The sequence below is a fragment of the Cololabis saira genome, chromosome 21 (genome assembly GCF_033807715.1).
Source record: "Cololabis saira isolate AMF1-May2022 chromosome 21, fColSai1.1, whole genome shotgun sequence".
NCBI classification, from domain to species: Eukaryota; Metazoa; Chordata; class Actinopteri; order Beloniformes; family Belonidae; genus Cololabis; species Cololabis saira.
The window spans coordinates 12,234,636-12,378,814 of NC_084607.1; the positions used below are offsets into that span (position 1 = coordinate 12,234,636).

At 40.8% G+C, this 144,179-nt stretch overlaps 1 protein-coding gene across 1 annotated transcript; it reads right to left on the reverse strand.

The window, feature by feature from the left end:
* Positions 1-10,080: 10,080 nt before the first annotated feature.
* On the reverse strand, positions 10,081-117,831 carry adgrl1a (adhesion G protein-coupled receptor L1a). Its single transcript, XM_061712924.1, has 25 exons — positions 117,130-117,831; positions 70,502-70,684; positions 52,388-52,601; positions 51,066-51,175; positions 33,921-34,128; positions 33,442-33,706; positions 32,329-32,656; positions 30,001-30,294; positions 28,034-28,137; positions 26,899-27,084; positions 26,633-26,671; positions 23,985-24,165; positions 23,688-23,810; positions 22,603-22,811; positions 21,484-21,657; positions 20,772-20,975; positions 18,870-19,090; positions 18,493-18,559; positions 18,223-18,314; positions 17,934-18,102; positions 17,577-17,732; positions 15,931-16,027; positions 13,190-13,312; positions 11,777-11,794; positions 10,081-11,685 (listed from the first exon to the last, which is right to left on the reverse strand). Exons 2-25 carry the CDS (start codon positions 70,569-70,571, stop codon positions 10,772-10,774), a joined length of 4,566 nt encoding a protein of 1,521 aa, XP_061568908.1. The 5' UTR covers positions 70,572-70,684; positions 117,130-117,831; the 3' UTR covers positions 10,081-10,771.
* Positions 117,832-144,179: the final 26,348 nt, after the last annotated feature.

A 144,179-nucleotide genomic window follows, 5' to 3' on the forward strand; every position in this document is an offset into this window, starting at 1 on the left:
ATATATTTGATGTGAGGACCTACGTTGACAGTGAATTTATTTGAATTCCCCTTTAAGAAAAAGTGGTTACGGTGGCCACAGCTGAGGATGTGAATCTCAACACAACGCTGTTGTCAGCTTTTCAGGGAAGATCACTGGACTTAAATGTGTCTTCTTCTTTTTTTTTTTATAACAGGGGTGATCTTCGATGTGGTGAAAATGAAAATGACCACAACAACACACTGGAAACAGTCAGGTTAGGCTTCCTAACCTTTTTTTTTAATCAACAATTTGTCAGCTGATACTTTAAATTGACTAAAGCCCAGAGCCCTCAGTCTCTCAGCCTGGATTGTTACTTGTGCATCAAAAAGACTGTAGCAAAAGGAGAAGTGAGAATGAAATTGGCTTCTTTTGCTTTTTTCTTTCACCCATTTTTTGTCCATTCAAGATTTAGCTCAAGTGGGCAGTGTGGTGGCCCGGTGGTTGGCACTGTTGCCCCACAGCTAGAAGATCCCTGCTTTGACTCTCGACTGGGGTCTTTATGTGTGATATTTGCATGTTCTGCTTGTGCTCATGTGGGTTTTCTCTGGGTGCTTCGGCTTCCTCCCACAGCCCAAGAGGCTAACTGATGATTTTAAATTTCCCACACTGGTAACTGTGGTTGTTTGTTGATATGTAGCCCTGCCTTTTATGCAAGGAGAACTAGGTTCAGGCTCCAAAAGACTCATGTGACCCTGAAGATGGATGGGTTTTTACTTTAAGTGCCATTTCAGTTCATTTCTCAGATTTTACTGTTCAGTTTTTATCTAATATTTTCCTCTCAGTGTCAGAATGGCCCCGGACATCAGCAGCCCCTCCCAACGCACGGCCACGGACAGGTAAACCCTTTGCTATTAGAACAAAGTGTTTTTATCATTATGTTCTTCCTTTGGTAAACATTATATACGACAATAACTATTGTGCAAATCTGTTTCAGGAACTTGAGTGATGACCCAGGAGGAATAAATGGCTCTCAGATAATTGGCAATATGAGGTAGGTCCGTCGTCTTGACAACTGAGATAGCTGCAGCTTTATTACTGTAATAGAGCAGAAAATGTTCTTAATGTTTTACATTCTCAAATTACTTTTATGATGACTCAGGAGAGCATGTGAGATGAGGTGTGTCCTTTTGAAGATGATTGTGTGCGTTTCTTCCATTAACCTCCAAGATACTCCATTAACTTCAAAATAAGACGTCTTTTAAAGCTATCAAATGAAATCATAAAAAAAACACATACACACACAAATGATCAACAGTGTATATTAAGAAGTTTCTCAGGAAAAAAGAAAAAGTAACACTGAGCTGTATACATAAATAAATAAATAAATAAATACACAAATAATACTTCACAATAAGGGCTAGATTCTCCAGTTCTTTAATCAATCTTTACGGTGAGCTTGCAAATGATCTGTTGTTCCTATGTTTCTGCACCTGTTTGATGGTCAATAATCACTCTCCCTGATCAGTGAGATGGACGTTGCATGTGCTGTTGGTGATCAGAAGGCTGGAGAACATGAGACTGAAGGACAACCACTGCTCTCAGATCAGCGGTGAGGCTGCGTCTAACTGTGTCACTGCACACTCAAACCTGTAACTGAAGATTCTCCCTCAATGTCCAATTTTGGTTCCCCTCACACATTTTCTTTTTAAATTTGGCCTGGCTGCTGTTTAAAGTTGTCAGGAGAAACTTCCATGCACGCCCTGCTGAAACCCAGAACGGCCTGTCTGAAATCCACAACTTGTCTTTTTTTATTAGCTCAGAAACTCAGCATGAGCCGGACTTTGCTGTTATTGTGCAGCATTTCATGTTCCCATTCCTCCTTGTTACTGTCTGCAGAGCTGCCAACCGACACGTTGACATGACAGGTGAAGCTTTAGCCTTGGTGGACAAGCGTGGCTTTGACCCAGACCAAGCCAGCACGCGTCCTGTTGCACCAGTAAGTATGGAAATTCCTGGATGTTTTTATCAATCAAATACTTCTTTCATGTTGTCTTGATTAGAATTTTTGGTTTGTTTGTTACAGGTTCATGACGTGGAGTCATAATTCAACAAAGAAGAGCAACAGTAATAATAAAATAAAATATAATAATATATAATATAATATAATAATAATAATAATAATAATAATAATAATAATAATAATAATAATAATAATAATAATAATAATAATAATAATAATAATTATAATAGAACATGAACATGACTGATATTTCCTTAGAGGTCAGTTTCATAACTTGAGTTAAAATGGCCTTTTAAAACCAAGAAGGCTTTTTTCTCTAAATAAGAATAATATCACCAGGTATATAAGCCAAACATACAGGCTTTTATAAGATGACATCTTTCATTAATTTTTCATCATAGCCAAATGAGATCACTCTGCTGGAATGAGCGCGCGATGCACATGTTGTGCTTTCCTATGAAAATTCAATAAAACTAATTGAAAAACAAATTCAATTTGGACTTAACATGTCGACGAACATTTGTGATGGCATTTTGGCCCGCGATTCATTCCCTTCCATAATCGCATCAGCTTCAAGGCTGAAATGGAAGACAGCAGTTTATTATATGTGTTATGTGAAAATATTAGCTGACCAAAGTTTTGGGTGAACCAAAAACATGTCAGGAGAAGTTCCACCTGGTATAAGAGAACTTATTGGAGGCATGTCTATATGACAGATGTGCTATTATATATAAGTATAGAACTATTATATCAGTTCATAAGATGCATGATAAAAAATAATATTTTTGATTCTTTTTCTATTCTTTTTGGTTTTCTGGAGATCGGTAGCCAAAAAAAGAAAGTTGGTACTATAGGATAGGCTTATATAAGCATTTTGCTTCAGCCTATGCCTTTTCAGTCTTTGTTCAACACATTTTTGGTTTTGTATGAAATGTTAATGCTGTGCACAATGTTTGTTTTGGTGTTTTGTGTTGTCATGACTGAATAAACTTCATTCATTCATTCATTCATTCATTCATTCATTCATAAAATTTTTTTTTTTTTATTTTGGCTATTTTCTTTGTCACCGTATATTCTGTTTATGGTGCAGCATTTAATTTTGAATTTAATTTTGTTCATAGATCAATTTTGTTTTATAGTATTATGTTATACTTTGTGAGCGACGGGGTTTCCATATTGTAATCATGATTCTTTGTATCTTTTTTTTTTTTTAATAATCTGGTAATAATAATTTCTCTAAAGTACTTTGGAATCACCTTGTTGAATTGTGCAAATAAACTTGCTTTGGCTAATACATTTCTTAACCGTTTCACTTCATGTAACGAGTTGCACCAGTGTACCACAAGGAGGCAGTAAAGAGCCATTATATTTACACACACACACACACACACATGCACACACACGCGCTGCACAGTACTTGGTAATTTAGGTGTTATTCATACTGTATGTTGCAACACTTTAAAGATCAGTTGTTTCTGTAGCTTGATATACGGTAGTAATTAAACACACAGGGGTTCATCCTCAACTTAATACATCTCTTCTCTGTCCCGTGGGATCCGCTGCCAGTTAAGGTGACTCCCAGGTTGTCAATGTCTGACTCTATTTTAAGCTTTCTGAAATGTGCAATGACCTTGAAAAAGCCCTTTTTTTTAAACTTCCAGATGGACTACACGCCAGGGAAGGATTCTAGTGGGTTACAGGCGTTGTTGCATGTGTTTGATATGTTTTTGCCTTAAAGTGTTACTGTAGTGCAGCACTGGTGAAAAGAGGGTGATTGAATGGTCAATGCCTCCTACCCTCCTCTCCCTGGGAGTTTCATAGAAAGGGCATGAACGAGGCGGGGGCTGATGGGTGGATAGGCAGGGGGCTGAGTCATAGCATGCGCGGCGCACGTGTAATGTGATGAAAAGAAAGCATGTCTGTGACCGAGTCATAGATGCTGGACAGCTCCAAATACTCTGTGCACTCATGCACATAACGACTGTATACCAATCACAATTCAACCGAGAGCAAAAAAAAAAACTCAGTGAGAGATGAGCATCATCCACCCACTGGGAACAGGGTTTAAGAGTAGTTATGGGCTCCAGTAACGAAGACATAATACCACTAACTGTAATAGTTGATCACAATTTGTGCTGCTGTGTGCTTTTGTGGCTTAGTCTACAATGGCGAGCAAATGATATTGCAATGAGAAACCAGTAATCTATACTCATACTGCAGTTATTAAGAGATTACATCAGGGATCACACCACACGCTATGATTAATTAACCTTGACTGATGCTTTAGAAAGACAAACACAGCACGGCAAATTATACCTAGTGGTCTTCATGTACTTATAGATGTACAAATATGAGATAAAAGTGTCATAATACTACCAACTCGCTGTAAAGCCGTGTTAAAGACTGGCATATCCCTCCCTTTAGATGTCCAATACATTCTTTACTTAATTTCTGTCACAAAAGTGTCGATTATTTTGTCTCTAGAATTGACAGCTTGCTTTTCACTCGACCACTTTGCAGAGCACGCACGCACACACCATTTGACTAAATCAACCCAACCATGAGGTCAGATCTGCATATGCCTCCTGTGTGGCTCAAATAGGAGATGAGTCAAGAAGGAACTGCGATACTTGGCTCCGTGCCCGACCTCCCATGGTACCCAAATGAACAGCACAATACAGTCGTGACCAGCTAGAACGGCCATGAATAAAACATGACGATCGCATTAGTGGTTAAAGATATCTTTTCATTTTCAGTGCGAACTGCGAGGTAGACGTATCGAAGTCAGTATGCATACATAAATGGAGAAGATTAAAAAAAATATTCCGAGTGATATTACCCTTTTATCACAGTGTCACATACACAACTACGCGAGCAATTTTGTTTACATCAGTAAACACACACAGACACACACACATCCTGTAGGACATGCCCATAGAAACCTTTAAACATGACCCGACTATTTTTCAAATAGTTTTTTTTTATTAGTATGTGCTGATACAAGGTCGCTCTGACCTGTAATGATGAAAACACTCACAGAAATCCATCCCCTTTGGCCCAGACTGCTGTCAAAGCAATGACTGTGAGTTAAAAGAAAAGACAAATGTGCATCATTCCCATAAGAAAACAAGGACATAAACAAAGTGTTTACCTCAGTTTACAAATTTATCATTGGTACATGATAAATGATCAGTTTCATTTAAAAAAAAAAAAAAGCAAGAGAAAAGGCGCTATATATAGAATCCTACTGGAACAAGGTCAGTGCTCATACTTCCTACCATTAAACCTGCTAGTACCCAAACACTTATTTTATTTTTTTGACAAGTTTAGGCATTTTAGGGATGTCTAATACTGACCAGGTTCTACTGTGTTAAAGTAATACATGTCTGGGCCCACAGCTTCAAATCAGTCCACCCTTCAGAGTTGACTGATTCAGTTTAAGAAGCCGACCATTCTGACTGAATACAGGCTAAATAACAGAGCGCCTAACTAACACAGAATCAGCTATTCAGTCCCGTCACAGCCAGCTATGCTGTGAAGACAGACGTCAACCGGATGGGGCTGGATCCTACTGGTCTGATCATGGATCACTACAGCCACGGACAGGCTCATGTAGGCACATTTCATCTTCTTCACACTCAGACAGTCCATACAGTGCAAAGAGAAAAAAGGAAATAAATAAAACACGTGACTATTCAACCAGCTGCTGCATGATAAGGATGGATTTTATATTATAAACACCAGATCGATACATGTTTCTCCATTTCAGTGTATAAAACTACTAGACCTGTTGGAGGAGGGGTATCTTATATCTGTCAGTGTGTTAAAAGATATGTTTGCTTTGATTTTGGACCTCCGAAACTCTTGCAGAGCCCAAAGCTACCCTGAAGCCAACGTATGCATCAAAGCTGACCTTTGTCCTAAAATGATGGCACAGCTCCATGGATACTGTGAGATCAAAGTCTTCATCACATCCCCACACACATATAGCAGATACTGTATATATATATATATATATATATATATATATATATATATATATATATATATATATATATATATATATATATATATATATATATATATATTTGGAACAACATTAAAGGTATATGGTAGTCATGTTGACATGTTAAGAGAAGTCAGTAACAAAATAGTACTATAATATTGTTGAGTTTACTTTTCAAAATTCGCTTTAGAAATACCCTGTCACATTTACAGGTAGCTTTGGAAATCATACTTAAAACTTGCTGATGCTGAAGTGGGTTTGATTTCACATTCTGTTCACCTACTGATCTGACACCTTAGCACCAGTCGCATCATCTTCCATCATGTACTGGATAACGTAGCTTGGCCGTTTATACCATAAACATCGAAAGCAACAACAGAAAAAGTAGCATATCCATCTTTGGCTGTTTTTGTTTGCTGATGTTGCCACTTAAAGGAGCTGTATGTAAGAGCAATAATAAAACGAATCATAAAATGACCCTGATATGTCAACAGACATTTAAAAATCATGTTCATTTCAAATACTTATGTCACTGACAACAGCACTCAAGCCAGGATATTCCAGTTTAAAAAGAGGAGTTGCAGCCCTCAACTGATATTGATGTTTTCATTTTTTGTTTTGGCCTGAAGCTCCACCCTCCACCTATCTCCCAATCACCAAGTCAGTATTGTTTCTGAAGCTCCACCCTCCACCTATCTACCAATCACCAAGTCAGTATTGTTTCTGAAGCTCCACCCTCCACCTATCTACCAATCACCAAGTCAGTATTGTTTCGGCATCCGGGTTGCCAGCTCGGCTCTAATTATGGCAGCCATGGCAGCCTACGTTCCTGCTGCATTCTGCAGCCTACCTGGCAACCTCTGGTCGGGGGGAGGAGGGGGAGGGGACACGCCGCTCAACAGTATTTTGAAAGTGACTGCAGTACCAGTTTTGGCCATTTATTACAGACGGCTCCTTTAAGCCTCTGACCCCTGCCAAACCACCCTACAACATATTCAGAACTGTCTGTGTTTGAAAGGGGTTTGCTACGAGCATATTATCCCTGCGGGGAGCGCTTTCTAATGATAGACTGGCCAGTCCCGCAGCCGCATGAGTGGAACAGCATCGTGCCAAAGGGCGGGCATCCTACCTTTCAAACAACTTAAGCTCTGATTGCACACACACTAGGCACGACACAGGCATGGAAAGAGAGCCTTGTTAAACATTTGTAAATCAAGACCGGAAACAAACAAAAAAAAAAAAAAAAAGAGAGCAAGTTGGTTGCAGTAAATTAGCATCCACAGAGTTATTATTGTAATCAGAGGTTTGGAGGGCTTTGAATGGCGGTGAAACTCCCACCGTGTGAGACTCCGTCCGACAGCGTGGGCTGCAGACCTTTTACAGTATAATCACTATCATTTACCGCCGTGCCCACCACATTGTTTATTGAGATATTAATCTGGGATAAACAACAGTTTTGACAAAACAAATTAACACTCTCAAAGAAGAGCTGCGCTAATGGAGTCCATTGAGATTGATATTAAAATGAGAATGAGTTTAAGGGGAAGAGAAAAGACACGGATCTGGGAGGCGCTTGAATAAAGAGAAAAAGGCCCAAGGTGACGCACATTTCACCTCTCGTGGGGAATATCTGTATAAACAGTGTTTCCTCCCTGGTGCGAGTCTGCTGAGCTCCAGAGATCAGCGTCAGCATGTTGTGTCAAATACAGTGAATGAAGGATGGAGTTAATGATGATGGTGATGAGAAGAATGAGGATAAAGATAATGATGGCCGTCTTGTGTTTCCCATTAACCCTGGAGTGATTTGTGTTATCCTCAGCCCTGCATGCTAAAATACATTCAATTGTCCTCAGTTAACCTGTGAGGGCTGCCTCTTTTACAGCGCTCCAGCACTGAGCCGTGAGATCCACGCTCCACTAGTCCAGCGCTGTAGCAGACCAGAATACATGTGCGCATTTATCTTTTCATTTGTTAACAGACAGGTCCCAAGTTCAGCTATAAATCCAAGTCATGTACTACCAAAAATGGACATTTCCCCTATGGCTCAGGAGATGAAACCAGGGCCTCCGAAGCCTCATTGCACTCGCAGAACAGACAATAATACTTAAAATAACACAAACAAAATAAAAATAAAAAAGGCAACAAACCTTGTAATCCCTCTTCTTTATTTGTCTTCAACCCTCTCCCTTTCGGCACAACTAAAAACCGTCCTCCCAGTTCTCTCAGAGGCCAAATGTTGTGTCCAAACATTGCACGCTTTTGCTTTCCACATGTGTATGAGGATATGTCATAGAAAAAAATAATAATAGCATGAATAAATATTACAAACAAACATAAATAAGTCACAGCTATAAATAAAGCATCAAAGAAGGCAAAGTTTCTTTTTTTTTCTTTCTTTTTGTTTCCAAAGGTCAGACAGATATCAGCTGTATGAAGAGACCTTTATTAGCTCTTTTGACAGCTGGTTTTGCTTGCATAAGGTGGCATATTGGAAACTTGTTCCTCCCCGATCAGTCAACCCTGCTTGCCATTTTCATTGTACAGCGTTGCCTCCCGTCTCCCGAGGCTCGTCTGATTGCTCCTGTGCCCCCGGCACCTGGACAGAGTGCTGAGAACAGCTTCCATTTGAGGCGGAAAAAAGGTAATGGCCGCTTTTCTGAGATGAACATCCCTCCTTGTGTGATGTGTTCATTCAAGTTATGTCACGGAAAAAAAGAAAAAGTGCACACACAAAAGTCTCACACTCACAAATCAGGCACAGCAGACACAACCAAGCCCACATTCATACAAACGTGCATACAAACACATGCACACAGAAAAAAATAAAGACTCGTCACATTAGGCTCTTGAATAATGCTGAAACAGCAAAATGCAATATTCTCTGATAGCAAAACAAGTGTCATCAATATACATGCTAAAACCCCTGTTGTTTAAAGTATGTAACCTGGTTATATCTTCCAAATAATACAAGAGCAAACCAAATAACTTGATGGACGCTGTTGATCTACCACAAAGCTTTATCGTGCTTGTGAGCCACAGAATGACATTTGACAACATCTAGCTCCCTCTTTGCCCGCACCAGCCGTTTCTCTGCGTTCAGAAGTTCAACCCGAGGAAATAGCAAAGGTCACACATAGCAACATGTAACAGATTTTATCACATAAAATTGTGCCGGTGCTATTTTTTTTTCTTTTCCTGTTGTTGTTCCATTTTTTTTCCCATTTGTATAAATAAAACCTCCTGTACATCTTAATCTCTCTCACTCCTCTGCCTTCCTCTTTTCATTGGATCACTGAAGAAGTTTGATGAATTAAACAACTTTGCAAAAAAGAAAAAAAAGAAAGGAGCGAGAGAGATTAAGCAACAGGGGGGGGAGAGATAGTGTTTCATTCAGGTCATAAATTCCAAAACATTTTATTGTCTTCTTTTATCACGTTTTGTTGTTGTACAAGAAGTCATTTTTCATACAGGAGTGTTTATTACGTTTTGTTGCTTTTGATCATCTGGTGTCTCTATTTACACTGTAGGAATAAAGTGTGGTTCTTATGTACACGGTTTTATCAATTGGTCAGCCTGTGCGTCTGTGACTCTCACAGTCCTGTTTGTCACAACAGCACACAGGAGTCAAGTTCATTTCAACCGCCTAGGCTCTAACAGCAGTGTACAAGGAGAAGGGGGGGAGGCGACACCGGTCCACACTTGCAGCCCCAGGGTGTAGACTCAGTCAACAAATTGAATACTCTCTTTAAACAATAGCAAGGCAGTCGTTTAACTTTTCAAATGCCTAAAGCAAACAGTTACAGAGAACATTGAAAAGTGCAGCCCCGTCTTCTGGGGGCCGGCTCTCTCCACGCTCTGGACAGGTGGTGCAGCGCACTCCGCAGTCTCTGTCTCCACCTCTACTCCGCCTGCGCGCAGTCATCAATTCACAGCAAGTGAATTTGAAGGCAACTACAAAGAATGGGCTCCCGGCGCCTGCTCAGACCAAAAAGCTCTCGCTCCTTTTTACTTAGATTTTGAAATGTCGTCACTTTTGATGTACAGAAACGAGCACTTCTGGATGAGTATGCGTGCGTGTGCATGTGTGTGTGTGTGGGTGTGTGCGTGTGTGTGTGTGTGTGTGTGTGTGTGTGTGTGTGTGTGTATATATATTTGCCTTATGAATGTTCTAGTTTCTGTTCTGGCTCAATAAAATATATTTTTGGCAACCTTTGTGTGAGATATTTTTTTTTCAAAAGTAATAATAGTGTCCTATATTTCTTCCCTCCATTGCTAACTAAACCTATCAAATGATGACTTGAGATAGACCAGCGGATAAAGGGAAATGGAGCAAAATATAAAATATCCCCAACTCTGGAGGAGGGTTTGAAGAGAAAATACATTTAAAAAAAAAAGAAAACTTTAACAAAGTTTCAAAGTTTTGAAATATCCAAAGGTAAAGGGGGTGGGGATTGGTACATTCAGAGTGCTGGACTTGGCCTTGGGGTACCAAAGGAAAGGAGGATGGTTAGGCAGAGCTGATGAACGCTCTGTTTCAGGAAAACCCCCCATCACTCAGTCCCAGAGGACAAAAGGAAAGGTTTGACGATAAAGGCTGCGTCTGCAGAGTCAACCTCGAACACCCCCAGAAGGCCAATTTGTTTGCTCATACGTTAGTTAAATAAAAGTCACGAGAAAGAAAGGCAACCAAATGAGCAGAAAGTCGAGACACACAAGAATGAGGCGGGCTCAGAGGAGGCTCAAGCCATCACGTTAGTCCCCCAGCTTCCTCTTTCCGGCTCCAGTCACAGGCTGGTGACCAGCTGCATCTGTCCGTCTCCCTCGTGTTGGACGGGCTCCGGAGCCTGGTGTCCGTCCCCGCTGGGCCTCCGGGGCGGGGCTTGGAAGAAGGTCTGCATGGTGGCCCCGCGGGAGCACAGGGCGGGCCTCCCGGAGCTGTAGTACAGCTCCTCGGGGGGCTGGGCCGAACGGGGCACCACCTCCAGGGGCTCGGGGCTGCTGTCGGGGTAGGGAGAGTCTCGTAGGTTGGTTATGCTGGTGTACAGGGAGTCGTGAGCAGGGGAGTCCGCCACCCTGTTTGCTCCCTGCCCACTACCGCTCTGGCCGCTGTGGCCGCTGTGGCCGAGGCTCTCCGTGAGGTCGGCCGTGTAACTCTCAGATTCCTCCGGATCGCTCTGGTAGAGGACGGACTGGGCACGCTGCAAAAGCAGGGGCTCCTCCAGAGCTTTGTAAAGCAGCTCCACGTCCTGCGGTGTTCGCTGCCGTCCCTCTCTGAGAAACTCCTCGTCTTCGTCCATGCTCATAGACGGCTCCGGGCCGGCCACGGTCGTCCCCCGACCGGCCCCGCTGTGAGGGTGTCCCCTGGCAAGGCTGCTGTACGCCCTGTCCTCCACCTCTCCTGAACTTACTCCTCCAACGCCACCTCGCAGGTTGTTGTGGACGAGCTCTGAGATGATCATCTTCTCGAAGGCCGCAGCGTCAGAGAGGTTTCGTCGGATGGCCCCGCCTCCCAGGGTCTCTGAGCTGCGGTGGTTGAACATGGGTGGGGGAGTTTCTCCACCTCCACCACCTAGGAAATCACAGCTGCCTCCTCCTCCACCCGACGGGCCAGTGCGCATGGAATAGCTGTTGTTGAAGTTACCGTTCAGGGGAAGCGTTTCCATCCCACAGGGGTCACGGGGCTTAGACAGTGTACTCTCTAAACGCAAAACAGACAGTTTTTGTATTATTTTCATTTGGCAAAAAAATGGAAAATGTCAGAAGGAAACGAAAACGTCAATTGAACTTACTTGGATCACGGAAAGTTCCTGCACATCCTAGAGAAAGGCATGTTGAGTGAATAAAATAAGAGACAGGGTATCAAAATAATTCAAACGAAAATACTTCCGTCCATCATGACCCATTTTGCCATCAATCTTTCATTCAAGCCAACTCTTAATACCACGCCCCAACATATGCAGTGTCACACTTACGCAGATTTATGCCGGCTAAACCAAGCCAACTTTTAAAGAGCATCTAGATTCCAGAAAAAAACCCATCCAGGATATTAATTTACTGCTGCCAGTGAAATATGAATGAATACATAATTCACATAAATCTTTCCACAGAAGCAGCGGTGTTTATTTTATAAATGTCCTTGTGCACAATAAAGATGTTGTGGGTTTTCATCTTTGCAAAAGAAAAAAACACAGCTGCTAAGAAAGTGAGAAGTGTGTTAATTGTTAAATTTTAATGTGTGGTTTGACTTTAATCAACGCTCTTCTTTGGTGGCAGTGTGGGTAATTAGACATTCTAATGAAGTGTTCTGCCTGTCCTCGACCATTCCTTGCTAAAAATTACCCAGCTGCCAGGCCCCTGGCCATCAGGCTTGACGTATGTGCAGAGAAGCTTTAAAATATTTAACAGAAATGCCGCCTTAAATTTCAGTCCTCAGACCCTGCGGGTGCAAAGTCAGCCCAGAACCAGCACCGCACAATCAAAGCGCTCATTTAACACTGTAAATTCCCACTATAAAGAAGCATTCAACAGACGTAATTAAATCTGCAGATGAAGGTATTCCAAACAGAGCAGCTCTTACAATGGGCACACACCTGACTGACCTACATCCAGATGGTCCGTCCCTCGCCACAGAGCTGTCTGATCCCTGTCTATGGCCGTCATGATCTAAGCCAACTATTTTTGGTGCTCAGGAACGGGAAAAGCCTCCTGGAGGCTTCTGGCAGTCACAGCTGTAGCTAAACTTCTAATCAATTTGCGGCTGTTCTCATGAAGATTCAAGATCTGACCAGATGGCCGGTTAGGCTGAATGCACCGTTTGGCTCAGTTCTGCTCAGTCTCCTGAATCCATCTGACAGCTACATAGTCTGGGAAAATAAAATAAAATGAAAATAAAAACAAAAAACAAACATGCACACACACACACACACACACACACACACACACACACACACACACACACACACACACACACACATGCATACACTCAGCTGTACTGCGTGTGCACATCCCATGTCAAACTACTGACAGAGGAACAGAGACAAGAACAGCAAGCTGAGTTCATATTGCACACGCACGCACGCCCGCCCGCCCGCCCGCACGCCCGCACGCACGCACGCACGCACGCACGCACGCACGCACGCACGCACGCCCGCACGCACGCACGCACGCACGCACGCACGCGTGTGGTGTCTGTGAGGACTAACCGGTAGAGTTGAAGACGCCTGGCGAGGGTGGGGTGAAGCTCTCAGCCAGCAGGGTGTTGTAAGGAGAGGTGCCGGTGCGAGTCTGTAAAACCGGGTTCGTCAGGAGGTGGTTGCCCATGGTTGCTGCAAGACACAAAGAATTTAAAGAATGCACAAGACCATAAACATGATCATAAATTTGGCACTCAAACGCATGCAAAGTAAGCACAGAAATAAAACACATAATAGGTGTAACATTGTGGAGTGCGCACTGCCATAGCATCGGAAATCATAAATATATTTATTGTTTATACAGATGGGGTTATTTTAGTTATGCCATTTCTTTATGGAGTAATGTATTTCACAGTGTTCCCCTCAGTGTTTATGCCTGCTGATTGTAACCTTTGAGCAAAAATACAATTGCAGGGGAAGGGTACAGTTTGAAGCATTGCTATTCTTCTTTTTTTCCCTCCCTTTGGTTTCTTACAATGTAGTCAGACGGGGGAGAACGGTAATGCATGCCATTATGTAGGCTCAGGGAGCAGTCGTGGAAACACAGTTAATTTCACAGTGAAATGTGAATGCCACTACAAGACAAATATAATTCAAAGAAATGGCACACTGAGAATGTTGTATAATGCCCATGTATGGCTCTGGCCTGAGGCAACTCGCACAGAAATGCCATGAAATTAAAAATAGGACAGCATGACGGAGAGTCGTCCAAGGCAAAGTGCAACCTTCAGGTCCCCCGCCGCCCGTTCATCACAGCAAGGGAGCAGAGAATTTGAAAACAGTAAAATATGCACTCGCATACAGCAATTAATTTGTCATTTCCCCTCCTCTTACACTTCATCTGTCCATCTTTCTGGCACGCCACACAAGCCCATCTTCGTTTGTTCTCTGGCTTGTGTTGCCGTCTTGACTCCACCACATTTTCTCAGTTCCTCATGCCAGGATTTTTTTTCAAACACCACCAAATTAGTTGGGATTAGCTGTCTGTGTGTATCTCCCGGGAATATCTTGTAGGAAATTAAAGAAACTAGCTCTAAGTGTAGAGAAAAAGTAGTGCAAGAGGAAGCAGAGGGGGGCTTTGCGTGCGTTTGTGTGTGTATCAAGCCTGTGTGTGTGCGGCACTCCTTTTCCTCTGGACAGATTACTATTGTCAGGAAGAGAGTGTAGTTCATAAAGAAGTGAAGTGGGTGAATCAAAGAGATCTTAGATGGCAGGGATAACACACTACTGCTCCTCCACATTCTGCAGTTTTAATTATTTCTCCATGATAGTACTTTACTCTGCACTGCATCTCTTTGTGTACTCCCCCTTTGCCTTTCACTTCCTGCCAAACTTTTCTCAGTCGCACTGAAAATAAAGGCTTTGTGTTTGACAGCACACCATGAAGTGATCTATATAGTGCGCCTCCTCAAAGCCTGCTGATTGCTCTATCGTGTTGAGAACCCCCAGACCCCCCCCCACCCCAAACACACACACACACACACACACACACACAAACAGAGGCGTACATGCACACCTCTCACCCATCCTGCTCGCTGACAGCACACCTCTTCCTCACCCCTGCCTTGCTCCTGTCTCTCCTCTCAATTAGAATAATTACCCCCTGTTCGCTCACACACTAATCAGTTCATTAAAAACAAAATGGATGAAATTAGCATAGAGAGTGACGGCTGATTTAGCAACCGCCTCGGTGCCATGATCAGCAGCCCCTCCCCCCACTAAAAACCCAATCTGGAACCTGAGCCAACCTTGATCGTCTCAGTGTCACTGATTGCACGGCAGCAACACCACCAGTTGCTAAGGTTGGGACAATCAGCGGCACATACATTTTTCATGTCCTTATGCTCTTAAATCATAGGGCACGGCTCGTACAGAGCTTTTGTGAGAAACATGCACGTCCATGACTTATTGCTCAGGAAAATTTGGAAGAGAGAATATGTTATTTAAACTGGAAAAACAGAGCAGGAGTGAAAAAGACTGTCATCTGACCTATTTAGCCTTATGATGCTGCTTATTTGCATGAATGCGTTCTTCCTGTTTTTTTGTTTTTTTATGTTGATCACGAAGTAAAATGAATACACAGATGACAAATTGCTCTCTCATCTTTCGATGACCAAACTTTAATGAGAACTGGCTACAGAGCTGTTTCTACTGGCAACGGAAAGTTGGAAAATAATTATACTCTCAATGTTGCCAGCAGCTTGACTGGATTTTTCTTTTCTTTTTTTTTTTCTGATCACGCTTCAGTTTTGCCAAGTTACAGATAAGCTCAGTGAAGACATTTATTTACATACACCTACAACTGCACACATGTTAGGATGATGTGCCTGCCGTACGCCAGATATTTCAGCTTTTTTTTAAAAAGTGCTTTTACCGAAGAACGGCGGCTCTTTTTTTGCAAACTGAAACACACCATCCAGCAGCCGGCCTTCAACCATTCAAGTTTGTTCAGTTTAAACTGCTGCAGCCACAGACTGCTGTTTGCAGGTTGAACTAATAGCAACAAGGAAAACTGCATCAGTTATTAACCTTTCAGTAACATATCAGGATTATGACCACACGTTTCATCATTCTCTATAATGTAAGGTGCACATTTAATGCTGAGTTACAATATTCTGCCTTGTATTGAAGTATTTTACCTTTTCTGTTCAGATGTAGAAGTGCTCATGAGCATGTTGTGTGCCTGAGAGCATTTAAGCCTGAATAATTCAATGGAGGTGAAACAAAGCAGCGATAATGGGATGTCTCACCACGGTTAAGTGTCGGTGTGCTGTTGATGTCTCCTGCCATGAAGGAAGACTCCGTCTGCTTTCGAACCGTGTCATTCCACATCCGACGGATCCGACTCTGGAGGAATGAGCAGAGTGCTGTGAGTGGCAGCGTGTAAAAAGTTAAATATAGAAACGCGGTGGGTAGTTTTTTGCAACTCAGTGGGGCAGCTATAATCAAAAATGCGGGGCTCATTTTAATCTGCAAATAGACAAACACGGCACACAAAGAGACCGAGGTGTCGTGTCAAGTGGCACAAACCTTCTGTTCTTGTCGGCTGTGAGACACGACTGCACTAGTCGTGCAATTTTTACATGTTTTGACACTGTGAGGAAGCTGATTTGTTGATTGTGAGGACCCTTTGGCAATGAGTCTATACCACTGCGTTTATGCCAGAATGTATAGTACTTCCATATGACTTTTATGATTCTGGAGTCTATACACAGACTGGATACAGAAGTGACTCATCTACACACAGTACTCGACTTGTAAAAAAAAATCAGGGGGGATGGTGGATTTTATCATATTGGGACAGATAATTTGTGCTGATTAAAGTAAAAAAGTAAAAAAAAGAGTAAAGAAATCTTATTACACTTAAAACAAGACTCGTCACTGGAAAAAACAACAATTTTCACCTGTTTCAAGTAGATTTTCACTTGAAATAAGTAGAAAAATCTGCCAATGGAACAAGATTTTTTTGCTTGTAATGCAAAGATAAATCTTGTCCCACTGGCAGATTTTTCTACTTATTTAAAGTGAAAATTTACTTGAAACAAGTGAAAATTGTCAAAAAGGTTATTTTTCTGGTGATGACTCTAAATGTTGAAATAGCAGTAAAACTACATTCATTGATGAAATGACATAAGGGATGGAAAGGGGAGGTGGCAGTTTTACAGGGGGGATGATTTTAACCGTTTTTATTTCAGGGGGGATGCCATCCCCCCTCATCCCCCCTCAACTCGAGTACTGTCTACACAGCTACGAATGTATCTGGCAACACTATGTGGAAAACTGAGAGCTAAACTTTCCGTAGAAATCAGAGAATGCTTTCTGTTTGGAGACCAGATCTTCATTCTGTAAATCATGATGTAAGACACTTCAGCTCTGCTGTGTCACTGAAAACAGATGTATTATGTCACTAGAGCTCAATTTGTTGCACTTATCACCTGACTGTGAGCTGACAGGGAAACTTAATGATTAGAAATTAAGTGCTCTGGAAAATGATCTGTGTGTCACCGGGACTGATTAGTAATCAAAGTCATTGTGTTTGTCAGAATAATGGATGACGTTTTCACTGGGGGAGGATGTAGATGAGCTTCAAAAGGTAGGAAATTTCCCCTCACTTTCAAAAGGTATTCATTTTGTTTTGACTTCCTCTCTATGCCTGTTTCTAAAAGAGTCACATATCCAGAGAGTCATTGGATTCAGCAAATTGATTTTTCATTTCATTCCCCTGAAACGAGTTGATAAGTACAAGTAAAATCATCTTGGCACACAGGCAGATTTACTTCTCATTTGTTGTAAGAAAAAAACAATTGGAAGCTCGGCAATGATGTTTGAGTGTGTGTGCGTCTGAGCCGGGTTAGTGTGTCTCGTGCGCTCGCGTGCGGCTCCGTCCTGTCTGCACCTGTCTGTGGGCCGCTGCGTGGCGGGCTTGGCTGCCGCTGTAGTAGCGGTTGTTGGCACGCAGGCCTGAGTTCTTCAGAGAGCCATGGGAGCTGCTGGTGGATGTACGGCTGCAGCAGTAGGAATGACGCAGACATTTACTGTACTCCTTATGGACCTGGAAAAAAAAAAAAAAAAGGCAGACAGGTTTAAAAAGTCTTCCATAAATAGGAACAGTTTCAGGAGGCTGAGCAGAGCTTTTCATCGCATAAGCTGCAGAAAATGGACCTGAAACATGTATGCTGAATATCTGTTGGACTTTCACCTTTTCTTAATGTACTCAATTAGTCATAATTTATTAGTAGACTTTTATTCTTACCTTTTTCTGCAGGGCGCAGTGGAAGATAAAGATGAACATCCCCTGGAAGGCGTTGAAGGTGGTGAACAGATAGGCCATGATGACCGTGTTCTCATTGATGAAGAGAAGACCAAAAGCCCATGTTAGCCCGAGTAAGAACAGCAGGGCAGTAGCACCCAGAGCCCATGACCTGATTAAAAAGTGGACAAAGAAACATTAAATAAGGACCTGATACAGGGAATTACTCTGGCAGCGCGGTTTATTCCATGTAATTAAAAAGTGAGACGGCCACTGAATAACTCAAACTTACTTTATGTTATCCAAGCGACTGGAGTCGGGCTTAAGTGCTGAAGAATTGCGGATCATCTTGTGCAGAGTGATCATGAGGAAAATGAGGTTGAGCTAAGGACGGAAGACATAAAGGAGTAAATAAACGAGCGCAGAGATTTACAGTCTCGACTAAAAAGAATGACTTTGTATTAATAACCTCAAGAGAAGCACACTGCTAAAACATTTTTGGCTTGAGTGAGTGATATGAAAATCAATGGGGAATAACACTGTTTAACAGCAAAGCTAATACCATAATAACAAATGAAACAGGTCCGATGAAGCTCCAGATGAAGTAGTTATCCACTCGCAGCCAGCATCTGGAATGGCACAGGGGAGAGAAGAGAGTTTCACGCAACAAAGCCCATGAACAAACACACACACACACAATGAGCTACATGCACATACATGCACACACACCCGCAGGCATGCGCACAACACTTCCCTGTCTCAACGGATTATCTTATGAATGCTAATCATCAGGCTTTGGCTAAGTGTGTTCAGAAAAACCAGTCTGTAGGGAGGTGCAAGAGCCATTCACACAGCGCTGCATATTACATTTCCAGCTGGGGGAATAACATAATCCTACTTCTCAATCTGCAGGTGCAAAAGGCCTGTCTTCACACGTACGCTTTCTTGGTCCCATAGCTCCTGTAGTCTATGGCTGCAGAGATGCCCACCACCAGTGCGGGGAAGCAGTAGCCGCACAGATAGTAGTACTTTTTGCGTGAGTACTCGCTCTCAAAGACCTCCACGAGCATGAGATAGAGTTGCACACCCTCCAGACACATCCAAGAGAAGGCAGCCAAGAAGAAGAAATGCAGAAGGCCAGCAAAGATGGGACAGGCAATCTGAGGGCAGCAGCCAGGGAGAGCAAAGAGAGGAGACGAGGAGAAGGAAAAATATTAAAATGAAGGAGTGGAAACAGTTATGATTAAGGCATTTTCACTGAGGAAAAAAAAAACAGGACAGGACAGAACAGAGTTCTGGTAGCGGTACTGAACACTGATAGGGGGGGGAATGGAAAGCTTCCCCTCTAGGTGAATGAATCTGTGCATATTATTGAGAAGTGATTTCCCAGCGCAGTAAGGGCCCGATTTACTAAAGGTTTGCGTGTGTAAAAACGTGTGCAAACTTGACAGCACCCGCAAACCAAAGTGCCAGCTGATCTACTAACAGCCTGCAAAGAGGACTGCGTCTCTCAAATGCGCAAAATAGCACACGCAATCCATTTAGTACTTTTGCCCTGATGAATAATCAATATGGGGCGTACCCGCCAGAAATCGCTAAATACTGGGAGGGGAAGATGCAAATTGGTCCATTTACCACGCGCAATGAGATTTACCAAGCCTGAAAGTTTTTGCGTGGATTGTGATTGCGTCTGTATTTAATACGTTCGAAAGGAAGGTGCTAATCTCCACATGCAAAAGGAGAAATATTTTATTTGAATGTTAAATCGAGTATTATTCAGCAAAAGGTTGCCACAGGAGGCACATTCATTTTTTTATTTGTGATAATAAATAAATCACGTGTTTTAATGGAGAAAAAAGTGTTTCTCATTGTGCGCCTATACTTGTTCTGCAGTCATACCCCGGTGTTGTGCAGTATTCAGCACCCCTGCCGTGAAAAGCACCCCCTCGTCTGACAAAAATGATATTCTCATTCCGTGTTCTGTTCATGTTCTGTTGTCCATGTTCTGTTTAGCGTCCAGTTTTGTGTTAATGATTCATGTTTAAATGCGCTCATGGATTCGGGTAAAAAAAAAAAAATCGGGTAAATGGTTATTGATGTAATTAATTAATAGCCTGCTTACTGTGTTGTCTTCCATAATATTTGTAAATATATATAATATAAACTCCTAAGTATGTGTTTGTGTGAGTGTGTATATATAAATATATTGAAGTGTCAGTGTGTTGTTTTTTTTCTTGGTCTACTTATCATTGAATATACGAGGGGGTGCTTTTCACGGAAGGGGTGCTGAATACGGCACAACAATTTGCCTCGTCCACTAATATCTCTAACTCCAACTCGTCAAATTTCATTTTGCGCTTGCGACTATATCCTGCTTTCCATCCACTCTCCATGGCGCAAAGTTTGCGCCGCAAACCGTAAGACGCGCAACACCTCATTTAAATACTGAGGTTTGCACCTGTTATCAATTGCGCACGCAATCTTAGTTGATCACCCGCAAAACACACAACAACAGCACGCGCAATTTAGTACTCTTTATTTAGGATCTTAGTAAATCGGGCCCTAAATGTTTTCTAGAGTAACTTAACAAAAAACAAGACAAAAAAAATCATAACTTGTTATATCTTGTAAATGTAAGCTTCTAAATGATATGTTGTCAAAAGTACAAGTTAGATTTATTTGAGACTCATGCATGTAAACTGAGTTTCAAAGACAAGTATATAAAGCAAAAAAAGAAAGAAGTATCTGTTTCTCTCTGAAAAAAAATTGTTAAATAGGGTCTAACGCTACATAAATCAAACATAGCCCTAAAAGCCATCATTTGTGTGGTTAAGGACTCACGTGGTATTCAGTCTTGTCGATGCCGATGAGGAAGAGGAGCTCAGCAATGAAGAGGTTGATGCAGAGGTTCTTGTGGATGGTGTTGCGGTCGGTCTGCAGACCCCGCAGGAAGCAGAAAGTAGAGATGCAGATGGCTAGACACACCAGGGAGATGACGATGCCCACCCAGGTGATCACGAAGAGGATCAGTTCGTGCATACGGCCCTGCCGTAGGAGAAGTAACGGATAAAAAGAGCGGGGGTGGGATGAAAAGAGCAATAGTGGGGAAAAGAGAAGGCAGAATCAGACAGATAAGGAAAAAAAAGAGAGGACATAGTGGAAGAAGAATAGTGGGATGGCAGATTAGCAACAGAAACAAAAGGGGGTTGAATTGAAGAGGGGGGAGTGGAGAGGAAGAGACAAATTACTTTATTTAATATTTGTAAATATATTCAAAGAGCTAAAACGTGAAGACAAGAGACAAGACATTCTGAAAAAAATACATGACATTTAAATTCATGTGAATGTCAGCTGAAAGTGGGACATGAATTTGTGCGCCGGTGCCTCCCTGAACGTCGGCGTGAAAGGAGAAAATTCTAAACAAAGAGCTTGTCAGCCTTGAGATGAACATTATTGTGCCTGTGCGGGACTAAGAATGAAGGAACGCTGATGCTCACGTGAATGCATAAATTACCCGGCCACCGTTTTCAATGTGTTGCCCTTGTTTACTCACGTTGGGCTCGTGGTGAGCCATGAGCAAGGCGAAGTTGGTGAGGTGGCTGCAGGAGCAGGTGGTGTGCGTGTTGTTGGTCTCCAGCAGCCGACAGCCCTGCGACGACCACTGCCCCGTCATGGTGCGCTCCGAGTAGTTCCAAAAGGAACAATTTGGAGAGTAATAATTCTCAGCCTGCAGGAGAGAAGAGAGAAAGCAGCAAATAACAAACACAGACAGGATGAAAAGAGCTGGAAATGCCATTTTATTAGGGATGGGCGGTATGGACTAAAAAATGTATCACGATAATTTCTGGCATTTATCCCGATAACGATAAAAATGACGATAAAAAAAATACCAATTCAACTCCACCTTTGTAACTATAAATCTATCTCGCTCTCAGATCCGCCATGTTTGTTACACAAAAACGTCATCAACGGGAATTTATCCTTTTTTCTTTCTTTCTTTCTTTCTTTCTTTCTTTCTTTCTTTCTTTCTTTCTTTCTTTCTTTCTTTCTTTCTTTATTTCAGGCTCATTTCTTTCTTTCTTTCTGGCTCCTTTCTTTCTTTCTTTCTTTCTTTCTTTCTTTCTTTCTTTCTTTCTTTCTTTCTTTCTTTCTTTCTTTCTTTCTTTCTTTCTTTCTTTCTTTCAGGCTCATTTCTTTCTTTCTTTCTGGCTCCTTTCTTTCTTTCTTTCTTTCTTTCTTTCTTTCTGGCTCCTTTCTTTCTTTCTTTCTTTCTTTCTGGCTCATTTCTTTCTTTCTTTCTTTCTTTCTTTCTTTCTTTCTTTCTTTCTTTCTTTCTTTCTGGCTCATTCCTTCCCTCCTTCCTTCCTTCCTTCCTTCCTTCCTTCCTTCCTTCCTTCCTTCCTTCCTTCCTTCCTTCCTTCCTTCCTTCCTTCCTTCCTTCCTTCCTTCCTTCCTTCCTTCCTTCCTTCCCTCCTTCCTTCCTTCCTTCCTTCCTTCCTTCACGTACGTAACGCAGAACCATAAATTCGACTTTACACAAAAACATCATCAACGGGAATTTATCGTTTTTACCGTGAGATTTTTTTGACGGTTTATCGTGAACGGTAAAATATCACCCATTCCTACATTTTATAAATATGATTTACATATTTTTTGATCTGAATCTGAGTACCTGTAGATGTTTGAGTGTGAATATCACCGGCTGAGTGAGAAACACTCGGCTGGACTCTTTGTTGATGGAGGCAGCTATTACATCAGAATTGACCGCCAGGCGCTTCTTTTCATGGTTTAATCCTTCCAGCTCCATCTTCACCGTGGCATTCTCAGTGGAAAGGAAGGACCCCAAGTTTTTATATAGTATAAAAACCACCTTTACTTGTCCTGCATAGTGGACAAAAAATAAATAAAACATACAAAAAATATTAGCAGAGACAATAGGAGAGAAACATTTCAAAATAAAGGGATTTAAAAAATGCAGATGTTGCATGAAAAGGGAGCTCAAGATAAAACTGTAAAAGGAAAAAAGATGGAAGAAGGCAAATACAGAAATGAGGGCAAAATGGGGAAACGGCAGAGACGGTGCTGACGGTGGCAGAGACAGAGAACAGGGGATGACAGGACGAGTGAAGAAGAGAGACAGAGAGAGAGAGTTAGTGAAGGTTAGAATGATAGTAAGGACCGTTTCATTTTGACTGGTGGAAGAGAGCGGAATTTAATGTGGAGGGCAATGGAACATTCATCCCTCAAGCATTCACAGATCTCTTATTATTCCATATGAATATTTCATGTGCGTTTGTTTCAATCATTCTAATCTCGTTCCCACTGCAGAGCCGAGCAGAGGCAGAAAGCAGAAAGAGGGGCCATAGAAGGAAGGAGGAGGGGAGCAAGGGAGGATGACAGAAGAGGGGGGGGGGTAGAAACAAGAAAGATGGGAGAGGGGGATAAGATGGTAGAAGGTATGAGCAAGGGAAGAGAGAAGACAGGGCGCGCTGAGATTGCTCTGTCAGACTGGGGCCGATTGTAATCTACACGCCTACCCGGCTATTCTATTAAGACTGTTGTTAAGAAATCATCAAGAAAAGAAATTGTCTCAGCACTTTTGTTAATCTGATTAGCCTATTATTATGAGCCAATAACTAAGTCAACTGCATGCAGATTGTTTTAGGCTTGTGTGAAAATGCAAATGGAAACACAAATGAGTACACTTCAATTTTCCGGTCCTACGAGGAGACGGCGGGGACAGGTAAAGGTGCTGACCGTTGCGACTGTACTGCTTGATAGTAGACGCTGATAGCTGAATGGTGCTGTCACTGGCGTAATTCTGTGGGAACGACAAGTCCTGCAGGTCCATCTCGGTGTTGACGACGTGCACCTCGAGATCTGAAGGTGGAGACACAGAATGAGGTTTTTTATTTATTTTTTATTACCTCTATCATGTCAGAAGTGTAAAAACACCCAGAAAGAAATTACTGCAATAATATGAAGGCAGTTTCGCTCACAAAGCACTGAACGGTGCTTCATCCATAATTAAAATGATTTATAACATCTTCTTACCAACACTTGGGGCCCGGTCGGAGAAGCGATTCCCGTACATGTTGTTGGCCAGCAGGAAAGCTCCTTTTTCCAGGACGTCCAGCAGCATGGTGGCGGTGTGAGCCTGCTCTGTACTGTTCATGTCCTGCCAGGACTCCAACGCCTCTGGACGGAGCAGGTTGTCCACAGTCTGCACAACCGCCTGCAACATGCAAGAAGGTGAAGATTAAGTCATAGTTCTTCATTATGAAGACTTTAAAGGGATTGTGACATGAAAAACAAATTTTTCTTGATTTTTTGTGTTTTGTTGGGTGTCTTGACATCAATTACACCCAAAAAACAACAAACTTTTAACATTCAGTGTATTGTGTGCTTTCTGGGATTTTCCGCATAACTATGCAAAAACGGCGCATGTGGTTTGGTGGCGGATCGTTACGTAACGTCCCGCTAAATCACCGCCCCCTCCACCCAGCTCCCTGTCTCCTCTCCTCTCCAGCGCACCATAAAGGCTTATTTATGGTCCGCGTTACACCGACGCAGAGCCTACGGCGTAGGGTTACGCGGCGACGCGCACCGTACGCTGAACCCTACGGCGTAGGCTCTGCGTCGATTTAACGCGGAACCATAAATGAGGCTTAACACGGAGCTGTTTAGAGCCTCTTTTGTTCTAATCACGGAGGAAAACTGCTAAGAAGACCCGCGGCCACTGACTGGACTTAAGATAAGGGGACAGTGCTGCTTGCATGCCTTTATTGTGGTTCGCCCTCCTGCTTTTCCGTGCATGCTTCGCCTATCGCTCCCGGCTTAACTCTCCGACGCCGCTGTGAGCGTATGGCTGGAGGAGGAGGAGGTTTGGAGGAGGAGCGGCGCAATGATTGACAGGAAAGGGGGAAATGGAAGCATTTTTCACGGCGCAAAAAAACACTGTAGCCTAATAAAAAGCCAGGAATAGAGTACTAGAGTGAAGTTTTTCTTGTTACACTCTTTTAGACACATTTGAGGGATGTTGGCCAAGACTTTTAATAGTGTTAAAAGCATGTTAAAAATGATGTCACAATACCTTTAAAACACAGCACACAGACTCAAATAGTCACTGTGGCAAAATACTAATAAAGGGAACTACATGGTTGCACTACTGATGTGTATGATAGATGCTCCAAACAGACATCTTGAATTTTGTCCAAACTTACCAGAATAGAGACACATATCATAGCAAGGTAATAATGACGTTCATATGTATATCTCAAGGACAAAATAACATGTTCATAACTTGACAGTAACAGTTATTACATACATGTCATTGTGTCATTTAACTTCTTAAGGCCAATCCTGGATGACTAATTATTAGACACTGGTTCATTAACACTGCTCCTAACAGTCTGTTCTCAGTTCTCAGGAAATGCTGTTAGCTATTAATTAACCATCATTAATTACTAGTTAGTTCCTGATTTGTTCATCACTGTCATGGTAATGATTCATTTTGTGTACCACATTGTAAAACATATACCAGGAGCCCTTCCAAGTAGAGAGTCTACTATAATTATAATTTTCTAGAAACTCACCACGTCCCTGCGATACATTTATTATTAGGCTATGTCAGACATATTACCATTCTATTTCACACTTACAATTCATTTAATGGCAATTTTGATGGTTGTATCAGCTTTCCAATTTATTGGAGCACCCTGCTTGATGAATCATGTAATTCTCTTGCTCAGGCCTCTCAAAATGAAGGATTGACTACTGTGTGAAATAAAGACCATTGGTGTTCAGAAAATGAATTGAGCATCAGAATGCACTCCATCTGCTACAGAAGAAAAATACTGAGGGTGTTTGTGCTTTATCCTTGGCTCAGTGGTTATTACACTAAGCTACCTTGCAGCAAGTGACACAAAATAATGGCCCGGTGACATTCTACACGGCAGGCTTTATATTCATCTCGCGCCGACTGACATCACAAGATGTGGGGTCATTTTACAGTACGATGCAGAGAGGTCAAGAAACATAAAAGACTGTGCTGCAGAGTGCCGCATTTCATCATTACAAAGAAGCATGCACAAGGCCCTTCCATGATATTAGATTAGAGCTTTCTCAGAGCCACAGATATTGCACAAATATTGAAAAAGTACAGATATGCATCATAACACAAACTGTTGCTTTTTGTACTATAGTCAAATTAGATTTTTTTCTTAGCGACAGATATTGTACCTTATTGTGCACCATGATGAGGCCAAGGCTGATATTATACATCTACTGTAAGCTCTATCACTGCAACAGAGCCAAGATTATATTGCAGACAGAAGAGTTCTCCATTATCTGAACCCATATTTCAAATATAAATTTTGCACAACATGAAAAAGAAAATTAAAAAAAAAAGGATTAAACGATTATGATTTAAAAAAAATACATTTACTGATCTGGGGCACATACAGCTTTCAAAACAACCCCCCAAAAAGATCAGCTTTCAAACACTGCATTTGGTGTCAAAATCTTTCTCAAGGCGTCCTACATCACAAACCAGATGATGAGTAAGTGATGATTCCGACGGCAGTAAAATCATAATACAGAGCCTCAAGTCTGACCTGATCAGGAATTTATCTTCCCTCAGTTGATCCCAAAGCACTCCTACTCTAGGCATATAAAGTAGAAAGATTAAAGGGAAAAGCTACCTGGATGTAAGCCCGACAGGTCCGCTCACGCTTCTGGAACTGGAAGGGAAAAAACAAAGTCTGGATGTAAACATCTAAATCATACAAAACAACAACAACCAAAAAAACATCAACCACAAAGAAAACTGGAAAGTGAAAAACTCACCAGTCCTTGAACGGGCACTCGGGAGGGAATTCACATTAACCTCACAGTTCTTTGCTAATGCATGATTTACATACACTGTGGAAGCATGCGTGTGTAATTATGCTTGTCCTTAAACTTCTACCTTATTGTAGTTGCGTCCAGCTGGCTCTTTATTCCCAGGCCTCAGGGCCTGAAGCTGGGCATCCAGGATATCCAGCAGTTGCTCAATCAGTCGGACAGAAGAACTCACATCTCCGGCTTGGATTCGACCTCGTGTGTGGTTCACCAGCTCGCCCGCTATGTTGGCAGCATTTTCCCCGCTCTTTATCTACACATGTCATGCATAAATAGACAAACTCATTTGCATACCATGAAAGTACAAATGTAAGAGAACAATTTGCTTTGATTAGATAAGGCGCATTAAAAGCTGTAAAAATGTTAAAAAGAATTCTCAACTGTTAAATGTTCACATGCCGCATTATCATTAGAATTAACCACAAATGTGTTTACAAAGAGAAAAAAAAACCCACGTTATTTGTTTGAGTTTTCAGATTTCCCCTCTTCATTACTAGGCCATTTTAAACAAAGATGGACCTTGTAGAACTCATCATGAAGTTTTTATTGTCTAGCCTATTTTCACTTGCAAATTGCAACCTGAGCAAACACACTGCAATTGATTTTCGCCAAAAGGAGAGGGGGATAATGGTTTCCCCTAACAATAGTTCTTTTCAAAGTGATGCTACTAACCCTTCTAGGCACAGGCACAGAAAAAAACATCTAAGAAATCTGCTATACAATGTACCTGGCTAAATAATTAACAACTTCTCCAACAGCAATCTCGCTGTTTTGATGAGTGTATGTAGTAACTGAGCTTGAAAATATAAGTGCAACTAAAGTGAAATCCTTGTGTATCATATAGAAAGCAGGATGTTTGGCAACTGCAAAGATATAATATATTTAAGCGACTTAAAGTGAAGAAACTCAATGAAAATGTAAATGCAGAGCTCTGTGAGAGCTGGGAGACCAGAGACCTGATTTATAAAAATAATTTAGCCTAACTGTAATCCAAATATATTAATGAGAAAAAAATAGAGTTAATTAAACATCAAGCAGTTGCCTTGTAATAAAAGTCCAGTTGAAACGATTCTGTATTTTAATCACCACAGCCTTAGAGATATGTTAATGTCTTGGTGGAGGTGGACAGGGAGGCTGTCCGGGACAGCGGGGCAGAGGAAAGGGACAGACCCGTGGCCAGGGGGGAAGGCTCCGGGTCTCACCTTCTGGGCAACCTGGCCGACCCACGGCGAGGTGCAGTTACTCAGGTCAGGACCCCGAGGGTTCCACATGACCCGCTCTGCCAAGCACTGGAATGAAGCAATGCCTGGAGGAAAGCAGAGGAAGAGGAAACAGGCAGGGGTAATGGAGCGATTATACGCATTACATGTGTGCAATTAAAGGAGAAAGTGGAGGCAAAACTCAAAGTGTTTGAAGGTGAAACGGAAGAAGGAGGATGGAAGTACTCCGAAATTCTGAGGGAAAATCAGCAAGAAATAAAAGAGGTTTTGTGGTAATAAGGGAAGAAATGAAGGGAGAGGGCTCACATACCACATCATTTATCCCATAAAAAAAGACGTCACGTATGATCCCTTTCTGTCAAAGGGTTTGATGTCAGGAAATAACTTTACACTAAACCTCTTTTGGGGTTTTATTTTCAGCTACAAGGGTTTCGAGGAAGGACATCATACAGGGATAAAACCAGAGAAGAGTACATCTGCAGCTGCTAACACAAATATCCCACATCAAGTCACCAAAACAAGACAGACAAGACAAGGTGGGAAGCAGACTGGAAGAGTGGAGATGACAGAGACATGGCACCAACGCTTCCTGGGTGGAGAGGGACCACAGTAGATGTGGCTTCATGCTACATCCCTGCTTTTTCATTCTACCGCAGATTTTTCTTTCTTCTCTATTGCTTTTTTTCCCTTTTGAATCTCCTCTGTCAACCACTGAATAGGTTTGAGTGCTTTGCCAAGACAAGGAGATTAGGAAAAGGCTCTCACTTTACACAGGAAATACATACAGAACAACAGAAGCGCTTAGAAGACCTGGATGATGGGAGATGTCTTTTTCTGAGACTTGACAGACTTTTTGATGGCTTCATGTTAATGTGACGCGAGGTAAAGCCTGTGTTGTGTGGCCCCTCATTTCATTATTTGACACTTTCATTCAGCTCTGTTTCTGTGGGAGTTGAGCCTTTCATATGTGGAGAATGAGCTTTTATGTGCAGGCCCTGGGAGACTGCCCACTGTGGGACCAACGCAGCAACAGAAAACAACAGTGGGAGAAAAATATACAGGAGAGTACAAACATACTATTAACTTGGGTACATGCAGAGAGGATACATTGGATATACCCAGTACTCGAGTTGTAAAAATCAGGGGGGATGGTGGATTTTATCAGATAGTTTGTGCTGATTACAAATAATATAATATATTACAAATAATAGCACTGACCAAAACACCTGCAGAAATACTGCAGGAATGACATAGCAGCAGTTAAATGCAGCCTTCTGTAAGCTTTAAATATCCACTGGGCTTACATCAAATACATCAAAACACTACAATAAAAAACAGTTTTCTGAACTTATCAATATGACTCTGTCCTTCACAGGATAAGTAAAATGGATCACTGTAAAAACTCAAAATCTTAACAAGAATATTTGTCTTATTTCTAGTTAAAATGTCTCATTTTAGTAAAGAAATCTCATCACACTTAAAACAAGACTCATCACTGGAAAAAACAACAATTTTCACCTGTTTCAAGTAGATTTTCACTTGAAATAAGTAGAAGAATCTGCCAGTGGAACAGGATTTTTTTGCTTGTAATAAGAAGATAAATCCCACTGGCAGATTTTCCTACTTATTTCAAGTGAAAATCTACTTGAAACAGGTGAAAATTGTCAAATAAGTTATTTTTCTGGTGTTATTTTTCTGGTGATGACTCTAAATGTTGAAATAACAGTAAAACCACATGCATTGATGAAATGACATAAGGGATGGGAAAGGGGGGATGGCAGTTTTACAGGGGGGATGATTTGACTGTTTTTATTTCAGGGGGGGATGCCATCCCCCCTCAACTCGAGTACTGGATCTACCCAAGAAATGTAATATGATGAGCCTGTAAACACGTATGCTGTTAGTTTCAAGTAGCTTAAAAAAATAAATGCACATGCAAACACCCTCACCGAGAGATCCTTTGGGACAGGGACGGTCTACGATTTCTCCTCGGTGGGTGGTAGGCCACTGGACACCACGGACCATCTTGGCCTCGCAGAAATGGCGGTCCGGGTCCTGAGGAGGGCGGGACGGCAGGCGGGTGACCGGTACGGTGGCCGTGATGGGACGCAGATCAGGGTGCTTGTTGATGAAGCCAGTTGGACGCGATGTAGGAGCCAGAGGACGGGTAGTAGACGGGTTGGCACTGGAGGTCAGTGGCCTCGGAGGAGGAGTGGTGGTGACTTGCGTGGTGGTCAGAGGGCCTGATGCATTCAGACAGACAAAAGAGAAAAATCAAATGGTAAATGGATTGCGTTTATACTCTTGCTGACAACTGAAAGTTTTTAAACAAGCTTTTAAAACACACACATACTGAACCTCCTGTTTCTGCTTATGCATGCTTTTTTATACTGTTTTACACTCAGCTACCGCATGCATGTGTTTCTAGCACAAGGACACTTCGACATATGGGCTGAAAAAGCCAAAAGATTGACCTGGTGCCCTTCTGATTTGCAGAAAACGCCCCAGTACAGATTGGCCTCTCAAGTTTGACTGCTGTGGCACTTCACCAACTGCACTTGATCATGAATAATGAAAAAGTCATTAATAGCAAGTTGAAGACTTAAAAGGGCGTAAAAAGATTTGTACAAACTGAAATGCAAAAACCAAACGAAAGAGATCAAGGGAATTAACGGCTCATACATGCGAAAGTGAGACGCCTCTCAGAAGCCGAGCTCAAAAGCTAGTTTCACAATAAATGGGGTGACAAACTCTTTTTGAGCCTCCGAAAGCAGAGCGAGGAGGAGAAGTGGGGAAGGAGATGGTGAGGAAGTGTCATCACAACCCAGGGATAAATAAATAGTTCATCAAATGTATCAGAAAAGTCACCACCGCTAACAACCAAACTCAATGCAAAGATAAAAGCAACCAAGCACAACTACAAAATCCTAACAGATCAAACAAAGTGTTGGCACACACCTCTGAGAGCTGCCACGCGTCTCTCTCTGCCTCATCTCTCTCACCCTCTCTCTCTCTCTAGGCCTAATCACAGCTTCATGCTAGCCTTGATGCCACTCGGGTTTACAGTACATCCAAACAGTCTTCTCCTGCTGATGGACTGCTGAAATGCACCGGGGCACTTCTATTTCATCCTTCCCCTTATCGTTGCACAAAGACTTTTTCATTATCCATGACACGGTGAAGTTGATATGAAGTGCTACAGCAGTCATACCTGAGAGGATGCTCTGAATTGTAACTATGGCTGAGTATAATGATTTGATATCTGAGACATCCAAATGTCAAACAGATATGTTCTGAGTGGACAGTCTGATCGCAGTCAAGCTCTCTGACTGAGCAAAACGCACACATCTGTTATAAAGCTACTGAAAAGAGAGCTTTGCACATTAGCCAAACTGTTAGAGATCACACATCATCAATCCTCCATGATGCCACATTTAACTCATAAAAAGAAATCAATCTGATCATGACAGTAGGGCTGTTCGATTTTGCCCAAAAATAAAATCTCGATTTTTTTCTCTCAAAATCCGATTTTCGATTACGATTACGATTATTTTGTGAATTGACAAGAGGCAAAGAAATTATTTCAAATATGTCGTTTTTTTATTGAACATTTGCCCCATTGGGCTTTAAGTGCAAACTTTGCTCTTATTAAACCAAAAATGAATGAATAAAGTGCAAAACTCTGTAAAATAAGTTGAAAAAAAGTTTTAAAAAATATAATAAAATAAAAAGTTTTATCTCTGAAAAAAAAAATCAGCAAATCAGCACTTGCAAACATACAGTAAGTTATATTTCCAATTAAATAAAACAAGACATTTTCTGATTAAACTAAACTGGGTCTTTGCATGCTAAATAATAATGCAACCCATGAAGGAGGTAGAGGTGTGTAATGTCAGTCATTACATTTGCTATTCACATTTGCAAGTTTTTTTGCAAGGAACACGAGCCGGTCTACCGCATCTGGCTTGAGGGATGCCCGGTGGCATGTTACAACGCCCCCTCCTACACTAAAGAGCCTCTCCGATGGGGGACTTGTCGCAGGTATTGAGAGGTATTTCCATCAATCATTAATATGGTATCAATCATTAATATGTGTGCAGACAAGGTTAAAAAAAAAAAAAAAAATCAATTTTACGATTTTCATGTTTTAACATCGTAACATCTAATTACATAATCGCGATTACGATTTAAAATCGATTAATCGTACAGCCCTACATGACAGCATATTATTTATTTTGCCCTGGTGTTCATGTGCTTTCTGTGCGATCGTTCCTCACCAGTGGTGGGGTCCGGCGGTCCAAACTCCAGCGCGTAGCGCAGCACGTTGTAGTTGTTCCACACGTAAAGCTGGTTGTCTCGAGGGTTGTAGTCCACGGAGGAAATGTACTGATACGGGTTGGGGAAAGGGATGTTCACCGGCTCCTCCCGTGCCCGGTTGGTGTTGTAAGCGTACATCACCAGGTCGCCGCCCGCTTCGCTGTCGTCGTCCTGGTAGACGGATCGCACCGCGTACAGCACTCCACAGGCCATGAACGCGTTGGACGCCACCCTCTTGTCAAAGCTGGTCTCCCAGGTGCCCTCGAACCGCAGCGTGTAGGGGTTCACCTGAGGACGAGGAGGAAATACTACTGCATTTGGGGATTTTATCTTCATTTATTAAAGTTGGATCTTTTTCTATAATGCTTTTCATTTCTAAGAACATTTCACAGATACATTTAGGTTTTTGGCTACCTTAACCTCAATTAGTCTGTCGTAACTAATTTCTTTCATCTTACGTTGTTGAGCAATTAGTCTTCTCTCTAAAGCGTGAAATGTCATATTCATAGATTCATTTAGTTTGAAAAACAATTTCCTGATAAATAAAATATTTTCACTGGAACATCATTTCAAGTGACACATTCTTTATTAGGCTGTTGGCCCCTGAGCACAGATTTGCATGTTTACTAACTAAAACCAAATTGATGCTGATGTTAAAACTGTTTATTTAAAGATTGCTGATTGAGGAGGGCAAAGAGATATGATCTGCAAGATATGTTTAAAAATACTGCACTTTATTTCTTTTCCTTTTTACATTTTTTTATTGTAAGTTATGAAATCATGCAATTTTTAAGGTCAGAAAGATCATCCGTGGTGTGTTTGCACACAGTACACAGTAAAATGAATCTAATGTTCTTATGTATTGAGTTTATGTTCTGTTTTATATTCATATGACTCGTCCCTGACCAGCAAAATGGGTTCATGTCATCAGTCAGTGCGTTGGTGTAATCTCAAAGTTACTCATGTGTAACACATGACCTTTCGTCTCCCTACTCAGAAGAGATTTTCCTATAATCTGCTCCTGCATTAGTGATCCATGTCTCATACCCAGCTGTGCACCACTGCTCTCCCACCTGGCTGACCACCAATCGTCCGTTGTTGGATTCGGTGGCATAAATCACCCAGAGGCCGTTCTCGTCCACGGCCAGGTCAATGTCCGACTTTCCACCCCAGCGGTACGGTGACGTATCGTGATAGTTGGCGTTTGTGACGATGGCTTCCCCGCTCTTGATGCGCGTACGTAGGTCGTACTTGACTATGTTTCGTGTGCGCTCTTTGTTGTAGAAAACCGCACCGTCGTACACAACAAACCCTGTTCCATCCACTCTGTTAGGCAGCCTGTTAAGATAAAATACATATAAATAAATAAGATGAAAAAAATCAATTAATCCACTCCACATGGCATAATCCTACAAGATGTTCTCATGGGAAGCATGCAGATACCACAGTGGGACCGGTCTTTTATCGCCATCCCCATCCAGATCAAAAGCCAACTGATCAATACAACAGCTGATGCAGTTTGATCGTCCGGGACCGTGGGAGGCGCACTCACTTGTAGGTGGTAGTGGCTCGGTTCTGTTTAAAATCTTCCCAGGAGGCATACTCATAGAGCATGTCGGTGCGATAGGGGGTCCAGGGCATGACGTACAGGCGGTCTCCGGACTGCAGCGGGTCCTTACACCACGCCCCGGCCTGGTGCTCGGCCTCCTGCTGAGAGCTGGGCACCTGCACCCGCAGCAGAGTCCCCGGGCACACAAATACTGCAGCAGAGGAGCGGGATGGAACAGAGAGGGGAGGAGGGGGAAAAGAAAGAGACGAAAAACAAATGAAAACAGCGCTTTGCAAAGAATTACAGATATTATGGTGATGGCAGGGGAAAGAGAGAGAGAGAGAGAGAGGAAATGGATAAAAAAGTTATAGACTATAGTATATAGAACAGGAGAAAGAGACACGGTGAGGGCTGAAGAAAGATCTGAGTTGATAACAGCAAGTTTATAACTGAAAAGGAGACGGAGTGAGAGAGAATGGGAGAGAAGGAGAAATGGAAGTAAGATGAGGCACATTATCAGATTTTAAATAAAGAACATATAAAAGCTCATTTGTAGAACTTGAGCACTGTTTTGAAAACCCTTGAATATGATAGATTGGAGATTTCTGGCTGGTGGCGTCGCTCTGATGTGGTCGCTAATCTAATTTATCTTGGCCTACTTTTTATTTGATTGTGCTTTTTTTTCTTTTTTTCTCAAGCCACTGCTTCTGTGCCTTGTTAGGTGGTAAAACAGTTATTGTGGAGCTTGTTTTATTAGGACCTGAATTTGGCTCTCAGTCAAGAGTAATGCCTCCACGGGAAGAAAAAAAAAAGAAAGAAGCATCCTTGGGTTAAGATGTGAGTTTGGCTAAACTTGCCCTTCCTCTGCAAATGCAACTCAGCTTCACACGCCCACACACACAAATATAAAGACAAATAGCATTCCTCTTTCCAAACAGATATGGATGCACATACAAAGACAAGTGAAAACCCTTACACATAGGGCTGGGCGATATATCGAGATTTTAATATATATCGATATATTTTCAAACGCGATATGGTACGAGACAATATTGTTTATATCGATTTAAAAAAAAAAAAAAGATTTTTTTTTTTTTTTTTTATGATTTTGATATAGCTTATTTTGTGACAAATTGACTTGAATGTTTTATTTGAGATTTGCACAATTTTTTTGTTATTTGCACAACTGTCAACCTCAGTGGAAAAGTCTGCCTGTTACTGTCTACATTGTATTAATTGCACAGTGTATTTTAATTTAATTGTTATGCAGGAAAGGGATATTTGTTTTATTTTATTCAAGAAGCATTTTTATTCTACTATATGCAGGCAGTTTATTTTTATTTCATTTGTTTTATACATTTTGATATTGTGCACACCTCTGTTAATAAAGGAACCTGTGTGACATTTGGCAGAAGGCTTTGTATTAAAACTGACTGTTTTTTTAAGGGTTTGCCTCAGAAGAAAATGAAGCTAACAGAGATGCTATCCTATAATGCTTTGGGGGAAACCCCAATTATGGCACAGAAAGAATATCGATATATATCGAGTATCGCCATTCAGCTAGAAAATATCGAGATATGACTTTTGGTCCATATCGCCCAGCCCAACTTACACACAATCCATCCACCAAAGATGCACACCCGTGCAAACGCTCATACACAGAGGATTAGCTGGGTGGAACTCATCCACTAAGGACCGGGGTAGTAGTCTGTGTGATGCTGCCTGACAGAGAGACTGTCATGGGACCAACGGGCGTGTCAGGTGATCTATAAAGGAAAGCTGCAGGCTTCCTCGCTGCTCTGACATCACTCGTGTCGCAGCAACACAAAGAGGCGGAGCAAGAGACACAGAGAACTGGAAGCGATTCAGTATGAAACAGCTGAGAAGCCCCCACGTATGCCTTTGCCAGGTTATCTATGCCATTGGCTTGGGATTTCAACAAAACTAGACACCTGCTGGTCACCTCATGACTGGATGCATCTCTGAACTAATTACACACTGCAGGGATATTTGGATGCAGACGGCACACACAGATTCACAGACTGTTGCCATCCACACGAGGATGATACACAAGCATCCGTGCGCTGACACACATGCCTACATACCCTGTCACCCAGCTACCGTTTGAGTGATGGATCAGTCTACCCTCAGACTGTCTTGAATATTGCATGGGATCTCGTAGAAGAGGAGAATCCCAACAGAGATATGTAGGACTACTTCTGGAAATCCAGCTCTATTTTTTTATTCTTTCTTTTATGCTGCTGCTAGTAGCGGCTGGTGATCTGTGCTGCTGAGTCTTTTAGGAATCGGCCCGTTCTGTCTGCGAGGTCCAACAGGGACCGAGACTGGCAGCCAAAGAGGAATATAATCTCTCAAGCACAAACACTGAATAGACAAACTCCTCACAAGATGGAGGCTATGCTCCATTGTTGAAGCCAAATGTTCACTCAAGTATCACGGCTTGAGGTGTTTCCTTTGCAAATATGATTATCTGTGGTGAAAACACTACAAATAAATGACATGGTTAAAATGTATTGCTATAATCCAAAAAAAAAGGGAAAAGAAAGCTATAAGACGGAAAGATAATGCTAACTAATGCAAGTAGGACAACAAGTAAATGGCACTCTAATAGTGAGATAAACAACATGCAGAAAAGCTCTACATGTAGGTGACCCATAAACAAAGTCGGGAAAACTCGGCCTCAAGGTAGAATAAAGGACAAAGAAAAACAAACATGCATATCTATTCTCTACTGATGCATATACAACAACTTTTTAGTTTTTTTGCAAGCATTAACATTTGTGGTTGCAGTAATGCTAAACTGATGTATGTCCAAGTATAGCAGTCTACAGACTACGTTAGCATCTACTGCAGCATCATCATCTCTGGTTAAGGGGGGAAAGAGCTGGGTGACATTAAATTAAGGACTTCAAAGCAAAAAAAATAAAAAATGAACTTGGGTATTATAGGGACGTTAAACTTATATGGAGCTGATCGAAATGTAGAATGAGATATGACACGTATATGTTAAAGATGCAGTCATGATGGTACTTGATTAACTAGTATTTTCTTTACTGAGTGATCCGTACATATCAATATGTATGTGATGATGTATGTATATGAAAACATATTCATGCTTTTGTGTAGACTAACAATTGAACTTCAGATCCTATGAAATGGTGTCTAGGTTGAGGTTCCTCTTATGACATAATAAACAGCTGGGAATGGAGCATGACAAGAAGATGGGTAAAGTAATTATGAGTTATAACGGGTGATAATATACAGGTAGTAAACGGAAAGGAAAAACAGTCTTTTATGGCTCAATAATAGCCAGAGCTGTTTGCAATTCAATTTACTCTGAATGAATCGTTCCCAACTCAGTATCTCACTACAAATACTATGTGATTCTGTTCATTATTGCACCTAACCTTCCAGTCATATCCTAAATTGGCAGCAGTCTGTACTCTTTTAGGCTCATCAACCCAATAACACTTGAACCCAGCAGAGATTAACAGGCCTTTTCTCCTCCACAATCTTCTCTCTTCTCTCCTATACCATACAATCAGTGTGCATTGTTTTATTCTAATGAACTGGTCATTGTGAGGGTTTGGCGTCAAAGGAGCTCATCAGCAGCATCTAAACTGCACGCACAGGCTATGGAAACACACACAGACACACACACACACACACGCACATGCCGAACAGAAACAGTGGCCACGCTTCACACCCTGCAAACGCTGCCTTGGGGGCTTCATTAAGTCTGACCTGCACTTCCCTGCCTTCGCGGCTGCTTTCCTGTTTACCAGCTCTTTCTGCGTTTCCTTTGCTTCGCCTCCGCTATCTCTCCTAACTGTGAATGGTGTAGCAGCGGGAAGCCGGAGCAGCTAGACCCTAGCGGTCCAGTCGATAGTAAAAGAGGCTATTGTGACCACGGTGAATGAATGAGGTATTAGGCATTAAGCATTAGGCGTAAGATTTAAGATTAGGCATTATCCTAGTCTTGCAGAGTGCAGGTTAGCTGTAGTGCAGCAATCTGGGATTACTGTACATGCACTAGATAGATTAACAGATTAATTCTTGTGTGGGTTAAGACGGAAATCTTTGAGTCACGGTGCTTCCAGCGAAGTAACCACACAACACTTTTTTTTTGTTTTTTTTTGCTAAACTGGCCAGATGGCTAATGAAACTTACCTTATCTGGGATTAAAACCCAGTCTGTAGCTATCATACTCTAGCCTGCCAATTACTGCCACGCATACTGGGAAATACTGCCATCGTAATGGACTATTTATGTCGCAGTCAGCCTGTATCAGCCATCATCCTCTTGTTTCCAGTGTCCTTCTCCTTCTGTTCCCTGTGCGTTCTCCCAGTCTGTCTCTGTGCGGTCCATGTTTCACTGATTGTGCTGTCTATTACTCCACACACCTGTGGCTCACCATTCCAGCCTTCCAGCAGTATATCTATAACAACCCTCTCTCTGTAAATTGTCATTTTGTCAGTTTTCCCTCACGTCGTGCACAACCAGGCCTTTGCACAAAGCTGAAGATAAATAACAAGTATTGAAGGCTTGCTTTAATCTGTGCCCTCTGTCTGTCTAGGATTATCCAGTACTCATCAGTTTGTCCTGTTCTGTCTTTTGGAGGGATTCCAGTAGATGTGTTCTGTTCAGCTCTATGCCATTCAAGCCACGCTGTGATCCGCCATCTACCTATCACTTACCGTTTACTGAGAATTGTGGAAGAAACCTATTGATCTCTGATCCTGTTACTCTTGCTCTGCTCAAGGGTGCCCAACTAAAGACAAGAACCTGACAATTTATGTCTAGAATCCCGTTTCCTAGCACAGGTCAGCTGGTTCTTGTCAATATAAAAGCTGCAGTGGGAAGTGATGAAAGCTCCAAAATGTTCTCAAAAATGACAGCAAAAAACCTCCCATTAGTGTCTAGCACCCATTTGTGATCGACTGGTAAAAGTGTACGCTGACAGCTTTGGGCTAATTTTAGACTTTTCATTTTTGTTGTTGTCTGCAAACCATGTTTTTTTTTCGTTGTTTGATGTGACAGCATCGTGGTGATGGTTAATGCTCCACTTTGATGATCTAAACACCCCCTGCCAATGGTTGGCAGTGGCTTCTTAAGTGCTCTGGGATTTATTTATTTCTTCTCTTTTCCTTGTTTATTTTATTCTAATCCCAGTATCTGAGTGCTCAGCTGGCTCGCGGCTATGCCCAGTCCAGTCCGGAGTCATGGTGTGCTCAGAAAAGTGACTGCCGGGAGCATGCTGCTCTAATTGAATCCCCCACCTGTTACTGGCATGTACAGCGAGCGTTCAGCAGGGGGCAGGATGGAGCATGGCACGCTAACCCTCATCCATGCTGGACAGTTAATGGGCGTTAAGGGTTAGGATGCCTGTGTAGGAGAGCAGGGAGTCTCCTGATGGTATGTTGATGCATTAATTTACAGATTGGTGTGTGTAGGTGTATCTTACTTTGTATGAGTGTGACTTTTGTGTGTGTGTGTGTGTGTGTGTGTGTGTGTGTGGGTGTGTGCGCATGCATGTTTGCTGTTCCGAAGCACAGAGAAGCAGAAATAGAAAAAAGCGTCAAGAGGAATGTGAGAATGTTCTGTTGTGTGCAAACAAGCAGAGGAGGAGGAGTGGAGTAAGAGAGAGTAAATAGGTTATTTCCTGTGAAATCAGAATTAGCAGTGAGTTAATTTGCTGAAGAGTGAAAAAAATAGTGACAGAAGAGAAATATAAGGAAAATGAAGGGAGAGGCTCCCATTGTTTTTTTCCGCTTCCTTTTAGTCTATATTGGGTCAGCTCTTGGAAATAAAAAAACACAATACAGCACGAACAGCCATACAACAGACATACGCACTCAGGACACACGGGTTCACAGACGCTGAATGAAAGTGCACACTGTTCAGACAGTGGAAGAGGCAACTATGAAACTGGCACCTTTATCAACCCAAACATTCACCCCTAAGAATACCCTTCACTGAGACCAAAAGCGAACAATTGCAAAAGACAGCATATATTAAAATCAAAGTCTTATCTACCTCGGTGTGAAGCCGACACTGAGTGACGGGAAAGTTGATTGGGACATGGTTGCAGCGGCTACAGGATGCAGATACAGTAGGTGACAGAGGAGCATGCCTTATACTGGCTGACAGAACCTCATAAGATGGGTAAAGACATGCATGCGTGGCTGTAACATTAGCCGAGCTTGCAGCCTCCCTGAGTTCCACCCCCCCCCTCCCCCCTCCCTCTAATTCCCATCTCCCTCAGACTGTCTCTACATAAGGATCTGGAAAGCTGCTACTGTGTTTTATATTCATAACCACCTGCTTTACTCACTCACCTCTCTGTTCTTTGACTATAACATTGCAATGACTTCTACATGTACAGTCACTCCTTGCTCTATTCCCTCGCTCCCTTTGCCACCAAAAAAGAGGGTCTTGGTCACTTGACAGTGTTTGTGTGTGGCGGGTCAGTCCTGATGAGGGGATGCTGCCTGACTCATTGTTTCTATAGCAACGGCATTTCCTCTTTTTTCCATTCACAGCCATTCTTTGAATGTATCTGTCACACAATGTACTGGTTTCCCATTTATTACTTTGACTTTTTTAAATGACATAGAGAGCAGTTTAAGTAAGGCACGATTCTTTCTTCGCATGATCCCTAATCCTACCCTGCACAGCAATACTAGGATTAATCAGAGCGTATTAACAATGGTTCCTTTTGCTGCCTCATCTCGTTTAGTGAAGGTAAGAGAAAAACCCTTGTTTATTTCTGTCAGCACTGATGAAGGGAATACTGAGACAAAAAGGGGACTGAACACTGATAGACTGATAAAATAAATGGAGAGAAAAGGGACAGAGAGCATGATGGGAAGGGAGTGGCAGCTGGTGCTGACATAGCTTTAAAATAGCCTGACAGTATAGGCCGATGTAGTAAAACGGACTGACATAGAGTTGGAAGTTCCTTGAACTGTGACATCATCACCACGCATTGTACACCATGCCAAACCCAATCTGTCAATCGGCTGATCAATTAGTAGCGATCAATTTGACAGACACGGGCAAAATGCAGTATGGGATATTTATTCAGCCATAAACGGAGAGAGGGAACATTTTGAGCAGCAGTAGAGGGGTGGATTAAGGTGAACACAAGCAGGAGCATAGACATAGGCGAGGATTCTTCATCTTAATGTTAGTAGGGGGGGAGCATCATAAATATATATATTTATATATCCAGCTGGGTGAGGTGGAAGCAGGAGAAACAGGGATTTCTAGCTTTCTATTCTATTACAAGCAGGGAGAGTAAAAATGAACGTTTGTGGTGGGGAGGAAAATGTGAGACAATGATTCATGTTAATGAAAGCCACAAATACAACAACAGACAAAGGAGGGTCCATAAAACACTCAATGGCAACCTCCAAAATTAGAGTTAATTCCTCCATAGATGGATCCAGCCATGTCACGCAGGGAAACAGCTGGGAGTGAGACAGATGTGAATAACGAGATCAGTGAAGGTTGACGTTGGTGAGGAGAGGGGGGGAGTTAAGGCTTATTCCAAAGCTGGAAGTAAAGGCAATTGCGATGTCCTGACCTTGAATGGGGTCAAATCTATCTTTGCTCTTTGAAAAAATCTTGTGATTGAGGTGCCTGGACATGCTGATTAGGGCTCTTTAAAAAGTGCTTGTGGCTAAAAGTCCAGGCAGCGTCACAGCAGCCATTACAAGAAACTGAAGGGCTCCTTAGGTAAAATAATTCATCTGTGCCACTCTGCTGGAACAAGAGGCTACAGAAGACCAGGAATGATGCAGGCAATGTATTGGGGTGTGAGTAGGCATGGGGCGATATACGATATTATCGTATATCGCGATAAAAAACGGCCGCGATAACGTTATCGTGGGGTACTGTAATTATCGCCAATTTTTTTTTTTTTTTTTTGTTCACACAAGGCTACCAGCCAGGTAGAAGCCAGTGTTATTTTTTTCATGTATTTTATTAATATTATTTATTATTATTATTTATTTCATATTTTTTCAGAGAGTAGTACAATCCGTGTGCATTTGACCACTTTATTTTCACTCAATCTTTGTGTTGGCCATGCAGCTTTTGTTTTGTATACTACAGAACAGTGCCTTTATTTTATTATTTTTCCAGAGAGCCGTAAGTAGCAGGCAGCCAGCCACTGTTAAAGTTTCAGAGAGTAATACAATCAGTGTGCATTTGGCTCTACTTTGTCACTTTATTTCTAATTGTCACTTATTTCTTTCGACTCTCAGGGAAGTATTTTCTTACAAAAAAAGAAAGTTCAAATAAGTACCGGTACCGGTACTATAGTTTACACTTTATAATGCATAACATTTACAGTACACTATTTGTTCTCTACCTCAAGTGTCACTGTGTTGAGAATGATTTGAGAATAAATGTTCTGAAGGAACCAGTGGATCCACGGTTAGTGTTTTTCCTTGCATTTTAAGAATTTTATAAGCGACACGCTAATATCGTGATAATATCGTAATCGTGATATTTTTGTCCACTAATATCGTGATATGAAATTTTCATATCGTCCCATGCCTAGGTGTGAGTGGGCATGTTTACTACGCTTTGGTAATAAAGACGTGGGCAAGGTTGAGGGGGACTACAGAGGTGTAAGACCTTTTTCAAAAGAGCCTGTGGCTTCTTGTGATGGCCAGATGTGATCTGAGAGATAAACCGATAAGTAAATGTCCGGAGAGAAGAGGGTGAGTGAAGAAAAATAACAAGTAAGTAAAAGGTGAACGGAAAGAGGTGGCAGTAAAATTGAAATGCTATTAATTTAAGAAATGAATGCAAAAAAGAATGAAAAGAGGGCTCTGAAGTACCTGGAAAATGGGATAGTGTACCAATGATCTGAAGCAGTACTGCTCACTTACTAAGATACCTTAACACAATATCTTTTGTTTAGAGATTACAACAACAAAATGCTTCAAATTGGTCCTGAGGGGGAAAAAAAGAGGGAAAGACATCTGGTATGGAGAAAAGCAGCTGTTGAATAATGCAATGGGAGAAAGTGCATTTTTTTTCTAAGATCTGGAGGGACAAGTAAACCAGAACAGTAAAAAAAAGTTGAACACTACCTCAAAAAATGTAAATATGAAATTTGAATAAGTATAAATGCATGTTTCAAAGTGTGTGAGGCAAACAGCTTCAAGATGGAAATGATTTTTCTTTTTGAAAGGGATGGAAAAAAGAGGAGAGACTTCCCATCCATGAAATGATACAAATGTATGTTGTTTGCAGATTTATAGGCTGAGATGCGCTTCACAGGAAAGGAAGGATGTTAATTTCTCGTTTATCTCTCTGGATGCAGGACTCATCTGCCCTAATGTTCATTTTTTCCTTTGTATCTGTGCAGTTGTGTGCGTGGCTGCCAGTGTTTGTGTGGGTGTGTGGAGGTCAGGCTGGTGTCATCACAATCAAAGAGGAAATCTAGAGGGATTTTAGAGTTTTGGTTACACGTCAAAGACAGGTAGAAAGAGAAGGTAAGAGGAGGCAATTAGAAATTGAAAGAGAAGAGTGAGGGATATCAACATCAAACATGACAACTACACAGGGTGCTGGGTTAGGAGGGAAGATGAGGAAGGGAGGGAAACAAGGGACGAGGAGGAGGAGAAGGAGGAGGGAGGGAGGAAGGGGAGAGCCGTGGTTGTTATGTTCATTGTGGTCTTTACCTTTTTGATCCACTTCTATTCAAGCATCGGAAAAAGAGAAAGAGGAAGATAGAAAGATAAAGAGAGAAAGACAGTAAGACGGAGAGAGAGGGAAAGCAAAGGAAATGAAAGAAAAAAACAGGTGCAGGAAAAAAGAGAAAATTGAGATTAAATAAAACGCTGTCCTTTCTCTTTCTCTCTTTTTTTTTTTTTTAAAAGCAAGTTATCTGTCTGTGTTATGGTTGGCTACTCAGAAAAAGGATGGCTCGAATGGAAAATGAGAAGGGGGAAAATGGCCTGACCTAGGTTTAAATCCATTTCCATTTCATTTCAGATTTATCAATAATCTTCCAACAAGACAATCCAGCCCCAACCACACACTCTCAACCCCACCACCACCCATTTCATTGCCATAGCCTCTCTCCTCCCCACTTTTCTCTTTATACTCAAAGTGCAGCTCCGGGAACCTGGTGGAAAGATAAATGGAGGTAGAGCGTCATGCCATACTGGAGTCCTCTTTAGCTGTGGAAGAAAACAGAGACTGAGAAAGGGACAGAAAGAGACAGAGGAATGGTATGGAAAATAGTGATGAACATATCTATCCGTGACCAGTTGTCTTCTGAGAGATCATTGGATCCCTCCTTTTTCTTCGCACTCCTACTCTAAGTTGAAATTAAAGCGGCATCCTTGATCCAAAGAAAGCATTCTTTTGGCTTTGCTCAATTTACAGAGTCAGGATGCCTGCTATAGAAGTCGGGCAAAAACACTCAGCGCATCGACCATCCAATCAATGGGGAGCTGCTGGCTTTGCCTGGCCGAGACCAGCTCATCAAAGAAAAAGAGAACAAACAACAGGAGAAAGGGAGGGCTTGACAGAGTGGAACGCCTCAGAAACAGAGAGACCAGGAGACAGTCGGGCGGAGGGGAGGGGAAAAAAAAACAAAAAAAAAAGAGGGTCGAGACAAAAGAGGGATGAAAGAAATGTCTACAGCAGGCTCATCACAGACGAATCAATAGGTGGGTGTTGCTGAATCACAGTGGAGCCTCGGCCGACACGAGCAGGTAAGGCGTGGCTCCCTCGATGTGACAAACCCGCTCGCTCGTGTGGCGGCATCTGGGGAGTTTCGGGAGCGGCCGGAGACGGGGGGGGCGACACAAGCAAAGGATCCCAGCTCTGCCTTTCGCATTACAGCACTGCCACTCGCACTCGTCTTCAGTATTTACTGAGACACAAGTGGAGTGTGAGTATATCTCCATGTTCCTCCGGCAGAGACTTGTGAAAAGGCACATGACCGGTGGATCCTCGCTGCAAGTGCGATTACGGTGCATGTGTTGTGGAAAAGTCTGATATTCCCAGGGAGCCCTGTGAAACTGTCACGACACCTCTCAACGTTGCCGTTAGGACAGGAAACAAGTGAGAGAGAAAGGAGGAGAGAGATGTACACAGACACAAAGGAAGGGAAATAGAAGGGGAAAAAAAGATTGTTAGCAGCAGTGGCCTGAGCGGTTGGGGGATGGGGGGGGTGGCCGGCCTTCCACCTTGGCACAGGCAGGATCAGTATCACTAGATCATTTATCATCTTAGGCCAAGTTCAAACTGGCAAAACAACCTCTATGAAGACCAAGGGAATGGGATGCTTTTTCAGCCTGGAGGGGTAAACAGGGGAAAATACGAGTGCAAGTCCTGCAAAGCTGGGGCCGTGGTAAAAAAAAAGCTTCATGTTCCTGGCACCAACAGTGAATGTAATCATTAACTCCAAGGTTAGGGGAGGAGGAGACTGACCACAGAATAACCAGGGCTTTCATCCTCACTGTACCTGCTGCAGGGGAAAAGGGGAGGGGGTATAGGGAGGTGCATGAGACATCAGAATGCAGGAGTGCACAAACATGGAGTTTTTTCCTGAATGTTTGAGGAAACTGCTGACTGCAGAGCTTCTCAATTCATGCAAGTATGAGATTACAGCCCTGAGAAAAAAAAAACTGTAAGATAAATGGAATTTTATAAACATTCAAGTGTGTTCGTTTTTTCTAAAAAGGGAGAAATGTTGTGTGATGCATAGCAGAGACATGTACACAGAGACAGAGAGGGAAATCAACTTCTTTTGCACTTCAGCACTGCAGAGAGCGGAAAAAAAAATAAGGGAGGTGGAACACTTCTGTTGACTCCATTTCTTCTATTCTCGGTTCTCCTGAAAAAGAACGTGAAGAGCACAAATGCACACAGTGTCCCCACATGTTCGTGTGTCTCCAGCAAAGAAACACACACACACACACATGCACACACACAAATAGAAAAGAAACAGAAACTCATCAAACTCTCTTCACAGTGAGTTAAAGGTTAGATTAAAGCAACCCAGGTTGTTTGTCTGATTATTTCAGCATTTTTCTTTCAGGGCTTTATTGAGACAGAAGCCGCTACCCTCGCTCCTGTTAATCACTCTGCTCAGCGCTCTCTACAACCCTATCAATTACTCCCACCCAAATGAGTCCGGCTACAAACACACACTGTCAAAGACACACATATTGTCGGAGCAGCGCAGGACGACTTTGTCTTATCTGCCTTGTTATTTTACTCAGTGCAGAAATTACGTGTCCTCTTCAACTTCTTCCGAAACCTCTGCTCTTAGTGTTTTCTTCTAATCGCGCATTTTTCACACATAAAAGAGTGATCTTTTTCCAAAGCCAGAGCGAGCCCTCCTGCCTCTCACTCACCAAACATTTATGAGCCCCACGTCTAATAGCATCCCTATACATATTAATAGAATTTCATTTTCAGCTACATCAAAGTGTTTCCTCTCCTCCCCCTGAAAACTTGTCATATTACAATACCATTATTCCTTCCGCTGACAAACTCTTTCCGACAAGTCAACTATGATTTCCAGTGGCTTTGTGTCCAAAAAGCGATGTCTTGTAATGAATCGGTAGTGCTGAATACATTTGTGGGGGAAGAATCAATTTTATAAAGTGAAACAGCAGCAGAGTCGCAAAATATGAATGAAAAACACAGGAATATGGAGTTAAGCTTTGGAGAATTAACCTGTACAGCTACCTTACCTCAGTATATAAATGAAATAGCAGCGATACAAGGTTGGGTCTAAACGGTGCTGCTCATATAATCCCAAACTATAACATTAGGAATCAATAACGACCTAGTGCTGCGTCCTGGAACGGAAGTGGGGACAAGTGGAGTTCTTGTGTAGGCTGGATTTATTTGGTGTTGGTGAACATTTGCGTTGCAGCTGCAGTGCAGGGTTTTCACTGCAGTAAATACATGCTGCAGTTGCGTCCGTGCGTCTGCGATCTTAACCAAATCCAGCAGGCAACGAGCTGGCCGGGACAATTCGAAATGAGAGTTCAGTTGAGCCATCTTGTCTTGCTCTGATCCAAATGGCAACAAACAATGTCATGTGGCAGTGAGGCTCCTGCAGGGCTTTTTAGCCAGATGATATATGATTTACCGTATTTTCTGGACTATAAGCCGCTACTTTTTTCATAGGTTTTCAACCATGCGGCTTATACAAAGGTGCGGCTATTCTGTGGATTTTTCTTCCACCGCTCGGGGCGCTCTAACCGGAATTAGAATCAAAACTAAGACAAAATAAAGGCAAAGAAGAATACGCTACTTCTTCTTTAGCAGATAGAAGTAGGTAGAAGCAGATTTCAAACAGATGAATAGATAAATAAATACCGGTTATTTTCTCTTGGTTCTGTCCCGTTTTAATCAGCAAAGTTTCTGCCGTGTTAAAAGGATCTATTTAGGTACAAACATGTACATCATTTACAGTTCAAAATCCTTCTGTACATGTAGTAAATATCTAATCTAACAAAAGAAATATCTGCGGCTTGCATATCTTTTTTTATTGTTTTTTTTTTTAAATAGAGTGGATGCGGCTTATATACAGGTGCAGCTTATAGTCCAGAAAATACGGTAACTTGTTAGTGGATGTTGTCTTTTTTTTTTTCAAGGGAATCCCATGCATAGCAGCACACACACGTGTTCTAGCCTCTTGTCTCAGCTCAGCTACCAGACTTGAGCGTGCAAGCATTGCTACTGCTGTCACCTTTGCTGTTTCAGGTGACTGGCAACATGGCGCTTGTGTCACATAGAGGACCTTGTCAAATGCAAAAATCACAGGCAGCCATCAACTTAGCTGCACGCCATCTCAGCTGCAACGACACACAACGTTTACATATCATCTCTCTGTTGTTCACCCTTTTGTTGAGACAACCAACACAAAACACGTGTCAGACTTGGATGGTACCCAAGTGCCCAGCATTCTCCGCCAGACGTGAATGATGGGGCATTACCAGAGCGATTAGCAGCAGCAAATTCAATTAATCTTGACAAATCTCTGCTGAGGCAGAACTGAACACAGCAAAGCACCCCCTCTCCTGGTAATTAAAAGTGGCCAAGTTGAGTGGCGTGTGGGGCTACGATGACTTGGTTTTGGGACGAACAGATTCAGCTCGGAGTCCTAATGTGTCACGTCATATCTCGTTTGTTAGTGAAGTACAGTTATAAAAGAGAGCAGCCGACCGTCTGAGTTGTGTGAAAACATATGTATGTATATTCATTTGTTTCTGCAGTGGACGAGAGCCTCAGAGAACAAGATTTATTGGCTCTTCTTTGTCATTTCAGACAGGCTGGACTTTTTCACCACAGAGGGATCCGCTTACAATATTATAAGCTGCGGCATACTTCATATGCATTCAACAAAGTTTCAAAAAACACAAGTATGCAGCTATTTAATCATCCCTTTGATTGCATGGCCGAAAAACAACCACGTCCCTTGTACAGTCAGAGGGGAAATGACAAGATTAGAATGCATGAAGAAAAGGAGACAGTTACAACTAAGCAATTCTACTTTGACCCTCAATGGACAATACAATACAGGACATTGGACTACAGTACACACCCAGCAGAGGACTATCGATCACGCCACTGAAGGTGGTCAATGTGACCGCAGTTACCATTGCCTAGAAGAAGGAGGTAAAAAAGAGTCGAAGATATTCAAACGGAAGACTAGATTCCAAGAAAGGGCTGTAAAGAAAATATTTAAAGAATAATCATCATTGCAATTAAAACACTTTCAACAACACAAAACAAGTTCTGTATCTTTAACAAAGGCTACAATATACCCTGTTAAAGTTAAAAGGTAAACTAAGGGAAGAAAAGCACTAGGCAAAATAAAGGTAGAGAAGTAAAAGTGATGATGATAAATCCAGGACTGGTTTCTCTTACCTGTGAGAAAAATAAAATGAACAGAGACAGTATAAGTAGCAGAATTAATGGAATGATAGGATATCGTGAGAGAAAATATCTGACTGAAATCATTATTGAGAGTGAAAACGAGAAAAAGCATTCAACAGAAAGAAAGAGAGAGATGCTGACTGTGGGAGATAAAAGTCAAAGTGACCGCAGAGAGAGGAGATGAAGAGGAAGGTGGAGAGAAGAAGATAAAAAGAAGTTAGCTGGTTCATGTGGTTTAATTCCTGTGGCTCACCACAGCATCTGCACCTGAGGAAAAAGTAGAGACAATCATCCCATATGCTGTCCCGCACCCAAAGAAAAAAGCTACAGTACGTTCTCCCGTCTTGACCGCACACCCACACGCGTCCCCCCCATCCTTTCCTGCACCCCAATGCTGCTCCTGCACAGCGGAGAGAAGCATCACTGCTCCTCCCCTCCAGCCTGGTACTTCTTCACAGTGAGGGGATCACTGCTGAGAATAGTAATAGATGAGAGGGAGGAGGGGAGACTGAGAGGAGATTTTCTCATGAGCGAGGATCAACACAACACCATATATCCCTTGCTGGGTCTGCTCTACAGGCTGTGTGAGTGTGTTTGTGTATGTGCCTTTGTTTGTGTGTAGATGCTTGTCTCCAGAGAACGAGTCACAGGGAGACATGGGCGAGTGTGTGTCCTTTGAAAGTGTGAGGTACACACATGCATGCGTGTGTGTGTGTATGTGTGCGTGTTGGGCACATGTGCAAGTCACACCTGCCGTAGACTTTTTGAGCAGTGCAACGGAAGTCAGCCGTTACCATGGGGACATTAAAATGCGTGGCACGGTAGGTCATGTGCTATTAAAAAAAAAAAGCCTTTTCTGTTTTGGTTTAACTTTCCTATTGTGGGGTGTGGCATACACTAGGAATGGGTGATATTTTACCGTTCACGATATACCGTCAAAAAAAATCCCCATGGTAAGAATTTGTCATCTCGCGGTAAAAACGATAAATTCCCATTGATGACGTTTTTGTGTAAAGCCGGATTTATGGTTCTGCGTTAAATTGACGCACAACGTACTGTACGTGTGCGTGAAGGAAGGAAGGAAGGAAGGAAGGAAGGAAGGAAGGAAGGAAGGAAGGAAGGAAGGAAGGAAGGAAGGAAGGAAGGAAGGAAGGAAGGAAGGAAGGAAGGAAGGAAGGAAGGAAAGAAGGATATGAGAAAGAAAGAAAGAAAGAAAGAAAGAAAGAAAGAAAGAAAGAAAGAAAGAAAGAAAGAAAGAAAGAAAGAAAGAAAGAAAGAAAGAAAGAAAGATAAATAAATTCCCATTAATGAGGTTTTTGTGTAACAAACATGGCGAATCTGAGTCATTCCAGTTTAGCAGTACAGGTGGACTCACTTAATTGGTTTTTATCAATTCAATTGAATTGGTTTAGTTTAGTAGCATTTAGTATCTTTTAGAGCAGTGTTTTGGGGGCTCCAAAGACTGAATGTGGTGATAGATTTATAGTTACAAAGGTGGAGTTGAATTGTTTTTTTTTTTTTAAATCGTCATTTTTATCATTATCGGGATAAATGCCAGAAATGATCGTGATACATTTTTTAGTCCATACCGCCCATCCCTAGCATACACACAACAACCCCCTGCCTCAAATTCTCACTGTGCCCAATTTTAATTTTGATTGAAAATCAGAGGGGCAGCTAAGGTGTTTGGCGGAAGATAAAGGCAGTAGCATTCCCGTGAGTTAATCAGTGCGTGAGCGTGGAGCGGTGTGTGTTACACTGCTGTGGCTGCCAATAAGGCCAGACCCCACGATTGCATGAAGTGCTTATCTGGACCTGGTGTGTGTGGAGCATCTTCCCCCATGTGAAAATCCCTCTCAGCTACTGGTGCATCACTCTGTCGATGGAGGAAAAAGGTGTAGTGCTCTTTGATTGTGTGCATGTGTGTGTAAATGTGTAAGGAGAGACACAGAGAGAGGAGGTGAGGATGAAACGTCTGTCTTGTTTTGTCTTGGTAACTTTGAGAAAATACAGAGAGAGTAAGTAAGTGTGTACATGTGTGTGTCATGTTAATTCTTGGAAATTTAAGAGTTGAAGGAGGAGTGGGATAAGAGATTCAGGTTTAGGGTAGGGGAAGGGATGGAAAGGGTGGTGAATGGGTTGAAGGGGGATGGGGAGGCGGGAACAAGGAACAGGGGACAGGGTTTCAGTACTCACTGTAAGGGACACACTCATACTGGATCTCCAAATACTTGTAGGTCCCCGGGCACGGGTCAGGGAACACGTCGGAACCTGCCACCACCACACACTGAGTACGGTTATTACACCTGCAAGATGAGAAAGACAAGGGCAGGACGGTAGAGAGGAGAAAAAAGATGGAAGTAAGTGATAAAAAATGATGAGTGCCATTGTAAGAAAGACAAAGAGGAGCTGTTATAAAAAAACATCTTCAGGCTCTGAAAGACAGAGGGAATGGTAGGGAAGGGAGTAATTTCACACTACACTAGATCATGTGACAGCTGCACCCGAGGGGAGGTGGGAAACAGGCAGGAAAGGGGAATGGGGGGGTGGTGGGGGGGTTAAAGGATAGATGGAGGCAAGGAAGGAGTGAAGAGGGAGACAGAGGGTGAGTGACGTAAGAGCCGAGCCTCCTGGGGGATTTTGAGTGGGAGCAATTAGAGGTAAGAGAGCAGGGAAGGGCAAAGGGGGATGGGGGTAAGGCAAATACCCTACACTAACACACACTGGGATAACATTCAAATGCTATGCATTACTTCTACTCAACATTTCTTTATGCCTTCTCATGTTTGCACACCCAGAGCAACACATGCACAGAAGAAAATACACTCATCCAGATGCACTCAGATATTTTCAACATAAAATCCGTTCCTATCCAGCTTTGAGCATTTGTCCCTTGTGCTGTTTTTTCTCTCTCCATATCTCCAATCTCTACTCCACTCACTCTATCATCCCATCATTTCTAAAAGTCTTTTTTCTTCCTTTACCCCCTCAATACTTTCCTCCAACCCCTGCTGCTTCCCTCCCTCTCGTTGGTTCTCCCCAAGCAAGTACCCCGTGCTTCCATTACATGTACTGTATGATGGATAGCTGGGAGAAGGCTGCCATTGATCTGAGCTCACAGGAAGAAGATGCTGAGCATAAACATGGAGAGTATCAGTAGGAAACCTTCTGCAACAATCCCCAAGCCTATGCATTCTCCCACACCTACACATGCATGTACAAGCAACCAGACACACACCTACACCACACGTTTAGCCAAAAACAGAGTGGTGTTATGCACAATCAAAAATGAGTTCATTAACATTTGAGGAAAAGCTCATTTATTATTCTCTTGCTCCAGGGCATGGATTTACTTCAAAAAAATATATCAGGAGGTGTCCAAACAATATACCACAGGATAGAATATCTGGATATTCTTGAGGGATTATGCTGTGAAGTAGTATCTTGTTTCCTCTGCCAATAGGACACTCTGACTCTGCACAAACACATATGTAAGAACTAAACAGATCAATAGTTACCTCTGTGACATTATCTTGAAGGCATCAGGCAGGTAGCACTGCACGTTCTCCATCTGAAAGGGGTCCGCGTCACAGATCTTGTCATCAGTGCGACCGTAGTTGGCCGTCTCAATCATGATGACATCACTGCCGGGGCAGCGCAGCTCAATCGGGTAGCCTTCACACGCCAACTCCCGCCGCATCAAGCCGAAGGGCATCATTGACCGGCCCAGAGCTAGAGTGGAATGAAGGAGAGAGGCAAAGTTATTGATTATTTAATTAACCTTAATACTGTTCGGGTGCTCTTTATTATTCAACATAATTGTTCATGTTACATATAGTAATATTTATAAAATGAGAGTGGTTCCTTTTGTTCCTCATGTAAAACACAAGCTGGCTAATATCGACTTGCTCTAAATGTAGTAGTAATATTTCAGTACTGTTGCTCCACAGCCTGGCAATACAGTGTCTACATTAGAACATCACAAAACACATATTGGTATGCAGGATTTGCTGCCAGAACAGCTTCTCCAGTGAGATGCTGTTGCACTTGTGAATAAAGTGTAAAAGTTTCAAATGTTAACAAACTTCTCCATGAAGCCAGGCAACAGCTTAGCATATTCATCACCACACCAAAAGAGAACGGTGTGTACTTTCGAGCATAATTTTAACTGCCTAACGTCAACAAGGCATAAGAGATTAACATTTGGATTTGGTCTGAGAAAGACATTATGTAATTTTGAACAAAGCTGGAAACTAATTATCTTACCTACCTATCTAAGTAAAGTCTTAGTTACCGTATTTTCTGGACTATAAGCCGCTACTTCTTTCATAGGTTTTCAACCATGCAGCTTATACAAAGGTGCGGCTATTCTGTGGATTTTCTTCCACCGCTCGGGGCGCTTTAACCGGAATTAGAATCAAAACTAAGACAAAATAAATGCAAAGAAGAATACGCTACTTCTTCTTTAGCAGATAGAAGTAGGTAGAAGCAGATTTCAAACAGATAAATAGATAAATAAATAGCGGTTATTTTCTCTTGGTTCTGTCCTGTTTTAATCAGCAAAGTTGCTGCCGTGTTAAAATACACTGTTAGGAAAGGATCTATTTAGGTACAAACATGTACATCATTTACAGTTCAAACTCCTTCTGTACATGTAGTAAATATCTAATCTAAAAACATAAATATCTGCGGCCTGCAGATCTTTTTATTTAAATAGAGCGGATGCGGCTTATATACAGGTGCAGCTTATAGTCCAGAAAATATGGTAGTTAGTTAGTTAGTTAGTTACCGTAGTTAGTTAGTTAGTTAGTTAGTTAGTTAGTTAGTTAGTTATAATTAGTTTTCTTGTCACCTTTCATCTCAATGAACTATTTGTAAACCCATTGCTGTTAATCAGCACTCTGAGAGGAATGTCAATTTCCTACTGTTGCTCTGTGACCAGAAGGGTCACAGAGCCAGTGAGCTACTCAGGTTAATCGCTGAGCCAGACTGAGTGGCGTAAAAGAGGGCTCCAAAGAGGTACTGAAAGAGACACTCCTCATCTCTCCAACTCTCTTGCTCTCTCCATATCTCCATAAGCTACCAACTGCTTCTATATTCAGCTTCATATACAAAAGATAACAATACACCTATTTGAACTTCCTTCATAGAGCAGGTAGAGGCAGAGCAACCACAACAGATTACACACAGGAAGTGAGTGATATAGACATGAATTTGAAGGGCAGCCAGTTTTTCACTGTTTTGAATCTCATGCCAGCGACTGTGAAGGCTGCTGTCCAGGGTCCTGAAATGACTACACTTATCTGGGAAAATAGAATCCCTTCAGTTAGCTGCCTTATAGACCATTAGATGATGAACTGTCCATTGTCCTGAAGGACCGGATTGCTCTGACAGAGAGATCTCCTTTGCAATTTTAGTAAAGAGGACAAATGTAGGGCTACCATTGGGCATGCTGTCAAACCTAAGCAAAGCAGTACTAACTCCAATTTAACAAGGTGCGAGTTCTTTATAAACCAAGCCTTTCACAGCACAGAAGCGCTTCCTGCCAAACATGCTCAGCAGCAGACAAGGGCACCGAGTCAGACCCTTTCTCCCACTACAGCTAGTGCTGAAACCCAGCGTTGGGCTAGTTTCCCTTTCTGACAGCAAGCTAGCACTGCTTAGGTTTCAGACACTGTTCATTCAAGAGAAATGTCCATCTGGATCAATGTCAATGTCAGTCATTTCAGACTTGAAACGTCGCAACATGATTCACTGCCATTGGACTTGTTCATATTTCTGAATGCCACTCATTTATGCAGCGGGGACTTCAGTTGTGTAACCAACGCCATTAAGGCTGAATGACTAGCACAGAAAGACTTCAGATCTTTTATGCCTCGCCAGCATGCAGCGCCATTGCCAAATCACAAAGGCCTAGATGCAAAATCGCATACTAATTAAAGCACACGGAGATGCAAACAGCAGGCGAGGCCAAACAAACAAGTCCTCACTCAAATGCAAAAGCCCACACAAGCAAATTAACACATACACAGACATACTGGGCAGATGAATGTGCATGTTCACAGTCAGCCACACATACTTCCACACACACAATACATGTAAACACACATACAGAGTTCTAATGTCACAGTGGGATTACAATGCGTAGTGCCAGTGTGTGGCCTTGTTCTCTTAACTACCCCGCGGTGTAAATACACAGCAGTGTACAGCTGGCCGGCGATTACAACCATGCAATGAGCCAAGAGGAGAGTAAAAGTTAAGGGGGCCACCGGGAGTGATCACACTTAGGGTCTATTCATGGTTGCATATCTGAATCCATCACTTTTGATTTCACCACACATAGAGTAATAGATTTTAAATATATAACAAATACAAACAAGTTTGAGTGCAGTTGTCTTAAAAGAACATACAAGAAAAGAAAAGAAACTCCTCAGTGAACAGGCTCTTTGGTGGTGAAATGTCAACTGGCTGGAAGTTGGCTTGAAGGGGATCAATTAAAAACTGATGATGGAGAAGGATGAAGGAGATCAGGAGAGCACAACTCAGATCATATTGAACAATTGAACATTTGACAGCTGACAATTTTCTTTTGGCTTTTCAGTTTCACTCCACTATTGCAGATCTTTGTCCACTTGATTTCCTTCCATTCTTAGCAGAACAAAGCTGCAGAGCCAACAACACCAGTACAAGTCTGAGCCTACACGTCACATAAATATGTCAGTGATATGCTAAAACACATCCCTGCACACATGTGCAAGGCTTAGTGAAGCACCAATGTGATCACATGCTCACATTCTATCATAATTGGACCCTTAGTCAACATAAACTGTGAAATAACCGAAGCAGCTATGAACCCCCTTAGAGATGGAAGAGCACTCATTAAATATATTTAATATGTCAAAAACGCTTAATATGGCAAATATTTCTGGCTATTCAGGATTATTTACTGCCTCACCAACTCAAAGAGATGTTCTGACAAACAGATCATTTATGCAGGTCTCCTTGATGGTACTGGATATATTACTTTAACAGCTTATTGCAAAGGTATGCTGAAAAGCTCATGTAAATGTATACAGGTTTGGACAGCTGCCATCACTGTTGTGCTCCCCATTGCACAGCAACATGCCAACTGTTTCATTTTCTTAAATTAGACTGAATCTAATAACACATACATTTTGTTGTAAAAAAAATAAAATAAGATTTAGTGTGATGAATTGATTGAGTCATAATAAAGTGTACCTGGTTATAAAAAATATGAGAATTATACAGAATATGTAGTCTGAACCTGAATCCATTATCTTTTTTTCTTTTCTGGCCCAGCTGCTAAAGCATGCATTTCGCTGTAATTGACCACATCCATTACAGAGGCACTACACTTCAGCGTTGGCAGCATCCATGATAACTAGCCTATCTCTGGCACTGCTGCAAATCCCTGTTTCTGCCATATCTTATTGTGTTTCACACCTACATATTTCACACCTATGCAAATACTTTTTGACAGGTTGCAAGACGAAGGTGGATTTCACAATGCAAATACATACAGATGCAGCTTACATTCACACTGAGAATTTCCCAAGCTGTGTTCATAGACAAGCGTGGAACTTATCTTGAGGGGTTTAATGTGTGTCTGCATGTTTGTGTGTGTGTAAGCAAGCACATGTGAGGGTGTGGTATGTGTTGGCCAGATGGCCCAAGGCCTAGCTGGAGATGCGGCTGGCTCTGAGCTGAACTGAGATGAGATGAGCAGAGGATAAGCTCGAACTGGCCATAGGCTATGATTGTCCTTCACTCTGTAGGAATCCATTAAGGTTTCAGTCTCTTTTTAACCAGCACAAACACAAACACACAAACATACACACACACACAAACATACACACACACACACACACTGGGCCATTTAGTTTTGCTTGTCAGAGTCGTGATAGCTGAATGACGAAGTGACTTCCTCAGCAGCAACCATATGTAATCCTCTCACAGTGAGACTATGACTCATCTCCCATGGTATAAAAAACTGTTAATAGCTGTAATATCTGTCATCCACAAAAAAAAGTCACCAATAATCATACTGACTGATAGTGATATTAGCTAACTGAATACAGTAATTATACAAACTGATTTGCATGGATGTGATGGTGTGCAAGGTAGCGGTCCCTCTCTCACACACATATACGTATGAACACACACACACACACACACACACACATGTGACAGGGGCCTGGTGCCACTCCAGGGCAGCTGGTATGAGGGGCTGAAGTGGTTGGCTTCAAAATAGAAGCTCCGCACAAATTAAGAGCAAGAGAAAGAACTGATTGGATTTGACTCATTATCCTCACACAGTAATTAAAGCCTGGGGGTGGATAGATGCTTGGACCATTAGACAAGAACATAATTTTGCACAAGCCATACTAGTCTTTGCTCATTCATTCTTTGCCATTATTAGATTTTACACGTAACTCATGTGCACACAGATATACACATACACATGTATGTGAAGACTTGTAAAATTTAATATAATACACAAAACGCAAGAAAAGTCTATAATTTCTTGTTTTCCTAGTAAAACGTTTCCCAATTCTTTCACAATGTTTTACATTTTAAGTGTCGGACTCCTCTTCATTCCAGATGCTTGGTCTGCCTTTCCCTTAGAAAGTATTTGCATTCTTCTTGGCAGAAATGTTCAGCGTCAACCGGGTTGGGTGAGGATAATAAAATCTCGATTTTTTTCTCTCAAAATCCGATTTTCGATTACGATTACGATTATTTTGTGAATTGACAAAAGGCAAAGAAATGATTTCATTTTTATTGAACATTTGCCCCATTGGGCTTTAAGTGCAAACTTTGCTCTTATTAAACCAAAAATGAATGAATAAAGTGCAAAACTCTGTAAAATAAGTTGAAAAAAAGTTTTAAAAAATATAATAAAATATAAAGTTTTATCTCTGGAAAAAAAAAAATCTGCAAATCAGCACTTGCAAACATACAGTAAGTAAATAATAATGCAACCTATGAAGGAGGTAGAGGTGTGTAATGTCAGTCATTACATTTGCTATTCACATTTGCAAGTTTTTTGCAAGGAACACGAGCCGGTCTACCCGGTGGCATGTTCCAACACCCCCTCCTACACCAAAGAGCCTCTCCCATGGGGCACTTGTCGCAGGTATTGAGAGGTATTTCCATCAATCATTAATATGGTATCAATCATTAATATGTGTGCAGACAAGGTAAAAAAAAAAAAAAAAAAAAATTTTTTTTTTTTTTTTTTTTTAAATCGATTTTACGATTTTCACGTTCTAATTACATAATCGCGATTACGATTTAAAATTGATTAATCGAACAGCCCTAAGTGTCATTGCTCAATGGTTTCAGGTTTCTCCAGAGCAGATCCACTGACTTCATGTCCTGACTCTGGATGGGACACGTCAGGGCTTTCACATAGGTTTCCCACATATACTTCTGTTTTATTGTTTTTAAGGGAATATGTAAAACGTCTCCCCAAGTTTTTCACTCAGGATTCCTCAAGTGAGGCTGCATTGTTTGACTGCAGGGACTTTATTCCTTTATCTTTGTTTCATTGGATCAGGACATTTTTCCTCTTATAGTCTGATGCTCAACTTCAAAAAACCTGCTCTGGCCTTGCCACTGTGAAATTGTGTGCAGAACTTATTCTGAAAACCTATTCTGAAAAGTTTCATCTGATACTGTATCAAGACCGATGAAAAAAGATGACACTTTTCATTCTGAAGAGTTCACAGCACAAATAGACAAAGTTAAAAAAAATAAAATAAATACGATTTCATCTTCAAGAGTGCATTTTCAAATATCAAAAGGGCCTTGATTTCAACATGTCTGGCTGTTTGACCTTGTACCATGTTATTATTCAGCTCTATAGGGTATTTTCTCAGTAATAATTGAGTGAAAAGGATTGGCCTTGCAGGTTGCCAACAAATTTGCAGTTGAGTCACAAAAGGAGATTATACTTGTGGAGCTCTGTGGCCCTGTGGCTGACTTGTTAACCGTCAGACCGTCTTTAGGGGGCCAAAATGTGATCAGCGCCTCTTAGCCCCTGCGTCTGTTCCAGCAGTCATCCCTTAATGCCAACCATTAGCACAGCACAGAAGTGTAGAGGCAGAAAACTCTGTTGCCAAACGGTGTTGCTCCATGATAAACTACTGAAACTGCTGATAAAGTGAGATCCTTGTTACATCACAATCCTTAAAATGAACTTTATCAAGAGGTCTTGACGCTAGTGGGTGGCTTTCTTCTTTTTGCACAAATGCATGAGTAGAATTATAGAAGCACGAAGCATCCATCTACATACACTCATCATTAATATTGCATAACCAAAAATGATCTAACTTACTGGTGAGTTTTAAGTTTCTCAGGAAGCTTGGAAAGAAGAGAAAGTCATTTTACAGTCACTGGACAGTAGGAATGGGCGATATTTTACCGTTCACGATAAACCGTCAAAAAAATTATCCACGGTAAGAATTTGTCATCTCGCGGTAAAAACGATAAATTCCCGTTGATGATGTTTTTGTGTTAAGCTGATTTATGGAAGGAAGGAAGGAAGGAAGGAAGGAAGGAAGGAAGGAAGGAAGGAAGGAAGGAAGGAAGGAAGGAAGGAAGGAAGGAAGGAAGGAAGGAAGGAAGGAAGGAAGGAAGGAAGGAAGGAAGGAAGGAAGGAGGGAGGGAAGGAAGGAAAGAAAGAAGGGAAGGAAGGAGCGAAGGGAGGGAAGAATGAAGGAAGGAATGAAGGAAGGAAGGAAGGAAGGCAGGAAGGAAGGAGGAAAGAAAGAAAGAAAGAAAGAAAGAAAGAAAGAAAGAAAGAAAGAAAGAAAGAAAGAAAGAAAGAAAGAAAGAAAGAAAGAAAGAAAGAAAGAAAGAAAGAAAGAAAGAAAGAAAGAAAGAAAGAAGTTTTGCAGTACCGGTGTACTAATTTAATTGGTTTTGATTAATTCAATTTAAATGGTGTAATTTAGTTATTTTAGGTTTTAGTTTTTTAGTTTAGATCGTGATACATTTTTTAGTCCATACCGCCCATCCCTACTGGACAGACGTGAAAGGTCTCAGGGATGGGAATCCCAATCCAGCTGAGATCCATTCTGACCAATTTTGACCACACTTTATCAGCTTAGCGCTGCATCTTAGCGGTTCACTTAGCGCCGCGAGTTAGCGTAATGACTTGGTGGAGCATGGCCTGTCACCACAGACGAGCTGAGGCATTATGGCCAGAACTGTCATATTCAGGCAGTCTTCACGCTGAGACGTTGTGACAGAGTGACACTCTGAGACAAACCTAAAGACCCAACATGACAGTGCAGGGTTTGGGGGGCCTGTGTGCGCTTGTGAAATCATGCATGTGTGTGAGTGTGTGTGAGTGTGTGTGAGTGTGTGTGCTGGTGTCTGCGCGTATGGATGGAAGGATATAGCGATAGCCGCAAAGCTCAGATCTATCTATCTCATCTCTGAATTTTTCGCCTGTCTGCTGCAGGCAAAGGAGACGGAGCAGATAAGACAAGAAGTGACTGTATGTGGAGTCACCAGTCTTGCTGTAAGGTCGGAACATAAAACAGTGCCAAAATGACACACATCCACCCTGATGGAGCTGAGTCAAGTCAAACATAGAGAAAAGGATTGGAATGAAAGAGCAAATGAGGCAGGGTAACAGTATAAAAAGATAGAAACCTTCAAACAAGAGACTGGTAAAAGGTGAGCAAAAATGAGTATTCCTTGTGGAAGCACAATTTTACTAATATAAAAAGGAATAAAGCAGTCAGACTGGTGGGAGAGAAGATGTCTTTTTCAGACCTTCTAAAACAGACAGACACACTCCTCCGTCCTTTAACAGCACTGAATTACAGCATAAACCATGACATTACATCATTCATAGGAAATCTAAATGTGCCCCCAGTGGAAATGGGAAACACTCGCCCTCGTGGAAGACATCCTTACAACATTTGCAATGATGCGTGCGCACACAACTTATTGCGGGCAGATACACACGAGCCCTAACCCTCATCCATCCTCAACCTCGAGAACTCTCAGAGTGAGTTGACAAACTTTGCTCTGGGGGGAACCAGCAGGCAAAGCAGAGAGATTAAGATGGACAGTTAAAAAGCCACTGAGACTCTGAACAACACACACACACACCCACACAAACTGGAGAGGAAAAGCAAGATGAGACGTGCCCGTACTGCCAAACCTCTTTAGTGGTAGCCCTGGCATCTAATTAGACAATAAATAGACCTCAATGGAAGGAAATGATGTAACCCAAAATGAAAAATCAGCCTGCTTAAAAGTAAGAGATTTACACAGTGTAAAATATTCTAACTCTCCTCAGGGACGGGAGCATCGCTACAGGCCCAGAACATCTGTGTTCTGTTCTACGGGTTCCATTTATGTCACAAGAGGCCGAGCAGCAGACAGTGAGTCAGACCCAGATTCATGCATTCATGTAAACAGTGTGGTGGAGTAAAACGGCAGGTGCTGCAAGGAAAAAGCCAGTGGGGTGGGAAAGTAATGAAGCGGAGGAAGAGAAACACACACAGGAAAGTGAAAAAGATGGTGGAGAATGAAGAAAAAGGAAGTGATGTGAAAAAGGAGGAAAAGTGAGAGATAAAGTGGAGGAGAAAGGGTGGAAAAGCTGTTTCAAGTTGCACCAAGAAATCAGTTAGTATAAGTGTCAAAGCCCAGCCCCTCTGCGGCATTAGACACTTAATTCACCTTTGTATACACTAAGCCAAAGGTTTGGACTAGGAATGGGCGATATTTTACCGTTCACGATATACCGTCAAAAAAATTCCTCACGATAAGAATTTGTCATCTCGCGGTAAAATGATAAATTCCCGTTGATGACGTTTTTGTGTAAAGCTGATTTATGGTTCTGTGTTAAATCCACGCACAACGTACGTGAAGGAAGGAAGGAAGGAAGGAAGGAAGGAAGGAAGGAAGGAAGGAAGGAAGGAAGGAAGGAAGGAAGGAAGGAAGGAAGGAAGGAAGGAAAGAAGGAAGGAAGGAAGGAAGGAAGGAAGGAAGGAAGGAAGGAAGGAAGGAAGGAAGGAAGGAAGGAAGGAAGGAAAGGAAGGAAGGAAGGAAGGAAGGAAGGAAGGAAGGAAGGAAGGAAGGAAGGAAGGAAGGAAGGAAGGAAGGAAGGAAGGAAGGAAAGGGGAGAAGGAAGGGAGAAAACAAGGAAAGGAGGAAGGAAGGGAGAAAAGAGGAAGGGAAGAAGGAAGGAAGGAAGGAAGGAAGGAAGGAAGGAAGGAAGGAAGGAAGGAAGGAAGGAAGGAAGGAAGGAAGGAAATGAGCCTGAAAGAAAGAAAGAAAGAAAGAAAGAAAGAAAGAAAGAAAGAAAGAAAGAAAGAAAGAAAGAAAGAAAGAAAGAAAGAAAGAAAGAAAGAAAGAAAGAAAGAAAGAAAGAAAGAAAAAGAAAAATTCCCGTTGATGACATTTTTGTGTAACAAACATGGCGGATCCGAGAGCGAGATAGATTTATAGTTGAAAAGGTGGAGTTGAATTGGTATTTTTTTATCGTCATTTTTATCGTTATCGGGATAAATGCCAGAAATTATCGTGATACATTTTTTAGTCCATACCGCCCATCCCTAGTTTGGACACATGTACAGCAAGTGTGTCTGACTGTACTTGTTTTGTACATTTAAATGTGCTGATAAATCTGCAGCATGCACATATGAATGGGAAGTATTTTGGGAGTTTTTATTCTTTCGTGTTTGTTATACCTGCAAATTAAAAATGTATTTGGCTGCAAAGCCCTACAGATTACTCTAACACTTGAATGCTTTCTAATTCACCTGCCATGGAATGAACTTCGTATTTTGTCTCTTTCACCAGAGCACCATCCCTCAATCCCTCATCCAATTTATTCCTCCCACAAACTCACTAATTTAGCCTCCCTACCCATCGTCTGCACACTCCCCTTGTTCTCTCCATGTTTTCATGTGTCATCTTCTCCAAACCCCTACAGTTCGAGTTTTCCCATCTTCCCTTCCCATTTTGCTCTACTCCTCTAGTCCCTCTCACTGTTTCACCAGCCTCAACACTCTCATCCATCCTTCCCCCTGCATTTTTTTTCTCCCCCCCCTTTCTATACTTTTTCTGCCCTTGGCTGCCAGCCTCAAGCTGCTGCTCATAATTATCAATCTGCAGTCTACAAAAAAATATGAGGAGCTAATGCACACATTCTCAAGAGCATGTCATGCTTAGCACACACAGGCACTTTTGCACACGCACTCAAACAAGCTGTCTGTGATACCCACGCACGCAGTTCTTCACGGCTACAAAGCCTCAAAGTTAAACAGCGAGGCCCCAAGAGAAAAGAGGGAGCTATCACACGACTGCACAAACGGGAACACAGTTGCCAATCTTTTCTGTAGGAGTTTGTTTGCGGTACGCAAATCAATGCACACAAACTAACATGCCCTGGCACACAACTACAAGCAAACACAAACACATTTGCACCAATGCTGGGCATGAATGAATAAACAAAAAAGACAGACACATGAGCGCAACCTGTGTCATCTTCAAAGGGAGGTTGGAGACAAAACAGCATCACTCCACCCTGGCCTCTCCTCCCTTCAGCCCACCCAACCCCTTCTTCCAATATATGTTCAAAGGCCATCCATTAACCTTTCGCTCACACAGGCCTCTCTGTGATCTACTGCTCGGAGCCAAAGGCTTTGAAGAGCACAGCAACCCCAAGCACCAGGGATTCTGGAGCCGGAGGAAGCAAACGAGGGATGAGAGAAGACAGAAATAAGAAAGATAGAAGAGTGGCAATGCTAATAAATGGTAGGCAAAGTGTTAAGAAGTATATAGGAAAAGCTAGAAGGGGGTTTAATCTGAGGGAAGGAGGTTGGGTAGAACGGGATTGGTTGGATATGGTTGAAAAAATCGGGAAAATAAAGCCAGACTTGGAAGAGATAGAAAGAAAAGCTGGTGAAAAGGTAGAATTGGAGAGTGCAACATCGATAGGGAGAACAAAAGCTGAGGTGTTAAGAGAGAAACAGTAGAAATATTGGATGAAAATGGGGGCAAGTGTTAGGAGTTGGCGAGGTGAGAAGCACTGACTATTGCTAATAATATGTGGAGGCAACAAAAGCTGGAAAACATATGAAAGTATCACAGAGGAAACAGTGGGGGGCTCAGTTCTTTATTGCAAGATCCATATGATTTGCAATATTCACAAGATCCTGCAGTGGCAATTAATGTCAGGAAGAAAAACACAACCAGTCAAATATGATTAATTTATAATTAACAAAGAATGTTACCAATTTATTTTTTTATTCAAGTTTTAACATTCAAATCCATCTGTTGTTCAGTGATTCAGAAACTAATACTCAGAATATCTTTAACAGATACAATGCAACTCATCAATGCACTGCTGCATTAAGGTGAAAAACAAATCTGCTCCGGAGAACAATTCCCATCTGAATTCAATACCCACTTAACCTGCATATCACAGAGATGTGAAATAAACACAACTGATCCTAATCATAACATTAAAGGTACCATGTAGGATTAATTAGAAATAATAAATCAGCACAACATTAACAGCAGCAGGTGTAGCAGGTAGAAGCAATGAGAGAAAAATAACAACCTGACAGGTTATAACATCCCTGTCTACAGGAAATTACATTCATATATTACTAAACTGTTTTTGCAATTACAGCATAGTGGCAACTGTAATTGTAGGCTGGATGATATTCTGGGGCAACTTGTTTTTCCAGTGATGATTTGCAACACTGCCGAAAGGTGTTGGAAACTCAAAAAGCCTGATTATTCACACAAAGAAGAACCAGTAGCACCAAGATCAACAGTATTGCCAGGATTGTGTAGGTGTGATGTATGGTGGCTAAACTGTGGTCAGTCGCTGCCCTCAACTGCTACGTTATTCTTATTTCCATGACATATACAGGATCTGTCTCAGAAAATTAGAATATTGTGATAAAGTCCTTTATTTTCTGCAATGCAAAAATGTCATGCATTCTGGATTCATTACAAATCAACTGAAATATTGCAAGCCTTTTATTATTTTAATATTGCTGATCATGGCTTACAGCTTAAGAAAACTCAAATATCCTATCTCAAAAAATTAGAATATTCTGGGAATTTAATCTTAAACTGTAAGCCATAATCAGCAATATTAAAATAATAAAATGCTTGCAATATTTCAGATGATTTGTAATGAATACAGAATATATGACATTTTAGTTTTTTTAATTGCATTACAGAAAATAAAGAACTTTATCACAATATTCTAATTTTCTGACACAGTCCTGTACAACTTTCACATGGAAAATTCTCAAATCCCCTTGATTTTGGTCTTTTCTTTCATACTACCACATGAGACCCAACTACATGTGTAAACGTAAGAACCTGAAAAAAGACAGGTACTGCACAAAGGATTTTTTTTTTTCATCTGGTACAGCCTTGTTGATACCCAGGAGCAAGACAATGTGTCTACAATTTGTGAACATGCAGATGTTCAGCTCATTTATGTTCATTAGTTATGATTCGGAAATGTCTGATAAAAATCAACTTCATGTTCCTTGTTGATGCAGTAGATCCTTGGCCATCTTGCCAGAATGATACATGTATTTCATCTTCCAAGATGACAGGACTTCCCTCTTTCTGGTGATCTGGTCCAGCTCTTCTGAGAAGTGTTCCCAGGCCAGCTGAGAGTTGTAGTCTCTCCAGTATGTCCTGGGTCTGCCCCGGGGCCTCACCCTGGTTGAACATGCTTGAGACAGCTCCCCAGGGAACAGGAAACACCCTAACCAGATGTCCAAACCGCCTCAGCTGGCTTCTCTCAACCTGGAGGAGCAGAGACTCTACTCCATGTCCATGTAGCGGAAGATCATTTCAGCACTTTGCTGCTTTAATCTTGTTCTTGCGGTCAATACCCAAAGTCTGTGACCATAGGTGAAGCTAGGAACAAACTGTTTATAATGATGGGTAAACAGAGAGCCTTGCATTTGTCCTTCTTATTTTTTGGCCCAGCTCTCACTTCATTACCCCAGGCCAGTACAGAGTTATAATACTCCATGCTTCTCCTATTTGAGAACCAAACCCTGCAACACTTCAACTCTTTCTTGTGATGCGTCACTTCACTCCTGACTAGGAGAGGGTTTTCCACCCTTTTCCAAATGCATATTATGACCTCAGATTTGGTGGTGCCGATTCTCATCATTGCCATGTCACACTTGGCTGCAAACGTTTTCAGTGAAAGCTAGCGATTGTACCCCAGTACTACCAACACACATCATATTCAAAGAGCTAATACAGTATCCTGTAGCCAAGAAATAAGACCCCTTCTGCCTCTGGCCATAAAAGACGCAGCAAAACCAAATAACCATATTCATATAATGTGTTTTTATCTGCTAAGATCTACAGTAGTGTTTGTTTTTCATGTTCATATTTCAAATGCATTGTCATCAAAGTGAAGTAACAGTAGATCATTTCTGGTTATCTTACATGACAGTCTGATAGCAGGACCACCTAGATGTTCCCTGACACTACAAAGTGGTAGATTTCAAGAAAATCTGAGGGGCATATCAATCAGGTGGAACAGCTGATCACTGTAAAGTCGCTAAATGCCAAATCATAATGACTAGCCACTTTATAGTGTAACACTCTACCCACTGACCTCAATTAAATAGAAAGACTTCCATCCGGGGTTGGGTTTAAACACTTTGAAAAACACTTTGATTCAGAATGGACGGATGTTGTTTAGTAAATATGAAAATATTTTATAAAAAAGAGGGTTTTATAAGGTTTAAGGTACATATTTCAAAATAATTGATTATTCTTCTATCACCTAATTTAACAAATATCATGCACAGCATCAGCGCTTTTCCCTGTCATGTGTTCAGTATTTCAGAGCTGGCTGCAGCAAAAAAAAGAGTGCAGACCTACGCATTTACAAAACATACTGAAGTAATTCAATATACTTTTCATCAAATTATGCAACAAGAACCAAAGTACATGCAGGAAAGTAAGCGGCACTAATACTATATTGCTGCTTCACAAACTATATTTGCTACAAGCTTGTTGGAAAATCAATCCTTATGAATTTGTGAGCAGGTTGCAGTTTTGAAATAATAACTTTAATATTATAATACGGCACGGCTGAGATTCTTGTTGCAAAAATCCAATATAAACTTTTTTTTTTATCTTCGTTCTCAATTTCAAATTTCAGTCTGAACATGTTTACGAAGAAGAACCTCAGAGGGAGAGAAAAAAAAGTTGCCTATCCCTGCCTTACAGAGAGCAAAAAAGTATATATTGAGCAAAGTCTGTATTCAGACATTTTGTCACCAATCAAGAGACGAGACACTTTGTTGGGAGGCAGTGTAAAAAAGCTAGTCCTCTTCCTAAAATAATAGCCACAGTTCAAGGGAATAGACCCAGGAGAAAAAGCTGAAGTGGAGGGGCAGACAGATAAAAATGTCTGCCTGTGCACTTAAGGGCCACGGGCCTTTTCCACATGACTGATCTGAGAGCAAAGGCTTAAATACAGGGGAGATGAGAACAGATTCAACCTGTCAGCTGGTAATGGTGTCCACGTATGAGCACACACACACATACACCCATCTGAACATGTGAGGTGAGCACACTCATGTAAACACAGAGGACCACACACCTACACCACTGCATGTGCACACCCCTCCACATCTACAGTATGCACATACTGTACATGAAACATATGCAGTACACTGAATATTTGCAAATTCTCAAATTGCAAACTGAAAGAAACAGCCGACAAATAGCCTTTTAATGATCTCGCTGCCACCACTAGCGCGCATTAAGGCAGGCACACATGCATACACAGATGCTTCTGTTTTGCTAAATGAAATTTCTGTGTCAGGGCTTCATCACGTACTGCACAGCTGTCTGCAGTGCCTGCCACATTAGGCAAGCCTAATGGTCTTTCAGATCAGCAGTACCATGGGTGAAGGCTGTGGAGCTCTCAAGCTTTCTATGGAATCAGCGGAGACATTTGGTCTGTCAAGGAACGCACATCAGTCTGTCAGTAACTGTACGGTAACACAGGGGTGGAAGGGTTTTATAGGGTCTATAGTTTGATTAGGACTCTTCAATTTAATATAGGTTGTGACATAACAGGATAAATATTCACAATGTGAGAGCAGGCAAGAAGCATGTGTACTGAGCTCGTGCTGGTTAGGAACATTTGCACTAAAGAGCCATTTCAAGAGGAGAATAAATGTTTGAGAGCTACAAGTAAATATTAGAATGTGCAGCCAGGAGCAGCGCAAGGTTAAAGCGTGGCAGATTAGTCAGCACTCCGAGGGTGAGCAGGAGCACACATGAGGCACTAAAGCCATGTGTGCAGCTCATGTAGGTTTTCAAGTATGGAAGTAAAGTGATTAGTCTGAGACTGATTTTCATTGCCTTCACCACATTATAACCCCACATCCCTCCTTCAGGATGTACTTCCCTTGTTTTCTCTTCTCTTTCCTTCCTCCTTCTCTGGCCATATTACAAAACAGACAGCACATTTTTGCCAAACTATGACTGCCAAAATTGTGAGCACCTAAACTGTGTGGGTGTGGATGAGCATGTGTCAATGAGCATTTGGAGAGCAAGAAAGACAAAAAGATTTTTCCAAGCTTGATCAAGCCAAAATGCCGGGCCTGTGCTTTGGGGCTGAGCACGGATAACGATCAATTGATTATTAATGCGCTAATAATAGGCCCAAAGTCCCAGGCTACACAGATATTTTGCAGGCTTATTTTCATAGAAATAAGTACACCCACACATGTACAAACACAAAGCAACATAGAGCCAGAGGCCAAATTAGTGGAGTGGACTTGTGTGTAAGTCCAATCTTACAAAAGAAACTAAATTAAGATAAAAAAAAACAATTAAATCAGAACAAATGAGAGCTGTAAGTGAGGGAATGTTATTCAATACTATTTACAATGCACATTTTAGTGTTACCCAGTGGCGTCAATTCAGTGGAAGCTAAGGTATGGCAAGGTTACGAGTCACAGAACTTAACTAGAGTATCAATCAACACGTCCAGCAAATACTCATCACAGAAGTCTGATATGTAGCTTATCTGTGTGGTCAAGAAAATTGTAACTTTTTCAAATGCTGTCTTGCTCACTGCAAAAACTAAAAAAAAAAACGAATATTTGTCTTATTTCTAGTTAAAATGTCTCATTTTTAGTCAAAAAATCTCATTACACTTAAAACAAGAGTCATCACCAGAAAAATAACTTGTTATTTGACAATTTTCACCTGTTTCAAGTAAATTTTCACTTGAAATAAGTAGAAAAATCTGCCAGTGGGACAAGATTTATCTTCTCATTACAAGCAAAACAATCTTGTTCCACTGGCAGATTTTTCCACTAATTTTAAGTGAAAATCTACTTGAAACAGGTGGAAATGGTTGTTTTTGAGTCTTGTCTTAAATGTAATGAGATTTTTTTTTACCAAAAATTAGACATTTTAACTAGAAATAAGACAAATATTATCGTTAAGATTTTCAGTTTTTGCAGTGTATAATAACTAGTGAAATCGACCATGTTGTTCTGATTTGCATTTGTAGTTATTCTATATGTATTAAGTAATAGAATAATCAATACAAATAGACACAGAGTAATTCCATAAATGTATTAAAAAAACAAACATTTACATTTTCCCTTGAAGCCGAGGTGTAGCGGCTGCCATACCTTGCCATACCCAATTGACGCCCCTGGTGTTACCCTCCCATGCATGTTCTTCAACTCCTCCTTTGACATCACTTGCCACACCCTGTGGTGTCCATGTCTGAATGAAGCTCCGCCTCTTCCACCCTAACTGTCCATCACCCAGCAGCCTGTTGGCACAGAGCTGGCTGAGCTTACAGCAGATGGTGTACTGCTATCTGTGTGGCCGGCCACTAGCAGGACACCCGACAACTCCCCTCTCCTCCTCCCTGCACCCCCCACACACCCATACACATCCTGCAACACACACACACACACACACACACACACACACACACACACACACACACACACACACACCCTCCAGCATCACTTCAGCCCAACCAGGTCACCTGCTGCCAAGCTTACAACAGCCAACACACACACACAAGCACAAAATGTCACATCTTATGGTACATGGCACATTCAAGGAGGTCACACATATGGCACCATTACATGCACGGATTCTCCCTTATTCTCCTGCCACGCATCAACTAACATCGAGATGACTGGAAATTTTATTGACATTCTCACGTGCACTATCCATCTCTCTCTCTCTTTCTCTCTCTCTCCCTCTCTCTCTTTCTTGCCTTTAACAAGAGACTGTTTAGTTAATCAAGTGCTGCATTTCTTGCCTGGTCAGCAAGTCAATAAACCGAACAACCTTCATCAAATACAGTAGCCAACATATAAATATTACATCCTCATTTGCAATAACCCAGTCAGGCAAACTACTGGGACCAGTGGAATCATCAGGAGCCTATGCAACATCATAATCTACCTCAGAGAATCAATATAACATGATCAAACTATACACACGAATAATAAATATACTGCATACTGTATGTACACAGTATTGACTGTGAATACTTGCTAAAAACAATTCCACGCAGCGTGACTTACCCTGGAAGGATGGAGCAATGGCGCTGAACGCTACAGCACAGGTGAAGAAGATCCAGACCGCCAGAGCCATATCTGAGGCTGAAGAACGGGCGGAGCAGGGGACGCTAAAGCTTAGAGGTGGTCAGCAGGCACAGGTGGGTGGAGTGGCACTTTCCACAGCTTACACCCTCCCTGAGGGGGATCCTGCAGGAAAAGTGGTTAGAAATAGTGATAAGTGAATCATAAAACTGGAATGTGGCAATGCAAATTTGAAAAAACAAAACAAAAACTCTTATTTCTCTGTTGGACTTTTCATGATCTCTCAGTTTGATGATGCTAAGTCATTCTGCATTTATGTGCAATATCTGCTAATACTTGTACTTTGCACAAAACTCATAACTGGCACGGAATAATGAATGATATATCAACGAGAGGAGAGGAGAGGAGCTCCCCCTGTGGTGATGAGGTGAAATGATCAGACAGCAGATCTGAAGCCATTTTGTGAAGGACGGCGTAGAAACAGCTGTTGACGCTTGGAGCTCATCACTCTGAAGTGTTTGGACGCTTGATTGAATTAGACATGCTACATGTGTTTGGGGGCTGTTAATAGAGCTTTATTAATGTGAAAAATACATGTATTTTGTGCATGCTTGAGTGAGTTTATGGGCAGTGGATAAAGAAAAACTCAGTAAGCAGTGCTGTAGGGCTCGCTTCTTATCTCATTCCAAAACTTGAGCTCTCGTTCTGTGAAAGATGGAAAACAGTAGAGACTGTATTGCCTTTGCTAATAATCCCGATGAAGCAGCCAAATTGGTCTGCGTTTGTGTGTGTGGGCAGGTGAAGTTGTGTGTGAATGTGGGGCTCAAATGTCTCTTTATTTGATTATTCTGCAGGATGGTAACTGAAGTATGTGCATGCACTCTCTCTCTCTCACAAACACATACATAATGATATTAACTCAATACAAGCTTTTGCTGTCTTTCAATGATTCAATCTTTCTTATGCATGAGATACAACAGTCTGAACTAACCCACGTGAGCATTATTTGAGCTTACATGAATTAATATGATAGTCAATGGAGAAAATGGTTGTGTGTTTTATTGCTGTACAGTTTGTGGAGATCTCACTAAGCACACATTTGTGTGTAAGTCATTAAATGGAAAGTTTCATATTGATACAGCTAGTTATCATTTTAACCTGTTTACATTGGTCATAAGTAAAGCTGTATGGCATTTTGCAATCAAAACCTTACATAGAATTCACTCCAAGCTGAGTTTCCTCTCATACCTACTGTGAGTATAACTTACAAATACCTAACCTTCCACTTTAATTGAATTTTAATTCCTGAAATATATTAATTTATATTCTTCTTTTTTTGTGATGGTTTTGTTTCTATCCACGGCCAAATCTGGATTATTTAATTCCTAAAATCATTGCAAAAATGAATTTATCAATAGTCATTAACTGGAAAGAATAATGACAGTCAAGAGTTGGCCGTACTTTTTGATTACCAGGCTAACAGGAGGCTATATCCTAAATCCTCTCTGTGGTGATCTATAACTCATTATGTCAATTAATATGGAAAAAAAGGAGCTGTTTAGCTTCATCAAATCGTCTGGAAATATCTGTAAATAATAACATTCGGATAGATAACATCTAATTTGAATATTGAAATATTTAAACATTTTTGAAAATATGAAAGAAATCCTTCCATTAAAAAAAAAATCAACTGGAAATTTGAAGGTTGAGAGTAAAATTTAAACTTTTTAAAACTTTTTTTAATTAATTTTTTTACTTAAATTGCATTTGAAACCTTTCATGTTCAATATCCATGACAGAGGACACGGCAATAACAGTTTTATGTCCTTATGGGAAGCCTTGAAAGACAATCTTACTGAGCTGGCTTAATCCAGGAATTAATGGGTTAAAGATGCTGGACTAATCTAATGTTGACATGTGTGGAATTTCTGGTGAACAGGCTGGATGGCTCAAACACTGAAAAAAAAAAACAGTTACTGTACTTGGAGGTGCAACATTTGGACCTCCAACCTTTTTCTTCTAATTCATGTCCGAGTTTTATATTCCAGTTAGCAAATATTGCACATCTTGAGTAGTTGGGTGGCTTCCCCCTTCTTTTCCTCATCATCCCTGACTTTCCTTTTTCTAAACCTAAGCAGCCCCTCCTTTTCATGACCTTTTCTGATATTTAACCTCCTCCCCATCGGCAATGCCAATCCACAGTTAACGACCCGCCTGGGTGTCGGCGCCTGGATTTGTATGTTGGATGTCATGGAGTACAAGCAAGACAAAAAGAAAAAGATTCAGACAGCAAATAGCAAAGAGAAGGACGGAGAACGAAAGCAGAACAAAGCACACTGCATCATCAATTTCTATTATATGCTCAGCTCACACGCACAAATACACATACTGTACACACTCACACACACACACACAAAAACCGCAACACTAAAATAGCATGTCCTTTAATTTGTGTTTATTTCAAAGTGCTGCCTGTGACCAGAAGCTTAAAGACAAATGAGTGACAAAGAGTGGTAAGGATTCAATTCTTTCGTCTTTTTTGTTATGGCCTGTCCCGTTTTCTTTTCTTTGCATGTGATTTAACATTTGAATGGTCAAAATCTAATTCCATCCTGTGCATTACATCAATTTTTCCTTACAAATTTTATGCTTGTAATAATATTAATAAAAAAAAATATGGCCTCACTTATTTTTATTAATTTTTTGTCTTTACAAATGAAGGGAAGGACAGAGGGAAAGAGATGAAGACACACAAATAACAAAACAAAGGATTTGGGGGAGAAAATACATACAAAACGGAAAGACAGCAGAGCCCATTTAACTAGCATAAATAAGGAGACGCATGGGCAGTATGTTAGAAAAAAGCATGGTGAGGATGATTCTGTGTAAGCAGAGAATAGGAGAGCAAACTACCAAAAATAACCAAGTGAGAAAAGCAAAGGAACAGAAAAAAAATCCGGAAGGGAAATCAAAAGAAAAAGTATTTCTTCTGCTTGGATCTATGAGTCAGTCTGCCTCTGGGTGGAGAAAGGTTAGGAGTCTTCAGGGGGTGTGAGATGGGTGGCTTTGCCCTGCGTGCTCTCCTACTGGAGGATGTTAGATGCCCGAGGGCAGAAGCTGACCTTTTTCACTGATCACATCCACTATTATTATCATCACTGTTTCTCTTCTAATAGAGCAGAACGTCATATCCCTGGGAGACCGCGGCCCGCAAAACGGGAGAATGGAACAGTAATTTCACAGCAGTGGTGGAAAGGTGAGAAGAGAGAGCAGGAGAGAAGGTAGGAGAAAGTCCAATGTCAGCGAGGTGTGTGAAAACAAAGACAAACATGTGGTAATCTAAATAAAAGGGGAGCAGGGTTACGCTTCGGTATGCAGCTCTGTCACCTATCAAATGCCTAACTTCGTTTATTTAGCTATTAATTTACAGGCTGTCTTGATACAAAGCAAGTACTTTCATTACACTTTTCTATTCCATCATTGCAATAATCACCATGACCATTAGGATTTGTTTGCTTTAACAGACAGGGTCATCAATAATATGTTGTCACGAGCCTCTTTCATGCAGGGCGAGGGGCCCCGTTAAAGGCGACGCGCATGTGTCACACGAACCATACGCATTAAACTCATCACTCAAATCCTTTCTGCGCCGTAGAAAAAGGCATTTAGGCACATACACCAACAGAATCAAAAGGCTGGAGAACAAAGAGTTTACATAGACAGATTTTGCCGTATAATTAGAAAAGCTGGTGCAAATCTCATAGCTGCAAAAGCTTCAGGCTTTCTCGCTTCTGTTTTTTTTTTTCTTTTTTTTTTTCCCCACGACGGGAAGCTGATATTAAATTGGGAGGAATGATAAGTCTAAGTCCACCCAGTATATTTGTGTTGCTGAAAAATAATTCTACAAAGAACTTCCCAAAAGTATTTCATACCCATGAACTGTTCTGCTAACAACCTCATTAGCATTTCAGCACTTTTTCTTTTTTTTTTTAAAGAAGGTAATCTGTAAGGCTAAGTTAAAAATCATGCAGGGCAATGAGGGGAAACGCGTGGATCAGGAAAACACAAACACAAATTTATTCAGTTGGGAAAACACTCATAATTGATTTAAAGATTTGACAGTAATAAATTATGACGGTCAGTTTCTTCATGCAAAATGAAGTGTTTGCATCTGATGATGAAGTAGCAGCATTCCCCATGCTATTAGGATTGATGTTTATACCTCAGATGTTTCACTCCAAATAGTTGGTTCAGTAGCAAAGCTCCCGCTATGAAGGAAATGATTGCCTCCTAGCAACCTCCACAGTCAAGCGTGCAAGACTGAATGGCAATCATTCACTTACAAATCAGAAAGCTATGCAAACTGCCGCATTAAAAAAATTGCAATCAAGAAAAAAAAAAAATCTGTTTAAACAGGCCTGCCCTTAAATTGGAGTCAACTGACAACAGATACGTCCTTTTAAGTCAGCTCTGTTCACATTTTGTTTCAGAAATGTCTGAGGCAAGACTTTTATTTCAGAGGAAAGTATCAATTGACATGAAACATGAATGACAGAAGCCCATGCTTCGCCCGAGGGCTTTTTGGTAATTCTCCCTCTGACTCATAGGGGCTGAAGCTTTGTCATACCTGATACTCTTTTTGTACTCTCCTGAGTCAGGCAGGATGGAATAATGCAAGGCAGTGTAAGATTAAATGAGAATGAAATAGAATACATTAATTACTTCTTTGCCTCCATAAAAGCAATGACTTGCAAAAGTGAATATAATTATCATATTTTTACTTTTGAAATATCATTACCATCACCATTTGCAATCAAGCTTTGCTGAATGGGAGTCTGTGTTTTACTGACAAGTCTTCTCGAACGGTGAGGGTTTCAATAATTTCATGGTTATTCATATTAATACAAGTTTAAATCACCCATTATTGGAATACATGGATCAGGTCAGGCCGACAATCTGTTTGCTAAAAACAGTTCGGCCTCAGTGGAATCTAGGGAGCATATGAAATTACAAACATGAAACTATGCCATAGTTTATAATGTCATAAAACAATATGCAGTTAAAATCTGGACAGAAAAAAGACAAAATAATTGTTCCTGCATGAAAATACACAATACTAACCTTGAATAAACTGCTAATCTTCCTGCTGCTGCATTGTCATACTCCAGTTAGAACGATCGCTAATCTCCCTAATCCTTTTTTGTGCAGATATTGCTAGCAAGGACAATATAATAGCATTAGATATTATTCCTTCAAACGACCTGATTCTATTAAGTTTGCATTGATGCTCAACAGCTCCCGTGGTCGCAGCCATAGCGAGAACCGATATCCTTGTGTAATGTTGACACTAAAGCAGTGATTCAAGATGGATAATATTTTTAATCCTACAGCGACTACAAAATAACATTAAGGTCAGATCAACCCGGCATTTCTCCATTTACTCGGGTAGGTCAGTCTAGGCCGGAGCGCTGGTGCGGTAGTATCTCACTGGCTACAGCAGCAGGGCTGTTTATATAATGACACCATTGTGCTGTCTCTGTGCAGATGGAACATCAGAGCTCTTGTAATGGCCTGTGTATTAGAGCCAATGTGTTTGATTACTGACTCAGGGAGAGCAGGGATAGGCTGTGTAGTCAGTAGGGAATAAGGCTCCCTCTAAAAGAGCAAACCAGGGGGAAAAAAAGACTTATTTGAAGAAACAGAAGGAAAGAGGGAAGAGACAAAAAAAAGGAGACTTTAATGGAAGTGTGCTTTAAGGGAATGCAAATGAGATGAGGGAATCTGCAGAGCAGCAGAACACAGTGGAAGGATATCAAACAGCGGTAGTGTAGCTGCCGAGGAGGTAAAAGCAAAGGGAATGGGGCAGAGATAGAGAGAGAAAGAGAGAGAGCCTCTCTCACTTTGTTCAATATACGCTCTTGTACATTCTTCCGGCTTCAGTATCCGTCCTTAGATACAGCTCTCCACAAACCCCAACCCACACACCTTCTCATCTCTGGAGTCTACACTTTGACTATTGTTATTATATGTGAAACAATAGTAGTTCTTAAAAAACAAAAAAGAGTCACGGCGTTTATAAAGCAGCCAGTGAAGAGCCCCAAATCCTTGGTGACAGCTTCACATGATAATCAGGGAGCATGAGGATCTGAAGGCGCTTTCTCGGCATACAGTAGGACAACGATGAATGGGTGATTAAGCTGCCCATAGCTAACATAGCTAAGTTTTTCAGGGCTGCTTCCGTGCAGCAGGGACTGGCTGCTACCTGGCCTGGTGGACAGGATCTCCACCGTGGCCGAGGATTTACTGTGTCCGTGGAGAGCTTGTCACTGTTCATTATTACTGATGCAACAGGAGCCAATGCCACCACCCATCAATGCTTGCCCTGTGAAGCCTGCCACAGCTGCCAGAGGAAGTGACCTTAGCACCCACCTGTCTTCTCACACAAACACTGCAGCAGCAAAACTCTAATGAGCTCTAATGCCTTACAGGGATCAAACCCCTGACCCAACTCAGCAATCATCTTTCACCCAATTTCTAGCCAATGGGGAAAATCGTACATTAAATACATTCATTCAGTTTAATTTAAACTGAATGAATGTATTTAATGTACGATTTTGGTGTTTTGGTGTTTGGTGCTTGCTCTTTTTCCAAATTAAAATTCCAGACTTTTCCCAGACTTTTTTAAAACTGATATTTTTTTTCCCAAGACCTTAACTTTACGTACTTGTATACTTGTGTGCCCACTGCCTACTTCATTGGTTGAGATTGTACCAATTGTGTTTATTAGAAATGTTTGTTAGAATTTTTTATAGGCTAGTATTCAATCAACGAATGCATTATTCACAGTAAATTATGTTTTTACTGATGAAAACGTTTCAAAACATGAAAATCACAAGTACATGCATTTTACATTTTCACAATGCCTTTGAGCATACTGTAAAATTCTACCATACATGTTTCCCCATACTTTATTAAGACTTTCACACAAAATTCAAGACTTTTCAAGGCCTGGAAAACAGTGTTTCAAAATTCCATACTTATTAAGACTTTCAAGACTTGCGCAAGCACCCTGTTAAATCATTTTAAGAAATGGCATAGCCTCATTTTTATTTTTATTTATTTATTTAATTTGCTTTCTCTTTCATCTCATCCCTTTAGTCCTCAACTTTAGTCAGATGAGATGCACTCCTCAGTCAATCTGTCAACTTTGTCAGCGGGAGTCGCATCACAAATCAATGGAAATGAAATGAAAGATTCCCTATGACCATTAAGTCCAAACAACAAGAGTGATAACGGCCTGCTCTGACATTAATCTTATGAACCACCAACAATGGATTATGATATAACATGATAATGTTATGAAGCCGTGCTCTCCAGCGTAGTTCCCCTCCCACCCTTTGCACTGAGCTGCTCCCAGTTGTCACTTGGCTGTGACTGGCAGGCTGCCACCCCATGAGCCTCTGCACCGCCAGACCCAGCCAGATCCATCTTCATTAAGGACAGACGCACTGTGAGTTGTGTATGTTATTATCAGTGTCTATTAATCTGAAAGCTCCAACAGGGCAACCCCCGTCTCAGTATTGCACCAAAGCACACACATTACACACTAACACAACAGTATACATGCACTCATGCCTATCCAGATCCATCTTTCTCTAACAACGAGTATAGCAACAGACTTACTTTTTCACTCCTAATTGGATGCAAAAGATAATTCCTGCATGCTGGAAGAAAAATCCCCTGAATGTTTTTGCTTTGTAACCACCTCCTTAGCGTGTGTGTGTGAAGCTGCATATGGTCAAGGCCTTTACGATTCATAAACATGCTCACATGCATGCTAACTCCCACACATGTACACACAACGAAGACCCCATCGGGGCACCGCATGTGATGTTGACCCAGTTTGGATCTGTGGCACAAAGTAGAGCAGGGATTCAGAACAAAAAGAGACAGTGACATTTAAAAATAGGTTGACATTCTTTTCATCTCATACAGTACAATAGAGGTATCAATTTTTTATTTCAGAGGCACTGTCAAATCATTATTCCGTAACATCTTCAACGCTCTACTTTAGAGATCCACACCCTTTAAACAGGCACGTGGTTAGTCTAAGTGAAGCTGAGTTAGGGAGTTGATAAAAGCAACGCAGTTCTGCAGGTTACTGCTGAACTCATCAGTGGTGGAGACGTCGGGGTTCCTAATCTTACCGGGCTGGTAGAAGCCACCACATTTCTGACAACCTTTAGAAAAGTAATTTTGCATATTTAATATTTTTTGATTTACACGGTTTGAGTTTCTAAAAAGGTTTTCTAGTCGACTAATCACAAAAAATTGCACAATATCTTAAAACATTTAATTTAGCCATTAGGTTTTGAAATTACTTAGCCTAAGATTGTTTGAGGCATGTGCCAACTAACAAGAAAAGATTGAAAACTATATATTCAGTCATAAATATGTGATTTATTAAACTTTGCTGCTCATAAGACTATAAAACCTAAACAAAGTTACATCAAGTTAAAAGCTCGTTATATATATATGCTGAGTGGCCACCAGCAGCTTTGAACAGGAAAGTGACAGTGGACTTTGTGGAGTTTTTTTGAGAGTAATTACTGAGATCGGAAAATATGAGTCATCAGCCACCTGAAACAGAGACAAAAATATTTGCATTTTTAAAAACTTTTTTAAGCTGTTATATTGACTGGTGTCAATACAGAAGAAACAGGGACGCGATTAGTTTTGCCATTGATTTTTGTTGACTATGTCGAGTATTCGTTGCAGCCCTGCTTGACATATACTCATCCTCAAAAAACTTGAGATTTGACTAAGACTCTCAAATGAAAACAAGCGAAATATCTTCTTTTTTTTCTTCTTTTTGGCCACGATTCCCTGCCATTTCCTCCATTCTCATCAAGCAAGAATGGTTACTCCCCAGACTGCTCGCATACGTCTTTTAATGCAAAAGTTTCCCGATATCAATGACATGTACATGTACGAGGCAAATAACATCTACCATATCTGCAGTTGAAGAATCAAACATCCTGGACTGACCAAATCTAATTTTATCCCCTCAAACTCATCCAGAGGTCAATCACTTAACAATTTAAAAAGTTAACATAGCACAACTGGCTATTTGCAAATTTAAAAATAATAGCCATCTTTCAAGCAAAGAAAGGTTAATTTGGTTAGTCTGGCAATCATTTCAAATGTTCAAAAGATGATTTCAAATGATCAATAGCCTTACATGCTTGTTCACAATTCAGCCAGAGTGCTGTCTTTACGGTGACAATGGAAACGGTTGTGTAACTTAATCATCCCAGTTCTGCTGCAAACATCTGCTACCTGCTGACACAAACTGCTACAAAGACCAGACATTGTTAACCCCAGCTACAGGCAGGTTGCTGATTTATTGTTGACCATGTGGTGTTATGGAGTCATTAGGGTACAACGGGGATATTTATTAGATTATAAGATATCACAAGAGATGATAAAAGCTTTGAATTCCTGAGAAATAACAAGATGTTGGAGGCAAACTCGGTGACGTGCAGGAGATGTATGAAGGTAGATAGAGATTCTACAATGCTTACTTAAGAGACTCGAGACTTGAGACCAAATTTGAGACTTCACTTGATCTTGCAAAAAACTGACTAGGGAGCCTCTTTGTATAAGTGATTTATATAAAGGCGAGGCACATTTATATTCTTGGTGCATCATTAAGCTTCTGATGTTGCCTTCTACAGTATTTTAGTGGATTTCAATTCATCCTTAAGCAGCTTAGCCAAACTGAAACATAAAAAAGAAAAGTTTTTTTTCTGACCCTCTTAATTCATCCAAATGAATGTGTTTTCTATTGTAGAAGCACAGTGAGTGGATGTATGGCACTTTGCTGATGCAAACAACTACTCCTGAATAAATGTGTTATTTGTGTTGACCAGTGTGTGCATGTGTGTGTGTGTGTTGGGTGGGAATGGGGGAGTCTGTGTGTAAGACGTGTATTTGATTTGAAAAGAGTGGCCCCAATCTGCCTGCCAAGGTTACACAGCTTTACGATGTGCAGTGTGGCCAATAGGACTGAGACAGCAGCGTGGATGGCATGGCCCATTTCTGAACCGTAGATGTCACTCACTTCATTCTTCTCCCATTTTTTCTGCTTTGGTCTCTCTCTCTCTTTCTCTCTCTCTCGCTCTCTCTCTCTCTCACACACACACGCACACACACACACACACACACACACACACACACACACTAGGGATGGGCGGTATGGACTAAAAAAATGCATCACGATAATTTCTGGCATTTATCCCGATAACGATAAAAATGACGATAAAAAAATACCAATTCAACTCCACCTTTTTAACTAAAAATAAATAAATCTATCACCACATTCAGTCTTTGGAGCCCCCAAATCACTGCTCTAAAATAATATTAAATGCTACTAAACTACACCAATTAAATTGAATTGATAAAAACCAATTAAATTAGTACACCTGTACTGCAAAACTGTAATGACTCTATCCTTTTTTTTCTTTCTTTCAGGCTCATTTCTTTCAGGCTTCTTTCTTTCTTTCTTTCTTTCTTTCTTTCTTTCTTTCTTTCTTTCTTTCTTGGCTCATTTCCTTCCTTCCTTCCTTCCTTCCTTCCTTCCTTCCTTCCTTCCTTCCTTCCTTCCTTCCTTCCTTCCTTCCTTCCTTCCTTCACGCACACGTACGTTGTAAATCTGGCTTTACACAAAAACGTCATCAATGGGAAATTATCATTTTTACCACCAGATGACAAATTCTTACTGTGGGGAATTTTTTTGACGGTATATCGTGAACGGTAAAATATCGCCCATTCCTAACACACACACACACAGGTCACATATACTAAACATACTGTACATATCAAGCTCAAACTCTGATTATTCATACTTGGACATCTCTGAATCAGTGACGGTAAAAGAAATATGAAAGGACAAAGCACAAGTAATAAAAGACAACTGATACATAACATAAAGTGGCAAATGTCACAAATGCCAGCTTCTATGCTTGTCTGTTGCTCTGCTGTGTAAGGAAACAAACTGGTAAAATAGGGCCATGGACATTTTAATTAAATGCTGCAAGTGCACATCCATACTATGAGGTTGTGGAAGAGGGATTAGTGGTGCTCTGATGACTGGATCTGTGGGAGAAAAAACAGCCCAGAGCTCAAAGCTTCAGTCTGTTAGGTCATAACAGGTGCCGCTTTCCACTGTCTGCTTCCGTTAATTATCAACTATGTAGTGCAGAAAACGTTTTGCTGGTGTTCACACCAGGTGAACACCCATCAGAGCATGAGGAGGACCCAGAGGGGTCTCCCTTTTGGAGCTCGTTCAAGGCAGCACGACGTTCCATTGCGGCGTTTCACGTGAAGGTTTTGGTGGCAAGACGCTGGAACATTGCTGTTGCACGACTGAGCCAGACACAAAGCTGAATCACCCGCAAGACAAGCGTTCTTTTTGAAAGCACACAATGAGGCACCGTTGGACTATCGCAGTTGCCTTTAGCGTAAATAAGAGCAGGCAATCCAGCTGGGATGAGGAGGTTGTCCTAAAGCATTACAGCCCAGTGAAGACATGCAGAGGAGCGCAGATTGAACATAAACTATGCATATGTAAGTATGCATACTTGTGAAAACACACACCCATAAAGCGATGTTCTCTTTTTTTGTTTTTGAGCTGGTGTGCATGCTGGTGTAATAATGACCCCTTGAGAGACTCGCATCCATACACACAGCTTCATATATTCACAAGTTTGCCTTTCTCCACAATCTCCCTTTCTGTTTCTTTGAATACTTATTTATCCTTTTATCTCCACCCCTCCATGGAGGCCTTGGTACATCAGTTTACCGTCGCATTTCTTACTGGTCGGCAGTCTCTGTGGAGCCTTTTATTTCCTGTGACCTTTCTCCCTCTTCACTCTGGGAGACTTAAGCGTCTGGTCAGTCTGAATCATTCCCTGCCCCTGCTTTTGTTCTGGTAAAAAGATTTGGCGAAGAAAGAGAACGAAGCACATAAAGGGAGATGAATCAACAGACATCTCATGGCGCCTGCTGCTGCTATCCAAGTGAAGGATGGTACTGTTTGTACTCATCCACCTTATCACCCCTCCCCCCTCAACATATCTTTCTTCAGTCTCACGTGCCTGCCCCGCCACACCCCCTACCTCTTCCCCACACATTACCTCTGATGTGCACTCACATGCTTCCTCCATCTCTCCGCAGTTCTCATCTTCTTTTCACACCTCATCATGAGATCCCAGTTCGCTTCATTCCCGTCAATAATTTAGGAGTTTTATTTATTCATTTATTTATTTTTGAGTGTTGAAATAAATAGCGCTTAGCCAATCAAAGTGGGACTTTGAGGCATTTTGCCAACTGCTTTCACCAATGGAAAAGAAGCTTTGGTGCCTGAAATTAAAAAGGAAGTGAGCTTGGACTTTTAAAGTAAATTATTCGAGTGAAAAGAAAAAAAAAAAACATCATAATCTTCGGAACTAGCTCCTGTTTTTGGAACTAAACCACTGATGAAAACAGTTTGGGTTTTTTTTTTTTTGTATCTGCACACAGAAAGATTTAAATTGCAAATAGGGATTCACTGACAGCAGCATTCAGTCACAAAGTGAAACACCCTTAAAGATAACTAACACATGCAAATGAGCTGATTAGCTGTATATGCAAATCAATTCATTATTTGTAGCAGGCATTTTATGTTAATTGACACAGTGGTTCACTGCAAATTAATAATATATGTTATAAATGTAGTATAGAATAATCTACCATAATGAAGCAGATAAAAAGTGAAAGATAACAAATGGCTGCCTTTAAGGACTCTTTGTCCCCCTCTAACATATACCAAAAAAAAACAAAAAAAATAAGATATATAAAAAACAATAATAATTTTCATGCTTATGAGACGCTGAATGAAGCTTCTCGGAATATTTATATCAAAACCAAACGTTTGCTCTGTGTCAAAACTGGTGGGTGTGGAGGGAATGCTGCTGGCTGTAAGCTCTGCAGGGTTCCCTCTCTCACTCTCTCCCTTTAGCTGTCTCCCGTCCCTATTGTCTTTTGGCCCTGTGACCTGTGCAGGTCTCACGTTCCTGACTCTTCTCTCAGCAAGCAGGCGATCGATAGATGCATCTGACTTTACCCTGACTCAATAACCTTTCATGCACATCCTTTTCCTCTAAGGAGTGCATGTGCGTGTGTGTTTGAGCGTGTCTCAGAAGCAGAAGGCCATGGCTCTGCATGTGCAGGCTTGTGCTTGCGAGGCATGGTTCTGTCTTTTTTTCCCATTTGTTTTGGCAGAACTGTTGATGTGTGTGTATGTCTGCCAGTTCCAGTCTCTCACCCCAAGGCCTAGAAGTCACGGCAGTGAGAAAACAGATTGATTTCTCCCCCTCCCACGTACAAACAATTAACTACACGGTGCTCAATTAGACACGCGCTGGAGATGCCTCCAGACGAGTCTTTCCCTTGACCTGGGAGCTGTATCCCGCAAACCGACGTATAGCACTTCACCCCAACAACAAAGCTTCAGAGGTGTCAAGATCGGTGGGAGCCAGTGAGGTATTTATTTGCTTTGCTCCTGCCGAAATTACCCCTTCCTGTTGTTCATGGCATCTTCCTAGATTGTGTCCCAACACAAAATGAGCCAAGATTATCCTTAATGATGTCAAAGGTGTGGGGTTTCATTATCACTGGCTGTTCACACACCGCTCCACAGCTTGTGCTAGCTGAGTAAGCAGAGTTAAGATGCTAATTTAAAAGCAGGGGAATTCCAGCGGAGCGTGCAACACTCAGCCGCATCAGCCGGCCCATATCCACCTTAGGGACCCATATCCACGTAACACATGTTGATCACCCAGTAAAGGACAAACAAGGTTGTCATCTCCCCGTCAACTTTCTGTCACTTCACATTTTTCCATGTGAAACACTTGAGTGAGCATGTCTTTCTCTGTATTTCTCTTCCTTTCCTTGAGCCAAGACATTTGTCAGAATTTCAACTGTGTCCTCTTGCTTCACTAAACCAAGCTCTGCTTGCTCGCTACCACACGAAAAAAGGAAAGAGCAAAGGGTTTTCCGTCTATAACTAATCAAGGTAAGATCATATATTACAGCTAGTTTTCATGTCTGCTTATTAGGAATGGGCGATATTTTCCCGTTCACGATAAACCGTCAAAAAAATTCCTCACGATAAGAATTTGACATCTCACGGTAAAAATGATAAATTCCCATTGATGACGTTTTTGTGTAAAGCTGATTTTTGGAAGGAAGGAAGGAAGGAAGGGAGGAAGGAAGGAAGGAAGGAAGGAAGGAAGGAAGGAAGGAAGGAAGGAAGGAAGGAAGGAAGGAAGGAAGGAAGGAAGGAAGGAAGGAAGGAAGGAAGGAAGGGAGGAAGGAAGGAAGGAAGGAAGGAAGGAAGGAAGGAAGGAAGGAAGGAAGGAAGGAAGGAAGGAAGGAAGGAAGGAAGGAAGGAAGGAAGGAAGGAAGGAAGGAAGGAAGGAAGGGAGAAAACAAGGAAAGAAGGAAGGAAGGAAGGGACAAAAGAGGAAGGGAAGAAGGGAGGAGAGAGCAGGAGGAAAGAAGGAAGGAAGGGAAAAAAGAAGGAAGGAAGGAAGGAAGGAAGGAAGGAAGGAAGGAAGGAAGGAAGGAAGGAAGGAAGGAAGGAAGGAAGGAAGGAAGGAAGGAAGGAAGGAAGGAAGGAAGGAAGGAAGGAAGGAAGGAAGGATGGGAGAAAAGAGGAAGGGAAGAAGGAAGGAAGGGAAAAAAGAAGAAAGAAAGAAAGAAAGAAAGAAAGAAAGAAAGAAAGAAAGAAAGAAAGAAAGAAAGAAAGAAAGAAAGAAAGAAAGAAAGAAAGAAAGAAAGAAAGAAAGAAAGAAAGAAAGAAAGAAAGAAAGAAAGAAAGAAAGAAAGAAAGAAAGAAAAAAGGATAAATTCCCATTGATGACATTTTTGTGTAACAAACATGGCGGATCTGAGAGCGAGATAGATTTATAGTTGAAAAGGTGGAGTTGAATTGGTATTTTTTTTATCGTCATTTTTATCGTTATCGGGATAAATGCCAGAAATTATCGTGATACATTTTTTAGTCCATACCGCCCATCCCTACTGCTTATTATTCTAAATTCTGAGCAGTCTAACTGTGAATGCAATTAATGTCACATTATGATTTGATTATGAGCTTTTCCATCACTGATTTTAGAAAATACTATTATAGTCAAACGGTTTTAATGCATATTTAAATTAGTAACAAATGCACTGAATATTAGGCCCAAATACCCACAACAAAATTAAATAAAATATGAAATTTAAGGGAAACATTCAGACTCAAGTGTCAAAATTATTGCCAAAGATGCTGGTGTTTCTGTTAATTTTGAGGCACGGGCCAAGTCATTCATAACACGGGTTAAGGGAAACAATAGACTTCAGGATTGACTCTGTGTTTATGAATCAAAGGCAAGATGAAAGAGAAAGAGGGAGAGACATAGAGAGAAATAGAGAATTCATAGAAATACAAGCTTCAGTGGGTGTTAACATTTCTAATTATCTCACTGTCACGTCTTGAGGCTAAGAAGATAACACCAGAAGTCACCAGGGTGACAGAGTGTATACACATGTGCAGAATATGCAATCTGCTCGTACACAAAGAATCCCACACACTCATACACATCCAGCCTCCGTGCAAGCCCATCAGATCTGTCCTTCTCCACATGATTGATAATACCACTCACTCATCTTTTCACACTTAAAGTTTATTAAAGTTTCCCTCACGTTTTTGCATTGTTTCAGTGCTGTCTCACCCTTGTTCGTCCCCTGTTACTTACACATTGGGGGGGGGGGGGGGGGGGGCAGTATGCTGAACATTCCCATTGATTTCTATCCTTGTCATTCTAACAGGACATGGACTATGGGCTGTGTTTTTTTATAATAAAGCCCATCCTGTGGGGGTTAGCTGGTTGTTTGGCTGATCAGATAAGTAGCAGAGGGAGAGACAGTGGATTTAACCGGTTTTAGAAATCACAACAGGACATCACTCCTCTTTTTTTAGCTGCACTGTAAATCCCAACTGAGGAATAGGGGTGGGAAAAAATATCGATATGGCAATATATCGCGATACTTTTCCAGCCGATTCAATATCGATATTCAAAATTTGAATATCGATTTTTTTTTTAATTTTTTTTTTTTTTTTTTTTTATCCCCGATTTTTTTCCCATTATATCACCCAGTGCTCCTACCTAAGTGACAGTCCTGGGTATTGCCACTCTCTACCAACCCTGGGAGGGCCCTGCACTGAGCTCAGGTTTTATTTCACGTTTTATTTCATTTTATAATTTATTTTTTATATAACACAATTGCCTGTCCTTAAAAAATGAAAAATAATGGACAGAGGTTTATTTATTTATGGATTTATATCTATACTGACTGATCACTGTGCCTGTCCTTGGTTTTAGTACCCATCTTTCTTGTGTTTATTATCATTTGCCACATAATTAAAGCAACCTAATACTAAATTTAATGTTAATTTCATATGATGTAAATAATATGAAAAACATATACAAATATGTTGTAACTTTAGCTTGTATAGTTATAATAAAACATTGTTTTGACTCAGTTTGTCCCATGAATTGTCACTATAATCTGATGAACGTGCAACTCGGATTTTAAGATCCATCACTATCATCTGATGTACATATATACAACTTGGATTTTAAGATGTGTAATGCATTTTTAAATTTTTCGGTGAACTATGTAGAATATAATAATCGGGATATCGCATAATCGGGATATCGCAATGTGTATCGTATCGTGGCTCAAGTATCGTGATGCGTATCGTATCGTGAGGTCCTTCCCAATACCCACCCCTACTGAGGAATTTGCATTAAAACTACAGTATAAACTAGTTGAGACGTTTTCCTTTATAACTTGAGATGTAGCATTCGACTTTACACTATTTCACTGTCTTTTTCAGCGTGATGGAATATCCCCTGGTTTGAGAGACATATCTGGTGCTGGGAAGCTTTTAGAAATCCTTTCCACTGAGACCACTCTTTGCAAGGCTGTCCTGTTTCCCCTCTGCTACCCTGCCTTTTTGGTAGTAGGAATCATCCTCTACTATTCTCCAGTGACTTCTCTCTTTTCCGTCACCCACATTGATGCCACGGCTCTGGCCTGCAAACCACAAGTGGTGTGAAAGCTGGGAACACTTTCACTGTGGGTCTGGGTCAGGGTGACTCACTGGGTGCCAGGGACCCGGCTTGTGCTCTTGGAGACTGTTTAACATTATAAAGGCATTCAGACAGAGAAGAGTCTTGAAATATTAATCAAGTTAGAATTAACAAAGCTGTCAATCAACCCAGCAACAGTACGTTGTCCTTGTGCCCCAACTCAGCGTGCTTCAGTGTCACTGCTGTCATGTGTAAAGTGAAGCAAAGACATAAATGTCATTTTTCTCCACAACACATTTACAAAAAGGACACTGAAAGAAAAGATAATGCACACTATACTGTTAGACCACAAGTAAGAAAAATGCTTATATAACGCCAAAAGTCAGGCTGACATGGAAAATTTATAAAAAAATATCAATTCTTCCATTCACTTTCACTTGTTAATTGTCTGCTTCAATTCTTTTGTTTATATCTTTTGCTTTTATATATCAATTCTGGGATTTCAGGCCCTTAAGATCGTTTAAATATAGTTGGGACAGTTTTAACTTCTTTGTAATATTGCCATTTCTTAAAAGATGTTCTGACATTGATGATACCAAGAAATGAGACACCTCAGTTGTTATTTTTCTCCCTTTTATCCCACAGACACATGCAGGAAGATATGCAACAGTGTTGGGTTATTTTCCATACATTCTCTTTTGGGAACAGATCAGAAATGCAGACAAGTCAGTCCAGTACGTGTGTTCTCTGTACTCGGTCATGTCTTTGGCAAGCGTACAGAATGTGGTTTTGCACACATACATGTACTTTTCTGCATTAATGTTTCCGTCACAGAAGAGTAAATGCCTTTTGCCAAGGGTAATAACACAACCCCACGCCATTACATACCCTGGTCTTGGATTTTCTTTCTATCAAATGTTTCCCCCCAAAAGAGAAAAATTGTATACATGCATACATGCATACATCTCTGGAAATCTATTTTGATTTGAGCAAAATACAATTTTTTTCTCTGCGATGGTCCACCCAGGATGCCTATGAGCCTAGAGACATTGGTTCCACCCCTCGACAAGGTTAGCATAAGGCTTCTTTTCTGCACAGTAAACTTTTAAATGGCTTTTAACGATTTAGCTCCATATCACAGTGCTCAAAGTAATACTTTGCCCATGTGGTTATATCAGGTTTTAATGAATAACGTTTCTTGATGCGGTAACATCTGAGGGACTGGAGATCACAGGACCTGCCGTTTAGGCGCTGAAATTCCCTCAGATTCCTTGGGAAAATTATTTATGCACCACAGAAGTATCTTTCTTCAAGGAGCATTGCTTTTAAACAGTGAAAATATTTTTCTTGCACATTTGTTGACAAAGTGGAGATGCTATGCTTCTCTTTCCTGGTTTTGTGCCAAATCCTTACAATCACCTGTCATCACCTGTTTTAGACAACATCACTGTTTCACCAATATTTTTATTTTTCTAGAACTAAATTGCTTTACATTTTTTTTTTTTTAAATGGGTTTTAGACCAGCAGTGTAAAAATGGATGTACAGAATATTAAGAGATCAAATGAATGATGCCAAAAAAAAAAGAAAATATATTGATGAAATGTCTTGGGTTCATGCTGTCCGCAAAGAAATAAACTTCAAAGTAGATGCAAAAATCATTGTGTGTGTGTGTGTGTGTGTGTGTGTGTGTGTGTGTGTGTGTGTGTGTGTGTGTGTGTGTGTGTGTGTGTGTGTGTGTGGGGGGGGGGGGGGGGGTCTGCATTGCCCCATTTTCTTCTGGTTCGGGGTTGTACAGCACTCCCTACACGTGCAGGCATACAAATCACAACAGCCTAGTTTCAGTTACACAGCCTTCTGGTCTCAAGCACAGTTCAACAACCTCACACATCGTAATTTGCTGACGCTTACATAGCCATGGCTGTGTAGTCTGCTCTGAGGCAGCTTCACCAGCACAGAGGTGCAGTGTGATTCATGGCATTTACTCCTCCCAGCTCCCATGGAACCAGATCTCTTTTGTAATGACATCACAGTCAGGGCCCTGATTGGTCACCAGATGGCTGCCCTGATTGGATTCTGGCCCAAAGTGTGCAGAGTGAATCACTGGCTCAGTGCTACTCTGGATAGTGAGCTAGCCCACCTGCAACGTGCCGCAAACACTCAAAACACACAGACTTGGACTTACAGTTGCAAGCAAAAATAGACTCATAGAGCAGATTTCAATAACAATCAATTAAACATGTCCATAAAGATTAGTCACTTAACCAATAAATACACCTTCCTCATCTCAATCCGTCTTTACCTTTTATATGTCTTGTCAATTGATTTTAAAGCACCTCTTTTTGAAGATTATGGCTCTTTAAAATCTAAGTGCCCTTGTTTAACTTATCTTAAATGACTCTCTCTCTCTTTGCTTCGTGGGTTAGGCCCCATATCAAGATTTCTGAGCACTGTCCTGGGAGACATAAAGTGTGTGTGAAGGCAAGGGCATTCAGAGAGATAGAGAGAGGGGAAGCGGTTGCATGCCATGTGTCCATCTCTAAGTGTATCAGGGCTTTTATGAATGTATCTGCTTTCACTCATTGTCTTTATTCAGCTATGTGAAGCAATCAGCAACCTTTAAGTGCAGGTATTCTCTTTTAAATACTGTACAAATGCACATTAGCTTCTACTTGAACTTTGAGAGGCAATCCTGAAGCCTCTCTGATTGAGACATGAAACCAGAGCTCTCCTCTATTCCCTCCCCTCCTGTATTCCCAAAGGGATGCCTGCAGTGTGCTTCTTTAAAGATACCCCTGGCACACACATACGCTCCAAACACAGTTCCCCGAGGACAGCTGTGGGCATTCTGTAGTGTCCAAACATACAACAAGACCTCCATTTCCCCTTCTTGTGAGTCACACACCTGGGCAATACTTTTTGAACAGTGACACGTACTGTAGTCCAGCCCTTGCAAAAATCTTCATCAGAATTTCTGCTCTACTTTCAATCTTTTTTAGCTTTCTTTATGCACTTCTCTGTTGTATTGGCAGAGTGATCAAACGCTTGCATATGCAGCTTTTTCAATCCCCCCCAGCAGTGAGGGAGAGAGAAGCAGAACCCATCCTGTAAGCTCATGGAAACAGTAGCACAGAATTTGGCAGTTGGACAGATTCCCCGCTGCACCTGTGCCTGTTCAGGCAGATCAGTATGTTGTTGTCCCTGGGGTAGCCTCTCGCTACTCCAGGGACAACGAGAGAGGGTGGGAGGATAGACCGAGGATCAAAGAAGAAGACTTGGACACCACTCTCCACCCTCTAAGCCATAGCATTTCAGGTTGACTGGACCTAATGTCTTTTCTGTGACACTAACAGAGAGCTATATGCTGCCTTGGAGCTAGTTCCACACAGAAACATGAACACATCATGCATCTGGTCTCCTCCTTTTCTAAGGAATATAGGATTGTGTCAAATGAAGGCTGTGTATCTGGGGACGCTGGTAAATAGGGTATTTGACTTGAAATATTTGTATAATCGAATAAAAAGATAACTACCAGTAGGGCTGGGCGATATGGACCAAAAGTCATATCTCGATATTTTCTAGCTAAATGGCGATACTCGATATTTTTTTCTGTGCCTTAATTGGGGTTTCCCCCAAAGCATTATAGCATAGCATCTCTGTTAGCTTCATTTTTTTCTGAGGCAAACCCTTAAAAAAACAGTCAGTTTTAATACAAAGCCTCGTGCCAAATGTCACACAGGTTCCTTTATTAACGGTCTGCACAATATCAAAATGTATAAAACAAATGAAATAAAAATAAACTGCCTGCATATATAGAATAAAAATGCTTCTTGAATAAAATAAAACAAATATCCCTTTCCTGCATAACAATTAAATTAAAAAACACTGTGCAATTAATACAATGTAGACAGTAACAGGCAGACCTTTCCACTGAGGTTGACAATTGTGCAAATAACAAAACATTTGTGCAAATCTCAAATAAAACATTCAAGTCAATTTGTCACAAAATAAGCTATATCAAAATCATTAAAAAAAAAATGTAAAAACAAAAAAAAAATGTAATTTTTTTTTTTTTTAAATCGATATAAACGATATTGTCTCGTACCATATCGTGTTTGAAAATATATCGATATATATTAAAATCTCGATATATCGCCCAGCCCTAACCGGTAGTATCAACAATAGTACCTCTACTAACGTAATAATATGTTTCAGTGCTTGTGGAGGAGGCTTCAGCCTTGCATGACACACTTTCTTCAATGATGTCATTACAACATAACAAGCTTCAAAATTTAGAGAAATGTTCCCTCCCGGTGCTGAACACTCCGCTACCCCTCCCCTCAGGTATTTAAGTATGCTGTTGATCATACCTGTTCCTCCTTCATCCTCAGACGTGGCAGTCACGATGAAGGGAATAGTGCTGAATGTGTTATCTGCTTAGGAGCTGTGACGCTGTGTCTCTATAGCAACACTCCACCCGCCGTTACACTCGTTCTCTTGTCTTTTATTCCAGTGTATAGTCTACGAAGCAGTCTAGGTCCCAGTACAAGGGTCAGCAGCATGAGTGAAATGTGGGAATTAAGCCAGAAAAAGAGGACCGGCTCAACGCTCCCATGTCAGTGAGAAGTTTATCATTTCCTGTCATTATCTCCTTAGCTGAATTGAGAGTTTGATGATCATCGTGTGCTCTTCAATATTCATTTTAAAAGCAGATTCATTCAAAAAGCAAGATTTAATTAATTAATCCGTTTTCCTATGACCAAGAGCTGTCTTTACTTCATTATGCCCAAATCAGACACTCAGGGACAATTGTTTGTGCTCATGCTTCCTCTTGAATAAATAAACAAAAGGGCCTATTGTGAGATAGCATCATTCATTCCCTACAGGTGCATGTCGAGAAGCGGTTGTTTTGATCAATGCGACAAAATATTGATTGCTTACTGATGATCAACATCGCTGTCTTGTCTGCGTCATTATTGCAACAAGTGGGATTAATGAGCCCTGCTGTTTCCATCAACATGGCCTACATACTTGTACTCCCTCACACCTTTAAACGTTGCACTTACACAAGTTAGAGAAGTTACAAGGCCTAATGCCTTATTTACTTGTAAGATTATACCATATGAAAGAATAAAAGAACATTTCTGCATATGCATGCGTAAGATTACACAAATGGTGGTAATTTTGGTGGGGAGTTTGCGGAGGAACGATAAACCTGATCTCAGCCCACATTGGGAGAAATGGAGAGGAGCAGATGGAGAGGCAAGATGAGAGGCAAGGTTAGAAAATATACACTAGCCACATCACTCTATTCTTTCTTCCCTCGGGCTCTGGGGGCTTTGCAAGGGAGAAAGGGAAGGAAAAGTGGAAGTGAATGAGACTCAGAGATGAGAGTCTGGCCAATCTCTGAGGCTACAGGGGGCTGAGAGGACGTGTGGGTGAAGTTGGGCACAGGCAATAACGACACCAACTTTCCTTTCATATCCTTGTAACTCTGCAACAGCATGGAAAGAGACATACTGAAGATGTAAAACAGGCCTTAATGAAGACAGGAGGATAAAAGACAGGAGAGGCAACAACACAGAGCCTGATGGGAAAAGACAAGAAAGAAGACCGGAAGGGTGTGCATAAAAGTGTTGTAATTTGCCTAACGAAAGAACAGAGTGACGGATAGTAGAAAAATAGTATGTTGTTGGAGGAGGAAATGATGGGCTAGGGAGCATGGTGGTGCACATGGTGGTTCACAGATGAAAAATGAAAAAAATGAATAACATAAACAAAGTCTACAAATGGAAAATGGGAGGTGAAGAAAAATGCATTGGAAAGCAAAGTAGGAAAGTGGAGCTGATGAAGATAGAGGAAGGCCTGGGTGGGGAAAGTGGTCTTTAATCAAAATGTTTTTCAATTAATTTTACAATTAAGGCGCTGCTCATTAGCTTTGGCACACACGAGAGATGGCATTGCTGTGTTACGCGTGTCATTAATATAATGATGATAGATTGGTCCCCCTATGGGACTGCCTCTGCTCCGTGACAGCTGGGCTCTCCAAACAACATCACCTGACAAGCGTGACTTCACCTAACCTCACTCAATATGGCTGCCAGCAGTGCAGGGGACACAGCTACTACATAACAGCCACTGTACACTTGGCTCTGCCAGGAAGGGCAATGACATAGACAGAAGCTGGTCCCTTTTCTTCTCCTTCACTTAGTTCATCACCCAAACAAGGACAACGGAGCCAAAAATAAAACAGTAAAAGGGAATAAAGTCCCCCCACCCACGATTTAACAACAACTGGCCAGGGTGCGCATGTGTTATAGTATTGTACTGTCTCACAGACCATCAATTACCTGAGAATCAGAGCACATTCACACACATTCACATGCCACACACTCTGCTGGAGCCTCGCTCTCTTATACACTGTTGTCATGGAAACCCCATTAAGGGAGGACAGTCAGGCAACAACTCTGGTGAAATCAGCCTGTCTCTACTTTACCTCTCTCTCGCGCGCGCTCTCTCTCTCTGGCTTGTCCTTTCACACATGTACACACACCTTCCTTTTCTTATACTGCCAGCCATTTCTATTTGTCTCCCACCATTACTCTCTCTCTCTTCCTCACCCATTGTCCTTCTCCACTTCTCCTTGCATCACCCTTGGCGCACCTTTCTGCCCGTCTCTCTCCATTACTATGCTACCTTTTCATCTCCTCACCTCCCGCCTCCCACTTCTCATGTGAATGTAAATATGTCATCTTACCTCTCCAACACTCATTGTGTTTATATCTGATTTTTGCGTGGTCGTCATCCGCACAGTCTTTTATTCTCTCTATCTCTCTCTCTCACCCATCAAATCTTAGAGAAACCGAATAAATTTGTGATTGAGACAGCACCTTTTCTCCTTGTGCCCCCTCCAATTAAAGGGGAGATTTACAGGAGAGCCAGTCAGAGGGCACCCTTGGAGGACAGCTTTAATAAGGACTCTGTGCCGCACTGCTCTCTTTTCCATGCTCTCTTGCCTTCTCTTTTAGGAAGATGGCTTGTCATTTTAGCAGTTTTTGCGGACAGCAGATAGGAGAAACAGGTCACATGATAACCTTTCCTTAACAGGAGAATTAAACAACGTCCAAGTTATTAAAGCAAGCCGACCAACAATGATCAATGTCAATTTGCAGAAGTGCCAAAACAGTTCAAATAATCACATTAAAGTCATCACGCAAACTTAACTGCAAAGCCACATGTTGTTCGAGCTCATGCCGTGAGATTCGGCTGCCACATTAGTTCCAGCAGCCACCCCATTCATCTTGTAGTTTACTGAATGTTATTGTTACCACCGCAAAAGCTACACAACTACATTATATTGATGGCAAGCCTTAACAGATAACGGCTTGTTGTTTAGAGTCCACCCCAACTCAGATCACACTGCCACAGAAACACTACTTTTCTGCTATGTTTTTGCACTTACTGCTAGTTCCTGTCCCTGTGGGCCACTTGTTTGTCACAAGTCACATTATCAGGCCATAACCTTCACCCATCATGATCTACTCCAGACCACTTCATGAGCTAGATAGAACAGTATGGTGGGCAGCACACACAGGGTTTCCCCCAGGGAAATAATCTGGAGCTAGAACGAAGGCATACAGGGGGCCGTTCAGCAGGTTCCTGGGCGACCAAGACAGCTGCACGATGAGGAGAAGAACTTCAAAAAGGGATCGAGGTGGAGAGAAAATGAGAATCTGAAACACCCCAAGGATAGACAGTAAAGGACATGGATGTGCCTCAGTGACAATGTAGGGATGCCATTCGTTAAAAGGAGGGAGAAAGAGTGAGCTAGAGAGAGAGGAATAAGTAGCTGGTAGGATGAAAGGGGATGAAAGTGAAGGTGAAGGGAGGGGCAAGAATTAGAGGAACACAGGGATACCAGCTGCTGCTCCACATGCATGTTTATCCAGACTGTGACTTCCTGGGGGAGACATTAGGAAAAACTTCACTTCTGGAAGTTGATTCTGAAATCGTCGGATGGGGTTGGATCTTTGAGAGTTCAGACAAGTCCAGACTATTTATGATCATAATAGTCCTTGCCAACCTTACAGTCCAATGATGAGCCTGTGACTAAATGCTAGGGGTGTAACGATACACTAATCTCACGATACGGTACGATATACGATATTGAGGTCACGATAACGATACGATATTATAGCAGTATCTTTTTAACAACCTTGAATGAGGAACATATGACTGGAAAAAATTGTCTTTTATTTGAAAGACACAAAATACAAAACAATGCTGTGTGTTTGCCCTATTGTTACAGTTTGTAATGCTTTATAACTGTTTAAGGTTTAAAGAGAAAGCCAGGCCAACCATTTTCCACAAACTGAACTAAAAGTAAATGTCAGGTTTGCATTATGCATCTTCAGTTTCATAAAAGTAAAAATATTTTGCCACAAACTGAATAGTTTCTCTCATGTATGATTTGACTTTTTTCTTTTTCTAATTTAACAACTACAATTAAATAAATAAATAAAAGTAAATAAATACATACAATTTTACGTCATAAAAAAGATTGATTCATGCTCACCTTATAAGTGTAAGAGGAGATTTATTTTTGTTAAGAAGTTTATTTTGGTAATCCAGGGTTCATTATTTTATAAATATATTCTTTATATTGTGATGTAAATCAGGGACTATAATGACACTAGTCAGTTCGTCTGTCGTTGTTAGTATGTTTTAGATTGGGCGGAGTGATACAGCACTAGGTGCTGTGTTGATGTTCTAAAATCCTACGCTGTTGAGCGGACATTAAAGTACACTGGAACTCAGCAGAAGTTGTCCCCGTGTTTATCCTACTCACGACCCCAAAAAGGTTTAATTTAATAAGGTAAGGCTTAACTCTACACCAGCCTTACATTAGTAAAAGTTCAGAGCTCAAAACGGGACCGGAAAACGGGACTAGTTTCTTCTGAGCGGAGTAAGATTTTGGTCCATGGGTCGAGATGCGGTCGCGGCCGCGGTCGGATACGCGTTACTAGTCAACACAATAGATTAATATTAATAACCCAATATCGCGATACACTTTGTCACCACCACGACACGTATTGTGACGTTTTTGTATCGCAAAATTTCGTGGCACGATATATTGTTACACCCCTAGTGCCTTTGCATGCAAACTATTTGGCTTTTCTTTAGCTTTGGTTGGTTTCAATGTAAAGCAGCAAAGCCCACTGGTTGCCTTTGCTCAGATCTACGTGGAGAGGAGGGCTGGCCGTGTGTAGAGGGATGGAGGAAAAAGAGAAAAAAAGGGTTCACATTTAGCTCCATACATATCAGTTGGGACGCCACTGAGTAGTCAAAAGCGCTGCTTAATACTTACAGTAGATACTGTTAATATGCAGAGAGCAGTTGACTCGGGGCACGGATATGGTGACAGGCCAAGAGCAGCTACAACATCCGAATTGCCTCTCAAAATGGAGGGGGAGCAGAGAGCTCTGCGTTGCAGTGTGGCTGTTATGAATATTTGAAGTAGCCATATCACTAGGCTCCTGGTTGTTGCTTGAGGGGGAAACATGGGTGCGGGCATAGAGTGGTTGGCAGTACAGAGAGGCCGAATTGGAGGGGGGTGGTGGACAGTGGCAGAGGCAGCAGCCGATCCTGAGGCTGCCAGCAGGCAGCTCAGTGAATGAAAGCAGGGCAGGTCATGTGTGGGTGGGGAGGCGGGACTCTCCTGCTGCTGAGACAGATGCCATGGTTGTTAGGCTTAATTTCTTCTGCCAAGCACCACCCAGCACCAGCCAAAAACAAACTCAAATGCTTGTGGCCAGTGTGTGTATATACGTGTGTGTCAGAAGAGAGAGAAGGGGCACTGTGTGATTCGGTATCAGGCTCTAACAGGAGCACACCCAAGCAGAGCAGTAATCGTTTACTGTTCAATTCCAACCACCTTCCTCTTCTGTTCCCTCAGTCGCTTTCTTCGTCCTATCTCTTTTTCTCACCATCAATCTTCCTGACTCTTTCTACTCTGTGTCTCTCTCTCCATCTGTACTCCATCTTTCCCTCTGCAGCAAAGCTGGCTCCCACTGCAGTGAAGGAAGAAAAAAAGCAGACAGGATGAGGGGCACAGAGGGGAAGAGAGAAAGAGAAGTGAGAGATAAAGAAAGAGCAGTGTGGTATTTGGCTCAGTGTTGCATTATTGGCTCTGGATGATCAGATCTGAGCAGATTACAGGAATACAATACTCACAAATCACTGGTTTGCCTCTTGAGCCTCAGACTCTGTCACCCTAATGCATGCACAACTTACACGAATGCTGATGTTCACACAACGATGTTTTGAGCTGACACCCACACCTGTAGCCTAGTCATCCTGTAATCACTGAATTTAAAACTCAAACCTAAATTCACTCAAAACTTGAGGATTGACACATTATTGTTACTTCTTGACCAATAATTTGTCAAAAAACGATGGCAACAAAATAAACAGATTCTGGAAACTGAATTCATTCAAGTTTGCTTCAGTAGTGTAAACTAAAGTGATTCTTTGTGCAAGCGCCTGCTCTCCTTCCCCAGCTTTCTTCAGCCCACCCGGGTTGAACCATGCTGGGGTGTGGTCACGGCTTGTGCCAAAGCCAATGAGAAATGTTTAGCAAATTTCCTTGCACATTAATTTTAGTATCAATCATCCACGTGTTAATGGGGGAGGGCATTGAGGGGGCGGGAAAGTTCCAAAAAAAACAAACTAAACTAATCATACGCCACCAATGGCAGCCATGGAGCAAAAATGCTACTCACACACACACACACACACACACACACACACACTGCCACAAACTTCACAACTCCCAAGGACAAACCCATCATACATACACATCTATACCGCACATGACTAATTCAAAACATCACCAAGGCTTTCAAACCCTGCGACACTTTCACACATACCCTCGAGCACAGACACAAACACACACACACACAATCACCACATTCATTTCGTCTGCGGCACAGCAGGTCTTTGGAAGCTGATCCATAAGCATTGATTCACACTTCAACAGCACTTATTCATTTATCTATTTACTCATTCATTCGCTTATACAATTTATGTCAGAGAAGTCCGGCTGCTGTGGCAGAAGTCCGGTCATTGGTTGACTTGTGCAGAGGCCTTTCATTCTTATTTGTTTTCTACTTATTGGACACTTTATGTATTCTAGTGTTTATGGGATATTTTGAAGATGCTGTGTTTCCAAAGAGACTGGAAAGAAGCTTACATCCAATATAGATACTGGACTGAAATATTGGCATCTTACAGTCTTAGTGTAACTGTAAGATGTCTATGTCAGGCTTTTTTTTTTTTTTTAAATACAACAGATAAAAACATGCAATATACTGGCATTACATCAGTTTGGAAAATAAAATAAAGCAATTTTATATGCATATCACATAATAAATTTGACAAGTCATTATTGTACGACAGTACACCAGTGATCTCCAGAAACACTGATCAGTTAAAAACACTACAAAAGCCAGGACAACAACAGTGAAAATTAAATTCCATTTAAGGCTAATTACAACTGTACATTTCCATCCTTTGCTGAGTTTCACTGTAGTTGTGGCAGTCAAGTAATTCTGTCTCAACTGCTTTATTGTGGGAACTGATGGCGAAACACGATACAGCATAAATTATTGAGCTTGATCACCAAGAGAAAGACCCTGAAGGAGACCCAACACAGTCAAACTTGAATGACGAAGCCAGGGACAGTAGACAAAGCAACAAGACGGTGAGACAGACAAGCGAGCAGCAAGGAGTAATTGCCTGTTAGAGAAAGGTCAGCGGTGAACAATGTGTGTGTATTTATGCCATGCAAATTATCCTCACATTTCCTGGGCAGCGTGGATTTGCAGCGACCATTGAGGGGAGGCAGAGTGGGGATCCGTGAGTGAGAGGGAAATGAGTGTACAGACTATACAGGACAGGAAACAACCCCATCACAAATGTCTCTCCCGCCACTACTGATTGATTGATTGATATGTTTATTTGTAGAAGTTAGTTGTCGATACAAAGTTTTTTGCATGTAGATCAAGCAAGGACCAAAAGGTATAGACTGAAGCCAAAGCTTATTTTGTCTACCCTTTTAACATAATGTAACCACTACAGTGCAAGATTTGAAAAAAAAAACGAAACAAAATAACTACATGAGAGAGAAAATAAATAAATAAATATATATATATATATATATATATATATATATATATATATATATATATATATATATATATATATATATAAGAAAGAAAAAAGTAAATAAATAAGAAAAATAAATAATGTTGCTCAAACTGGCCTATCTCGGCATAACAGCATAAAGATGTGCATACATTCATACATCCAAATCTGCTTATACAGTATATACATTGCTCTGCATACATACATACATATATATGCACTTGTTTATACCTGTATACACGTACATACATGTACATACATATACACTCATCTACACATACATGCATACATAAGCATTCATATACATACATCCATATACATGCACCCTTCCATAAACATAATACACAGATAATTCTGTCCATAATTTTGCAATAAATTTACATAATGTGGCTACTGTAAACAAGCACACGAATTAGGGATTTCATAAATTTGTCGACTATTTTAAACACTCGGGTGGTGCTGTAAGGCAGTGGGTGACAAGTCCTGAACAAACCACATCAGAGGGTCCTAACATTCGTACGTCAGACATTCATATATATGGAAGTAGTTCATAGAAAAGGAGGAATCTTTAAGTGTACAGTCTACAACCCATATTGTACATGTGTTGAATGTCAATTGACCATTGGCATCCCAAGTGAGAAAAAAATAAATTAAATCATCTTGTAGCTGTAGAGTAACAACACGTTGCTAAATGAGTGCTGGCATCGTTCAGTATTCCTCTCCTTATAAGAGTAAACATGCTGAAATATTTCTGCAGGAAAGTGAGGAATATCAATTATTGAAAATAGTTCAATCTGAGCTAATAATGCTTACCTCGGTTTTTTGGTACACGGCAATGAAAAGAGGGATGGTTTGAGGACTGGTCCTGAAAAATAACGCGATGCAAGCGCATTTGCAAATGTTACACGGCGGATAAAACAAGGCGAAGATGCCTTAATGTGCCAAAGAGACTGGAAAAGAAGCTCATCCCCTCTACTCATCTAAAATGATGCAGAAACGACAGCAGACTGACATATGGAGATAAATGTGCAAATATCATCCACCTACTTTTCCTATTTAAATTCATTTCACATTCAACTTGAAATTCACGTTCAATTTTGCTGTCAGTTCACATCCAAGCTGGCACTCAAATTCAGCCACTTGTGCATGCAGCCTGTATTCACAGGTCAGTGTAGTTAAAACTGACACTTTCTGTCAACACACCCAGCCCCTAACCTCCATTATTCCCTCACTTAGTCTCTTCCATCATGCTTCACTTAGTCCCTTCGCTGCCACGCGCACATCCGTGCCATGCCGTGACAATCTGCGTCAATATACATAACTATACTGTCATCATCCCCTTGTTTGCTTGGCAATTTCTTCATTGGCTCAGACTCTTTCTTGTTAACAATATTTTTATCCATTCATTTTTATTTTTCCACTGTTCCAGCCACCTGTGCTCTCAACCGGACGTGTCAAGCTTTACCTCCACCCCTGAGTCACATGCTTGCTCTCTCAACCACTAGGGATGGGCGGTATGGACTAAAAGATTTATCACGATCATTTCTGGCATTTATCCCGATAACGATAAAAATGACGAATTTCTTTCTTTCTTTCTTTCTTTCTTTCTTTCTTTCTTTCTTTCTTTCTTTCTTTCTTTCTTTCTTTCTTTCTTTCTTTCTTTCTTTCTTTCATTCTTTCTTTCAGGCTCATTTCTTTCTTTCTTTCTTTCTTTCTTGCTCATTTTTTTCTTTCTTTCTGGCTCATTTCTTTCTTTCTTTCTTTCTTTCTTTCTTTCTGGCTCATTTCTTTCTTTCTTTCTTTCTTTCTTTCTGGCTCCTTCCTTCCTTCCTTCCTTCCTTCCTTCCTTCCTTCCTTTCTTCCTTTCTTTCTTTCTTTCAAGCTCATATCTTTCTTTCTTTCTTTCTTTCTTTCTTTCTTTCTTTCTTTCTTTCTGGCTCATTTCTTTCTTTCTGGCTCATTTCTTTCTTTCTTTCTTTCTTTCTTTCTTTCTTTCTGGCTCATTTCTTTCTTTCTTTCTTTCTTTCTGGCTCCTTCCTTCCTTCCTTCCTTCCTTCCTTTCTTTCTTTCTTTCTTTCTTTCAAGCTCATAACTTTCTTTCTTTCTTTCAGGCTCATTTCTTTCTTTCTTTCTTTCTTTCTTTCTTGCTCATTTCTTTCTTTCTTTCTGGCTCATTTCTTTCTTTCCTTCTTTCTTTCTTTCTTTCTTTCTTTCTGGCTCCTTCCTTCCTTCCATCCTTCCTTCCTTCCTTCCTTCCTTCCTTCCTTCCTTCCTTCCTTCCTTCCTTCCTTCCTTCCTTCCTTCCTTCCTTCCTTCCTTCACATACGTTGTGTGTGGATTTAATGCAGAACCATAAATCAGCTTTACACAAAAACATCATCAACAGGAATTTATCGTTTTTACCGCGAGGTGACAAATTCTTACCGTGGGGAATTTTTTTGACGGTATATCGTGAACGGTAAAATATCGCCCATTCCTATCAACCACTTGCTTCATCTGTTTTTTGCCCCTTTTCCCCATCGCACAATTTCTCTCTCAGTCTCTTTTCCTTTTGCACGTCTCCGTCACACACTTCTCATCCAGTCTGAGCCACCCACTAATTAACCCGCTGGATGACACAGTCCCTCACCCTCCATAATTCTCTCTGGCCATGACTGCTGTCTTCTTCTCTGTGTAGACCGCTTCCATTCCAACGTAAGATTTAAGAGCTCCTTAAAGTGTTAATTAGGTTGTCATCTGTGCAGCCAAAATCAGAGGCTTGATAAATAAAGGCTTGTTTCTGTTGGCTACCGGCTCACTGTGTTTAAATAGGTGACACTGGAGTGCATTCTAAGCACACCAGATCGATGCCAGAACCCCTGGGGTCCGCTGAAACGGTGAACAGAGACTAAGCTTAGGGCTCGATAATAAACCAAGGATATTAAGCTTGCTCCCTATTTTGGGAGAAGACCCCCCCCCCCAAAATAAAAAAATAAAAAATCAAGACAGCTCATTTCAACTCACCAGTTAGCAGAACTGCATACACAAAGATATCTCAACCCTCCATTTCCACACTTTACAGAGAAGGTTAAGCTGCTGTGCTGATGGAATCAGTGAGCGTTCTTATCATCTATTCCTGACCAGCACACTCTCCACTGTCCAATCATCCCATCGCATCCTACTATGGCCAATTTGATTCCATGCCGAATCTCACATCAGGAGTAAAACTCTCCTCATAGCATTTCACCTAAGCCCAAACTGGCTCACCCCAAGCTCCGTCATCAAAACTCATGCTATGTTGAAAACAAATAAATCAAAATAAATAAATCTGCTGCAAAAACTGGCTCAAAAGACATGAGTTATGGCTGACACTATTGCAACATGGTGTAGCCTCTTTAACTCTTTTTAGTACCCCATCTCATCTCACCTTCCAGCCACTTACATCCCTGTCTATGAAGGCTCTACACCCTGCAATGACAGTTTAAAGGTCCACCTCTCCCTCTGTGGCTCTTTTCCCTCACTTTGATTTTCTGTCCATCAAGGGGGCGTGGATTAGTGCTCTCTTGTTTATCTGCTCGTCAGTTTTATCTATCTATCACTAAGCCGTCCGCTGTGCAGCAGCGGCCTCAGCACTGCATTAATCCCCTATCAGCCAGCCACCCATCCATCACCCTGCTGTCTATCATGTCAGATCCATCATCCGCCCATCTGTCTCACACTGCCCATGCTCTGAGATGATCTCCTCGGAGAGCCCCACCAGCGAGTCACGGAGGGAGGAGGGGGCAGCAGGGCAGGAGAAAATTAGAGGGAGAAGCAAAAACAGAAGACATGGGAGAGCAAGTGAAGATTATACCCTGCTCTACCTTCCCTCTATCTCACACAGCCTCCATCTCTCTGAAAACCCTTTCTTAATGTCGCTACATGCTTATTTAGATGTTTCCTTGTAAATTGCTTGTTTTCCTTAATTGCTAATTGTATTCAGTGGAAGAAATGCCAAAGAATTTAGAGGTAGCTGCAAGGGGCGAGGGTAATAAATCCTGTATAAAACCCTGATATAATGAGAAACCCTAACCCCTCCTTCTCCAGCATGTTGAAAGCAAAAGAAGGGATATTGTTTAAAGCCTCCGGCTTTAAAACAGCTCAATATCTGGGTTCATCAAGGGTCATTTGTATTTCCATCAATATCTGCTTGTATCTAAAGGTGAATGAAGAGGGGGGCACATGAGCAGGAAGAAGGTCCGTGTAGGGCAAACGTAACTACACCTGCAGAGGAAGGGACGGGCACACTGGTGCGTGTGAGTAAATCGTGCAGGGACAGGAGGCAACTACTGGCACGCATCAGGAGAACCTGCCAGTAGGTGGGAGGTGAGGAAACAGGTAAACGTGTGGAATGAGGACTATCAGACAAGTTCAAAGAGATTAAAAAAAGAGGCCAGAAAAGTGCATCAGAAAGAGAAGAGAAAAGAGTTGAATGTAAAAGCGTTTAAAGCAGCACGATGTAACTTTCAGCTTTTGTTGAGTTTGGCGGCTCCTTTGGACAAAAGCGGTAGTGCTTTACCAGAAAGAGCACTGCATTTCCCATGAGCACCAGCGCGTACTGCCGGAAAGATCCTGTCCCCGTCGCGTGCATTTGTTTTGATAGTGAATGAAATCAGACGGGACAGACTTTCAGAACCATTTTTCTGTTTTCAGTGGTCGTTTGCAGGATCAATAGCGAAGAGGTAATGTATCTATTTTTGGCTAAACAATATAATATGATGTTGAAAATCACTAAGTTCAACTTGGTTTTATTAGTGAAGTCAACACCCGCCCCCCAGCTGTTTCAGCAAGATAATGCGCCCCAAACTACAAACGTTTTTTAGAGGGACTTCGTCATAAATTAGTAGTCCAACATACTTACTGACAAAATAAAAAAATACTTTATAACCTGTGAATAACTGAATGCCCATTCCTTATATTTTGCAGATCAGCCCTGCACAATTTTACAGTTCTCAGGAAAAATACTAGAACCCAAGACGAATCCCCTGTATGTGAAAACATTCTAATTTTGATTCTTATTGAACATAGAACTCTACATTTACATTTGTATCATAACAATTCTGTCTCTCTTGTCGGACATCCCTCCTCGTCTTTCATCGCACACCAGCGAGTGAACGCCGGGCCAATGTTTATTCTTGTCCGAGCATTTTTTTTTTTTTTTTTTGTCCGGGCATTTAGCTTGTTACTCTCCCGCTTTCTTTTTTCGCCTCCTCCGATAAAACTTTTATTTTCTTAGTTTTTTTCGCTGCTTCGGCCATGATACCAGCTTCTGCTGAGCTCTGCGCTCCACGCCCAGCTTTGGTCTCGACTACGAATCGGGAAGGAGGGGGAAGTGACGTAAGCCGTAAAGCAGTCAAAGCCGTAAAGATTTGTAGTTTTTTAGTGTGGAAGGGTTCCTACCATGCTCCTCAAAGTTACATAGTGCCAGTGAAGGCGATACAGACCCCTCAGACCATGACAGAGGTGTCATTAAACCTGTTGGAAGTTGATGTGCCATCACAATGACTCTGGAAATATTATATTAAGGTGGAAAAGTTACATAGTGCTGCTTTAAGGTCTTATAAGCAAAGAAAACACCCAAGTTTACAGAAAGAAGAAAATTAAAACCACAGGGGATGGCTCAGTGGGTTGAGTGGGTGCTATTTGCAGAGACATTACAGCGCCGGTTCGAGTCCTGGCCTGTCACTTTTTGCTTCTTGTCTTCGCTTCTCTCTCAATACCTATTTTCCTGTCCACCTACCGTCAATAAAGGCCACTAGTGCCACAGAATGCGGTTCGGTAGGTAGAGTGAGACAATAAATGGCACCTCTGCGTTAAATAACACTATAACCTTTTTAATGTGACTAATATAAACAATTAGTGGTGACTTTACTTGCTTATTACACAACGGTTCCCTGATTTGTAAAATGCAGAGTAACCAAGCAGAGTCTTTTTTTGCCATCCAGGTGAAAAGACTGTTTTGTTGTGATGACGAATGTGTGGAAGCACATGACAGATACTGTCAGATCAAAGTCAAACACCACCAAAGACGGTTCACTTTCACTATTCCCAGACACGTGTTTTCCTTAGTTTTCCATCAGTACTCACTCCTCTGTTTTGCACAGAAACACAGTGACATGAAAGAAATGAAAAAATAAGATTTATGATAGAACAAAGAGTGAAAAATAAATACAGACTTTGAGTTACAGTAAGTCTGTTGATGTATTCTGTCAGGCTTACATGATCATGATAATAATCAGGCTACTGGCACTCACATAACCTCTGCAGATGTAAATAGGTTTTGTGAGTAAAAAAACATTCTTTGAAGGCTGATTTTTCTGTGTATTTAAATGCAGTTCAAGGGACCACAAACATAATGCATAATTTACAGCAATGTCACATAATTACATAATGTAATAATACAAACAACAATACAAAAAGTAACCAACCAAATACTTGTGATTATACATAATTACTATGTATAATTTGCAGAATATTAATTTAGTCATCTTTCTATATAATATAATGCTCTTCAGAAATGTCCCAATAAGGAACGCAGATCGCTGCCCTTTTCATTTGTCTCAACATGTACAGCAATTATGACCTGAGCTGAAATTCATTTCATATGATTAAAAAAAAACAACACATGTAAGTTTTATTTTCTGCTGTACTGCATGACATTACATGGTTCATTTTACCCGCCATTAATAAGGTTCTGCTGCCGTTGCTAGATTTTTTGTACCATAAGCAAAATTACAGTCCCACTGTGAATTTGTGTCTATTTGTTAAGACCTTCTATTTCTCACCGAAACACCTTTGAAGGTTATGAAAACAGATGTTTTGAAAAATTCCTTCTGGTTTGAAATCATCAGCCAACTGATGTTTGTGTTATATTGGGTAGTTAACTTGTGCAGATTTATAACAAACTGGCAGCGACTGAAAGGAGAAGGTCGGCCCAAACTGTGTTTTTTATGCACTTTCTGTACACTTACAGAGATAAAATGATATCAGTTTGTCTGGGGGAACCTTGTCTGGCTTAAATGGAATAAAATGATCTTGTCAGAGCATTAAAATAACAGTTTGATGTGGTGCAACTGGATTTGACTAAGTTTTAGCATAGCCGTTTTGCTGCAAACACATGTTTAATTCTTACTAAAAACAGCTTTGAGTCATCTATCGATAGACTTTGGGTCCCTTCAATTCCAGTACGTTCCGTTGAGCAGGACTAATATAAAAAAAATAAATAAATAAAATAGAGGCAATAATAGTTACTCTCCTATGTTTGTCAGTGCCATGCATTCATGCTCTGAATGTTAATAACATATATTACACCCATAATATGGACTATAACGGCCTTAATTTTAATTTATTGTTGTTTTCTTTTTTATAATAGTATTCCTATTAAAATTCCTATCAGTGCGGCAGAAAATGTTTTAAGGATGCATAAAGATGTTTCATTAAAATGATCAAGATACTTCATTTCCATACAACTAAGCTGGTTATTGCTAATACAACAGATATTGCCAGATGTCATTTCTTAAAAAAGAAATGTTGGTGTACTAAAAGTAATACATTTCTTTTTTTCTCAATGTCTAAACAGTGTTTTCGCTATCTGTTGTCTATGTTTTCAAGCAAGGCAGAAGGATTTTAACAGTATACACTTAAGTATTTGTTTATATATGCATCGGATGTCGTGTCAATATCACAATCTTCAATAATATCGCATTTCAGCAATATTGCATAGTACATGTTTTCCTAATATCATCCAGCCCTGCTATCCAGACATATTAAAACCACATCAATTGGCTTGTGTTTTTGATTGTTTTTTATAAATTCCCTGTTTAAAAAGAAAAAAATATTCAAACATGTACATGGATTATACAATTGCCAAATGTCTTATGAGTTTACAGTTAGCTCTGTAAACACAGGTAGCCAATTAACTAGCTGAGATTCTGTTCATTACATATGGAACAGGAGGAAAGAGACGTGTGACACTTCTACTTTTATCCATAATGAGCCTAAACAAACCACTCCAAACAAACGGTCTTCTACCACAGGCAGCTGAATCAGATGAGACAGCTGTCAGAGAGCATCCATATCCATCCTAAGTTAGCGCTAATTAGAGAGCGGTTCTCTCTTCTGGCCCATTTTGACAGATATTGCTCAATCACCTCACCAGGCCTGAACACTGTTCCAACTGTAAAATATATTGCCTGCAATTACAGCACATGCCACTAGGGATGGGCGGTATGGACTAAAAAATGTATCACGATAATTTCCGGCATTTATCCCGATAACGATTAAAAAATACCAATTCAACTCCACCTTTTCAACTATAAATCTATCTCGCTCTCAGATCCGCCATGTTTGTTACACAAATCGTCATCAACGGGAATTTATCCTTTCTTTCTTTCTTTCTTTCTTTCTTTCTTTCTTTCTTTCTTTCTTTCTTTCTTTCTTTCTTTCTTTCTTTCTTTCTTTCTTTCTTTCTTTCTTTCTTTCTTAATTTCTTTCTTTCTTTCTTTCTTTCTTTCTTTCAGGCTCATTTCCTTCCTTCCTTGCTACCTTCTTTCCTCCTGCTCTCTCCTTCCCTCTTCCCTTCCTCTTTTCTCCCTTCCTTCCCCCTTTCCTTGTTTTCTCCCTTCTCCCCTTTTCTTCCTTCCTTCCTTCCTTCCTTCTTTTTTCCCTTCCTTCCTTCTTTCCTCCTGCTCTCCTTCCTTCTTTTCTCCCTTCCTTCCTTCCTTCCTTCCTTCCTTCCTTCCTTCCTTCCTTCCTTCCTTCCTTCCTCCTGCTCTCTCCTTCCTTCTTTTCTTCCTTCCTTCCTTCCTTCCTTCCTTCCTTCCTTCCTTCCTTCCTTCCTTCCTTCCTTCCTTCCTTCCTTCCTTCCCGTACGTTGTGGATTTAACGCAGAACCATAAATCATTTTTACACAAAAACTTTATCAAAGGGAATTTATCGTTTTTACCGCGAGATGACGAATTCTTATTGTGAGGAATTTTTTGGACGGTATATCGTGAACGGTAAAATATCGCCCATTCTTACATGCCACCATTAAAAAAAAGCGCTCGCACAGTCAAAATACAAGCACAGTCCTGAAACTTACAGTATATTGCACTTGCATTTGTGCATTTGTATGTGCATACCTGTTCACAAGCACATTACTGTTCACCGTATATCTGCTGAGTCTGCATATGATCTATCATTTTATTACTTACAGTAACAGCAGTTACCGTTTTCCCCACATGCACAAAAAGAAGAGATGTATAAATTCTAATTACAGCCATTGCAATAACAGCGTGACAGCTTCAGACATTAATAGATGCAGCACCAGTTACGCAAATATACCGAAACAGATAGATACACAAAGAAGAAACTACCTGCACAGCCTCATAAACACATACCTGTGCTGCTAGTACACACTGAATTAATCAGCTCTTAGACAAATAGCTGAATAAATACTGTAGATAAGCAGATCAATATTGTACACTCAATTCATTTGAGTTCACAGAGATGTCAAGTTCCGCATAGTTCCATAGCACACTGATTAAACTGGCACCACATTAATTCAGTAAATCAATAAAACCAATCTGTCAAATAAATCAAGTCGCGTGAATGACTGGAGCCCATCGGAGGGCAGGAACACATTGAAATTCCCTTGCTCCGACTGCATATCTAAGTCGAGCAGGCAGTGTGCTGATTTGCTGCGTGGATTCCACAATTTGTTGAATGAAAATGATTAATCCATGAAACAATAACTGGGGTGCCAAGGAGGCACATGGTAATTCTATAATGATCAAAGATTCAATTAAATCCTCTCCCATTCTGCTCCCTAAATGCCTCTGTGGCAGCAGAAAATGTGTCTGTGAGTGCTTTGGGTGGCCAGTTTATGTTATGTTGCAAGTTTCTTCTACATTTACTTGGATCTGTGAGGTGACTCGAGGTTAACATGAGACCTTGTAATTGCCATTTGTGGTAACATGACCCTATAAAGTGTGGTGTATGTACTCTCTTACCATGGTACGCTAATTACACTACTGTGGCACAAGTGCTGTGATAGTAATCATTAATGGATTATAAGTATGCTCATATTCTGACAGACATGCCACTGCATTCATTTAGAAAAAAAGACCTTCACCATCCATCATCTAGACTTTCTCAGTGCCCATCATTAAGACATGTTTTTTGTTAAACGTTCCACTTTTCTTTTAAGAGGCAAAGCGCTCATTTGCTAAATTATGCTGCATTGCAGTGTCGCTGAGGACGCATTGTCAGTTTAGTGGCATATTACCCAACAAAGATATGGTTAATTCTGGGTGTTAGTTGTTGACTGAATACTCAACATTTCATCCGCTTATTGTTGGGGCAATGGAATATTATGGCCCCATCTTTCTATTGCAGGAAGAAATCGTATCATAATTCTTACATTTGCAACAGCTCGCCAGAACTGGATCGTCCTGCATTCTTCCAACTCACGGACTTAAAATGTTTATTTTCTTTCTCATCCTTCCCAAAAGCCCAGTTTATTACAGCAGCAGGCAAAAAAAACCACTATATGATTTCCTGGACAAAATAGAATGATCATTTACCAAAACAGTTTTATATAAATGTTTTACTGCATGTCATTATTCAAAGTGTGTTGTAAATTCCCCAGCAAAAGTGTAAATGGTAAATTACTCAATTGCTCTTTAACACTAGTTCTCAAGACCTGCACTACACCAGCTTGATTTCATCTACCAAATATTAAGAACCATCGCCTGCTCCCTAATCTGCTTTTCCCTCAAGACAAAGCTTATTGTACCGAGTACTGTGTGCAGAACAAAGATTGATTTGATGCATTTGCTGCATGAGTACAAAGGCTAACATTATGAGACCTGTGTTGTGGTGGACTGATTAAAATAACGGCAGCAGAAAGGTTAATACACTGTTGCACTCATTCTCGTATATGCACCGTGTCAGAGGGGTGAATCTATGATACAGAAATTGTGAGTAGTATTTTCCTGTAGCCTGTGTCCATATGTGCAGAGGAGCATAGGGCAGGAGGATTGGAGAGGCACAGTGCTGGTTGGTCTCAGGTGAGACATGAAAAGTCCCAACATAATTATAATCCTTAATTAATCCACCCCGGATGTGCTCTGTCTTTCGAGCACTCGAGCAAGTTCATTGCTCTTGGTGTTTATGGACTTTTTCCATATAGTGCACCTCCCTCTCTATGTCTAATTTGGCTTCTATTTTGTCCATACATGAATCTTTTAGTGTTTATGAGTATATTCATCTCTCTTTTAATTCTCCACCTCCCCTCCCCTACTTTTTACTCTCTTTTCTTTGCCTGCTTCCCTCTAATGACCATCTTGGTAAACAAGAAAAACAAGCAGCTTCTTCTGCTCCTGCACCTCTTCTCACAGCTCACAGCATGGAGCATGAGATGCACAAACACAAACATGTGCGCATCAGTCCAACACCGTATACTCCGAGGGGAGTGCTGCTGACACAAATATGAACCCACTGGAGCCATCCTCGGTGGAATGGCTCAGGTGAGTCTCCGGTCAACATGGCTGTTTATAGACATCTCTCTCCTAATTCCAGCGCCTCACAAAACGCTATGATCGCTCCGACAATAACGAGTAATTGGATAATTGAGTCTGAGAGGTCAGACGCAGACAGCGAGGAGTTTGGTGCATTATGCAAACCGAGGGGTAATAAAGAAACTCTGGAGTCCTGCAGCAGTTGATGAAGGGTCTACACATGGCCCTAAGCTGGAGGTAATGAGGGTAAAGGTGTCAGTATTGACACTGGTAGAATGAGAGCACCAGGTGTAAGGAGAAGTGACAACTGCGCCTGCCATTACCACTCAGCCTCCTCTGCCGTCCATTTTGGTTGAGCCAATTAGAGGAGCTCATCTGCCACTCCGGTCTGCACCCTCTATCAAGCGATCAGAAGATAAAAAAAAAAAAAACATAAGGATTGATTGAACAAGCTATTAGGTCAATTGATCCCTGTTTCCTTTCATCTCTGTGCCCTTCCTTTTTCAAATGGACAGGTTGGATGTGGAATGCAACTCCAATTACCCAAGGAAAAGGGTTAACCTCCTTCATAGACCTTCTCTTCAACCTTTTCTTTGAGTAAAATATTTACTTTTCTCCCTTTTGCTCTTTTCAATTTTACCCTTCGTGTAAAAATTGAGCTCAATTCGGTTCAAAAACATTTCAAAAGTGCATTTGAACATACTTCTTTCCTTTGTGTTGCATGCATCCACTCAGAGTATATCAGTGCTCATTTCTCCATGATTGCATGTGTTGTACTATGGCTATAGAGGTACTGGAATTGATCTCATGGTGTTCAGAGGACCATATCATTATACACTTTTGGCAGGAGCTGCCATAACTGGTTTTCCTAAAGTACCAAGCAACTGCAGGGCAGGATTACACTGATTGGTGATGATTATTCTGAAATGCCCTCAAAATCCCATCGTACCACAGGGCTTTGAAAGCCAATGAAACACATGTTAAAAAAAGAAAAAGGACAAACAGAGTGAGATGATAAATAGTTTTTAAAGTTGCTTCTTACAGCATTAATAGAAAACCACACAGGCTCAAAAGGGTTATGAAAGGTGACCGTAATGCACACACTGATAGAAACGTTGCTTGAGTGTTTTTGTGAGCATGCAAGTAGAGCAGAAAATGCCACAAAAAAATCTATCTCAAAAAGTGGTTATAATTTGCGTTGAAAGTGCAGTTACAAATTTTTTGAACACGAATTCACAGTCTCCCCCTCTGAGAAAATATCTGTAAAACTGAATGAAATACCAGTGATGCCGATTGGTCACATTGATTGAGCATTGCTGCGCCTTCTCACTGCTGTACACCAAGTTGTCTCTCAGTCAATAGACACATCCCAAATACACCAAACACTCAATCCTGCATGCTGCTACATGGGCCAATCCAGCTAATTTAACACCCACTCCATTTATGAAAAAGAGTCCTCATCGATTTTTTTTTTTTCTGTCCATGTGCTCTTGTTGCTCCTGTTCATTTTCGCCATACCGGCGCCTACACACGCTCAAGGTTGGCAGCACTGAATTGAATTAGTGTGTGGTAGGGTTCCTGTAAGACTGTTTTCTCAAAACCCACACCTCCATACTTTCCTCGAATGTAACAGCGACCACAGAGATGATAAGCTGCAGTATTCATCCGCTGCATGACTGCGAGGCTACATCACAGAAAACTCTGCGGCACAAAAAAGACGTGGATTTAAAACTGGACGAACAATGCCCATCGTTTTTGCAACACATCGCAACGATGACAGTCCCTGCTTGTTCTCTATTATATGCGTCTGCCTTGTGCTCCTGCACTGCCCTCAACCTCACACTCCTCCCCTCCTTTTTTTTACTTCCAATCTATTGCTACATATTTGCACTCCCAAAACATAATATAATGTGTAAGGGGATAACAGACAAAACATTACAAATTGCTTTAGTAAACATAATGGGGTATTTTTGATTGCAATAATGAGTCCAGCAACAGCTGTTAAAAACCATTTTGTGTGATTTTATTTTGGGTGATGGCTATACACTGAACCACAATAACTGTCATTATAATCATAATGGCTTTCCGGTCAGAATAAGTCTTATCAGGCTAGTGACAACCACACAACTGTCACTGGCAGGTAAAAATGAAAAAAAAAGAAAGGAAAAAAAGCTGCTTACAAATGGAGGAAGTTCGGTAAAGCAAGGAGCAACACAATAACAAGCTTCTAGGTCAGTCAGGAGACAAAAAAGAAAAGAACGCCCTACAGACACAGCATTTTGACATTACAAAAAAGGGCATAATAGACTACTTTTTGCCCAGGCACAAGGGGGACACAGAAACACACCACCTCATGGGAAACGGTAAAAACAGGACCGTATCCCACCACTGCCACATCTTTCACTGCATACAGTTGCCTCCACCCCAACGAGATGGAATAGGCTGAAAAGAGCTTTCTAATCATGAGCTATCATGAAGACATGTGAGTGATTTCATGTCCTATGCAGAAATGAGATTAAAACCAAAGGTCAAAAATGCACATCCAGATACAATTCAATTTCACAAAGGTTTGTTTTCTTTTCATTAAAATTATAAGTACGCTAGCGTTTGGACAAATCTATTTGGGCATGATCATTTGAAACAAATTCGCTTGTTCTTTGGACTACAGTAAGATGGGCTGTGGATTCACCGACCAGCATGCTTGGTTTGTAGTTCTAATCGGATATCATATCTGGAAACCTTTTATCATTAAAAAGGAAACGCTGAGATTAAGCCTAACATCAGAATATATTGCCGTGCCATTGTTGAAATCATCTGTTCAGTACTGGCACAAACTATCCTTAAAAAATTCTCTGTAGATTGAATTAGTTTAAACAGGTTCTGTACAAGTAAATAAATTACGTTTTTAAGTGTATCGTACGTCAAACACTGAAACTGGTTTGATATCTGCTGGTCTGATAATGACTGGTTAATACATACATGGAATTTGTACATCCTTAGGTATCACGGTGAAATGACAATGCACTTTGTTTAGTTGCACATGAATGCTTGAAGGTTTAACCTGACTACGGTGGTGTGGTGGTTAGCACAGTTGCCTCAAAGCAGCAAAGTTGTTGCTCCAAATTCCTGCTGGTGGCTCCCTCTTCCTTAAAGTAAAGTAAGTACTAAGTACTAAGTAAAGTCTAAAAAAATCCGTGGGGGTTTGATTCGTGGTTCTAAGTTGTCCAGAAGCGTGAGCGTGAATGGTTACTTCTTTCATTTGTCACTGTGTGGCCCCGTGATGGACTGGCTACCCGTCCAGGGTGTACCATACAAGTCCCCCCATACAAGACTAATAAAGGAGCACTAATAATCAGCCCTCACCTGTCCATTCATATGAGAGACAAATAGAAGTTGTTGTTTTTTTAACCTCACAAAGGAAGATGCTTTTTTTTTGGTGAGTGGGGTTATATTGGTTTAATTCACACGTCCATGCTATAGGCTATAATCTTCCCTGCCCTTTAAAAGATGTTGTTTGCAACCAAAAGCCTATTGAAACTGTTGTATAATGTTGTGCCGTTACAAAAAAACAACACAGTCCGTGTCGTTCACAGGTTAAAAACATTTTTTATTTAAATGTCATCTTTTTGGGGGTGGCTTGTAGCTTTCAATATGTGGTTCTTGGTTTTTCATTCATATCTGTGGTGTAAAAACTAAAAAAACCCAGTTTTAAAATGATACCAAAAGCTTCCATCATTTTTTTTTTTAAATCAAGTGAAGGTTATTACTTTACAAACAGGCATCAATGCAGTAAATGTCGCTGCCGTGAGGGTGTGAAACATCATAGGTCATTTTCTGAATTTCATATCAGTGCTTTGTCTCTCTGGTTATTTTCTATTAACATATTCATTTAGTCAGCCTTGTCTGAGAGCTGTAGGGGGTACATAAATATTGCATAAAGTAGAGAGTGACAAAAATTCAAAGGAAACTGTAAGACTGCTCATGTTGAGAATTATGTTTTACATTTATAAAGAAAATAAAACAGCACACAAGCTTCCATTTGTGGATGTGGATAAATTCAGTTAATGAAGTATGTGTGCATGCATGTGCATCAGGCACATGTGTTTTAGAAGGGAATAATTTGGGAGGGGGGGGTGGCATCTAAATAATTCTGTTATATGCAAAGATCCGCTGGGAAGTTCTGCATATTAGAGGATAAATATTATTACCAACTCCTGACCACTTCACTGCAGAGCCTCCGAACATCCACAATGAAATAAATCAAATTATGATTAGTAACTTGTTAAATGTCTGATGATCATTAATGCAATGATAATTTATGACTATTATTCAAGAACTGAAAGCCAGGAATAATTTTTCTGAGGGTGATGTGACACACAGACAAGGGGGAAATAAATCCTTCTGTCTTCCTGGGGAGTGTGTTTGGCAGTAAACCAATTCAAAGCCTGCTTTCTTGAATGCCCAGATAACGCAATCAGACAGCTGCAATATTGCTGTTTTACCACCTGAAGAATTTGAATTCCATTCAGCCCCTTCAGAATAGTAGACATGCCAATTTTTCCCCAAGAACTTGCAGGATAAACACAACGGACACCAGTGAAATTAGGTAAAGTCTGACAAGTCGAAAATAACTTCTTTTGGAGTGTTTGTAGCATGATTTCTCAGATTTAATTTCATCACGAGAACAGACAAACACAAAAGTTTAATTTCATTTGTCATCACCACAACATAGGCTGTTGATGTCTTTTTATTGCATGTTTTATTATTAAATTGGGAATTAGTTCAGCATAGTAATAGTGTAATGGTGCCAGTGTTCATGGCACGAGCCTCAAAACATTATGGAGTCACATCTAATTAAATTGCACTAGGATAGTGCTCCGGACACGTTTTATGAACACTGTGGAGAAGTGATGTTTAGACAGGAATCAATCAAGGTGCCACTTGTGGAATACATATTCTCTATTTTGGATTTCAAATAAATGAGGAGTCCTAAACCTGAGCCAAGGGTTCTCTGTGGTTCACTTCATGAGCTCTGAAAAAGGGCTAGTCTGTAGGTAATGATTTGACAGGTACAGGATTAATGTTGTGGGAATGGACAGAGCAATTCACTCTGGAGCTTTACACTTTGCTCTGATGCATTCATTCCTCTAATGCTCAATGAGATGCTTAATTTCTTTCTCCCTTGAAAGGATCCTGCACTCTCAGGAAAAGAGAGAGTCCAAACTGAATACTTTTATCATTTTGCTGCTAGTGTGGCTGGAAAACGAGCAGTTCGTCGCTTCTAATGAGCTCTGCATGTAGAAGCATAATTCACCTCGGAATTTCGGTCAACTAAAAAAACCTTCCACTATATTGTTTTTATGGGACAAGCAAATTATCCTACCCAAGCTTATAGACTACGTGTTCATGAGAATTGCCAGTATGTGTCTGCGTAAAGGGCCATAGTGCAGTGTATGACCCACAATCAAGACTGCTTACCAATTCGACTAATTTGGGACATGTCATTTTAAATAAGAACGACCGCAAAAGACGCACCGTTAACATTAACTCCATTAAATATTAAATAAATAACTCAGATTTCACGCCCGGACAGCTGGCGGCGGTTGATGCGGGGCGCCTGCTTGCTGCATATATCATGCCATTATTGTCGCACTGATATATAGTGTATTAAGTGCACATGAAATAAAAACTGGCCGTCGGTCTTACCTCGATTCCTCCAGTCTCCGTCTTCTCGGTGGCTCAGTGTGTCTCATTCATTCTCGGTTCTCCCCTCGCTCGCCTCCTTCTCCTTTTCTCCCCCACTGGTATGACTTTTTTTTTCTCTCCTCTCGGGTACCGTCTTCGTGCAGATGCATATGAATTAAAAATTAATAGGTTGCTATCTTAAACACGAAGCGACAATAAACGAAAGGAAAAAAAAAAGAATCCACCCTACGAGGCAGTGGTGGGAAATCCTTAGAATAGACGGGAGCGATTATCCCGAAAATGCGCCCATCTGGGTATCAAAATAAATATCAGCAACGACACCATTGTTAGGGATGTAAACAGGAATGATACGTGAGTTACTTCACCGCTGATGAAATGTTTAACAAAGAGGAAAAAGGAAAAAAGACGGGGGAAAAAGAGCGTTGTCGAAGCTGAAGTTGGAGATAATCGTGTTGTAGGTTTTACGTCCGTCGCTGCTTAAACGGAGAGCGTGTCAGCAAATGTGCCACCGTCGCAAAAACGTCTGCATGCAAGGAAAATCAGATTCTTGGCTGTCTGGTGTGGCTCTGTTCACGCTTGTTTTTTTTCTCCCCCCCCAAAACTGTTCGCCAAAACTCTTCACCTTCACGCAGTTGAACGGCTTGGCACGACCAGCTGGTATGAGGACAGAACACAGGCCATATGCGGTTATCGCGTGCGTCCTGACGCACAGAGCGGATCTCGCGTCTCTTTTCCCTGTTTTGTCGGCAGGCAGCGAACACTCTCATCAGGACCATTCACACGCTGCCTGCAGCCACTGCAGCTCTGCAACAGACCTATTGCAACCCAGCGCAGCTCGCGTCATCGGATTTTAAATTCAGTTTAGCAGCCTAAAGATTGTTTAGATACAGTTAACAGGTATAATTTAAGGCAGGACAATGTGTCACTTCGGACCGCCCACAAATTATTTGTAGGTATGGCACTTTTTCTTTTTTTTTTTTTTTTGAAATTGCTTTACCCACGTGGTTTAGGTTATATAGGCAGTACTCGAGTTGTAAAAAAAAAAATCAGGGGGGGATGGTGGATTTTATCATATAGGGACAAATAATTTGTGCTGATTACAAATAATATAATATATTACAAATAATAGCACTGACCAAAACACCTGCAGAAATACTGCAGGAATGACATAGCAGGAGTTTTCTGAACTTATCAATATGCGTTTACAGGATAAGTCCAATTTAGTTTCTAGTTAAAATGTCTCATTTTAGTAAAAAAAATCTTATTACACTTAAAACAAGACTCATCACTGGAAAAAACTATTTTTATGCTTGTAATGAGAAGATACATTTTGTCCCACTGGCAGATTTTTCTACTTATTTCAAGGGAAAATTTACTTGAAACAGGTGAAAATTGTCAAATAAGTTATTTTTCTGGTGATGACTCTAAATGTTGAAATAGCAGTAATACCACATTCATTGATGAAATTACATAAGGGATGGAAAGGGGGGATGGCAGTTTTACTGGGGAGATGATTTTGACCGTTTTTATTTCAGGGGGGATGCCACCCCCCTTCATCCCCCCTCAACTCGAGTACTGTATATAGGTGTGGTTCGGGAGCCAGTACATCCTTAAAATGGTTTTATTGTGATTGGCTGAAACTTGATTTAAAAGTTTCCTTTATCTGATAGTGTAGGAGTCTGTTATTTTTTTATTATTTCATTTAGCTTTGCAGATCTTGTCAACTGTAATTTTAAACAAATTACCTTGTGAAACACACACACATCCATATAGACTGATGGCAATATGCTAAATCTAAGAATGAACGGTATTCTTTATTACTGGTAAATTTAGCTTGTCCTTGAAATTATTTTTGTCCTTCTTACGGTGATAGGTAAGTTACTAAAAATACCAAGCTAAATTTGCATGGCAGGTGCTATGCAGGAGACTCCTGCCAGGAGTTCAGCTGAAAGTGAGGAAAAACTAATGAGATGACAATTCACAAATATCTCGAAAAAGCCTGCCTACTGTATTTTGCTTTAAGGGAGGAGAGTGAGTCAAGGAATGACACGCTGCAACACTTTTGGGCAGAGTTGGAATTTTTTTTCTAACTATGAGAACATGTTTCTTCTCGGCTCAGTGAACTCCTGGCAATTCAATTAACTTTCAGCTCTGGTTGATGATGGACAAGTCCTAGTTTTATTTGCCTAGCTGGAAGTAACATCATGCCACAAACAGTAGGCCTACCACACAGTATAATACATTTGAAGTTTCCACAATAACTTTAGGATGTAGATTACATATCCTTGTTCCATATTCTGCCTTATATTGTACCACATTATGTAATCACATATGTTGGTGATGTGTCTATGTAACATGTGAACCGTTGTATAAGATGTTTTATTGTAAAATTACACCCATAGCAAATATGGCTCACTTCAAGTAAGATAATGTGACCAATGAAACATGAAATAACACAGTTACATAAATGAAAAGCTTAATAAGTGAGAAATAAAAAAATTGAAAAATATACACATTTTTCAGCCAGTCAATCAGGAGTTTGGCCGTATGCTTCCTTTGTCTACTGTGACCAATATATTGTAGGGACAAAAAATATCCAAATTTCCAAAAATCTTCCATCACAATAAACACTTCTGAACAATTACAATGAGGAGCTAATATAGACATCAACAACACCGGTGTCCAGTTTGTGGCCTTTAACCAAGGTCACGTGAAGGTGTCATCTCCAAAGTAATGTAAAGATGAGAAATGTTATATTTTACCTTTTTGCAAACCTCCATGCAGGATAAAATACATTGTGTATTTGTATGCATGTTCAAGTGGGAACATTTTGTGCTGTGTATGCTTTAAATTCAGCAAATCTGCAATGCTGACTTGTTTGAAAGTTTAATTTCATATCAAAGTGAGGATAATTGTGGATAGTAAAAATTATGGATGAATCCAGGCAGTCTTTTGTCTGCAGGTGAGCAGAGGGCAAGCTATACTGCCAAATGAAATTATTCAACTTCTACATCACATGCAATGATTGCACCAGTGCACAGGGCATGTTACATTTTTTTTCTGTGTCAGCTCTGAAAATCATTTTGTCAGTTTCTATTATGATGGGTAATGTTACATTCTACTGAAGAGGTTCTGCATAGCTTTTCCACTTAATCCTCTGTCCCAGAGCACCTACTATGGTATACTGCTTTTAAATCTAGTGAATTGACCTTCATGGGCTGTCTTATTGTAGTGTCAATAAGCAGATGGCATAATGTACTGTGCCGTGTATAGAAGCCTCACATGCAGTCATTTTTCCAGTACCAGATATTAGTCACACCACTGCCCTGTTTGGTTAAACTAAAGATAAACCTCACCACCCACTATGCAATTTGGGCCATTAACAATCAAAATTATGTCGGTATGTAAAACATCAAGTTACACTTTGCAAAAGTCGGAGCAGTTGTTCCTCGCTCCCCAGTCTCTTAGCAACAGCAGTTGTGACTAACATTGTACTGATTGGCCTACTTAACATGAACATGTAGCCATTACAAATAGTGCAATCCCTTGTATCTCTATCATAAACGGTTTTATCTGAGAAATTTAAAGAAATTAAAAGATAAGCCTAACAAATTATTTCTATTCAAAAAGAGTAGTTAAAAATATGAACATTCAAAAGCTCCTGCAGTAAAATATATCATAGATGTTTTATAATTGATCTATCCATTAAAAATCAAAGTACATACTGTTGTTCAGATATATCTAGATACACACTTCAATAAAAAGCAACATAGTTACTTCCCTGCTTTTACCTAAATAAAAGGATCCAGTCCTGTGTTGTTGAATATAGTAGTTCAAATAGATGGGGGACTTGGGAAATTAAAAAAACAAAAAAATAACTCTATATAGGTTTTTACCACTAAGTGGGCTTGACCATTATTCTGTAAATTTCAGTCATTGTTAATAACAATAATAATATGTTTTTGTTTGATTCTCATGTCCCATTTACATTCTCAGTGCAGCGGTGCCTTGCATAATACAGCAGCGTTTAACAACAAAGCCTCACTGGCCTTGTTTGTCTGAATATTTCTTGTTTTATCTGCAAAGAGAAAATAGATTCATACAGCTGGAATATTTTAATTTGTTCTAGCTCATGTTTGACTAATGCCTTTTCTTTTTTTTCAGTCAGAGCTCATGTTTATATGGAACCATTATTTATATAATAGCTTCTCCTGTTTGCAAATATCTAAGATTTTCATGCTTATATCTTTATATTTTAAACTCATTGAAAAATTACCTTTTTGGAAGTATAAAAGCAATATTTTTCCTTTTTGCAAGGCTTCTTCACAGTTCAAAGTACGATGTATGAAATAATTTGCCAAATCATACTTGCATGACTTTTGGTTGAGATACGATTATTATTTGATATGAAATGGAAAGCTGTATACTTGATGTCTATTAGACCTTCATTAAAAACTGCAATGAATAACTTCAAAATGCATTTGCCTCGCACACTAAAAATACGGTGTGTATCAAAACATTACCTGCATGTGTTGCATTTACAGTAGAATGGCAGTAGGCGTGGGGATTAAACACAATGGGAATGAAGCAGAGGAGCCTCTATGGTAGATCCAACACCGGAAAGTGTGGAAATAATAAAAGGGTTAAAAAGTCCGGGAGAGAAAAAAAAAATCAAATATCCACATCTGGGGACTGCAAAGCATTGAGTTAAAACCTCTCATAGCAACCTGTGACCACCATAGCGCTCTTCCCATCACTCTCTTTCCACCGTGATCTTCACAATAAATGCAGCATTTCAACATTTTCAAAGATCACATCCATAAAGAAAGTCCTGCCATCTCTTTCCCTCGTTCCCTTTTTCTCACACTCAATCTTGCTCCCTTTTTCTCTTTTTCACTTGCTCTGTCTCTGTGTCTCTCTTTTCCTTTGTGATATGACAAAGTCCATTATCTGCTCTTAGTACTAATTGGTGTATTAACGCCACACTGTGGGTGACACAGTGAGACATAGGATGGGAGAGTGCAATAGAGAGATAGAAAGAAAGAGAAGCAAACGTAGGATGAATATGGATGAGGCAGAAGCTGGGCGGGTGTGAGGCTCTGGGGGAGGCAGGAATAGAGTGACAGAGAATAGGAGGCCAAGGTAAATCTTTTCAGCTGCACAAGTGGTTAAGAGCAGTATGGCAAAATGACGAGTCAAGGGGGGGAAAAAAGAACCCATACTGTAATGGATTGTGTTTTTTTTCCCTTTTTTTTAAAGTTGGCCTTCTCTGTATCCTTTTTCTATCCAGCTCTCGCAGTGACCACTTTCAACCCAATTATCCACTCTGCCTGGCGCCACTGGCAGCATATGGAAATGTAAACTAAAGGATGGATTTTCTTCTTTAAAAAAAAAAGAAAAAAAGATGAAGGTAAGCAACGCTTGAGGATAAGAAGAACAAGACATAGAAGACCTGACAAACAAGTGAAAATGAGGGCCCCCTTCTGTCCCAATAGCCTATCAGTATTTCAACTCTATCAGGCACACAAATCCTCCCACACAGGTAAATTATGTAGACTGAGGCTGATTAATGTTACTACTGGGGAGGAGGTGGTCAGTTGTTTCCTCTGTAAAATTCTCAAGCGTTTGTATAAAGCTTCAAATTAATTTAATTATCATTAATACCATGTTGGATTACTATGCTTTGAAAACCTCGGGGCAAAAACTGCCCATCATCAACCAGAGTCCGCACAAGTCTCTTGGATGTAATGGAGCAAGTGCAGCATAATATACAGCACTGGCTTCTTTTGAGTCAATAAAAATCATGGCAGAAGGGAGCAACAGTGCTCTGAAAAGTGTTCAGCCTTCAAAGTGGACTTAGTGTATTTAAAAGTTTTACTTTTTCTTGAGAATGCTGAAGTTAACTTGATCAACAAGTATTTTTGCTTGCCTAATATAAAAAGAAAAAATCTACAGTATTTGAGACCAACAACTTTTAGTATTACATGAGGTCGCAAAACTGAGGTGCCTTACTACGTTCCCTTTATCATGCACACATTAACATGTGATCCTATTTATTTCTTATTATGGTACATAATATAGTACTAATCCATAAATAGTACCATGACTTTGGTAGGATTAAAAAAAAAGTTAAATGAAGGATCCAAGTCACCCAATGAAACAAATCGTTTTCTTATTAAAGTCTTGCCATATTATTTGGCCAACACTGTTATTACAGTCTAACATACTGTGTACTGTTCATTTTTTTGTCTTTAAAGTCAATAACACACAATTTGTTTTTATGTGTTTATATTTGACAATTTAATGAAGACACACAATACTTAATCTCTTTGTTCCTCTTTCTGTTTTTTTTTTTTTTTTATATATTTTTATCCCGGTTTTTTTTCCCATTTTTACCACCCCGTGCTCCTACCTAAGTGACAGTCCTGGGCCTCTTTCTGTTTTGTACTGTAACAGAGTGTAAACAAATCTTGAACCTTGGTGGACTGAGTGACGTCTTGTAGAAACCTCCTACTCATGGTAGTATATGGTTAACTTCAGCCATAACCTTGGTACTATTAAAGTAAAGGATCCAAGTCAGCCTGTGCCCTGTGAGGTCAAGATATGTGCAACAATATCTAAATACACCATTATCAGTCACATTGATAAAATGAAGTATAATTTATTGGGTCAATCATTTAACAGAGCTTACCCTTGCTGGCTGAAGTATAAGAGATGGGGTAGATATTATCCAAAGTATAATAAAAACAGGAACTAATGCTTCAATAATTTAGCCACAGAAATGTAATTGGTCACATTTGGGTGTTACAGCTACAGCTGAAACCAGAAGTTTACATGTAAGAAAAGACACATAACCTTTTTTGTTTCTTGTTCCCTCATGTGAAAAGCTTGTAGGATACCTACAGTAAAAGGTTTGGCCCAAGTCATACTGAGGGCAATGCTACCAAATACTAAAGGATATGTAAACTTCTGACTCTGAAGAAAGTAATAAAACATTTTTTTTAAATCATCTGAAAATGTTTTTTCTATTATTATTCTGGTATTTAGCAAATTACCCTAACTAACCTAAAACGTCCTAACTAACTATCCTAACTAACCTAAAGTGGAAAAAATTCAGTTATGTTTTTTATTTATTCTTTTACACAGTGTATGTACTCTTCTGGTTTTAACTGTATGTGCTGACCACAATTTGCACCTGATTCAAAGTCCATGGAGTGGGATGCAAATTTATGTATTTGAGTGTTTGGAAGTTTATATCTCCTCGTTGTCTACAACCATTCAAAGTTGTTATCAGTGTGAGATCACACGATTGAGACCAAAGCGTTTTTTGAACCAGGCAGTAAATATATGTTTATTTCTGCTCTAAACTGGGACATTTTAACATGGGAGTCATCGGAGCCAGCCTCCATCAGTCAGTTTAGGAACAGCAACAAAACGTAGTTCTACTTGAGACTCAAAGCGGACGTAAAATGGTTGGGGCATGTCCTGGTCCACTTAAAGAACTTTGCTCTGTGTTCAAGGCTTAGTTTACAACACAAGGTGGAAGGTAGGGAGTTAGCCGATGTAACTAGTCTCCCATCGTTAAGTCACTCAGCTCCAGATTTCTAGCTGGTAAGTGAGCTGGCCTTATCTCCTCCTCTCCCCCATTTAACATTGGATTTTTTTCTCTATTTTTTTTCTTTCGTCCTCTTAGCAGGTAGCTGCCCCTCACTCCGCCGGCTGAAGGCATGGCCCCTGGTTGGCTGTTGAGGGCTAGATGCGTGGAATGGACAAAAGCCTTTACAGTTGAGTTTCAACCCCAAAGTTATGTTGGTGAGTGTTAGTGACTGACTACACAGGTAGCCGGTGAAAGTCAATGAACAGAGGTGCCTTTTTTGGGACTGATTAAAGACCAGAAGTGATCTTTTTTAGATGTTTTATTTAGCAAGCTGGAAGGCCAGCTAGGAGGGCATTGCAGCAGTCGAGGCAGGTAATAACCAGGGCCTGTACCAAAAGCTGAGGGGCATATTGAGTCAGTTAAGGCCAGATGTTTCATATGCTGTAAAATGCAAAACTGCACGACCAGCGGGCAGAGAAGGATAACTGGTCATCATAAATGATTAACAGTTTTTGCAATCTTGACAGGAGCAATAGTAGGGGCAATATTTATTTTGACTTTTTAATTAAATCAATAAGAATAATATATGTTAATATTTTTTTAATTAAACAATTCCCCTTCAGGGATTAATACGGTATTTTGAATTGAATTAATTTGTTGAATGATGGGAGGAGACAACCAGGAAGGTGGTGTCCCTTCATCCATGCAAAACTGGGGGGAGCTGAGATCATGTAGAGATTGTAGGCTCATCTGGCAGAAATTATAGGTAAAGTTGTGCATTATCCGCATAGAGGTGATATGATACGAGAAGTCGTGTGAGCAGATAAACTAGCCCAGAGAGGTAGTGAATATGGCAAAGAAAATGAAATGAGAACCTTTGTCTTAGCCATGACCCTTCAGAAGAAAGTCTGGTCAGATAGGTTCAGAAACAAGAATGCAGGATGTCCAAATTGCCCGTGTTTGAGTATTGAAAGCAGCATGCTGTGATTAACTACAGTATATCAACGGTAGCTGATACAAGTCTAAAAGGATAAGCACCGAGAAATGGCCATTACACTGTCGTCATCATCATCCTGCACAGTTCTTGTGACCAGTTCTGTATGCTCACTAATGGCATATGTCGTTAGCACACAACATCACACGCATCCCATTCATTTTCTATGGAAACCGACAAGGCATGTTAATCACCAACGCAAGGAATATTATGAAGAGAGTGTGTCCGAGCCAGTCTCAGCTGTGCGTCGCAAAAGTTAAGCTTTACTGTGCTCAACTTTGTGCAAGTGAGAGCATCCAGCACGTGGCAGTTATCCAATCAAAGTTGAAATTGCTGTCTGCATTTGCATTTGTGAAGGTTCAGGTCCACTGCTCTACCGATCAGAAACAAAGTCCCATTTTTGAATGACCTTGTCGATGATGAAGGAGGGCTTTCAGACGAGATCAGTTGGCTTTTCCTGACAATTACCTTTATGAACGCTAACGCTTTTCTGGGGATGCCATCCACTACCTGTGCAGACTACTGGGTCCCAAAATTCAGCACTGCACAGAGCAAAGTCACACCCTCACCGTCCGTTACACAGATGATTTGTGTTGGGCTCAGGTATTTCAAGTGGTCCTACATTCAGTTGGGGATGCCAAAAATCTTAGCAAAGCCACTATTTGCCACAACTTCAGAAGAGTGTATTTGACATTAAAAATAAAATAGTGTGCATATTAAAAATATGCACATCTTCATAACTTTCCCCACCCACGTTGAATTTTTTTGAATTGATAGATTTATTGCAGTCAGTGCACCATTAACCAATCACATATCAACCTAGTGTGGGCAGGTGCCAATAGTCTATATGCCTTTGAATAATACTCACTGGATTAATGTTAGCCAGTCCATATCATCCTACAGAAATGTGTGATTATGTTGCATATTCAGTAGTGGAATGATGTACCATGTATGAAAGGGGCCTTTCTATGGGTGGGACACATTCAGTGGCTCTAAAATAGGCCTCCCTTTGATTTATATCAAGGGCGAGCTCTTCTGTTGGCATGGATTCCGAGTATGGTGGTTTTTTTTACAGCTAAAATAAAATTATTGTATTGTATATCATTGTAAATGATTGTATTGTAAATATGTGAGCAGGCACCTTCTAAGTCATTTGTACATTGTAGTCAACATTTTTTCCAGATACTTACCAGTCTGCCAAATGTTCTTATATTTAATCTTGACTTGTTACCCAGTCCTCTTTGGTCCAGTCATGTTCGTCCTGTATAAATATTGATAAGATGTGTAACACCGACAGGAAAAAGTGACAGGCAGGGATTTGAGCATGAGGGCAATGGCCTCTATAAATGTTGACCGCTCTACCCACTGAGCTATCCAGGGTCCGGAGTAACATGAATTAATCTGCTGTCACATTACATTATAGACTTCCACTGTATATTTATAAGTTTAAAGTTGTTAATTTGAGCAAATGTCAGGTACATCCTTGAATTATATGATTAGAATCAGGGGTGTCAAATTAGCGTGTTAATTGCGATTAATTAATTACAGGCATATTTAGCGTGTTATGTTTTTTTAATTACTTAATCTATTTCTTAATCTCTAACTTTACTTTTTTTGTTTGCGAGTTGCCTTTATTATGAAATCTGTGTTTGTGCGGTGGGCTATTGTGCTTGAGTTGTTAGGGGTGGAAAACAATGGTCAGTCACACCTTGAAGTGGACGTTGATTGGCTGTCACTGTTTGGGCTTGTTTAGCAACGCTGGTAGCCTCCCATTGTAGCTACACAGGCATGGGGGGAGGAACGGGGAGTAGCGGAGAAGAGAAGGGAAAATGGGGCATGTGAAAGTTGTCCATCCAGTGAATGGGGAATTTACATTTAAAAAAAATGGCACCATTGATAAAGGTAGAGTGATAAGTGTTCTTTGTGGAAAGGCAGTGTTGTGCAAGTTCATACTTCTCATGAACTAGTTCAAAGTTCAGTTCACATAGTTTAAAAATGAACAGTTCACGTTCACAGTTCACCATTTTCATTTTGAACTAGTTCAAATTCAGTTCATTTCAATATTTTTAGGTGAGAAGTACTAATGAAACGCCACCCTATCCTAAAACTGTTCACTGTATACCAGTGGTCTCCAACCCTGGTCCTCAGGACTCCCTGTCCTGCATGTTTTAGATGTTTCCCTGCTTCAGCACACCATGATACAAATTACTGTGTCATTAACAGACTTGTGCAGACCTGGATTACAAGCTGATGACAACTGTTAATTAGAATCACGTGCGTAGGTGCAAGGAACATCTAAAACATGCAGGACAGGGGTCCCGAGGACCAGGGTTGGAGATCCTGCTGTATACAATCATGTATTGTCCTAGTGGCTTTTCAACTTTATTCAGAGGCTGTAAATTTCCAACAATGTAGTTCATTATCAATTTGTCTACCTGTTGCTGGGAAATCAAACCCCTGAAGGCTGCAGCAGTGTGACTGGGGTCTTATTGGTCTTTCCTGATGACTTTTTTTGATTGTCAAGGCCTTGCAGATATTTTCTCACACTGGACGGATGCTTTAACTCCACATGACGTTTCAAATTTGAAGTTGACGAGGCAGACGTTAAGACTTGTTTTCTCAGCGCCGGTGGACATAATTTGCACAAAAAGGTTAGATTTTTACCGTCGGACTCTTTGAGAGACAATGTGTAAAATTCACGCAAATAATGATGGAGGCGAGGCATCATCTGACGGCTCGCTGATGCTGCGTCCGCCACGTCTCTCTCTTCACTTCATCGTAAAGCTTGAGTTATGGTTCTGCGTCAAATCGCCGTCACCGTAACGCCGTCGTGAACCCTTCAGACTTCTCCGTCACTCCATTTCGCCGCGGTGCAGTACCCCCCGTGACCGCTAATTCGCGATCTTTTCCTGAATGGTTTATCCGACTTTTTCCGGTTACAGTGAATCAAAGAGATAAGGACAACTATTGTGCAAAAAACCAAACAAAAAAAAAAAAAGGGACGGTGTCAGTGACGGTGTCAGTGACGGTGTCAGTGACGGTGTCAGTGACGGCGTGCGGTACGCGTCGACGCGTACCACACGCCGTAGGCACGGCGTCATTTTGACGCAGAACCATAACTCAAGCTTAAGACTGCACCGGGCTCGGGCCACCGTTGCCATGGAGCCGATGCCCATTGCTATGCTAGTGTGCACTGCATTGTGGATAATGTAGTGTGAAGTCGCCGTCTCGTTGAGTATTTTAAAGGAGCTTGAGGCTCCTTTTAAGAAATGAGACTCTCTAGCGCCACCCTTCACCACGACGGCCGTCGGGGGTACTGCAGCTAACAGTGAAGCCGGCACGGGAGAACGGGGAGAACGTGCATGCAGCGTCATGTGACGTCACATCCGCAGCCCAGCGCGGGAAATTCGGGACCGAATTGCAGAACATTTTGCAGCACACAGCCTGTTCAAGGCAAAGGAGAGATACACTAGAGGGCTCATTCTTTTGGGTTTGGAACGCTTCATCTGACATTATCAGTGGCGATTTTGGTCTGTAAATTTTGGTGGGGCCATGCTGGAAAATCTTATGCAATCAGTATCAAGTGAGAGAAGGGACCACAGCACCTTTGACCACAAAATTGCAGCTGAATAATGCCATCATCACACAAACAGTGCCAATCTAACGACATATATTATCATATCAATAGCGCTACCAAATGGGCACTGTTCAAGAGCTCATATCAAATACTCAAGATCGAAACAGCAACGTGACAACAATAAAAACACAATGCACAAGCACGACCGTGCACGAGCATGGCGTGTACGGCGCACATGCAATACACAGCAATTAATAAAGCCACCACAGAGAGTATACCACAGCCAAACAACCATTTCAGCACCACAGACAGGTAAATAGCTCCATCAGCGTCGGGGAGCCCACGTGAGGTTGTGTCCCCCCCACACCCACACCCACACATGTATCACCAGTTGCGCATTACACAAAGTCCACTATAATTCAAAGAATATAAGTACATGGTCAGTTCCACTATAAAAATCTGTTAAACTCACCGGAACTCACAAGGAAAGCAGTAGAGCGCCTTTTTTGACGAGCTCCCGGTTAACCAGAGTTTCCTTTGAACCATTCCTTATTAAATGTCCTGGTTTTGTCTTTTCCGGCTTGACAAATGGTTAAATCATCCGGTCGATGTGGTCCCAAACGTTTTATTTCCAACTTCTGCTCAATTGATAAAGTGCTAAATCGCACACTCACCAAATAATCAACTTCATTCAAATAGAAAGAATGAAACGTCACCTATCAATCAAAGTACGTAGCCGGCATAAGGCGCGCGTCGCCGCGTAACCTACGGCGTAGGTTACGTAACCCTCGGCGTAGGCTCTGCGTTGGTGTAACGCAGAACCATAAATCAGCCTTTATTCTGGCGCGGTTTGAAAAAGACAAGCGAGTGATTATGTACATTCACTGAGTGAATATTATGAAAGTAAAATATATATTTCTCGCTAGAAATAGTTTTTTTTTTATTCAGTCCGCAAATGACGGCGAAAAGCATTCTGGGAAATTCTGGGAACAGCCAATCACAGAGTGAGCTGTTTGACCGCCGTCTGCTTCAATTCAGAGCAGCCAATGAGAGGCGCTCTGGGGCCCTGAGCTCGCGGCCCCACTGTCCAAGCTAGTGTGTGCGCTGTACACGCGCACGCGCGCGCAGCAGTTCACCAGTAACAACATTACAGGCAGAGGGGCCAGCTCCGCTGAGCCCCACCGAGCGGAAACAGAGGAGGCTGGATCAGGCAGGGCGAACTATTTACACACAGTTACACTACAAAAAGTGTCAGCAGATCAAATTAAGTTGCATCAAATGAAAACTGCGGACATTTCATTGGAGACAAATTTATTATGAACTTATGTTTAATGACACATAATCTTCCCCTGCGCAGCTGCGCACTCTGGTGGGGCCGTGCCCCACCGGCCCCTAATGCAAAGACGCCACTGGACATTATTACTAGAAAACTTAAAATGTATACAGATTTTTTTCATAAATCCTGCCACAATCCGGCTTCAAGCTCCTTTAAATGTGCGCACCACCCGCTGATGAAATGAGAAGGATTATTCCGTAATAATTGGACCTAAACAGTGAAGCTGAAACTCACATAATCTGAAAAGTTCAAATTCCAGTTCATGATCTGCAGAATTAACAAGTTCACGTTCAAGTTCTTTCTTTGCAAATATGTTGCGTTCAGTTCAACGTTCTCACAGAAATTAACGTGTTCAATGAACGCGTTCATTTGAACTCGTTCATGCACAACACTGTGGAAAGGAATGTGCTAACAACCGAAGCACTTCAAGTTTAGCCTACCACATAAACGCAAAGCACCCGGTCGCGTGCGCAGCCACAGCTAACGTTAGCAGCAAAGATGTTAGCAATTTATCAAGCCACAGAAACGCTCTTCGCCAAACTAAACTCGAGGAGAAGCACATGAGCAAGTCTGTGACCGAGAGGCTGGCCAATGTTCTTGCCAAGTGGATGTAAATGGCTAGAACTACATCTATTCAAGTCTGTTAAAAAAAAAAAAAAATCTTATAAAGCCCCTTTTTTGTTATATAGCCTATCAATGTTTTGATCTGCCATAATAATGTAATGACTTTTAAAGGAAAACACCTCAAGTTGAAGACTTTTTCTCAGCAATTTTTAGGTAAAATTAAAAAAGAGATTACTTAATTACAGATCTTAATTAATCTCTCAATTTTTTTTTAATATTTTGACAGCACTAATTATAATGTTTTTTTTCCATTAAGAGTAGTGATTAGGAAATGTATATTTTGGGCAATTTACACATTCAGGCTGTTGCTTGCCATGCCCTTTGTCGCTCCTTTATAACAGCAACAGTGTTTCCTTTCTTTAGTATCTGCTTCATTTCTTCACAATCCTCCATCAAAAGATGTTGCTCATTTAATGAGAAGTATAGTGCACGCAATCGATCTGTTGTAGAATCAGTGAATCTGTGATCGATCTTATGGTCTTTTGAAGGAATCTGTGGATGCACATTTACCTGGATGACTTACACCTGGTTTGACAAAGTCGCCCCTCCTGAGCCTGGTTTGGCCTTTGTGAAACGGATGAAGCTAGGATGGACTGATGGCGCTATGTCAAGGCAGGATTGAGCTCTTATCCTGGATTTCTTAATCCTACTTTTGTGAAACAGCCCTCTGGTCAGAGACAGGTTTAACATAAGAAACCTGACAACAGACAGAGCAGATATACAAACACAAAGCAGATATACAAACACAGACCACTTGGACGCGAGCATGGCTGAAAGGCTCTGGCACTGGAACCTTTATGTTAAACAGGAGTAATGAGTCACAGGTGTGGGCAATCAATGCAGTTAAAACAGACAAGCAACCACGAAACATTCAAGAGGAGGCTCAGAAGAGGAGACTGAAAATGAGGGCAGAAAGAAAATAATTCAGGATATTGATGAAATTAGAAAATTGTGAGGCAACATAACTCGAGTAGTGGTCCAGGACATCACACAAGTGTAGCGATCATGATTCCTGTAGGTCCATACTACATTTTGACCATAGTTATATGATGGAAACGTGTAGAGAAATATGGTGTATGCTATTACATCACTTTTATTGCTAAATAGGAATTTGTGACATACCACAAAAGTCAAGAAGCTGAAAAGTGTTCTAACAGGAAAAGCAGTAAAGACTCATTTATGACTTGATGTCAACTGCTGGGGGTCATTTCAATTACTCAATTCTCTTAAAACTGATTTGCATTTATGTACATTATGCATACCCTCAATCTTTACATATGCAAATGCAACAGAGATTATATGCAGTGTGTGCATGTGCACGTCATTTTGAAAGTGGGTTTTTATACTTGAGATCATTAACTTGATTAAACGAAGTAAAGCGAAAGCTACAACTCATACAGTTACAGACTTGGCTGTGGTTCTGCTATTAAAGATGATCAAATTGAGCAAAAAAAGAACTTTACTTAGATAAATTTGTCCCAAATATTTGGAGCAAATTTGATTGGGCAAATATTTATTGCATCCAATAGAAAACTTAAATAAATCATATATTTGTGTGTACATCAGCACATTTCATTTTGAGGATGTCATACAACTTATTCTCCTTTAAACACCCAGTTAACCAAATGTTTGCACAAACTTTGGATGAATTATTCACAAACGTACTCACTCTCTCCTTGTCGGGCTCACATATGCTCAGTCCCAATTCAAAATTTTAACAACAGCATAACGACTAACACCCCAGGCAACGTATTGCTTCACAGAGGTGGATATTAACTGTGCTGGAGGGGCTTTTGAGACCAGGGCCTGAATGTAAGCCCTCCGGCTGGTGAGTAGCTGCTGAAACTCAGGATACAGAGATCAAAGCAGCTCATCTCCGCTCATGCGTGTGACACCGAGACATGCACGGGCTGATTATTCAAATAAAGTACACAGATCTTTGGGGGTGGAAACAAAATGGAGACAAGTGTTTTGTTCATTATCATTAAGGTCTGTCTTTCTTTCCCTCTGTTCACCTCTTCTCTCTCCACATGCTAATATCCCGCCCCCGCAGTGCTGATGAAGCCAACTTCTCAAATCTACAGTTTGCTCAATTATTTTCAATTATCCCGCCATTGCTGCTTCTATCATTCCCCTTAGTTTAATTTTAAACAGAAAATCACTTGTTGATTGACAGCAAAGGCCAATTAGAGGCAAGAGGAAAACTCTAACCTCTAAGGTAATTACTGCTGATTGGTGTCATACAGACATCTTAAAGGCCCTCCCCACACATGTTAAGATCTTGTATAGATGCATGTCAGTTTTTTCTCTTTCAAAATTTGTAATATCAGAAAAATGCCATCTATTTAAAATGTATTGTCCAGCACAGGTTGTTGAAGGCTTACAAATTGATCTAACAACATATTTTAAGATTTGTAGTCATGCCAAAGAGAAGTGGTGATTTGTGAACACTTTGAAAGGCAAGGTTGATATAACACAAATTTCGATCTACCACGAATTCTCATCAGTGTGCCCTTAGTACATTTATTTCAAGGTAGTTTTGTTCCAGGACTTTAGAAAAATTATTCAAAAGTGAGTATGGGAATCAATGAAGAACTGCTACTGGGCATGAAAAAGAGAATAAAAGTTTTAATATACCTTCAGTTAGTTTTGTTATCTGCATGGGTTTGTTCAGAATTTTGTAACAACTTAATGCAAGTTAGTTTAGACAAGATCAGAAAACAGGTATTCCATATATTTTCGCATATAGTTATCAATTGATAGCTGCCTTGTCTTTCATTATTGTTAGTTATTCTCACAGATGCAAGTGTAAAAGTTTTTTCTAGTTAAACTTCCTCTAACTATATGGGGGGGGGGCTTCACACCCGAATGTCCTTCTATTTGTGTTGTCCCAAATAATCGTTCATGTGGTAAAAAGATATTGACCTGCACTGTTGTTTGTGACGATGGGCTGTCTGTGCAAGTGGTGGTTACTCAAGGCACCCCTAATGACATTATTGCCTAATGAGTTTTAATTGGGAAGAGATCTTAACTTGCAGTCCTAATTGCATCTGATTAAAGACAATATTAGTTTTACTCCCGGCAAATTAGTTTGGGAGGGTGGGGGACAGGGTTTTGGAGGGAGCAGTGGTGTCCTTGTGGTAAAAGTGTCCCTAAAAAGATGGTGCAGAGATTGCAGCAGAAACTGAGAAGAGAAGGCCAGGTGAACAAATGCTCAACATAATGGGACAGAGTGAAAAGTAGATGCAATAGAATGGGGCTGAGAAGAAGTAATAAATGAGGTGGACTGAAGGCTAACAACTCACTGAGAGAAGTTCTTTGCCTAACCTCTACAATTATTGAATACATATTCTGAGAATATATGAAAGACATGCCTTTTGATAGAAGAAACAGGGAAAAGGTATACGACTCAGTTACTGTAATCATCCCTTATGATTACTGCTTTCCTTTCAGCCATGTCTTAATATGATATTTCAAACTTTTCTTATTCGCTGACCAACTGCTTCCCCCAGAAGTGGCACACTCAGCAATGAAAAGCAAGTCTTCCGTGGAATTTGAAGTGAAACCCATATATTCTTTACAAGATAGATCCGTAAATGAAAAATTGAACAGCTATCTCAAATCTAAAAGCTAGTATTCTCATCTGTTAAGTAATCTATCCTCACATACGTGGGATGTAATGCTTAAATTAGCTTTATTTCCTCTAAAGCTAACTGTCCTGATTCTAAAAATATTCCCATTGCTCCAGTGAATTAAATTAGCCATGGTATCACTTTAAACGAAGTTGACCCCTCCTTTATTCATAAATGCTGCAGGACTTGGCCTGATGCTTCCTTAAAGATGATCAATACCATAACAATAACCTGTAAAAAATATTGTTGATATAGAGTATATAATTGTTTCACTGGGAGAACATACTCATCATTTATGGACCATCATGTAACGTCATTCAAAATAACAATTTTCATTTAAATAAGTAATTAAAACCTGTAGCATAACGCAATAACAGGAGCTGGGGGATTCTTATCGATTATGCACATTTATCCCCATACATTGCAAAACATACTCATGCTCACATGTTCACATGTGCACAAACAAGAAGATGCAAACAGATACACATTAACACATACAGTGCTTACTCCCTCTCCAACATGCCTTGGATCGGTGGTGATTTAAAGCTGGACACAAGAGAGGATAGTAAATTATGCGTGTATGAGGCTTCATTTCCTGCTCTTCTTAAGCACTTGCTTAATTGCCATTCTCACCTGAGCAATTGTATAATTTCCTTTATTTTTCTCCTCCTCTGCCCAGAATATGAGTCTATAATGAGCTGTGGGTGTCCCCCAAAGCTAAGCCTGGCGCCTTGAAATAGGTTTCACTAATTTACCAATTAGTCATATGATACAATTAGTGTGCAAGTTCCCCAAGTCCAACAGTACCCCCACCATCGGCCTCCCCCTTTTGATTGTTCTGTCTCAGCACTGATCATCACTCTATTACTTGGCTCATGCTCTCGTCCTGCTTTGTTCAGCTTCACTACAAAAGCGAGGTCCCACCTGCACTTTGGATATTACTCTAACCCTATGTGCCTCAGAGGGAATCGGTGAAGGAGTGGGAGTGTGTGAATGTGTCTACGTCCGCAGCTCTGGGTTTCTGTCTAAGTGCAGCTGGGACTGGCTTCACTGACCAAGAGGATGAGAGTTAAAGAGGAGGGGGGGAAGCGGGAGCCTGGAGACTTGAAAACTTATGAGAACCAAGATAAGTTACGAAGAAGCAAAGTGAAAGTTTGCTGGAGGTGCAAATCTAATTTATGGTTGAGAATGCCATGTTGTGTTTCTCTCTCTTGTTTCCTCAGCCATTAAAACGGAACCTGGGGACAAATAGGAAACACACACACACATGTGTATATATATATATATATATATATATATATATATATATATATATATATATATATATATATATATATATATATATATATATACACACATATATATAATTATATTAGCCATCACCAGTCCAGATCCAGACCAATAAACTGGTGAACTGGGGAACCAACCTGACGTTGTGGTGGTGTATAAACTCCAGAAGAGAGCAGTGGTGATTGATTATAGCAATCTGGAGCAACAGTAATGTCAAGAAGAAAGAACATGAGAAGTTGGAAAAATACCAAGGTTTAAAGGAAGAGATGGATAAGATGGAGAAGGTGAAGACAGCTGTGGTGCCAGTGGGGGTTGGGGCACTTGGAACTGTGTCCTCCGAGTTGGTTGAGTGGCTACAGCAGATCCCAAGAACATCTGAGATGTGTGCGTGCGTGCGTGCACATCTATATAACATACATATATAATATATATCGGTTGGTATTATACTGTGCATTGGATTCTGGGTCTGCACTCCCAAGATAGTGGACCATATAACTCCAATTCTTAGATCATCACACGGCTCCCTGTCTGTCACAGAATAGATTTAAAAATCCTGCAGTTAGTTTATAAATCTCTGAATGGTCTCGGGCCAAAATACATCTCTGATCTCTGGTCCATTATGAACCAACCAGGTGCCTCAGCTCTTCAGGGTCACGCCAACATTCTGTACCCAGAGCTAGAACCAAACACGGCATGACAACATTCAGCTTTTATTCTCCTCACCCATGGAACAAACACCCAGAATGCATCAGGGCTGCTGAAACTCTCAGTTGTTTGGTTGAAAACCTTTTTATTTACTGCTGCATTTCAGTAATCCACCATAATGCAATACAGCCTTTATTTCTTCCACCTCATTTGTTTTACTATTTTTAATTTATGTCACTCTGTCTTTAGGTCTGCTTTTAAACTTGTTTACGTTTTAATGTATTTTTTAAAATGTTTTTTTATGTAATGCACTTTGAATTGTCTTCTACATTAAATGTATATATATATATATATATATATATATATATATATATATATATATATATATATATATATATATATATATATATACACACACACACACACAGTTCAGACCAAATGTTTTGACAGACCTTCTCATTCAAAGAGTTGTCTTTATTTTCTATTGACTATTGACATTGACTGTTGACAAATTCACACTGAAGGCATCAAAACTATTAATTATCACATGTGGAATTATATATTTAAAGGAGCATGAGGCAGGATTGAGGCAGGATTTATGAAAAAAATTCGTATAAGTTTTCTAGTAATAATGTCAGATGAAGCGTTCCAAACCAGAAAGAATGAGCCCTCTAGCGTATCTCTCCGTTGCCTTGAACAGGCTGTGTGCTGCAAAATGTGCTGCAATTCCGGGCCCGAATTTCCCGCGCTGTCCTGCGGATGTGACGTCAAATGGCGCTGCATGCGCGTTCTCCTGTGCCGGCTTCGCTGTTGGCTGCAGTACCCCCGACGGCCGTCGTGGTGAAGGTGCCGCTAATGAGTCTCATTTCTTAAAGGAGCCTCATGCTCCTTTAACAAAAATGTGTAAAACAACTGAAAATATGTCTTATATTCTAGGTTCTTCCAAGTAGCCACCTTTTGCTTTGATTACTGCTTCGCACATTCTTGGCATTCTCTCGATGAGCTTCAAGAGTCACCTGAAATGGTCTTCCAACTGCCTTGAAGGAGTTCCCAGAGATGCTTAGCACTTATTGGCCCTTTTTCCTTGACTCTGCGGTCCAGCTCACCCCAAACCATTTCAATTGGGTTCAGATGGTGACTGTGGAGGCCAGGTCATCTGGCGCAGCACCCCATCACTCTCCTTCTTGGTCAAATAGCCCCTACACAGCCTGGAGGTGTGTTTGGGGTTATTGTCCTGTTGAAAAATAAATGATGGTCCAGGACTGGACGGAGTAGCATGCTGCTGCAAAATGCTGTGGTAGCCATGCTGGTTCAGTATGCCTTCAATTTTGACAGGGCGCACCTGTGAAGTGAAAACCCTTTCAGGTGACTACTGTACCTCTTGAAGCTCATCAAGAGAACGCAGGGTGCAAAGCAGTAATCACAGCAAAAGGTGGCTACTTTGAAGAAACTAGAATATAAGACATATTTTCACTTACTTTACACTCTTTTGTTAAGTAGGCCTACATATTTCCACGAGTTAATTCATAGTTTTGATGCCTTCAGTGTGAATTTACAATGTCAATAGTTATGAAAAGAAAGGAAACTCATTGAATGAGAAGGTGTGTCCAAACTGCCATCATGTATTGGATTTCTAATAATTACAGTTTTTCTGCTTTCATCATATTATTGTAGGGTCTTTGTATGTATATGAGTGGGTAGATGCAAGTTAAAAATAAAAAAACACAAAGGGACTGTTTAGAAAAGATAAGGGGCACTTACACTTTAATCTAAGAACAAAGAGACTAATTATTAATTAAAATGTGAGCGTTATATCAATAATACAAGTCTAAAGACTTAGATCCAATAATTATACATCCACAGCTCTGTGAGATGTGCAATTATAGAGATGTATGATCATATGAAATATTACATAATATAGGTGTCATTATATGAAAAAAGAAATATCAGGTTTATTAAGATTTGTTAAAGTATGCAATGCTCAGGAAAAGTGAACTGCACACAAAAATGGAATAAGGCCTAGCTTCTGTTGTTGGAGAATGAAGCAGGAGTTTTTGTGTTAACTGTTATTGGCACTGAGGGACACTTACAGTGCAATCATACTAAACATGTTTGAAAAGCTTTGTCTGAACTCTGAAGCAGTAAGTGTGAGTATAAATAATGTAATTCCATCTCAAAATAACAAATATCCATACTGAGACTGAGGCCAGGTTAACTATCAAATAGAAGAAGACACCTTTTATGGTATTTGCATGATTGTAGGCCTTCACAGTTTACTTTTCAAACTATTTCTATGGACTTGTGCAAGCTGGTGTACTCTTGCATGTTTATACAGTCAGTGATGGAGTCTGCGGTGTTTACTTGAAGCTTTAGTCTTGGTTGACCAGGAGGCATCTTGTGCATCACTCTTTGGAAAAATGATCAATGTACAAGTAAAAATACAAGTCATCCAGTTTTAGCCATAGTTTATTTTGAGTTATTTCTTTGTGGTCTGGTTTCACAGACTGAAGAGCTTTTTAAAGATACATTGTTCATCTTGGGATGTTTCCAAGTAAGAACCGCGGCATACAACCCCTCATGATTGTTTTGTTTTTTTCGATACAGTAAAGCCTCTGCTACGTAATAAACCAGTAACTGATACAGAGCATGAACAGTGAACCACAAGGCTAATTTTATTAGGCAAAATTAATAAATGGTAAAGTGGACTACATGTTACACTATTTTTGGAAATTCCTTGTAAAGGTGAAGGTAATTTGAATCTGGTCCAGAAAAAAGTTGGCTGTGTTCCATGTGCACTTTATAAGTAGAGGCCATTAGTGAATGTAAATATGCTGGAATTTAAAAACAGCAACAACAACAAAAAACATAAATATGACTTAAAATTGTGTTTAATTGCGTGACATAAACTCTTAAAAAACTTCCACAGAGCCTGGTGATGACACAAATCAGAGATGAAGCTCGTTTACACGGTTGGGAGCCTTTTGCTGGTTAGGGTTTAGGTCCTCTTCTTCGCTTTAAGTGAAGAATCCCTCAAATGAAATGATGAAATGATGATGAAATACCTCTGCCCATGGCTGTGGTGTCTCCTATGTGTTAGGCATTTCATATACTTACATGATATATATAGACACACACACACACACTACTGGTACGTATGAAAGTGTATAACAAACACATTAATGCATGTATGTGCTCGTCATTTGCCTGTGTCTAATTCTTTATCTCAGCTCTTCTCGCTCTCTTTCATTGTACCTTCCTCTCTCACTCACTTCCTCTCAGAGGTTCATTCCCCTCTTGCTAATGGACAACCCTCCTCCCCCATGTCTATCTAATCAAAAATCAATTAAAAACACCTCGCCGCTAAGTCTCCAGAGCCGGGCCTTGGTCGAGGGTGGAATAGAAACAATTCCCGCACCACTTTCTCTCTCTATTCACAATCTCACGTCTCTTTTACTCGCTTCCTCTCCCTTCCCTTCTCAACCTATGGTCTCCCAATCTCTCCCCTAAGCTCCTCCCTCCTGTCTACTGGAAGTTGGCAACATGATTTACGAGAACGGAGAACTTAATTTATATATTTTTTTCCTCTTGCATCCTCTCATTTATTTATTAGATTTTTTCTCCCAGCCGCCTCTTCCTGTCTCTGGCGTGGAGGGGAGGTGGAGGATGGAGGGAGAGAGAGGATAGGATTAGATGGAGAGTGGTCTCGAGGCAGACCAGCAGACTGGCAGGCCTGCAGACATGGAACAGATCTGTCCCACACTTAATGGCATTAGTGCCGTCCCTGAAAGGGGGAGGGGAGGCCAGCAGGGAGACAGGCAAACATATTAAAACTGCTTCAGTACCAGACACTTGTCTACTCCACTCAAACTTCAACTTCCACTCCAACTCTCTTTCTTTCCTGGTATATCTTTGTGTGCGTGTGTGTCAATTTTCTGTGTTAAAGCAAAGCTTTTAGCTTAGGCGTTCAATTCTTTCTGCAAACATAGTTCAGCAACAGTGTCAGTTTTTCTAAATATGTTCACAGTAGGCTCCCCTCACTCAAAGACTACATTCAAGCTAGGTGCACATTTCTCGAGGGAGAAAAGTTTTTTTTAAAGCAGGTGCAAATGGGAAACTAATATGGCCCGTGGTGAAGGCAACATCTTTGTCAAATATCTCTTTGTGACTAAAACTGCAGTCACTCCTTTCCTTATATCCCCTTAACTCATTCACACTTAAGCGCTCTCCACCAGGATTTTACACATCTTCCCAGTCTGTGATATTTTAGTGTGATCAGGGAAGGATTGCTGACTCTCAGCACACTTTCCAAAACTGAAGCCAAGACTTTGCGACACCCTCGAAGCCTAAAATTACCTTCTGTAACCTACTTTGGTGGGAGTCTGATATCACTTCTGTTCCAGAGGCATTGAGGAAATGCACACAGACACTGGACAAGAGTGTAAAGAGTCAGCAACAAAAACAGCAGGGACCGAGTCTGTTAAGACAAAGAGAGGAGCACTCTCCTTAAAAATGCACATATCAAGTATGGGAGACCACTAGGCATCTGGAAGAGAGGGAATTACAAAGGAATGTGAGAGGACACTGACAGACAGGTGGAGCCAACTTGGTGTGTCTTTTGATGGATGGAGCACAGAGTTGGTAAATATACATGGACCCCACCCTCTAGTTCTTTCAGCTGTCTCAGCACAAGACGTGGAGGATGAATGGGAGGGGGGATTCTTCCTTGCCTTTAAGAAAAGGTTAATTCACAACAATATTGTTTTTTATCACAAAAATATTAGGCATGCTTTCATCTCTGTCAGGCGAGCTTGATTCATCCATCTTCCTCTGAGCCCGTTGAGGAAGAGCAGGAGGAGGAGGAGGAAAAGCAAGGACAAGAGGAGATTGGCAGACACAAACAGCCTGGGGAGTGTTTTGCCTTTATCTCATTGTCACATAGGCCACCGCTGGTATTGCATACGTGTCTGGGAACAGCTTTAGAAAGGGTTATTGATCCTTGCCGACAACTCCAACCGTATATATCTAAGCTTCACCCACATGCACCCTGAGGAAAACTATTCAAGACCACATCATGCATAAAGGTCATCCTCTGATGAAGACTATGCTAACTGTGTCTTAAAAAAGATTGAAGCTTTATCATTAAATCAATCAAAATGTTTATTTTGATCTGGAAAATGTTGTTATGAGTGGTGGGTGTGGATGACAAACAGATGAGGAAAAAAGAATAATCACTGTATTATATCATTGGTTGATTTCAGAGTACAGCAAAAGTTATGAGAAAGTTGATTAGGCAGTCACCTGTGGAGTCTAGTAATAATCAGTATGAATTATTGCTTGTTTCAGCTGCTAATTTAATTTAATATATTATCATAGGCTTTCTGTTTCTTCCCAGGGGCAAGCATTGTCAGTTTTCTGCTGTTGAAGATAATTCTTTTACCTTTTTTTTTTTAATCTACTGTGAATCACTCGGGGACCACAAGCTCTACTCAACATATCCCACCTCTAATCTACAAAACTCTATTTGAAGATTGCTACTTGGTAGGTAAATACGTTTTATTTCACATAAATGACAACTGAGGATGTTTTCCCTATCACTCCATAAAAATACTTTAAAATTTATTGTGAGAATTGTAAGTAATTTGATTTATCTTGCACGTTTCCAAGCCATTACTTTTAACACTGGATACTGAAATGGTTTATTGGATGCAGTGTTATGAGCAGCTGTATGTGTTTAGCCTGCAGTTAATTCTGGATGGGAGTGAATGTCCATTAAATGTAATCTTGTTTTTCAGTGCAGCGCTCAAACCGCAACTTCAGAGAATTGGCCACCGATGAAGACATCATCCATCATCCCACGGACGCTCTGCCAGAACACTAGGAGATAAATATGGAGGCTTTTCAAGTTGTACCTGTCTTTGAGAAACCACACAATCATATTCCCACATACAGTAAGCATACATAGACATATAATTCCCATCTATTTCTGCAAATTATAAGTGTAAAAAAAAATCCTTTCATGGCTTTGCATCAAGAACCTTGTCATTTTGTCAGCAGAAGCTTTTATCCAGCACCATTATTTCACATTTTGACGCCCTCTGTGGCACGTCTTTTTGTGTCGGTGTATGCAAGCATCTCTAGTCTGTCAAAACTCTTTGAAATATATGAAGAAACCAAAAATGATCCTTGCAGCAATTTGAGTTCATGGTTCTGATGAAATAGTCCTTTTAGATTTGAACTGAGGAATCAACTAGAACACTTATCTCAGCATCAACAATGCTGCAGAAAAAGAGCTGCCTTAATTGGATTGCTGGAGCGCTAAAAGGTTTTCTGCACATGGGTTCTTCTGCAGGCCGCTGGGCTCCAGGGCCAGATGGGGTACTGAGGCTTGACTGGTAGGCGGATAGGCTGGGCTGGCTGATAAAGTCCAGAGACTCATTGGTGTCTTTTTAGCCGCCACGAGTCTATAAGTAAGATGATACGAGAAGGCTTTAAATATGTGATTGAATCAGTGAATATACCACACGGACACAGATGCAGAAGCTCACAGATACATGACACCCACGTTTGTTCCACATCTAAAAGATACAGTATGCAGATACCATGGAAATGTGCACATGCCACAAACACATACGTATACCACAACCCACCCTGACTTGTTTCTGTTCCCCTTTTCTCAATGTACACCTACACACAGGTCCACAGACTCACACAAAGGATTCATCTATCAAGGGTTCACTGTGCCCTGAAGCGAGTGAGAACTGCAGTAGACATTGATCAAACTGACTTCTAACATGAAGAAGTTCAAAATCACACTTTTCAAATCCCTTTACTGCCAGCAACCTAGCACTACTGAAATAAAAGTAGGCGCACATACGCTCACATAAACACGATGGCAGCTTGCTGTATTTATACTAACAAACATTCACATGCAAATGCAGAGATCACTTGTTCCTTCAAATTGGTCTTCCAATTTGAAGACCATCCCATACTGTACATCCAATATCCTTTTTTTTTCCCATCACTTTAATAATATGTAAGTTGAAATCGTTTTTTTTTTTCGTCATTAAACAAATTGTGTCATATTCAAATTTTTTCCCTACAGTTACCACCTTTCTATTGTGCTTGTTATTGTTATATAAACGAGAAGTGAGCACTTTTCATCTGGTTTTCAGAGAGTAAAAGATCAACACAGATGATGGAGAAAAAGAAAAATGTAAAAACTTGGTATTTTCTAGTTCAACTATGAATGTTTTCCATAGAGGCTGAAATCCGTTCTCTATGATTCTCACGAGCTCTCTAATAAAAGCAATCCATAAAAATGAAAATAACAGAAACCTATGTTTCTATTCCACACA

Bases quoted from the DNA above. Each gene is read 5' to 3' on its own strand.
- adgrl1a (XM_061712924.1), bottom strand. From the start codon at position 70,571: ATGGCTCTGGCGGTCTGGATCTTCTTCACCTGTGCTGTAGCGTTCAGC. The intron at 34,129-51,065 runs GTGAGTACTGAA...CCTCTGCTGCAG, and splicing joins GTATGAGTGTGTCCCTTACA to TATTTGTGTGCCCGGGGACT. The intron at 18,315-18,492 runs GTATTAGCTTTG...TTCCGTCCTTAG, and splicing joins CTGTTTCATTTGTTATTATG to CTCAACCTCATTTTCCTCAT.